The sequence below is a fragment of the Patiria miniata genome, unplaced genomic scaffold (genome assembly GCF_015706575.1).
Source record: "Patiria miniata isolate m_02_andy unplaced genomic scaffold, ASM1570657v1 HiC_scaffold_19, whole genome shotgun sequence".
Classification (NCBI taxonomy): domain Eukaryota; kingdom Metazoa; phylum Echinodermata; class Asteroidea; order Valvatida; family Asterinidae; genus Patiria; species Patiria miniata.
This window is the reverse complement of record NW_024037057.1, coordinates 2583648-2727826: the sequence shown is the minus strand read 5'-3', so window position 1 is coordinate 2727826 and position 144179 is coordinate 2583648. Positions and strand designations below refer to the sequence as shown.

Genomic DNA, 144179 nt, shown 5'->3' with positions numbered 1-144179 from the left:
TTTAAAAAGTGGGGGGGGGGGGGGGGGGGGAGGACACTTGCTCACTGTTTCCTCAGAATATTGTATTCCGTGTTTGTCCTCCTACATCTAAAACTGTGATTTCTTCGCATTGTCTTCTCTTAACTGGGCCCTGTGGGAGACCAGTGGATTCCACTGAATTAGCTACCCAGCTAAAATAAGAAGAAAAAAATTCTGCATAACAGTGTGAAAAATGACAGATAGAGATCCCCCGAGATTTGCACTCACAACAGTAATTATTTTCAATATAGGCCTATACCGCGTAAGGGCCCAAAGGCGTGTCTTCTGGTTGTATATTGTATTTTAGGTGTCCCTGGGCAAGATATTTTACTGCAATTATTGATCCTGGTTCGTATACCACGATGGAACCTTCATTAATGATTCCGATAATTACATTCGGTCTCGCTATGTAGAGCACACGCAGCGGCCACTCGTGACGCAAAAACCCTCAATCCACTTTCACGGAACTGGTTTGACCGCAGATTACACGCAAGACAAAACACCAGCTGTTGAAAACCAGTTGCGAGCAACATACATCACTTGGTATGGTACAGCCTCAGAAAACCCACTTTTTTGGGGTTACCAGCGAACGTTTCTGTACGCTGTTCGGCACGCTTCACGAATGCCTTCCTTTTTTGGGGGGGGGGGGGGCAAAAAAAGTTTGGTCCCCAAAAAGTGAGTCCAAAAAATTACGGCATGAGGTTTGGGGCCCGCTTAATAACCCGAATTGTGGTGCGATTTGGGCAATTTCTGACCACTTTAACCAATGTTTTCTGAGAAAAATATGGTGGTGTACTCATTGCCTGCCTGTATTGCGTCGTCACTTTAAAAAAATAAATTTAAAAAATTGGGTTTTTTTTGGGGGGGGGGCATGGCCCCCTTTGGCCCTCTCCCTGGATCCACCCTTGCCTCATGAACGAGATTGAGCAGCACCCTCGATATGGCGGTATGTAGCCTAGATTCACTACGTCACACGGACACGTTCTATAGTTGGTTGATACTGGAATTGGAATAGCTTATCAATTCGCAAACATTTGATAATAATAATATCACCTTGAAGCCATAATTTCACATAACATTATTTTCACAGCAAATTCAAATCCGCTGTGAGTCATGTTATTAATATCGATTTTGTCTCATGACGATATTTGATAAAATAAAATGAATGCGGATCGATAGAATGGAATTATTTTCACAGAAGGTTAGTTCTGGAATGTTGAAAATGACAAGTTATGCAGAGTTGCTCGCCTGACAGACGTCGAATTAAAATTTGCACGCACGATCCATATAATAGGTCCGTGTTTTTTGTATGCCGAAATGCTCTGCAAAAGTATTTTAACATTGGCGTAAATCATGTTAAGGGTTTTTTTCAATGAAGGATTTAACATCAAACGTTTACTTCATTCAAATTTATTCTTTTTTCGCATTTGCATTTCATCTGAACAACAGGGCAAAGAAATCTATTTCGCACAACATTAAGATAGACCCCTGCCTTTTTGCTGATTAATTGAGAACGTACTTTTTGTCTAAACGAAGGGGTGGAATCGACACTTCAACAATACATGCAGTCTTTGTCCAGGTCATCGGACCACCGTATGCCTGAACACACAGACAAAATTACGCGATTTCAATGAAATTTTGCATGTTTTGCATTGTGCCATACGAACCTCCTAATAATTAGGTAAAATTTTACACAACAGGTGTTGGGTAAGTGTTTTTCACACATGTTTTGTAAAGAGTTTTCTCGAAAATCGGTGAATTATTCTACCTAATGTCTTGGTAAAAAATAATTAGGTAAAATTTTTCAAAATCCTCGGTAAAAAATTAGGGCCTACTTCGTTTTTAAAAGTAAAAAGGTTAAAATTATCTTCCAATTAGGTAAAGTTTTAAGCAATTTTGAAGTAATATTTTGTTTTACCCTGTATACTTGTTACCGAAGTCTCTTTAATGAAATAAATAAATCAACAAAGCTAAATTATGTCTGTTTCAAAGATCTCCTCTCAGTTACTAGATCTAGAACGGTTGTCATCGAGACTCCCTCTTGAATTCGTGTTGGTCCAATCTTATAATGGGAAATCCCCCAAACGCCGAGAATTTGAGTCTTTTTCCAACACAAGTTCATATAGTTCGGTGGAGATGACCCTTCTTATTCTCAATTTCCGTTTATTCGTAATTCTTTTCCATATCATTGATACTGTCGTGTTGCCAAATACGGCTAGTTTGGCCGCGCAGCAAAGCATGATATTTTTGTTCTTATCAATTTGATAATAACTGAAGAAAACCCTCTAAATATAATATGGTACTGTATCTTTAAAATCCGATTCCAAAGTCTGACCATATGTTTGGCTCCCGTCTGCTTTTTTTTGTATCCCCATTCTCATATAATGCTCCTAGCGTGGGTTGATATTGAATATTGAAGGCTATAGGTGCATCTGAATGCCAGCAAAAGAACCCGAACATGTCATATTGCGCACACGGGTATGCAAATGATATGCAAATGGGGCGCGCAACAGGTGCGCTCGGGCCGTGTTTGTTTTACCACAATAGGGTTCATCACTCAATTGCCAGCAGATTCAGCATACACGTAGACATATTTTATGCGTTCGTGGAGAGGTTTATCATCCCAGTGTATATAAAAAATAAAAACCTGACTAAATAATTACATCGTGTCGTATAGTCGTGTATACATTGTGTTTAATACCAGCGCTTGGATTTAACGGATAAGTTGGTGCTATCGACTTAAAGAATTAGTGTCACAAAAAATAAACAACCGAAGGACAGATTGGGCGAGTGGAAACCAGTCAAGCCAGACAGATTCACAACTGGAGCGGATAGGAATCAGTTCACGATGTGAAAACTTTTCTGTCTGCCGAGGAATTGTTTTACACGCACTGTCTGTATGGATCGCATGGACGAGACGCGAATACGGCAGCTATTTACCGCTTGCGATGTGAACAACAGCGGGTACATCGAGTACGATGATCTCAAGGTGCTGTGCTCGGACCTGGCCATCTTGGAGACCGAACTCGTGGATGTCTTCCGGGAGTTGGACTCTAACGGCGACGGGCAGATCTCGGTGTCCGAGTTCACCAAAGGTTTCCAGAGCGTGGAGACGCTGTTCACGAGGAAGGGACCGCGCGGGGCAGGCGGAGCCGCCGGGAGCCGGAGGGGGAGCCGAGCGGCCAGCGGCCGGTCAAGCGCGCAGTCTCAAGCTCAGATGTCCTGGGAGTTGTTCGTGGGCCAGCTGGAAGGATCGCTGTGCATCGTGCCAAGGTATGCGTTCAACACGAGTAAGAAACTATACCAAAGTCTTGGACACATGTTTGCATCACTGCCTTTAATGTAAACGAGGGTAAACTATAAGAAGGGCGGGTTAGGTTTATAAGGGAGGGCCCGTCTTTGAGTTTGTCAGTTCTGCGAAAAGTAGACCGTAGTCTTATCTCCAAGTAATCAACCTTTTTTCTTTTGAAAGAGTAATACTAAAAGTAGGCCTAAGTCCTATTTCCAAGTGGTTTACTTCGCATACTATTCGAGCTAGAGGCATGGACGGCATCTATTGTTACCTTTAAAATGATGATGATCTTCGGCAAACTTAACTTTCACGGAGAGTTTGACCACGTTTTGGTTGGCAGTGGCTGTCTCACGTGTGACAGTGACTGGAGAACAGAATGTTACACCATCTGTCTTTCGTAGAACGCCATATAACAGGTGCTTGCCTTCATCGCCTGAGTCTATGCCATTTTATTTTTTAGAATAATGATTAGCTGAAGCCACTTGATATGCAGAGACACTCATTAATGACGTTGAGTTGTAATTTATCTGTGGTTTTGGGACTTGAAGTGTGACCTCGTTTCGAATGGTGTTCTTATAACCGTGTGTTCAAGTTGTCAGTCTGATGCCCTCCCGTCTCCTCCACCCATGTGTGTGATCGGGGCTCATTACCCCATATCAGCCCTTCAACTGGATTACTTTTGCCACTGTCTCTGATGGCAACATCCTTGTGGCTTCGGTTCACATCCCACCTTTGACTCTAAGTCAAATGCATTATTTCTTTCCTTGTCATCTAACTGTGTGGCTTTGGTTTACTTCCCGTACGCGTGATCTCTGTCCACATCCAGGAAGAACCCAACAGTTCGGCCAAGTTTCAGTTCAGTGTCGTCAAGGCTCAGTGCCACCGCGCAGCAGGTTCACACTCACATGGCTTGAAAGATCTTCTGTAGAGTTTGGTTTCGTTCTGGTACTTTATCCACCATATATCAACCCATATACCGGTACACATCAATTACTTGCAGAATGACTTGCTGATAGTTTACATTCTTATGTCAACATCCTTGTTAGTTTATGGATACTATTTGATTTATATTAATCCGGTATTTCCCCCGTTGCCTCCCCGTTATTATCATATCACAACCTTCTCCACATCACAAGTTTAATTCGCCTGTTAACTCACTTTGAATCTTGACTGATGCCGGATCGGCTGTGGCAAGGCTACGGCTTTTTGACATTGTACCACGTGACTGGTAAGGATTCGAATTTCGTCTGGTACTCTGCTGTTAATCAACAGCGCGGTCGACTGGTCTTGTTTGCGTCGGGCAATTGACTTGCCATACAAATAAGTGACCCAATTTTAAATCCAGCTCTATATACACTGCGTGCGTGGGGGTTCTATATCCAAAGACGAATGTTCAAAGCCAATATAGCCTATTAAAGTTTCTGCTCATTGGATATTATATTTTTCGTGAAAACGTAAAAAAAAAACCACATGTGCAACTTTCTGATCACGAAACACAATTTCGACCATTAGGCCTAACTGATCATTGGAAATCACCTGCATTTTGACGGCAAGCTAGACGGAATAAGTTCACGGGATGTTTAGTACCAGTACTTTATTCCAAGTATTAGCTTTTTGATAATTATTCGGTAGGTTACATTTGGATTAAATGCTAATGATACGCCTTTAATAAAATACTATGAAACAGATGTCGGTAGTGAACAATTACTACTTCACATTTATGGCCTTCGTTTACATCCAGCTAAGAAGTCATCGACAAAGTGTTAAATTTGTTTTCGGATGGCAGGTATGTCTACAATTTCTTTTAATAAAGTGATAAAACGGATAATCAAAGTACAACCATAATGTAGTAAAAAATAACGAAACCCAAATGGCAGAACCAATTTTGAATGAAGTTTTTCCTGTAGCACTTTCAAAATCAAGGATATGAAACCCAAGTTATTAAGCTTTCGTTTAGTACAAGAAGCATTCAAATCACTCATGTACTTTTGAAGTTACGGATTTTTTTTTAACACAACACCGTTTTGAAGTTCTTTTCACGGATCACAGAAAAAAGTAAATGTTCTTCCAGCAAAACGAAAACAATTCTCATGTGGATGCATGTGAATTGTTTTTATTTTGCTGAAAGAATACCTACCTTTTTGGGGGAACCGTGAACAGAACTTTTAAACGGTGTTTGTGTTCAAAATTCCGTGACTTGAAAAGTGCATGAGTGATTTGAAATGATTCTTGTACTAAAAGAAAGCTCGTTGATTGGGCTTTCATATTTTGAAAGTGCTACATGCAGAACTTCATTCACAAATTGGTCCTGCCATTTGGGTTTCGTTTTTTTTTTACTCACCCTGCGCTGTGACAGCACAGGGCCCATAATGACTATTCCCCCCACTTTTTTTTTTAAAGATTTGACCCAAGCTATTTCTTTGGTCGTCTTGCTATTGACATGTATCATTCAAATTACTTATACCACAAGCCGCATTGTGTGAAGTGATGCACTTAATCATATGTGCAGTTTACTTTCAATCATACCTTCAGAAATGTCTCATTCATTTCGCAATATCGATTTGAGTAAATAATTAGATGGATCTCTAAATAACCTATTGACGTCGTTGCCGAATTAGCTATCAGGCAAAACGGCAATAATTAACCAGCATTGTTGTTTATATTGTAGAGCGAGTACGAGTTGAACATCATTAATCAAAACACGTGACATGTCAGCTACACGTGGAAATATTCATCAATAATATGGAAATATTCGTTAACACGTTCTTAGCATATAAAGTCAACACACTGTAAACTAGGACTCCTTAGTAAAACGCTGTAAAACAAAATCACCTTTGTAGGTTATGTGCTAACTTCAGTGTGCCTCGGGACATTTTAATAGGAACAATCAAATAGTCACAAAATTCATTCACATAGTTGGCAAGCACCCAATGTACATCAAGGCCAAACAAATCTCCTGTTTCTGGTATGGAGTTTGCCTCAAAAGTGGTGCCGCGACGCGGCTTTTTTTAATTTTTGTTTTATTCAAATGTCGGCTGATGACTGCAAATTGTGCCAGACTAAATTTAGTGCAAAATATATGGGAGTCCAGAGAGGCCACATGAAGCTTTATACTCGATTGTAACCCCATCTAAAACACGTTAAAATTGTGCAACAGCAGGATTCAAGTCTAACCAGTGAGTTTGGCGGTTTTGAGACATCATCTTACATTGAAAAAAAATACTTTTCATTTTGCCGACGCGCATGGCCACGGCGACGCGCGCGCATGCCAGAAACCGGAGACTTTTTTTTGGCCTAAAAACTATGTTAAGTATTTAAACACAATCTTGCTATCACTTTGTAAACATGTTTAGAAGCTAAACATTATGTGTTCAATTCCTAAACATCAATCAATTGCTAAACACTATCCATCAATAGTCTAAACATATTTAGTGTTTAAATATGTTTACAAACTGATAGCAAGAAAGTGTTGAGAAAAGTGCTTAATTGCTAAACACAGTTTTTGCAGTGTACTGTTTTTGTAGGATCTATAATTTAGTAATAACTTTAAACAAGTAATAAACTCTTAAACGTCTAACCTTACCAATATCGGTTATGAATGCAACTGTTGGGTGCTGCGCCTTGAGGGTTGCCGGGTTTTTACTTGCATTCAATTTACATTTTCCTTCTGTGAAGAACCATGTAAAAATAACTTTAAAAATGTACTTACTCTAATAGATTTCAAAACCAAGGACAAAAGTAGAACGTAGAACGTAGCCGAAATCATCAAAACACAGCAGCATTGCCTTTATATTAAGAAACAAATTATAGGCAAAGTCAGGCTGAATATTATTCCACCACAACTTATTTTGGAATCGATTGTAACTAATTAGCTTTTCAATAATATTATCATCCAACCGCAACCGCAAAATACAATTGCTTGGTCAATAATTACATTTTTTTTTCAAAGATGGACCAGTTTTACACGAATCACTAGCAGCGCCAGTCATACATTGTCTGAGCTAAAAACTCCAATCTCTATTTCAAATTCTTGTAAGAAGCTTTCTTTTTCTCTCGAAATTGCATCGATGATTGCCAAATGAACTGATATCAATTACACAGAAAAATCCCCTTTAATTAAATTATACCCACTGTGAACTCCCAGTATGAGTAATTTCTTTTTAATATGTATTTAGCAGATCGGGCTCTGTCCAAACACCTGTCACGTTCCCAGATGAATATAACCACTAAAAGATGAATATTTTTTTCTGACGAACAGGCTGAAATTCAAGTCGAGATATAACTTCGCCTATTATTTGCATCTCATTGTTTAACCCCGCAAAACATATTTGACCAGAAAACACGCTGTCCTCTGTTTGTCCTCGGAAAATACCAGTTTACGCTGACCGCCATATGGACCAAAAGGATGATCCAATGAAATTTGTTTTTTTATTTTGCTGAGCTGCAATTTGGGATAATACAATTGTAGAGGCTTTTTCATTGGTTGACCCAGTTTTACGCCATTCCCGCTACCATGGAAACGGCAGTTATCTGGCCTTGCACTTTACAGTGCTGAACCAAATATTCCAAATCAATTTAACCCAGGGACCACAGCCTATAGGGATTGTCTCGACAAGGTCGTGATGACATTTTACTGTAAACACCTGTTGATAAAGTAGGCCTATTTGGCACACTTTTTCGTTGGCGAATAGACGGTAAGTGTTCAATTAAGGTATATATTGCGTTGCATTGTGGGACAGTTGCCGCAACGATTGGGATTTTGTGCAACGCAAATGTCGCATAATGCAGTGTAGCAGTCCACATTTCCGGTATGGTGGCTATCCGTAAAAAATCTAGAAACCGGCATAGGAGCTCCTGCATACCGCCGCTTAATTGCCCCATCTGTATTCGTTCAGGATGACGGATGGATACCAGGGAAAGCAAAGTTGTGCATGTAGGCCAGTCGAGAAGATGAGTTCGCTCGTACCCCCGCCCTGCAAACAGGACGCTGGGATACTCTGATGAATTCACGCTCTGATTGGTTGGAGTTTACGTGACCGGTGACCTGCGCGTCATCATCACGGTCATGACTCTGCAAAGTTTGAAACGGCCGTTAAGACTGATTCATTACTCTTTTATTCCAGTTTAGAGATTTTTTTTTTCGTTAAAAAGCGTTATAATGTAGAAAATTCTTTAAAACTTATCTGTGTTGTAAATTTACAGTACCCGTCAGTTGATAAGGCTCCGTTACGAATCACGAACGGTCGGATTGCATTATGCGACGCTCAAAATTTTGTCCGCATGGTCCGCAATGAAACAGAAATCACATCCGGTATGGAACGTGTGCATTTCTATGGGAAGTTTTCGGATAGCATTTGCGCACATTGTCTAACTGATGCGGTCTTGAACAGCTGCAGCCAGATGCTTTATACACAGGTCATAGGCCACTTCCTTCACAAGATTCTGTGAAGCTCATCAGAGTCCTGTTTGTGAAGCTCATCAGCGTCCTGTTTGCAGAACGGGTACGAGCGAAGAAGATGAGCTCATGGCGAAAAACAAAATGGCGCTGAGCGCGGACCGGGGGTATTCATTGCTATCGTTAAGGGGTCACGATACACGGAATATCGTAAAAATTAAAGTTGATCGATGACCAGTTTTATACAAGAGCCTGCTTAAAACTTGGGTGGTCTACACTGAAAACCCTTTGCAGGACGCCACCAGGCGGCGAAAGTGACCTATTGTGGGTCCCTTTTTGGCAAGGTTATTATAGGCATACCATCTGAACCAAGACATGGTCATCGCGTGGCTTACCATGCAGATCCGTGATCGTACGAAGTAGGCCGCCCGCCACCGGCCTTCAACTTGTGCGTGGACGTGTCAAACCCTCACCATCATCTAGACCATGACCCAGTTCCACAATAGCCCAATGCCGCAACTAGATAACAAAAGCCAGGTTACAGGGTCACTCAAAACAACAGACTGAATTGGCCTTGTTTTTAAATAGCTCGGCACATGGCGAGATATCCAGGGGAAAGTAATACTTTAACACCAGATTAAGCTTAAAGGGAAAATACAACATTTGCAAACATCAAAAAATAAAACTACCAAATCATTTTGAAATACCTTGCTGGACTGTTAGTGAATGACAGTGTAAAGCATCCTGTAAAATCATGGCACCTGGTATACTGTCATTTTCAAGAAAAATGGTATTTTTGTATCAATTTCCAACGCTGATCGGCCGATCAGCGTTGGAAACAACTGGCTTTTTTTCAAATACTGGCCCCAATTGACCATCACACTTGTTTGCAATCGATTACAAACCTATGAACGGGTACGAGCCAGCTAGACTGGTTCCCTGACCTTACAATTCCCCAATGTATGTTAAAGGCTCTGTTTCTTCTTATATGGAGTCAGGGAACCAGACTACAGGAAAATGATCGTTTTTCTTGGTTTTTATAGCATTTTCAAACACAAAACCTCAAAAAAGTCAGTGTAACTATATTTGCTATATATTTCCAACCCCCCAATTCCATCCATTTATGAAAATTACAGCAAAAGCAAATGATGTATATTCCCTTTAACAGAGTAACTAGGGATTTAATCACGGGCATAAAGTGAAGCATCAGTCTTCTGTTCTGAAGCCTGTGCACAATTGGACGGTCAGTTAATTAAAAAACAGGAGAAGTTTTGTGCTGGACCGTCTACGCTGATAACTAATTATTAGGCTATGTCTAGTCTGAATTACTTGGCTACGGATTGCAATTACATACGGGTCAATGTGAAGTGGCTGCAACCGCTACCATAGACTCGTGTGTAATTTGAAGCCATAGTCGTTAAGTAATTCGGACACGGCTTGATTAAATTGGTGGGAGTGTGGCCTAGTGGTTAGGGTTCGTGCCTCATGATCAGAGGGTCAGGGGTTCGAATCCAGCTGCGGATCACATGTTGGGCAAGCTACTTCACTCCTACTTGCCTCTCTTCACCCAAGAGTATAAATGGTACCGGCGTGAGCTGGGGAGTAACCTGCGATGGACTAGCATCCCATCCAGGGGAAATAGAAATATTCTCAGTCGTTTCATGTCACTGAAACCTGAGATAAACGCCAGCCTGATGGGCCACATTGGCTCGTGACAGACTTTACTTTTACTCACCTCATGAAAGTGAGACAAGTGCTGTGCTGGGAACCCATCGTTCCTCAAACGTTAACACGCTTAAAAAGGTTTAGTCAGGCCCTATTTTTGCAGGCTCACTAAGTACAAGATATTGCTGACCAGGTTTTGTTGTATTAAGCAAATATCACACCACGGAGAGACAAATAATAATATCAATCAAATTACACTTTGGTTGGTATCTTTATGTTTGCTTTTAGCAGAATATTAAGAGTGCTTAGCAATTACCAATACCGATGAACTCGATGACATTATTGACCCTGGGATATATACCTATAAAACCTATGTCTATTAAGCTAAATTATATTTGTTAGCAGATTGGGCAGTCCGACCCGTCAGTGTACAAAGTATTTTAAAGTCTTTGGTTTCTGTTTATTAGGTTTTCAGCTTGGAAGTGTCTTTAATTGTCGACGATAGTCATGTCTCGAGTGTGCACCTAGTCTGATTCCCATAACAAAAGATACCGTCTACTCTGAAAAAAAAAACCCTTGAGGTTGAGTAGCCGCCACGTGCCCGTTTCTGTAATGTCCGAAGTTTACCGAATACACTTCGTTGGCACTCGGATACGTTCGCAATGGCTCAGGTATTTCCGTGCGTAAAACAGTTGTTTTTTTATTTAACAACACAATACCTGTCATGCTTGTTATCAGTTTTGAAAATATTGTGTTCATAAATGTATTGCTTGCATTTAACAAATTTCAATGCCAGGCGTGTTATCCAGTATCTGTAAGAAATGCCCAATGTAGATGTGCTTCAATTATGCACTCGTCGTACGAGTGCTACAGGCTTCGATGGCCATGCTCTATTGTGAACATGGCGGCTACGTCACCTAAGATTGTCAGAAAAGTCAGAGTCACCTTGACGCCTATCAATGGTCATGTGTGGTACTATACTCGTTACAAAACGCATCACCTTCAAAGTTCTGTTGTTGGTCTACCGCGCAGTCCATGGCTCCTTACCAGTCTACTTACAGAACTCAATACAGGCATACCACCCCACGCGGGCTTAGATCATCAGATTCCTCCCTTCTTCAAGTTCCTAGATCCTGATATATAATCTTGGAGTGACCACAGCTTCTCTCACGCAGGTCCCACTCTCTGTAACAGTCTACCCCTCTCTCTGGAACAGTCTACCCCTCTCTATCTGTCAAGCTCCCTCTTCGATCTCCTTCAAACAAGAACTCAAAACCTACCTGTTCACACTCTAATCTCCTCTTCGGCTTGTACCTTGCAACTTATATGTCTTGGACTTAGCATTTATAATTCCGTAGTTTGTTAATTACTCATTGTATAGCGCCATGTGTGTCACTGAGTGATGGACCTGTTGCGCTTAATCAGATGCCACTATTATTGTTATTATTTTCTATCTTCAGGCCAACACATGCCACACCACGTTATAAATGAAAGGGTAGGCCTTCCGGCCGTTTGATCCTCAATTTATAAATATGAGTACTTGTCACTTACAGTTGTATAAAGTGCAAGTGATGACCAAATTTCCAATTATTTTCTGTCCTTTTGATTCGTCGGTTTCTAATGGAATCTCTTGAACCATTAGTTTCACTCGATCGAATACCAGAACCCAGATTCTTTGCCCTAAATTTATACCAGCCTCTACCAGTGTTCCATTCTTGTATATCAGTTCGGAGTATTTTAAGAACCCTTTAATTCTCTACCCTGTGAAAAAATAGATCAATGCAGTCAATCATTGGTCTCGGAACAGCAGTTTTGAGAGGCTAAATTAAAGAAAAAGATGAAAGAGCGCAGGCCCCTGGATTTGTGTATATATGAAAGGACCGGGTACTGTAATATTGATGGTTAAGCGCTTTTTTGCATTAGGTTTGTAGGTTCTGACAACAACGCATGCGCTTAAGGTGTTACTGAATTATTCCCGCCATAAAAAAAGGTCTTGCCAGAAGGTCATATTGTGGATCAAATTAGAATCACGACCTTTTTTTCACCTAGAACTCGATTTGTTTTCTTCAAACTTTGAACCATGTTTGCTTTTGGCGTGTTATTATTCTCACATGAGGCTCACAACGAGAAAACGAAAATCAACATGTCGTTGCAGGCCAGGGCATGCCTTTGTGAAGATGTGTTAGATATTGCAGTACTGGTATGTCCCAAAACCTGTTCCCCGTTGAGATATGTGTTGCTCGGATACTACTGCGACACAAGCAAGTGGCTCTGGAGGTTACAGACTTTTCTATATGACGTTGGTTAACTTGCGGATATAATCTCACTGTGTCTCTCTCAGACGATTAGGATCTATATGGGTCATTCTATAAATTTGGGGTCCACTTTCTTTCCTGTTTCTGTTACACCTGACATCATGTTATTATGGATCGCGGCTTATTGTACTCTTCTTCCAAAAGTGATCTGAAGCAAACGACGTACTCAGTAAATAAATATTAATAATCATAAGAACATTTGTAAAGCGCCGGTATCCGCTCGTGGCGCTTGAGGAGAAAGTCAAGTTAGGATTGTGTGTTGTGAGAGTAAGCTTCTTTGTACAGGAGAGATATTATGTTTGTCTTAAATATTGTGATGGATGGAGATGATTTGATAGCCAGAGGGAGTTGGTTCCACACTCGGGTTGACGCTGCAGCAAAGGATCTGTCACCCCAAGGAGTGGAGGTCTTGGGCTTGTGAAGCATCATGAGCTCACTGGAGCGGAGTCCGGTGCGTGCTGTTGAGTACGGGTGGATGAGGTTGATGAGATACTCCGGGGCATTGCTGTGGAGGATTTTGTATACGAATAGGCCAAGTTTGTATCATGTATATACTGGAAGCCAGTGGAGATCTGCTAATACAGGAGTGATGTGAGAATGTTTACTAGTGAGAGAGATTAGCTTCAAGTCATTGTTTTATGACACTTGAATGGCAAATTACAAAGGTCCGAGGTAACGGGCACAAGGAAAATGGACCCTAAATATATAGCATGGCCAATCTGGGAACACAGTACAGAAGTTTTAAAGTTTTCTGTGCGTTAAAGTATTAAGTCTGGTGTTGTGTTATTGGTTCGTAGTGCTCGCCCACCATGGATGGTTGTTCGTTCGCAGCCCGTCTAGGTCTTCATCTTACACAAAAATCACTTCGGTTATTATACACTGTAAAAACGTCGGGCAAAATGGGTTGACATGTAGACCAGTATTGGTCAACATATCAACAGGTTCAACTCTTGGGCAAATTTTTCCCAATAATTGGACAATTTTTTTACCAAAATCAACCGACAAAGAGGTCATTGCAAACAAATGTTGGGTAAAATTACATTGCCCAACAGTGCTTTACCATTATATATATATTTGTTTTACAGTGTAACGCTCATTAATTGAAGCCGAGCATAAACCTCACTAATTGTTACTTGTATTGGCATATATCCGGCCGTCCACTTAATTAAAATGTGCTGACGTGCGAACGGTGCCTCATTAACACTCAAGCGGTGTAACCTTGTGGAAATTACAATCTGAAGGCTGTTTGGATAGCCTATTGAGAATTTTCTGGATGAGATCGGTATGCGTTTCAAGTAGTAGAACAGTTAGTACAAGGGCGCGCAGTGTTGTCCCGACTATAGACGAATTTGGTTGGTAATAGAGTGGTACTCGGAAAGCACAGCACGTCAGTTTTTTTTGTATACGACAAAGGAACGGGGTCAGGTGAACCAAAATGGTTATACAAATGGCCGCAGATGACTGACTTTCAAAGCATATGCCAACAATAATAACCGGCATTGGTTGGCTTTGTCTGCCGCGGCGGAATGGCAGGGTAGGGCCTCTACGTGTAGCCTCGGAATAATTTACTCAAGTTGAAAGTTGGACAGTGAACCAGTGGAACAACCTGGCCTTTGTTTTCTTAAGGATCCAACCATCTTTCTACTGTAAGGCGACTTTTTGAATGGTTCAAGCCGCGGCAGCAACTTTGATCGTCGTTGGACAGGACAATCTGTTGTACTATCTTTCTCGGCAAATTTATACCATCAACATCAGAAGTCGCAAGTGGAAGTAGCATGACAATTTCACCATTTTTGTGCACCTGCATTGCCTTCAATGTCCCATACCTCAGCACTGATTGAACAATAGCCATACAGGAGAAATCATTCCACTTCTATAGACTTTTTGTCTGTCACGGTTGGTGGACCTTGACGGCGGGGCTATAATACCCAACACAACCAAGTTTGTCAAACGGTAACATTAAAGTTACGGACTTGCTGATGGCGGGCACGCGATCGAGCGCTGGTCGGCGGGTGGACGCGAGCCTGAGAGCCGGGCGGTTGCTGCCCATCATTGCCGAGGAGACGGCCGGTGGGCACTGTCCTCTAGACGGTGAAATCTTTGACGATTGTCACGAAATGAGTGCTGGCGAGGACGATACCTTGACAGACGTCAGTGATGCCTCTTTTGAAGCTCCCAGGTTTGTAGCTGCCAAAGTATCGAGATTCCTTCATGTATATAAGCTGTTGACGTTGTTGCTTTCAAAATTGAATTGTTTTTTCCCGTTGGTGCCTATAGCTCTATGTTTTCCCCCTTGTGTTTGGTGTGATCCATATTCTGTTGGTGTGTGTGGTTACTTCAGCTAATCGTTGTATTTCATTGGCATCAGTTTTTAAATGTGTTGTAGATCAAAAGAGGACTAGACCACCGTTAGCGGTTTTTCTATAACTGTATACTAAGACGCAGTTTAAATTAGTGGTGTCGATGTTGAACCATTCGTGCAAAAAAGTACGTTTACATTCGTAGAAAACTATTATTGTATAGACACCACATCAATCACTAGGTTTACTTGAATACTGCAGTTTTACCGGCTGTACTATATCTGTCTTTCAACTAAAAGTTTCAGAGTGCATTGCAACACGCACATGACTTGTCAGAACAATCATGGCCCTCAGGCAAAAAAACCCATATTCATCAAACGTGGGAAGGCCGCTTTACACCCACCACGTTAAAGAACCATTCAGTCATATCATCCATGCCAACTCTTTTCAAGCTTTTCCTATGCAAGGCAATATGATTGATGCCATACATTTTGAAAGCCACGATCTCTCCCATAACAAGCAAGCCTTTCTTACATTTTTCTTTTTCATTGGACCACACTTTTGGGGAGTGTAGCCTAGTAATTAGGGTAAGTGACTCATGATCAGATGGTCAGGGGTTCGAATCCAGCTGCTGACCATATATATGTCTTGTCCACCGGCAATATCCGTACTTGCTTCTCTCCACCAAGGCCGAGTATAAATGGGTACCGGTATTAACTGGGGAGTAACCTGCGATGGACTGGCATCCCATCCCTGGGGGATTAAAATACGGGGTGAGGCAAAAAAAAAAAAAAAAACACCCCCGAAACCCATATGTCGGGACTATGGTTTTATTGAAGTCCTGCATGTAGCACTTTTAAAATCTAGGATATGAAAGCCCAATTCATAAGCTTTTTTAAGTACAAAAATCATTCAAATCACTCATGTACTTTTTAAGGTACGGAATTTTTAACACAACCACAGTTTTAAAGTTGTGTATCGACGGATAACAAAAAAGGTAAGTATTCTTTCAGCAAAACGAAGACAAATCACATAGGGATGTGTATGAATTGTTTTCGTTTTGCTGAAAGAACGCACACCTTTCTTGTGATCCGTGGACAGAACTTTAAAACGGTGGTTGTGTTTAAAATTCCGTAACTTCAAAAGTACATATATGATGTGAATAATTCTTGTACTAAAAGAAAGCTTATGAATTAGGCTTTCATATTCTACAGTGCTACATACAGAACTTCACTAAAACTGGTCCCGACATTTGGGTTTCGTTTTTTTTTCTCACCTTGTAAATGGGTACCGGCATTAGCTGGGGAGTAACCTGCGATGGACTGACATCCCATCCAGGGGGAATGAAAATAATCGCTGTCGTTTCATGCCAACGAAACCGTACATACACGCCGGTCTGGTGGGCCATGTATCTTGACTCGTGACAGACTTTAATTTTACTTTGCATATACTTTTTTCACTACTGGAAAAAAAGTAGAGCTTTTGTGTAACGTCGTTCAAGGCCGATATGCGCATAGTGAACTAGACGCTTATGATGTTTGTTGCAAAACATCTGGCATTCATTTCCATAAGTATGGATAGTTAAGCCAAACTCCCAATTCGCGTTGCTTATATTTACATGAAAAACACAGATAATCCATCAATTAATTCACATTTGTTGTATTTCACAGTTCATAAAATGCAGCTAAGTATAGGTAAACACTTGGTGGATACTTACAAGTGTATATTAAATATTAACTTGAAGTTAAGGTAAAAAGGTGAACATGTCCCGGTAAGCAGTTGCTTGAGCTGGGGATGCCATACAAGACAAAACGGACAGACGGACAGTAACAGACAAAACATTCGGACAAACAAAACATTGAAACAAGAAAAACATACAAACAAATATTACATTATTACGGTCCTAAATAGGGTACTATACTATAACATAACTTACATTATAAGGATTAAACAACTCAGTAAAGTAATAGGGATAAGTAAATTACAAGGAGCAGTAATTTGTACAGATGCATTTTGATTTTACTTTTGAAAATATTTTGCAACTTTCGTCCGCATTATTTTAACCAGGTACATGCAGTCATTAATGTAAACCCCTTATGAAAAACTATAAAGTAAACCCCTTATCAAAATTAAACTTGTTCTGGAAAGATAACTTTGCAGACACGATGGTGTCTTTTAATAGAAGGGGAAAATTCAGGTATTGCGAAATATTATTCCTAAAGCATTGGCTAATTCGAACACACACGAAGCTGGATGTCATGCGGCACACGATAAAATAAACTATACTTTGAATAACTCTTATAGGCTTTCGTACAAAATACTTTGATACGGCATTTAGTTCTGTACGCATTCGTTTGTTAAAATTGAAACAAACGAGCTTTAACAATTAAGAATCCAAAGTTGGCCAACGATGCATGTAGAACCACGTTTTGTTTTGTTATTGATTGGTTATTATTCGTTCCGCTTTCCTGCTAGTGTGTGTGTGTGCAAGTGCAATTAATAACAAACAAGCAGTGGAGTCATTAATCTTTCTCGCTGCGTTCCACTTTTTTGCCTGTACTCAAAATGCAGAACCGATTTCAGTTGTTTGTTTCGAGCAAACGATTGCCTTCGTTGCTGGCATTGCAATGCTTTGTTTTTGCTATATAAATAACAATTTGGTATAGTGTGTGGAATGGTTTACATTGTGGGGCAAAACTCATTTAGCTGAAGAGCTCTTGAAACTCACATAATGAAATAGCGAGAAAAGGAAACACGCCAGACTAATTGAATAGCTGTCGGCGGGGCTTATACTTGAAATAAATTGGAATAGACAACCCGTAACAAATGCCAATTTCTGTCGAAGCTCGCTAAATTTCTTGGTCTTTTTAATCTCTGGCAACAGAGCTTTTACAGTCAGTTGGTCGGTCAGTTGGTTGGTCGGTCGGTCGATCGGTCGGTCCCCCGCAAAAAATTGACCAAAAACGAACCCCCTAACTCGCCCATAAAACTGTAAGTGCCAAATTTTATCTGTCCACAAGAAGCAAACAAAATACCTTAAATAGTTGACAGTAATTGTTGGTAACAATTCGTGACGTTGTTTACGAACATTTTGTACATGGAGGCAAGATAATGTGGTCATGTTATAGTCACGTGGTACGTAATCCGCTAGGAACTTAAGGGGCTTCCACATACCTGTGACTATACATCACCCCTGCCTCTGGCCCTGTGTCAGTTTTACGAGTCTTCAGGGCGTGTACGTGTGAGGAGAGAGTTGTATTATGAAGGTGAATTTCCAAGACGGCCACATTGTGCGCAGTCGCACTTGTTGTTGTACTGACGAGGTTGCATTCGTGCCTACATGTAGGGCAGGCTCGCGAACTTATATAAGCTATACATCTTTGGGATATTAATAATAACAATCGAATATTTTAAGGTCAGAAAGGAACCCATTGGCCACCTGGTATGGAACATAAATCGATAGAATGCAGATTAGTTATTTCATAAACTCGATGATTATTATTGTTTTGGTGTTGAAGTTATGGGTTAGCATTCGATTCTTTTTGAGAAGTCGATACTCGATCCAGGGTTCGCGTGGGTGGCTAACGTGGGCGGTGCAGAGTGCCAGCTTTTATGCACATGCACTTTATTTTCTTCGGATAATAATTAGAAGCCCATTAAAAAAGATACAAATTGTCAAGGTCTATAGGCAACGGTAAAAACTGTCATCAGAGATGTGTCTGACCACATCTGCATTTTCTAAACAAAGGTATCTCCTTCAAAGCAAAATATAGTAATTTGTTAAGTTTCTTTGGGTAATTATTGAAAATGTGTATACTTCTTTTTGCCTGAAAATGCATAGAAAAGAAGTACTGCTTGCACGTAGAAAATGTCTAAATACTGATATTTGAAATACTGTTATGTTTCGGAGAAATGGCTTAAATGTTCTTCGATCGAACAGTCATTATCTCATTATTGTGGCTGTAAAAATTTACCAAGTTTTGGGAGGGATATGCCCAACGCGAAGGTACTTCCTGAATACTCTTAACAAACTTGGCAAGAAGTGTTCATGGGCAACAATGCGTTGGGGTATGGCGGATCATGCAGGACCTGATTTCATTGAACTCAAACGCACTCTTCTGAGGTAAACAGGTACAAACATGCGTGGGGTTTCGATATCTTTTTTTTTTATCCACTGAGCCGAAACTTTAATAGGCTTATTTCTCAACATAGGCCCCCGTACGCTTTTTCGGACAATCGTTGACATTGTGAAATAACCCCGCGTACCTCCAAATGCCGCCAATTCATAATATTCAACTTCCGCCACAGAATAACCGTTATTAATGCATGCATGATTTTATGATAACTATTATCTATTCCTGTGCGTCATTGGAGCCGAAGATGACCTTGCATATCATGAATATTAAGTTGGATTTCCTGCATAATTGCATTTGATGGTGCACCTTTAGTCGCTGGAAGATTCATTGGTCAAACCTATCAAAACCAGAGAGCAGTTTCTTACAGCTTGGAAATGTGCACATCAAGATAACCATTGCTTGCAGTAGTGACAACAGACTTTATTCAAATGTCGGCCATATTAAATTGAAAGCGAGGTAAACTCTTCATTTTGGAACTTGCGAGTAGAAATCAAAGCATTGAACTAAAAGTTGTTCAAGAATTAATACCAGTTTGCTCTGATGAATAATTTAAAATATGTGATCTAAACATACCTGTTTTAAGCAACAGTTTAGCCAAAATTGAAAACGTGGCTTGGCACGCACTCCAGTCAGAAAATAGTCTGGCACCATCCCATTCAACAGTTTGCAATTTATAAAATAGATTCAGGGAACACGATCAAAAATGGCTTCCTTGTGAATAAGGTCTGTGCACTGTACAGACAAATCGAACTAACAGTGCTAGTCCGTTTTGTTGCTGTAGCTGTTTTTTTGTCATGGGATTTCCCACACTGATGACCAGTTACACAAATTACGTCATCTGTGTCAGGTCAAGGTATATGATAAATTGTTTGGTTTGCGATGACTATTGTTTGACTCTGGAGTCGAAGTTTAACGACGGAATTTATGATGATTATAAAAGTCCATCTGCCAGCAACTTTCGGTTATCTCGACCTTAGCCTTAAAACAGTTGTTTTAAAAACTAATTTTTAAATTCTGTTTTGTTTCTGCTTTGTGTGTGATTTTATGGCACTTGATATTTATGGAGTACTGTCCGTGCAGGAGGAGTTGGCGTTTCACCGTTTCGCGCGCGGCGGTCAGGTGCGTCGAGATGACAGGCTGAAGTCACCAAGGCGCCATCTTAGAGGGCTCAAACTTACACAAGCTTGTGTATTGTACTCTGAGGTCGTTAGATCAGTGAATATAAGGACCAAATGTAACTGTTGACATGTTAGGGGTCCAGAAAAAAGTCTCCCGGCGGCTACAAAATTTTCAGCACGTGCGCTATCCAGTCAGTTTTTATGTAGACATTATGCATAACAGCCATATTCAGAGGGCAATGCCTTTGCTGGGATGTGCATGAGTGAACCTTATGTGCACTCATTGTTACTTGATTTAAATAACCACAGATGTCATCTAAGGTGGCCGGTGCGCATTAGGTCTATAGGCATCAGCAAGGGGCTGAGTCTGTGTTGCTCCCTAAAAAGTTGTCAAATTTGAGTGCTCTCGGACAGTTGATGTTATAAATTTGTGACACGTGTTGTAATCCCATCCAGTCTGAAATAGGAAATGTCATGACGAGATTCCGTGTGATTTTAATGGGCCTTATTCACGAGTTGGCCATTTCTGTCGAGTTCCCTGAAAGTATTTTATTAATTGTTAACTGTTGAATTGGATGGCGCCAGACTTTTTATGCAGGCACAATGCAGCCTTATTTTACTGTCTTTTTTTTTAAAATGGCTTTAAACATTGGCAATGTTTAATTACAAATTTAAACTAATTTGTTGAGGCAGACTGGAATTGATTATAAATTAAATTGCTTTCATTTCTCTTCGCAAGTTCAAAAATTTAAGATTTTACCTCACTTTCAATTCAATATGGCCGACTCGTGAATGAGGCCCATTGCATGGTTTCTTAAACTGCAAACTTCTTTTGGCTCAACGTTTTCAGATGGCACTACATGTGTTTTTAGGGCAGACCCCAATATAGCCTATTTCGTTGTCACAGAAAACAGCGAAATAACACATTTTATATCTGATAGATTTAGTACTGTGTTTTCCTGGTCTCGGATGGTCAGTTTGTTGACAAACGAAATGACTTCATTAACTCAAAGTCTCGTAGTTTTTGTATCTCTCCTCAATAAAAACAGGCTCGATCGGAAATATCTCGGAAACTGCGGGCCAACAAATTCGTGTTCATGCATGAGTCACGTGATTGTGCCATATAGTTTCTGGAAGGAGTGGTGTATTGAGTAAAACAATTCAGAGGTTTGACCACAGTGACCCCATGATGAACTTTGACCCCAGTTTGGTCATGTGACATATTGGGGCTCGGCTACTGATACTTTTGGCAAAGTTTGGTTGAAATCGGTCAAAATATATAGCAGCAATAGACAATGTCAAACGTTTGTTACTAACTAACTTGTAATGTAGTGAGCTTGTCACCAGCACATGGATAATAGTTGTTGCTTCGATGCTTGCTTGGTTTATTGTGTCCCGGTACATCTCAGTACATCACATGAGGTTCTATGCTTATCAAAGGGCTACATTGTTCTAGGGTGCAATCTGATCTAAGTTGGGGCCTTATTCATTATTCATTTAGTAAGTTGGGGTTCATGCATTCCAATGTGGATGAGGTAATGTCTGGGTTTGGGTGTGTGGTTTCAGAGCATGTGGTGCCTATATATACATATGGCTATCATGTAAGGATACTACATAACTAACTAACGGACTAACGGAGAGATATGATAATTTGTTGAGCTGCTACCCCGCAGCTATTAGAGAGCAATGTCCCACATCGCAGCTGTAAGGGCTGGTTCATTATAATAATTCAATAAATGTTTCTGCGGGTTACATTGCATTTAAACTTTTTGTTGCCTTTCTTTGAATATCCTAACTTGTTTCATGAATACAAGGACAAAACCTTCGCATCAATTTACACGTGGAAATATTATATCAGTGTCAGTGCCGTGTGCATTAAATACCCTGTTAAAATGGACCATCAACTTTTCCAGAATACTCAATGCGTTAATGCATTTCTGCGCTCGTAGGCATTCGTGTACAGTACCAGCATAGTTGCAGAGCGCTTTGAGGCTTTGAAACTTTACGACCACTTATACACATGCAAATTAGCTGGAATACTGGCATAATTTTACTTGGTGCCTACTGCGCAGTTCAGAAATCGTGGTAATCGTTTATTTTATGTGCATTTTGTAGGCATCAACCGGTCGGAATAGAATACTACCTTATCGCGTAGAGGCCCGCGTACTTGGCAGTCGGAAAAAAAATATTGGACTGCTGTCGTTGCAACGACCGATGAACATTGTATCTGTTGTCATTTCAAGTGTGTGTTCTTGTCATCACTCGACGATTCGAAACAATCTAGACTGTATCTCTGACTTGGGTTGCGTTCCAGTATGGTGTGTCTTCATCGGACTCTAACTGTGCTTGCACTGTATGATTCATACTTTCGAGAAAACGGCATTTACAGCCGCGTCGTAGAATTCCCCAGAACGGAAGAGCCCTTTCCGGATATGCAGCGTAACACTGGTTGATATACATCTGTGGATATAAAAAGAAAACCTTTTGCTACAGTGAAGTTGAACTGTCTTCAGCAAATCTCCACTTAAAATCTCGCTCAGCCTCAGTGAAGATTATTGCGAGAAGTCCCACCGCCTTGCAACCTACTTAGCGAAAGAAGATAACAAGACAAGTTCTTTTTGAACTTAGCAGGACAGTTCGTATCAGAACTAAATCTACTAAGCGACAGTAGTTATTACCAGTTCCAGAAACTGAAACTATATAAATTTCCACTGAAATTGTCAATGGTAGTTGACATCGCCAATTACGTATACCCGTTCGCGAATGGCAACCAAGGAGAGAGGCAGAACCCGAAGTCTGGGTGATGAACCCGGCGACTTGCAGCTTGAGCAGAGTCTATTCGACATACTTCCCGCGTATGTATCCATCACTCAGTGCTGTTTTCTGACATTTGTTTGAATTCCTTATTCTTTCATTTCTCTCTTTCTGACCTTGTCTCATGTCTGTTTTAAGCAGTAACATTCAACTGCAATTGCGTTAGCGTTACATTCAAAGAAGATAGCTTGATTATACTGATCAGTGTTCTAAATGTCCAAACCTGTGAATTCTGCTTGCGAATGGTTTCTGCTGATTTTGGTTCTGGTGAGTTCGATGAGCAAAGATGTCTCGTGAGTTCAATAGGCCACGGCTGTTTCATAGCGCCTCTTTTAAAGTCGCGGATTAATTCTTGCGAGTCAGTTTATCGATTTCCTTACAGAAAATGGATCGTTTCTCTTCTCGGTGTAGAAACGAATCGCTACAAAAATACTTTTGGCTTGTATACAGTTTCAACTTTTGTCACAGAAAACATAACATTTGCGAATTTGGCTTCTTAATTGACTCCTTATTTAAATAGAATCGCTTATTGCTATGATTGGTGTCAGCACATTGTGAGAGGTTTCTGTTTCTATTCAGGTTTAATTCAATCCATTGCTCATGCGGGCAAAGCAGCATCGATTTTCGATCGATCGATCCCCAAATGTACCAGTAGCGATAGGCATATGTTGTCACACATAGAAGACGTTTTATGAAAGAACGCCATATACAGAACACGTTTATGTTGGAGGAAAGAAGTTTGTTTACAGATGTTAAGGCTTGAGAAAACCGATTCTTCTTTTTGGTTTAACTCTATCATCTGTTTCTATCCAAGGAATAGTATTATAGCTGCCGTAAGTACTATTTTGTGCACTGTCGTGGCGCTGGAATGTTTGCGTTTTGCTACTGTCATATGGTTTTTGTGTGTGTGTGTCTTGCTCGCCAAGTTTTGGTAGCACTTTGTAGTGCGTCAGACGAAAGTCACAATGGGTATTTGGTTTACAGGGAGTGTGGCCTAGCGGTGAGGATGTGTGACCCACAGGCCTAATCAGATGGTCAGGGGTTCGAATCCAGCCGCTGGCATAATGTCGTGCCCTTCGACAAGCCACTTTACCCCATTTGCCTTTCTCCAACCTGAAGTATTATGGACATGGCATCCCATTTAGGGAAAAAGGCAGAGAAACCAGAGATAAACGCCGATCTAATGAACCATAATAATCAATCACAATGTTTTTCCCTTGTGTCAAACTTGCACCCAATGCACCATAAACAAAAAGGATTCATAACACGTGTACGCGCATTGTGTCTTGGAAGCGAACAGAATCCTTGAGAGAGACGGTGGAAGAATGTTAAGGTTTTAGAAGATAAGAACTGTAACTCGGAAGCTGAAAGGAGGAAGACCACACATATATGTTTGAAGTGGTGTGCGCGGGGAGAGGAATGGTATTCCGGGAAACCATACAAGAAGACAGGGGCTGATAACCCAATCCACATGTAACATCGGTGGGATTCTAACCCAGGTCACAGATTTGAAAGTCAGTTTAAAATGTAGCCCTGTGCATTTCCCAATCAATAATCTTTCATTGCAATTTTTCTTCTTTTGCAGCCAAGAGCAGGTCTGCGAGCTCTACCAGCAGCTGCACGCCGCCGATTTGCCGCAGTGCCTGAGCCAGTTCGAGAACATCATCTGCGAGACGATCAAGGACATCAAACAGCAGCAGTCGGAAACGGACCGGCTGGAGAAATCGCTGAAAAGGTGAGTCCAACGGCAGTTGTATGTTCCGAGTTTAAAGTCTCATCACACGAAACGTTGTGTATGTAGTTCAGTTTCAGAAGCATAATTAAACAGCATCAGTCGGAAAACGAACCTACTGGAGAAACGGCAGAAAATGTGAGCCCGACAGCAGTTGTATGCACCTGAACAACGACAGACAACGCAACAACGACACCAACGACAACATTTCCAATCAACTGAAATGTTTTTAAGTTCATGGCTTATTGTTGTCGCAAAGAGAAATTGCGTGAACTTCATTTGGTAATAACTGCAATTTGGTTGTAGAGTTCAAGCAAAGTGTGTTGCACTGTTGTATAACCGTTTGCTGCTATATTGGTATGGTATTGCTCACGTCAGTAGTCCCTGCAGCTATTAACAGACAATTAATATAGCCGTTACCGGTAATACTGTCTAATCAGAGTGTTACGGACTATTTACGAATCGCACCATTCATTAACCGAGTATGAAACAGGTTTAAAGCACTATTTTGACAGCACTGTTTTTGTGTTTATACAATCATACCAGGCATGAACACAATAACTGTATGGTTTTGAGCGCTTGCGCTCAAATCTGTGTCATGCACTTGGAACAAAACAAGATTTGTCATCGTAGAGGAAAACTCAAGAAACGTGCTTTCGTTTTACCGGGCTTTCGTTTTACCGGGCTAGTCTTTGTTGGCAGCGGGAGTATAGTGACCGGGGATTGTTGGTTTAATCCCCCCTCAAGAAAGCGTCAAATACTAACACGGAATCCGTGATATGCCCTTCCGTGTCTCCTTTCAGTAACAATTATAGGATCTGATGAAGAACAATATACGCAAGACTTGTTGAATTTAAGTTGGCCATTTGTGGCCTTTCTCTGTTGCTTGTTTGTTTTTTTTGCTTGTTTTTTTTGTTTGTTTTGGTTTTAAATGAGACTTTGCGGTAACACCATGTGAAAAAAAGTTGTGTGGTTCTGAGAAGAACCGGTTGTTTTATCTCGACGTTTCGAACAGTGTGGTCTGTTTGTCATCAGGAGACTGTCCTTATGACGACAGAGTCTCCTGATGACGAACAGAGCACACTGTTCGAAACGTCGAGTTGAAACAACTGGTTCTTCTCAGAACCACATAAGTCAAAAGAGATACAATTTGCATTGTGTTACCGCAAAAACCTTCCATACTTTGTTTTTGTTTTTCAGTTATTCCCGATGTTTTTTTGAAACCGAGGAAAATAGGCGCCCGAACTTACGTGTGACAACAAATAGATGTTTATCCCTCCCAATTCTAGCGTTTCCACTTTTTATTTCACAGTGCCTTTGAAGAAATTTCAACATCTCAGTGAATTTTTCATTTAGTTTGTAAAAATAATAGTTGGGCAGATAGGGAAATGTTTTTGGCAATTGTGCCTTTGATGATACAAGCATGGCATTTGGCACACAGCCAGAGTGTGTCCGAAGAAACATATTTGGCTATGGGTTCATCGCAGATTTGTCCAGTGACAAAATATATAGGCATTGGTAGAATAACAAGCAATGGCGGCCATTTCAAAATGGCTGCCATTGCTTGTTATTCTGAACAAAATCTGCGATGGCCCTATAGCCAAATGTTTCTTTGGACTTACTCTGGCTATGTGCCAAGTATACTTGTATGTTCAAAGGCACAATTCCTGTATCTGCTGTACTCTAAAATAATACAATAACCTAATAATAATAACCCACGGTTTATACAGAGAACTTCTGCTGAGGTTTACCAAAGACGTCATAAATGTTATTTCCATGTAGCCGCACAATACTTGTAATCGAATTGTATACCCTCAGGTTGGCCCTGGGCTTTTGTTTACCACATTCCAACATCAAGCACTTTATTCTCTGATATTAAAAATTATTAAAATTAAAATATCGGTGAGATAACTATCAGGTGATATTAATTGCCAGGCTGACGTCACACGGTATTGTTGGAACTTGGCAAATGGCCAGACGGCAGTTCGAACGCGAACGCACCATATGGCGGCCACGTTGGACTTATTGTATGCAGTACGGGCCACGACATGAAATTGCTGGTTAACATTATTGCAACGGGAGCGCGATTTACATAAAACATGTTTCATTTTGAATGAGTTTGCTTACCTTGCCGGTCACAATATAGACAATGGGTCTTTTAATTAATTTTTTTACTGGTGAAAGAATGAATAATTATGAAATACACACACTGTTTTTGTTTCCTTATTCATTTAGTTCACAACTGCAAGTCACGAGCAATTTTTATACAAAACCATATTTGCTTAATTTTGTAGTCCATATTTTCCATATGAATTTTCAGAACATCGTAAATTGTGCCTATGGCAACATCAAGGCTACAGTCATTGGGGAGTAGAATGAACGTCGAAAATCGTGAGGGAAAAAGAATGTTAAAAATAGTGAATAGCAATAAAGATATCAATCACAAAAAAGAAACTGTTTTACTTTCCATAGATGGATGTTTGCACAAAGTTTGTGTATTGCGTAAAGCATTATTTTCACCATGGGCCCCTTGAAGCTATAGTCCATCATTTGTAATGTGTGCATTTTGTTCGTTTGAGCAACAAAAGTGTTCAAAATCTAATGAAGGATACTGAACAACTAAGCTGATGAAGTTTCAGCTAAGCTTCAGCTGTACATTCCGAGAAAAACAGCATTCTAAGATCTCAATTTCAAATCAAAAGTTACTGAATCATGTTTTGAATTGTTTTGAATTGCAGCTATACGCGGCGTCGCGCACTGATCCGACGAATTATAACAACCGCGCGCGCGTGTGCGTCGTTCCAATACTTGTGCGCGCTGCGCTGAATAACAAAACGAACTACTAATTTAAATTTTCCTACGGTGCGTCTTAAGAATCACCGTTGGAAATGCCTTCTTTCGTTGATTACTTCAAAATGACAGCTTCCCAGAAAGAATAACTTCACAGGGAGTTTAGTTCCCTTACTATCTTTCAACCAAGTTTGTTTTTCAACAGTAATTACACCAGTTACTTTTCGGATGGCTGCAAATGATGGACTATAGCTTTAAGTCAGTCCAGGTTCCTTTGAGAATGCATAGGCTACGAGTGTTGCTGCAGTTGGTACAATTAAATGGAATAGAGTTTTCTTTAGTAGCTAGGCCCCAATATCCGCTTTGAATCTGCATTTTTAAATTGCTTCACCAAACTGTTTACAATAAAATAAGCCTGGATTAATATGTAATACCTGCAATATCATACTGAGGAATAACCTCCACCTTTGACGTTTCAGGTTACAAACATCATGTTAAAGCGCAAATCATTGGCTTTGCAGTGATACCAAAATTATGTCTGTAGCTTTATTTACTCCAAAGATATGCCGCAGGAACTTCAACAGTGTCCCGCTGAACTTTGCCGACCTCATTTTGATTAAAACGGCTTTGTAAAAAAAAAGAAAAAAAAATACGAATTGTGCCGCCAACAGCAGTGAGAAACGTTCTTCAGTTTTTTTTTTTTACTTTTGGTGTTATTTTTCCCTAACAAAAATGCAAAGTGTGAATCTTGGCTACCCTTCCGCCCCCGCCCCCCCCCCCCCCCATATCGACATGATTGTACTAGATTATCCGACTTCAGGCCTCGATTACTCAAGACAAGGTGTTTTTTTTTTGGGGGGGGGGTATTTTTGCATTTTGCCACAGCAGGTCAAATATTCTTTTTGTTTTTGATTGGGTGTAGTACTTTGCAATACAGGCCAATGTAAGGCCCAATTTGGAAAACAGTTACAACTCTTTGGGACGTATACGGAGCGGTAAGAATTCAGTGAAATGTAAAGATTTCATCAATCAAGTGTCTTTTTCTGTGGAGTGATGTGGTTAAGGGCATTGGATCCGTGGTCTGCAGGTAAAGCTGCAGGTTGTGGGTTCGAGTCCAGCCTGGGGTCATGGTGCGTGTGCCCCTGGGCAAGGCACTTTGTCACTCATTGCTTCTCTCCACCCAGGAGTAAGTGGGTATCTGTGAGGGCAGAGAGTGTGGTTGATATAGCTGCTTTGCGCCGAAATGGCAGCATCGAGCTGTATACTCCCCAGGGAGCTGAGATGGTGTTAGGAATGTTTCCATACCCCAATGAGCAGGGTAATAATGATGCAGCGCCTTGAGCAGCAGTCCTGGTGGATACGTGCGCTTTATAATTACCCTCTTTTATTATTATTATTATTGTTATTGTTATAATTATTCCTCCAGGGCCAACGAGTCTCACACGACCCACCTACAGCACCTTGAGACGGAGATGGAGGCCCAGATGGCAAAGGTGGAGCAGCGGGTCCGCAAGGAGGAGCAGGAGGCGGCGCACACGGAGCGGGAGGATCTCAAGCAGAAGATGGAAGCTGAGATAGCCGAGCTGCAGAACAACCTCAGCCGATTCCACTCGGTGAGATTCCGTGCATACACTCTAGAAAGTCCCGGGATCAGATTTAAAACCCGAAATTCGGGTCGTGTTGGACCTGACAATTTTTCCGGTCAAAATGACACTTTCTGGGGTAACATTGTACTTAACCGGGTAAAGATGACACTGTTCTGGGTAATATCTGATCCGGAAAGTGTCACTGTGACTCGGAAACGTGCCATTTGACACGGAAAAAGTGTCAGGTGAAATATGACCCGGATTCTGGGTCAAATCTGAACCGCGACCTTTCTTTTTTTTAGTGTTTACACTGAGATTCGTGTATTTTAATGCGCAGTCTCAAATTCACCCAGATATGTGTTTATAAAATCCTCGGTTGCTTGTTCAACTTGCCATTGTCTTCTTCTACAGCTACATAAAGTATTTATATCTTTAAATTATGTACATAGTAAGAGCTATCATTTTCAGCACTTTAAAGCATAGAATGATGAGAGCTTGCCGCCAATTTTTTTTTGAAAATGTTAACTCGTTAAGCAAACTTTTACACAGCCTTTGAAATATTTTGCTATAGGGTGTAGTGATGTTCACTTTACATAAATATAATTCTGTCCTAATATCTTATTCTTGAAATAGACCGTATATTTAGGCCCCCAAAAAAGTCTCCGGTTTCTGGTATGGAGCTTGCCCAAAAAGTGGTGCGGCGACGAGGCTTTTTTTTTGTTTACCTGATTTTTTTTGCTTCAAATGTCGGCTGATGACTGCAAATGGTGCCCGACTAAACTTAGTGCAAATATATGGGAGTCCAGAGAGGCCACATAAAGTTTATTCTCGACCATAACCCAATCTAAAAACACGTTAAAATTTTGCAGCAGCAGGATTCCAGTCAAACCAGTGAGTTTGGCGGTTTTGAGACATCATCTTTCATTGAAAAAAAACTTTTTCTTTTTGCCGACGCGCATGGCTACGGCGACGCGCGCGCATACCAGAAACCGGAGACTTTTTTTTTGGCTTAAGCAATAATCCGTGTTAGGCTGACGAGCAGTCTTTTCTCATTGTGGATGCTTAAAAGTGCAGCTGTGATGCAGGTTGGGCGCATATCGCAGAGCGCTCCCAATCACACGGTAAATCATTCCATTTCCCACTTGCCCGTACCTCAGCGCAGTCCTCGGCATTTCCGTAGTTATCTGGTTGCCCTGGTTTCCAATTCCTATACTCCACCTCACCCTGGCACTTCCAAGTTTCTGCAGATCAAAGACATTACACAAAATATATAAGGATGGAAACTAGTCAAAAGATGACTGTTAAAGCTGGTATAGGACTATACAGGGTGAGTAAAAAAACCCCGAAACCCAAATGTCTGGACTATTATTTTATTGAAGTTTTGCATGTAGCACTTTCAAAATCTAGGATGTAAAAGCCCAATTCATGAGCTTTCCTTTAGGACAAGAATCAGTCAAATCAATTGTGTGCTTTTTCAGTTACGAAATATTTTAAACACAACCACCGTTTTAAGGTTCTGCCCACGGATCACAAAAATGGTGCGCGTTCTTTCAGCAAAACGAAAACAATTCACGCGCATCCCTATGTGATTTCTTTTCGTTTTGCTGAAAGAACTTTTTTTGTGATCCGTGGTCAGAACCTTAAAACGGTGGTTGTGTTTAGAATTCTGTAACTTGAAAAGTACATAAGTGATTTTAATGATTTTTGTATTGAAAGAAAGCTTATAAATTGGGCTTTTACATCCTAGATTTGAAAAATGCTACATGCAGAACTTCCCTTAAACGATGGTCCTAACATTTGTGTTTCGTTTTTTTTTACTCACCCTGGACGTGCTTTTTGGGTGTGGCAACCCGACAAATAGATTTTCAAATGGAATTGATTATTTTCTAGCATTAAATTAGTTATGAGCTTTCCAATGTGACATCGAACGAAAAAAAAAATCGGCCCACGATAAGTAACCAATTCATTTATTTCAACTTTTGAATTAGGAGCGTCCCGCTCCTATAAGTAGTTCTGATGCCAGCGGAACGCCTAAGGTTTATTCCCAGGACGGCTGGGGCCAAGTCATGAATAATTCATTAGTTTTGATCGGGCCATTATGTTTATTCATAAGACCAGAACGATGATATATATCAAGAGCATTGTTGTTATTTAGTCAACCAGTTTAAAATTAAAGCATTTTAAAGAACGGTCGTCGCCGAGCTGCCACAGTAGCCTAGTGGATAGTGAGATGAGCTACGGATATAAAGATCCCTGGTTCGAATCCGCGTCGTCGCTGCTCATTTCCATCTACTATTTTTCTTCTCTAAATTTATCATTGGGATAATTTTTATTGAAGGCAAAAAAACAGAACGCGAATCTAATTGTCTTGCAACGATTCAAAGGAAAAACTGAATTATGCATGACTTGGCCCCATCCCTCCTTGGAAAAACATATATGCCAGTGGGACCTAGTTACGCATGCGCCTTTGTGACAGTGCAGTTCATGAATAATAATCTCGACACCACACATTACAAGTATACGTTACTTGCATGTAGAGACCATTATAAATGATTGGTCTACGGGAGACTTATGTGGCTCAGAAGAATTCTCCGTATATACCAGCTTTAGAGGAATTTTTTTTTATATTTGAATGTTTTTCCTGTCTTCTCTCAATTCCTGGAAAGTCCATCCAAATCAATTAAAAGTCGTCCAATCTCAACTCATGACAAAATTATTCACCTCACCCGATACTTCCGTGACCTTACCGCTGCTATCATCAACAAGTAAAAAAAATGCACTGTTGTTGGAAATAGAACCAAAACATTTGAACGTACCTTCTTCTTCAACATCGTTGCAATCGATCCAAAACAGAGATGTCTGAGGCACTAGATGCAAGAGGAAGTCACATTCCTCCTGAGACCGTGGCACGACCAAGACACTTCCCATCTTGATGCACTCCTTTTTTGCGTCAGACCATTTCAGACCCTCAGTGATGGCTTTGTAACATTTGCGTCCCCACTGGTACCAAGTTGGAGGACACGCCCATCCATGCCCAACTGAGGCCTTACAAACCTCGTTACCAGCAGCGCAACCCATCATCAGATAAAGGCTTATCAAGCCAAAGATGAACCATTCAGACACCATCATCTCTCACATCTCACCAGACCGGTGTCTGATGGTGAAATGGCTGCGCATCAGGTGGACTCATCTCGAAGAGCATCGGGGCTCAATTTTCTTTTTAATTCCAGCCAGGAAGATATCAAAACATGCCGGGTTTCCTGTCTTTTTTGTCGCTGTCGCTCACTTCTGCTCAGTGTGTCATTCAGTGACAGGAGAAAAGCAATTATGATTTGGACTCCCGACGCCACGTTTATGACCGTGAAACTTCTCCACATGAATGAGAATTGACACGTGTTTACCAAGACGGTTCAAATCTAGCAGAACTCATCGCTGTGTTTGCCTCGTTAACTTGAGGATGATGTGGCATTTCAAAGGATGCGAATGACATATCATTTTGCAAGTAGGCCACGCTGTATTGTACCTTGTTATCAGAGGCAAGATGCGTCAAATTATTATACTTGTCAAAGTGAAACTCCTTCTAATCTTAAGTTAGGTTATATCCCACCCAGATAAAAGTGGGAAAAACCAAACCAGACTTCGCGGTTTCATATCAAGCACTGATATGGAATATCAGTGTTACAATGTGAATTGCAGTGGAGTCTAACTGCTTTCCTACTTGTTTTAACCACGTACAATTCAGCCACGAAACTATGGATTTTTTTTTTATAAACCAAGAGTAGTAATACATGTAACGATATTAACATAATGCACTTGCCTAGAACAAAACATCACGTTACTGGAAATACCTGCGTTTAGATTTGAAGCGTTTATATTTTGAAACAGTGCTGGAAGCAAAAACGTGAGCCAATTGGTAGCAATTTTTTTTTTTTTTACATATTATTTACTTTCCTCAACTTCCTTTAATTGTTTTTAGATTCTTCTTGAAGATGACTCTTGAAGATGTTTTTATTAAGGAAATCGAATTCCGAGACCCATTCAGTTAACAACATTGGCTCGACTTTTTTTCCGGGTCAAAAATGACACTCCTCCGGGTCAAAAAAATGACACTTTACGTTACAAACAGACACATTTTCCGGGTAGATATGATACATTTTCGGGTCAAAACGACCGGAATGGTGTCATTCTTGCCCCGGAAAAGTGTCAAATTTGACCCAGAAAAGTGTACATTTTTGACCCGGAAAGTTTCATTTTTGACCCAGACAATTTCATTTTTGACCAGAAATAGTTTCTTTTTTTGACCCCGAAAAGTGTTATTTTTGACTGGGAAAGGGTTGAGCCAAATAAAACCCGGATTCCGGGTCAATCTGACCCGGGTGTTTTGAGAGTGTACTTGTATAAAGTAATGCCGTCCGGTTCCGACTCTGAAATAGACCTACCTGCCGCCATGGGTTGTTGGCTGCGAGTGAAAATCAATACAAACCGTAACCTAATCAAGACATTGACCTTATGATATCATCATCGAACAGTTTGAGAAGCGGTGGCAGCACCGGGAGAAGCCCAAAGACGAAGCACTGAAGAAGAAACTGGACGAGTTGCAGCACGAGAACAGACAGCTCAAGAGCAGCCTGACGGAGGCACAGACCAACCTGGCAATTACGCGGAGCGAACTGGCTGCCTTCAAGTCGGAATACGATGAATGCGTGGACAGGTATGGGGCCAAATCAGATTAATTTTTATAAATGCTATTTGGTAAAAACAAGGTTCCCTGCAAGTGCAGAGGCACTGTAACTTTAAAGACTGAAAAAAAAGACTCGAAAGAGGAAACGGTGAAGAAAACTTAGGTCTTAGTAGATATCCTAGGTGTTTCTTGTAAAACCCGTGGAATCGGGCAGGGATTTCAGTCAAATCCACGGGGACGTAATTCGGAGCTGAGTCACAGAGGTGTCAGGCAAGGGAAGTACAACTGCCCCGTCATTTTTTGATAGAAATCTTACTAAATTTTGAAAGATCGTAACAGATTTATTTCAATCTTACCATCTCCTACACACATTTTTAACCTTATCTAATCGAGTCCTATCTTGCCCATTTACTTATTTTTTTCACAGCGACAAAAGTTTGTTGAATGAATACATGTACGACCACGACAGCTTAGCGAGACAAGTACTCCAGTTGCAGTAAGTACAGCATTCTGAAAAAAAATAAACACTTCCATTAGGGGAGAAAGTTAAACCAGGGACTTAAACTTTGCACTTTACAGTACAAACATTTGCATTATTAAAGGAATACATGCGTTTGACCAGTATTAAACACTATGTTTAAAGACCAGTTATAGTCTGGATGATGATTTTTTTTCTCAAGCCGAAGGCTGGGGTAATAATCAGCATCCAGACTCCAACCAGTCTTAAACATAGTGTTTAATACCGACCAAGGACATAATTATTCCCATTCGTAAATACCCTTTCGTTTAAAAATTCAAAACCTTTCGGTCCAAAAGTCAAAACAAGTCAAAAATGATAAATTTCCAACGATATTGTTCAACAATTTTACTTCATGTTTTTCGAAACAGCCCTCTATCCATCTCGCGAAAAGGGGTAAACAACACCTTATATGGAGATTGGTGCATGCGTCGTGCGTACTGCGCGATGTGGCGCAGAACTCATCTGTGCCGGTGCATTTTGAAAAACCGACTCACTGGTGGTATTGCGCATGCCTACGTGAGGATTGTAAACTTTTAACCAGTAAAACGGTAAAAGGCACCGGATTTCATAGAGTCCATATTTTATCAAACACTGGAAAAAGTGTTGCCGTTTGAAACTGGCCACGTAACGGGCTCTCGACCAATAGGAACGGGTAAACTGTCTTAGATATTTATGAATATTACTTAAATCACATTTACTTTATACTTGCAGAGAGGCAAATAGACGGTTACAAGACACAAACGACGACCTGAGAGAGTCTTTCGACAGCATGAAACGGGTAAGCCTTTATTTATTTACTGGTAAAACTCAGATGTGGGTAAAGATGCAATGTGGAATGGCCTTAAAAAAAATCCTGCATTAATTTTTAAGACTTGAAATTAGTACCACCTTAGACACGGCAGCACAATTCGTAAGGGCATTGTTAATGATCAAAGAGGAATTACGTTTGTATTGAGCCAGTTTTATATTGTATCTTCCTTGTGCACAATAAGACTGTGTATCTGCTATAATTATTCCGAACTGGCTTCTTCAAAATTGCTCCTTTTGCCACCAACATTTCATATAGGTCTACAATTTAGTGCGCTTTGGAAAGCCGGGGGAGCATGCTGCGCAAGGCAAGGATAATATTGTTGCACTGCAGTGAAACGCCGCTATAACGACACTGCTATAACGAATATTTGGCTATAACGAACATTTGGCTATAACGAACATCCCCTTAGGCTCCCGAAATAGTAAATTCTATTATAAGGCACACTCACTATAACGAGCAGGCACTATAACGAACATTTAATGGACCCCACCGTGTTCTTATAGCGGCGTTTTCACTGTATATGGATATCGGTTCGGCTCATACATGACATAGGCCTTTGATAATCAGGGGAAAAGACGCAAGTCTTCAGCTTTGTGATCAATTGTAACCGTTTGTTTTGCTTTTTTTTGACAGAATTCCCGTTCGCTCACTCCAACGAAACAAAAGAGGCTATCCATAGGGGCAGCAGACTACTACAGAGAAGACTCACCAGTTTTGATGAGCTCCGTCATAGATCCGTGAGTATGCGTGAAAAATATAAATGCAAACATGAGATGTATGTTTAGAAAATCAAAGAAAATAAACTATAGAAATTGACGTTTTCCCAAAAATGCATGTCAAAATTGAATTGTTTAAACGATAACTAACAGAGTATGCGTAAAAAATATAAATGCAAACATGAGATGAATGGTCTAGAAAACCAAAGAAAAAAACCCACAGAAATTGGCGTTGTCCCGAAAATACATGTCAAAATGGAATTGTTTAAAACGATAACAGAGTAAACAAATTTGTACCAAATTTGTATCAATTTGTACACACATCAATCTTTGCCCGTAGTAAATGTAATGCAAACAGTTTCCTTCCAAGTAAGAAAGAATAGAAAGTGAATAATGTTGCCTTTCATAATGTGTTGGCATGAAAAACTTCCATCAAAAGAAATTTTCAAGCACAGCATGGATATAATTGGCTAGAGAGATCTTCTGCATAGAGACTATGAATATTCATATTGAATACCTAATGACTATGCAGATCAAGTAGCAGAAGGAGGCGGAGCTTCATGTCTCAGGAGTCGGTGGAGAGTGAGCATTCTGTGGGTCTGGCGTCGTCGTCCAAGAGACGGTTCGTGTATCACCAGACTGCGGACGGGGAGAGCTATCCAGACGAAGTCGGTAGGTCTGAAATCAGGATTGGTTCTACCGTTCAGCGATGCGTACATAATTGAAAATTTGAAGAAAGATACATTTCATCTCGATTCCAATATTATTTTAATTGAAGGTGTCAAATCGGATATGTGTAATCGATGCTTGTTATGCTTTTATGGAATGTTTTATTGATACCAACTCATGGCAGCTTGTGTTGAAATATTGATGGTGGAGCAGAAAGTGGTTCCTATTTGTAAAACATCCGAAGCACAGGTACAAGTGTTAGCTACGATTTTGGTGCAGAAATTGAAAAACAAGATCTTGAAAGTGCAAATCCAAGTGTTAATATTTTGTGAGACTAAGGAAAACTGTCACTCCGACAAGCTCGGTGTTCGAGTGGTATGACGTCTGGACTAGTAAGCAGGAGGTTGTGGGTTCGAGTCCCACCCCAGTAGTTTGTGAAGTTTCTCACAATCTCTCGCGGCAACACTGAGTAGGCCTATTATAGTGTTTATAAAATAGACCGAAAATCAAAACTTGTCTGACGTGTTTTTAAAGTCTTAGCTGCAACACGAAACAGTCGCAACTTTCCTGTTTCATACTAGATACAATGGCTAATTGATCATAGACATTGTCTTTTACTGCTTGCGGAAATTCCGTTCTCTGGCCTTTAAACATCGGGAAATTCTTTGTGTAAATTGCTTGCAGCACAGCTCCACTAAAGCTTTTAGTAAAACCTGCTGGTACCTGAAAATTGTTATACAATGCATTTTGCCCACAGGCACTTCATTGTAAGGTTCATACACACATGGCTCACCGTTGCTGGTGTTTTTAGTTAACAATAATCTTTTAAGGACTTTCTTTAATTTATTCTTTTTCTAAGCCGCATACAATCGATTGTACAAATATGAGTATGAAGGTGAGTGTGTGCAAAAAGGAGAATAATATTTTCTTTCACACAAAAGCGTGCAGTGAATACACAGAAATTACTATAAGTCACTATTTGTAACCTTGTTTTGAGTAATCGACTCCCTCAGTCGGATTTAATAGAAAAATCATGTGAAAATCGATGTTGATTGTGTTGTATTTTTGAGAAGTCAACGTATCCAAGGTACACACTACGCATATTTATTGGGAAAAAAAATACTCCCAAAATTGGTAAAGTGAAAAACGTTAATCATTGCCATTGGCGGCACAATGCGTTACTTTTTTTCAAAGCCGTTTGTTTTTTTCGAGGTAAGGTTGGCGAAGATTGGCGGGAAACTGCTGAAGTTCAAGCGACATATCTTTGAAATCAATCCAGCCACATAAATAAACTTGGGATCATTGGAAAGCCAATGATTTGTGTTTTAACATGATGTACAAAACTTGAAAAGTCAAATGTGGGGGTTATTCCTCGCTATGCTATGGCACGTCACATTTGTTTAAAAAAACCCAATAATTATGACAATACTGAAAATATTTTCTTTGAAATACGAAAAAAAAAAAGTTTACCAAAACATAATAGTTTTAGATAACATATAAGACAAGCAATAAATTGCAGAAGTGTTTTTGGAAGACAGAAGGGCACACCGATATTGTGATTGTTTTTTAATTATTATGATTGTTCTTCACGCTCTTTTTGGAATCACTTGAGACTCCGTACTAAAATATGTAAATCATTAACCGCTAAAAATCGTCAACCGTTGGAGTGCTGTTGACTCTAGAATTAACTAACGAAAAGTTACTAACCAATTATCTGTGTTAAACTTTTTGAAATCACTTGAGTCTCAGTACTGAAATATGTAAACCATTAACCGTTAAATATCGTGAACCGTTGGAGTTCTGTCGACTCTAGATTTAACTAACGAAGAGTTACTAACCAAGTATTTTGTTCAACTTTTTTTAATCACTTGAGTCTCAGTACTGAAGTATGTAAACCATTAACCGTTAAACATCGTGAACCGTTGGAGTGCTGTTGACTCTAGAATTAACTAACAAAGAGTTACTAACCAAGTATATTTGCTAAACGTTTGGCGTTTTAAACAGTTTGTAGTGTAGAAAAGTAGTTGAATTAACAACTTTTCACGATTTCTAGGTCTGGAGCAAAACACATAATTCGGCCTTTAATTGCTGGACGGATGCACACTAATTGTTTCTGACAATCGTTTTAAAGTGCTAGAGAATTGAATGTATTCCTTATCCAACTGCATACGTTCTGGAGCACACTTCCGAATTTAAGTGAAGAGTAACTCGCTTGATATCTTCAACTAAAACATCTTCACACTAAGACAATAAATGCTCACACCAAGATAAGATAAACGCTCACACCAAGTTAAAAATATGCAATCTATCAAGTGCTTTACTAACATTGCTTCATTTTTTTTTTTTTTTTTAGATTTGTTGAAAACTTCAATTTTAAAATGTAAATGAAATGAAACTTAAAGTGCAAGACCAAATGTTTTCACACAGCACAAACAAGGTAATTTGAAACGGTGTATTTATTTGCTTCTTGTGAAACATATAGACTCCGGTAACTCGACACTACGTGACCCGCTGGAGCTGGACTCGGAGCTTGAAGTGAATTGCGTGGAGGAGGACCTGAAAAGGGCGACCTCTGTCGAGGAGAACGCCATCAAGGAGGCCATCCTCGTGGGGGGTCAGCAACAGGTAAATCATTTCTTAAACGATGAGTGGATAAGCACTGTTTGAAGTCATTAAGCAGAACTTCAATTGCACTTGCAAGCAAAATTGCACTGATAATAATTTGTTCGAGTAAAGGGTAGTATTCTTTCAGCAAAACGAAAACAATTCACACACATCCGTTTGTGAATTGTTTTCGTTTTGCTGAAAGAACCTTTTTGTGATCCTTGGACAGAACTTTAAAGGTGTGATTGTGTTTAAAATCCCGTGAAAAGTACATGATTTGAATGCTTTGAATGATTTCTGTACTAAAAGAAAGCTTATGAATTGCGGTTTCGTATCCAAGATTTTGAAAGTGCTACATGCAGAACTTCATTTAAAAAAAAAATGGTCCTGCCATTTGGGCTTCACTTTGTTTGGACTCGCCCTGTAGAATGAACAAGAAACTAGATCAGAACAAAATTGGAACAAAAATAATTTTGAAATGTGACGTTTATTATTGTTCACCATGACAGGCAGCAGGTCAGAGCAGGACCCACAGAGTCGAGTCCATCACGGACACGGTATCGGCCTTCCAGAAGGATGACGTCACGGTCACCACGACGTCACCGGCCCACGAGCCAATCGCAGCGCAGAAGAACGAGAAGCTGCAGAGGAACCTCTCAACGCGCAGCTCGGGCCGCAAGAGGGAGCTGCCACAAGTACCGACAAAGGTAAAAAAACATGTCACGGCTACGGCTGCGGCTAACCTCTCTGTTGTCCGTCAGTGGTTAAGAAACGAAGCCTGAGCCGCAAAATACCCGATAATGACACGGCTTTTTTGTAACATTTTTTGTCTACATGTATTTGTTCATTGACTGACCTGGTATTATTGTGTGAGGAGGAGCGTTACATTAGAACGCAATAACGTTACATTATTACGCAATAAAGTTCCAACCGTTGTAGTACAGAGTGAAGAAAAGCAATAATAATATCAATTTATAGAATCCCAACTTACAGTTTAAAATTTATTATATTTTGTGCGTACGCATTGTTTGTAATATAACTTCACAATTGTTCTGCTTCAACCAAACTTGAAGACATATAGGATCATTTGCATTTATCCCAAAAGTAACGAACAGTTTACTATCCACTGTGCCGAAAATTCAACAGGTTAGGTTTAGAACATTCTTCTTTGGATTTTGAGCGGTGTTATTATAGGAAACGAACAAAATGCTTGAAAAGCAGAAAGGTCATATGCTTTTAGGCGGTATATGATAATGACAAGTTTTATTAACGTTTATTCCATTGCAGGTATTCTTTATGAGCTTTGATGAAATATTTGATAATGTTTGCCCTTTAATTTCATTTTACACAAGGGTTTTTTCGACAATCTGCTGGAAAGTTTTACTTCCACGAAAGAGGTATCCTATATCCGAAACTAGTGTTTGACGTTATACTGTTCATGTATTCTAGCACGAGTGGGCATTTTGTGAATCTTGCACCTTCGATGAATTTTAATGACTAGTGTTACTAACAACAAAGTTTGTAATTGTTCTAACCTTTTTTCACTTGAACAAAGTCAGATTTGTCTTTACATTTTAATTGAAGAAATTGGGGTATTGTTTTTTCCTGTGTTTTATTGATCAGCAGAAAATGCAGACATTGTTGAGAAAGGGTCGGATTACAAAGAATTAAGGTAGTTGATGAAGAATATACAATAATCTCTCAAAAACAGTTTTCTAAACCGATAAAGGAGGGACGTTGGGCTTGAAATGTGCATCTATTAAGGTTAGAATTGAGTTCACGTTTGTAACTAACTTATCACTGCAGTAAACGGGAACTGTGTTATGGAAGTAACAATTGTAGCCGTGTTATGTATATAAGCTATTTTAATGCGTGGTATCGAAATAACATTGCGTTATTATGGGACCATATTCATAGAAATGCTTAGCAGATCATACTTCTTACAATGTTATTGTGTTAAGCATGAAAAGATGAGAGCCTTTCATGAGCCAAATACATTCCATGACAATTCAGCTGGTGACTTTTTTATTTATTGCTAGGCAGGTATTTTCTGAGCTTTGTAACTTTTGTGCTGTGCAGTTTCATGGATTTGGCACTTTGATTTTGCAGCAAATTGTTGTACCTTAGATTAAGAGTGTGCCTTTTAACCAAGACAAGTGTCATGCCGTTTGTGTCCTTGGGCAAAAGAGATTACCACAATTACCGGACTTTGCCTAATGGAAATGGAAAATCGGCTTGAAATGGGTATGGACCTAATTTTAGAATACTTAACATCCGGGATTATTGTTGAGGAAGTCCAAAAAATGGCTTAAAATCCCCTGGTTCAAAAGACAGAGAGAAAGCTAAGGTTTAAAATATTGTGTAAAGAGAAGTGCCCTCAATACAATTTATTTTTCATTGATATTTGTTATTGTTAGACGCAACCGACCAGACCGCAGAGCGCACCGGAGCGTATGTACAAGGTAGTGCTGGCCGGTGATGCGGCTGTGGGCAAGTCTAGCTTCATCCTCCGACTCTGCAAGGGCGTCTTCCAGAGCAACCTCAACTCAACTCTAGGTGAGTCCCAAGTGGATGTTAAGAAAGAGTTGGATTTTGTACTCTGAAAAAGAATTCGACTTGAAACATTCAAAACTTCAGAACTACCCTGCTAAACCCAACGGAGTCCAACGGTTACTTCCTGCTCAATCCAACAGAATCCAACCGTGCCTAATTTTTAGTTGTCGGCTGGATCCAACAGAGTCCATCTTGGCGTTATTTATCAGCACCCAACAGAATCCGACTCTGAATATGTAAATGCACATTTGTACAAGGGGTTTACTGCTTAATCCAACAGGCTCCAACGGGTTTAGGAGATAGTGGGATCCTGTTGGATTCAGCAGGGTTAGGGTTAGCACTCAGGGTAAATTAAAGGGGTCCAACTAATGGTCATAATAACGGTATATTTAGTTTAGGTTATTGCTCCACATTATTCCATCTGATTTCTTTTAACCTAAAAATAATTTCAAACTGTTAATTAATGCGCCTACCAGAGTTGGTACTTGAGAATCCTGGGAATTTCACGTTGTGTATCACCTCAGGTGAGTTTGTAATATTTGACCGACTTTACCGAAAGCTGGCGTAATTGGGAATCACCTGCTTCTGTATGGGAATTAGTTCAATTTCACTGTAGATTGGCACTGCAGCATAGGTATAAAGCACATGCGGCAGGTTCTGGGTGCCAGGCCAGCCTCTCTTTCAACCCAAATGTCCAAAATGGTCCATAGTTTCTGCTTATGCACGGATAGCTCAATAGTAATTATAGACATGGAAGTTAATCACAGTGCACTGGATATTGTTTTAGGCTGGCAAAATACTGGCCTCCTTGAAAACATATCGCACAAACTAAGGTCCCGGGGCCTTCACAGGTGACAGGGCGTTTAGGTGCCCAGGCGTAGGTCCAATATGCGACTTTTGCAACGTAATGTGTAGTGATGTTATGTGTAGAAGATTGTCCAACACATAGCTATTTAGGCCTCGGTCCAAGCTTTAGTATAGAAATCAATTAAAACGATTCGCAAAATTAGCAAAAAGCACAATCACTTGCTTTCATAAACTAAAATGTCAGATCGGAAAATAGCACCAGCGGACAGTGTCTGTTCAGTTGAGCACGTTCGATCACGAAATATGGTCAGCCATAGTTTAATCAATTTAACTCAAAGCAAGTATTTGGGAGCATCGCTGGTCATCAGAGGCTGAGCGTACGTACTGCTATATGCAGTGTGGAGCCAGGACTGAAAAGTAATGATATTCAACCTTGGATCAACACTTTCAGACATTCGCTGTGCTGTACAATAGCATTTGTTATTGCGCGTGCGCAACGGACGTCAAGAATCGGCCACTGGTCAACCAAGGCTGTTTGATCGAGCTTATTATTTGGCTAATTTTGATCGAGCTTTCTATTAAAACTTCGCTTCGCATGTGTACTAAGAGAAAGAATATAGGAATTGAATATCTTACTTTGTCGGTTCGACAGGTGTGGACTTCCAAATGAAGACCCTGGAGATCGACGACAAGGTGACGTCACTGCAGCTGTGGGACACGGCCGGCCAGGAGCGATTCCGCAGCATCGCCAAGTCGTATTTCCGACGTGCGGATGGTGTCCTGCTGCTCTACGACTGCACCTATGAGCGCTCCTTCATTAACGTCAGGGACTGGATTGAAGCTATCGAGGTACCAGACTAAAAGCCTTATCTCTGACATTAGCAAAAAAGTAGCACCTCTACGGTAAATGGGTAAAAAAATGAACATCTCTGGAATAGAAAGATACTTACGCGTCATTTCTATAGGAGCTAAAAAGCTGACAGTAAAAGCTGTTGAGAGCTGCACACAAAGTCGTACATAATAGAAATGAGCGCACAATTGCCGATTGCATACAATACAAATCCAATATCCTCATGTTTTGAGTAAATATCTTTAACATTTGATCCATTTTTTTGGGGTAATGCAAACATTACACTGTGCTTAATTTATGAGAAATCGTCACTATAGAAAGGATTTTACTCCATGTCTTTTGTTGACAGGACGGGGCGCAGAAACCAATCCCCGTCATGATCTGCGCCAACAAGGTGGATGCGCGCGCATCCGCCCAGGCCGAGGGCATCAGATGCGTGCGGACAGAGGACGGGATGCGACTCGCCAGGGTAAGTTTTTTTATCGGTAGTTCCCGGCGATTTCTTGCACTTTGTCTCAACAAAGAACGCTGGTAATCTATCCTGTGTACGCCATCTTGTACCAAAACTGGTGGACGAGTTTAATGAGTTAATGGTGGACAATTGTGCTAGGCAGGTAGATATACATGTAAGAGCAAAGTTAGCACTTAAATACCTAACTATAGGCCTTCATCATGCTGCCACCATTTCAGTCATGTTCCCTGTATCCAATAACAGTACTGAATGATAATGATTTTTGTGCAAAACGGAACCAGACTATTTTTCCTTCCAGCCACACTTTGGTTACGTTGATTGGAATGGGAAAAAATCAAGATGGCAGCAACAGGACAATGATCTTTATAATAACAAAAAGCTTGCAAAAGCTTGTAGCTACAAATGTACATGCTATTTTACTAGTGGACCATTAATGTAAGGTCCAAAGTCTGACATTTTTTCTGTCCCTGTAACCCTTGTACTTTGCAATTTACCATTTAAGTATCAGAAAGAATGACTTCAGACAGTTTTGTTTGTATTGGCTGGGTAGTTTGCTATTCATAATCATTCTTGGAGGACATGAATGAAGGCATCAGAATTATAAAATCATAGATGTCAGATGTATCAGGGACATAAAAAGGGGACCCCAAATTAATATATAATGACCTATATCTGATTGCATGTGATGAAGTATCTGTATCAACGAAAGCTTATGCAATTCTTTTGAGCCATTCTCGTTATAGTCATTGAAGTGCTACCTTAAACTTTTCCATGAGCTTAAAAAGTAATTAATAAATTGTATAATTACAAACAAATAAAATGACGAACACTTTACTCGTTGGCCTCATTCATTAAACAGTCGTTCAGTGCCCTGTTCATCGAGTGCAGTGCAAAGGATGGTTCCAACATTGAGGAGGCGGTCATGGACCTTACAAGGTACTAGCATTTTGTTATTATGTCTCATTTCAAGCTCATGTGCAGCTACGTTTATCTGCCTACTCCATTTGTATCTTTATTTTTGCTGAACTCGCCATTTCTTTAACCCTATTCCATTTGAATATTTGTGAATTAAAGGTTTCAACATTAGGAATATTAAATATACTCCAACAGCCGTGGAAGTTGGCAGTTTATGCAAGGGGTACAATTGTCCTGAAACCTCCAGTATTAATATTGTTTGGGGATAAGGGTACATCAGAGACCTTGTGATGGGTGACGTAAGCAAGCAAATCTGACCAGATCATACAGAACGGGTCTTAATTTGTTTTCACGTGATACTTTGTCACAATGCAAAGGAGTGTCATGGCCTAACGGTTAAGAACACCGAACTCATGCTCTGATGTTTCAGAGGCAACAGTGGCGTGGGTTCGAGCCCGGGCCCGGACACTTGTGCCCTTAAGCAAGGCACTTAACCATTGTTGTTTCGTCCTTCGGATGGGACGTTAAGCCAGAGGTCCCGTGTGTTGTATAAGGCCTAACGCACGTTAAAAAACCCAGTAAAACTTAAAGAGAAGGGGTTTGCCCCGATGTTTTTTGCCTCCTAGTTATACTCCCTTGTGGAAGTCCTTAGGAGAAGAACCAACCAAGTACCAAATACCAAGTATATAGAGAGATCATAATACAGCACCTCATTTTGATTCACTCAGATTGAAATAGTTCCACTAAGTATTTGAAAATGTTAACTGTTTCTGTATACTCATTGTAAAAAGGCTTGTTACTTTTTAAGTAGCTCTGACGGCTCGTGGCTCATTTTGTTGAGTTGGTTGATTTTGTTTTTCCAGGAAGCTACAGCAGAAAGAGGACAAGGAAGTCAGCGAGAGCGGCCTGAACCTGGAGAAGGACGGCCAGAAAAAGAGCGAGTCCAAATGCTGTATATAGCTAGGCAACCGCTATCCCAGCATTCCATGCGTCAAAGATGGCCGCTCAGTGTACATTTGTGTTTTGTAATTATGTATTTTTAAATTCATTTCGCACATTTTTGAAATCCTCTGTAAATGACAAGTTTTTAATCTGGTCACTTCCGGTAATTGACCATTTGTTTTCCACTGCATCTAAGAGAAATATTGATTTTAGAAACAAATTTTTCAATTTTAAGTGACATTTTTTAATATCAAGCTGTGGTCAAGTCAACAAAGGTCGATAGACTTTATTCACAAGTCGGCCATATTGAAAGCGAGGTAAACTCTTCATTTTTGGAACTCGCGAGTACAAATGAAAGCAATATGTCTGCTTTGTTGTACAATTAAACGTTGTAATCAAACATACTCTAACGTTTTAATCCACATTTTAGAAAAAAATTGAAAGTGGGGCTTGGAATGCACTCGAATCACAAAATAGTGTGGCACAATCCCATTCAAGAGTTTACAATTACTAAAATAAATTCAGGGAAAAAAGTTGCTAATAAATCACTGCATACTGCTTACATGAGCTTGACGTGTATCCCAGATTTATCATCACACATTTCAAAATAGGTACATCAATATAATTACAATTACCACTACATCAAAACACAATTCAAGTAGACTGTTTATTGTGTAATCTACTGTGTATATGTTGTACATATTACGAAAAGTTTTGCGTAATCTTATATTTATTTTAAAGTCTGTAGGCGTGGTACAAACAAATAGCATTTATCTACAATTCAAAAGCACTATTTTTGTAACGCAATAGATAGGCCTACTATTGAGTCTGTATATATGTAGACTGTGAAAAACGTCTTTGTAAATAGCAGGGTATCAATTTCTAAAGCGACTTTGTTGTATTCGCTTCAAAAAAGTTTAAATTTGCTGCTTCACAATTTGTAAGGCTGTTAATTGTTTTGGTTTGAAGATGACTGCCACTGGTATGCAAGGGTTCTTATCTATATTTTACCTCGACTTTAGACTTGCTACACACTTTTTGGGATATCAGTAACATATATAATTTTTAATTAAGGAATATACTGTTCAATATAACAGCAATGTTTGTACTTTGAATATACCAGTTACCTCACGATTCATTGACTCCTCGACAATCCATATCTTCCATTTTTTTAGTTATATATTGGACATTTAGTTATATTTTACGAATGTTTTGGTTGAAGTCAATTTCACTTTGTTTTCGTTTAGGGTTCTTTTGGCGTTCGTTGTCGTGCCTTATTTGCATTCTGTCTTCCAACAAGAATAACACAGGTGTCTTCTGAAAAAAACTCTTTCCTTTTTTTAGATTGTCTTCCAATTCAAACAATATGAACGAGAGCGTTTTAGAAAGTATCCTTTCTGTTCCAGGGTTACTTACTTCATAGCAGTTTTGCATGTTTTATTTAATGTTAGTCGCCTTCGTTTTGCCTAGTTTTAACTTCGCGGTGCATTTATAGTCAAATTTTCTTATTTTTTTGCTCTTAAATATAATAGTGCTTTTTCACTGTAATCACAAAAGACTTAATTAAAAAGATTATTAACACATACAAAAAAGAATCCCGGAGATTCACGGCCGACGCCATAGCCGAACACGAGATTGCAAAAACAGCTCGCTGAATAGCACGCTATCGGTTACTTCTTTCAAATTTTCTTGAAAATGTAAAGTGCAATTGTTTTAGTGTATTGATTTACCAAAACTATTATCAATGGGGGGTTCGCTCGATTAACATAACGATAGACCGCCATCGTCTCGTTAAACTGCCCGATATGTAAATAGTGCACCGTGTAATAGACAAGTAGAATGAAAAGTTTCAATACAGAGAAGACTATCTGCACCTGTAGACCAACCATATCCAATGCTTCTCATTGCAAGTTACAACGCTTGTTACATTTAATAAATGCACAAAGCACACTGCAGTTTGTAGATTAAATATTTGTGTCTTAGGAATGTCTTGACTATACTATCATTTGACGTCTCAGTGGGTGCGTTTTGGCGTGTTACACACACATCTATGTTAACACCGGCAATTGTAGACCCCCTATTGTCCCTTATCCTCATTCCTTTGTTTTGTAACTTTTTTGCAACAGCTCTCATTGGTTTTGCACACGAATTTCAATCGTGGAATATATATTGGTCGATCGTGGACGTGGACGTATTGTTTGTGCCCTGACGATTTTGTCCTAGGTCCACGTGTTTACATACTCAAGTATACTCCTGAGTATACGAACGGCAGGAGTACAACCCGCGGGTTAACAAGAGTATACTCTCAGTCAGACCGGGAGTATACTCTTGCACCAAGAGTAATGTGCACGCAACATTTTCCTGCACTCGGGAGTAGCAAGAGTAACACGCTCGAACGCACCCTGTATTTCGGGTTCAACTTTCAGACGCAGTGGCCTCTTTTATTAATTATCCACCTGTAAAGTAAATAGGCCTACATTCCTTGGATTGTCAACAAGAATGGTTTCAGATGTAATTGTTTCAGATGTAAATTGTATAGATAATGCTATGGACAGTGTACGTATTCCATCTCGGTACCATGTTGAGGGTTTTCTTTTTGTGCAATCGGAAATTAAAAACCAATAGTACAGTAAGTAAAGAGGAAATGTTTGAGTCTTTTTCCTTTGTGTTAGTCTTCTGTGCCGGAAAATGGTGGGTCGGTGTCATTTGAAATTTGGACTCCGATGAAACACGGATTCACCGTATTACGCATGCATCGGGGTACTAAGTAAGGGAAACTCGTGTGTTACGCTGATTAAGGTAGCCTTTCACATAGGAACCTAAATATCATGTAGCAGCCGGCCAGTTCGAAACAATTACTGACAAGTACAGCAAAGAATCAGGTTGTTTCCAAAATATTATAACAAGAAATACACTTGCCTGTTTCCCAAAATATTAAAACAAGAAATACAATTGCCTGTTCAATACTCTTTCCGGGCAAATTTGGAGTTAGCGGTCAACATAACGCTCGCGTGTTCATTAACAAAAACACTGGCCTCCTCTCTTGTAATGCAACAGTGACTCTCAAACTAACCCTCGAAAGCACAAATGCCCCTCTCGCAGTAATAAAAGTGTGCCCCTCTCGAGATGGAAAATTGGCCATCAAAAACAATAGTGCTCCTCTTGCGATAACTTCACGAGATGGAAAACTGCCCCTTGAAAGCACAATTAGTGCCCCGAAGACAACATAAAAATAGTGCCCCCTCTCGAGATGGAAACTTGGCCCCTAAAAATAATAATGCTCTTCACGCGAATAAAATGGTCACCGTAACTGGGTATCACAAGCATCATAGCCCCTCTCCCGATCAAAAAAATATGGTCTCTCTACATAGCTATAGTATACGAAACACAAAGAGCAAGATGGACAACGTATTCATAATGTGTTGCTCTCATAATAGGTTTTATAGTGAATTGAACGGGACCATATTCTTTTCCTCCACATTCACACCGACGGAAGGTGCCCCTGTTTCTGAGCAAGTGCCCCGTTTGGGTGTTACCCCCTTTCATGATCCATTTTCGCTGCATCACATCATATTTCAGTGCATATTTCGTAATAAAACAAAAAGAGATTTCAAGATAAATGAGGTAATTAGTAGTGTTTTATCATTTTAATGGGGCCGTATCATAAGTCCACCGCCTCATAGGTCCGACGCCATATGAGTCCAAAATTTCGGATTTATGAGGCGTCGGACCTATGAGGCATTAATTCCGCCTCATGATCCGACGCCTCATACGTCCGACGCCTCATGAGTCCGACAATGAACAAACGCTGTTTCGGACTTCTGAGGCGTCGGAGCTATGAGGTGTCGGGTGTTACCCCCTTTCATGATCCATTTTCGCTGCATCACATCATATTTCAGTGCATATTTCGTAATAAAACAAAAAGAGATTTCAAGATAAATGAGGTAATTAGTATTGTTTTATCATTTTAATGGGGCCGTATCATAAGTCCACCGCCTCATAGGTCCGACGCCATATGAGTCCAAAATTTCGGATTTATGAGGCGTCGGACCTATGAGGCATTAATTCCGCCTCATGATCCGACGCCTCATACGTCCGACGCCTCATGAGTCCGACAATGAACAAACGCTGTTTCGGACTTCTGAGGCGTCGGAGCTATGAGGTGTCGGGCCTATGCGGCGTCGGACCTATGAGGCGTTGGACTTATGGGTGGATCCCATTTTATAGAGGCATCGTGGTATATTGGTTGTACAACATAGACATCTTCAAAAAGACTCATCCATCTTTTGTAGTTGTTGAAAAAGAGGGCTTAAAGAATATTTAAGTATCATAATTTCCGATGAAACAGCAGCAGCGGCTGGACGGAAGACTACTGCGAAAATATATTGTGGGTATATATCCTGGTTAACACAAACAAAGGGAAAAGGCTTCAAAATGATTGATCATGCGTGAACTTAATCTGGATAAAAGAGTAAAGTAAAAATAATTCAGTAGGGCTGGCTTATAACATCGCTCTAGTTGTTTTATAAACGTAAACAACAGTCTGCAATACGAATTCAAGGTGCGAGGAATTTATTTGTAATTAATTACTTTACAGAAAAGGTATAATACAATTTCTAGTACTGCTCAATTAGGCCCAAAAAAGCAAAAACATGTTTGACGTCCCCGCGCGCTTCCTTTTTGGAAGCTCCCTTCTTTTTTTTTACCCCAAAAATATAAATTTTAAACAGTGACTTCATTTTGGCCTCTTTGTCGGTTGCATCTATAGCCCATAGCTGCAATATGTCATTTCCCGAGTCCAAGTGGTGGCCATTAAAAAAAAGCTGGCGGCCATCTTGAAAAATAACCCGGTCGAGTGGCCATTTTGGAGGGAAAAAAAGGGCCTCCTCCTCCAAAAAGGCAGGACGCTAAACATGATATTCTTTGCTTTGCCTTAATTCCAAAGAGTGACAATATAGATTCCAGACGTTGAAAAAATCAATCTTGTAAAAATTGGAGTGAAAACTCGATCTATTCGATGGAATTGAATTTTACCCTTAAGCGACTGGTCGGTAGTTGAGAGTGAATTTTTCACTCTTTGGCAATAAGACAGCAGATAGAGATCCTATCATTTACTAGTCTGGTTCCCAGACCAAAAGATTCCGACTATTCCTGATGAATCTTAGGTCAGGTAGCCTCCGGTAATACAATGTATTACAATTTACATCACGTGACTAAAACGGGAGGAATTCCTCCTTTTTCCGAAACTGTCCGAAGTTTGCCGAATTCATTTCGTCGACAATCGGATAGTGTCCGAGTATTTCCGAGTATAATATAGGTTTTATTAACTGCTAATTGCTTATTAAAAACTTAAAAAAACTAGTTGATAATTAATATCCATTGTTTTTATTTAGAAAACTTGAAATTCAACGACGATTTTGCACTCGGATCGTATACGAGGGGCGAACTTTTTGCTGCGTCATGCACTAGTTTGAATTTGACGACCGTTACCGGCATTTTCCAAAACGCGGCGTGGTCTCAATTCGGCTCCGCCTGCTAACAGTGCTGTTTGGGTGTCCAACTTTGAAGATTCCAGGTTAAAATTAGTCAATGTTTTTTAACAGAAGTATTATATTGTATATCATAACTGTATGATATATTAAGCAAGTGATTTATTTTTAAAAAAATTATCGGAACATTAAAAGCTTTATGCGATAAAGCGAAATCGGAAACGAAGTCGAGCTTTAAAAAAGGGCCGTCAATGTCGTCATGTTTATTTTTAGCCACGGAGGCTGCCTGACCTACAATTTAGACGTGTAGACGTCGGGGGAAATTGTCAGGTTGGGGGACCAGACTAATCATTTACTACCCCACCTCTTTCGAAAAGTTATCCTTACTTTTACGAGGTTATATGCTCGAGTACACACTGTAGCAGCGGCTGGACAGAAGACTGGTGCGAAAACGTGATCGGTAATATTTGTCTTTTGTTAAATCTTTTCCTCTGGATGAGCGTTCATTGTGAGCCCTCCATTCATGCAAGTTAACACAGCAAAAGGGGAAAGGGTTACAAATGCTTGATTATACGAATCATGCGTTGAAAACACGGCTCCGTGCGCGAACTTAAGATAAAAAACACAAACATTCAGTACATTATACAATTGCTCTACCATTAGTTTTAATTCCGTAAATAACTGAAAATATCCTTGCAATTACATCAGCATCATAAGATATTATCTAAAAGAAAAGTGAAAAGCCATATTTTTTTAATACTTATGCATGGGAAAATCAAAGCCTCGAAACATATTTCCAATATTCAAATTTCCTACCTATAACACATCAAAAGGGAAAGTGTTCCAAATGCTATATTATACAATTGCTCTACACTCGGTTTTAATAACGTAAACAATTGAAAACACACTTGCAATTTACATCAGCATCATGAGATATTATCTAAAAGAAAAGTGAAAAGCCATATTTTTTTTAATACTTATGCATGGGAAAATCAAAGTCTACAGAACATATTTCCCATATTCAAATTTCCTACCTATAACACATCGAAAGGGAAAGTGTTCCAAATGCTATATTATACAATTGCTCTACACTCAGTTTTAATAACGTAAACAACTGAAAACACACTTGCAATTTACATCAGCATCATGAGATATTATCTAAAAGAAAAGAGAAAAGCCATTTTTTTTTAAATACTTATGCATGGGAAAATCAAAGTCTACAGAACATATTTCCCATATTCAAATTTCCTACCTATAACACATCGAAAGGGAAAGTGTTCCAAATGCTATATTATACAATTGCTCTACCATCAGTTTTAATAACGTAAACAACTGAAATACACTTGCAATTTACATCAGCATCATGAGATATTATCTAAAAAAAAAAGAGAAAAGCCATATTTTTTCAATACGTATGCATGGGAAAATCAAAGTCTACAGAACATATTTCCCATATTCAAATTTCCTACCTATAACACATCAAAAGGGAAAGTGTTCCAAAAGCTATATTATACAATTGCTCTACCATCAGTTTTAATAACGTAAACAACTGAAAACACACTTGCAATTTACATCAGCATCATGAGATATTATCTAAAAAAAGAGAGAAAAGCCATAGTGTTTTAATACTTATGCATGGGAAAATCAAAGTCTACAGAACATATTTCCCATATTCAAATTTCCTACCTATAACACATCGAAAGGGAAAGTGTTCCAAATGCTATATTATACAATTGCTCTACACTCAGTTTTAATAACGTAAACAACTGAAAACACACTTGCAATTTACATCAGCATCATGAGATATTATCTAAAAGAAAAGAGAAAAGCCATTTTTTTAAATACTTATGCATGGGAAAATCAAAGTCTACAGAACATATTTCCCATATTCAAATTTCCTACCTATAACACATCAAAAGGGAAAGTGTTCCAAATGCTATATTATACAATTGCTCTACACTCGGTTTTAATAACGTAAACAATTGAAAACACACTTGCAATTTACATCAGCATCATGAGATATTATCTAAAAGAAAAGTGAAAAGCCATATTTTTTTAATACTTATGCATGGGAAAATCAAAGTCTACAGAACATATTTCCCATATTCAAATATTCTACCTATAACACATCAAAAGGGAAAGTGTTCCAAATGCTATATTATACAATTGCTCTACCATCAGTTTTAATAACGTAAACAACTGAAATACACTTGCAATTTACATCAGCATCATGAGATATTATCTAAAAAAAAAGAGAAAAGCCATATTTTTTCAATACGTATGCATGGGAAAATCAAAGTCTACAGAACATATTTCCCATATTCAAATTTCCTACCTATAACACATCAAAAGGGAAAGTGTTCCAAAAGCTATATTATACAATTGCTCTACCATCAGTTTTAATAACGTAAACAACTGAAAACACACTTGCAATTTACATCAGCATCATGAGATATTATCTAAAAAAAAGAGAGAAAAGCCATATTGTTTTAATACTGATGCATGGGAAAATCAAAGTCTACAGAACATATTTCCCATATTTAAATTTCCTACCTATAACACATCAAAAGGGAATGTGTTCCAAATGCTATATTATACAAATGCTCTATCATCAATTTTAATAACGTAAACAACTGAAAAAACACTTGCAATTGACACCAGCATCATGATACACTATCTAAAATAAAAGAGAAAAGCCATGTTTTTCTTATACCTATGCTTGGGAAAATCAAAGTCTACAGAACATATTCCCCATATTCAAATTTCCTACCTTAAACACTTTCGAAATTTTACTTAATAGCATGTGATAACTTCACACTTAAAAACGAAGATTTTTGTGAATTTAAATAACTATAATGGTGTTCAATTCAAATAAAAAAATTAGCAAAAGTAATGTATATTATTGATATCTTACAACATTGTGATTCTACACATTTTCATTACTTACACGAAACGAAGATTCACATTTAAGATGACATCATGGTTACATCATTTTCAAAGTCTATACACTCTGTAAATATTCTAGTTAAATTTGATCAGAAATCAGTCGACCTTGCATTGTATTCAGCTGAGTGCAAGCAAGACTGCTTCTTGTTAAATCACCTTTTTTTTACATGTGGTGTCTGTATCTTAAAGTGCCTACGGTTGCCAAATACCAATGGTCTAAAACGTTGAATTGATATGAAAAATCGTCAACTGGCAATGTACATGTATTTTTTACTATGATGACAGTTTGATTTAGATGAAGCTCTTAAATGTATTTACATTGAAAGGGAAAAGAATCTGAAATCGAAAAACCAAAAACAATAAAACAAAAAGTCAGAACATTTAGTCATTTCTTTTTGAACAAATGTCGCAATAAAAAAAGACAACATCCCAAGCCAAATTTCACCCTTGCCCCCCCCAAAAGGCACGTGCCGAAGATATTTAAATGAATATCGTCACCAAAAATGACCCAAACGTCTTGTTACACTGCAAATGGTCCGAACGGTCCAATTGGAGCCCTTACACACAGTCACGTGGTCTGGCTCAGTCTACACCCCTGACTCCTTCATCGTAGAAAGTGTTGCATTAGGGAAATGTTGGAAGTATAGGCGCCAAGCACAGGTGAGTTCTAGCCAAGCAATGCCTAAAAAGGGTCACGTTTACTTTTCACTAGGAATTCGAAATCCAAACCCTGAAATAAAGCCTGAAAGTTCACCCCTAGTGGCGCGCTTCCTAAGATTAACGTGCACAAATCCTAATTTGCAATAATGTTTGCTACATTTATTTCCTCAAAAAAACCCCAACGAAAATGGCCTTTGTAAAAACAACATATTTTAATGTGTACACCAGTTTTCATCGGCTGCTATGTGTTACCATTCAGCACTCCAGACTCAAGAACCATCGAGTTTCATGAACATAGGTCTGGGAGCTAGATAAGCCAACATTCCCGGATGTCCGCGCCCACGAACGCCCCAAACCGTCCATGCATTACATGCGCGACACTGTTTTCACTCTTAAAAATGTGAGGCTGTTTTCAAATTCTTTTCCCCTATGTTTTAGTAATACTCATTCGCTTTTTAAAGATTATGATATCTCGTATCGAGTCCAATGCGTCATTTTTGCGAGACAGTTTTCTTTCGTCCAATGTTTTTCCCACTACCGCATCAGACATATAAAACTTGGTTTGCACGTAACAAAGAATGAGAATCATGTGGTCAGCTTGGTACCTTACGTAAGGTTGCATACAAATTCCAGAAATTCTCAATGATTTGGGAACAACTCTGATCATTTCTACTCGTATGCTAGAGGAGTAGTGTTATTTAAATAGAATGAGTATCTGTGTTGGATATTTTGCGCCCATAGGAATCAAACGAACCGTTCAATAGTTAATACGTGTGGACTAATCAATGCGAACATCGGGCCAATACGGACCGATAAATGTGTGTGCTGTCACTTAAGACGGGTTGTTGTACAGACTATCTGGCTCACACCCGCTGGAAGATCTTGACGGAGACCCCATCAGCCACCACGAGGTCTCCGCTTGGAGTGAATGTCAGGCTGAAGGGCCCGTTAAGTCCGCTAGCTACACGCCCAATGAAGACTCCCTCTGGTGAATAATGGTGCACTTCACAGCTATCAAATTCTTCAACGCCTTCACTGCCGTCATCGCCTTCACTACCGTCATCGCCTTCACTGCCGTCATCGCCGTCACTGTCGTCATTGCCTTCACTGCCCTCACTGCCGTCATCGCCTTCACTGTCGTCATTGCCTTCACTGCCCTCACTGCCTTCCCTGCCGTCATCGCCTTTACCGTCTTCACTGCCGTCATTGCCTTTACTGCCTTCACTTCCTGCACTGCCTGCACTGCCTTCACAGTCTTCACTGCTTTCACCTTCTCTGATACCAACGCTAACATAGATGTCCCCAGCATCATCGCAGCACACGCCAAAGGGCCATACAGGTTCCCCGCCAAGTAGAGTATCGACATTGAACACCTCATCTCCCGTATAGGTAATGCAAATCAACTTACTCTCGTTGATGTTTGTGAAGATCAAGCGTTCCCCAATCCCGATGGCCAAACCACCAGCGACCATGTCATTTGGAATGGTTCTAATTAAGGACCCATCCAAATGGTGCAAAGAAATAATTGTTCTCTTTGAGTCTGCCACTGCTATCCGATTCTCCTTGTCCACAGTGATACCAGATAAATCAGTCTTATCGTCTGCATCGTCCGGTGATGTTGCGAACTGTCTAATGACCGATAGACTGGAGTCCAACACCTTTACATATTTTTTATCTGCGACAAGAAGAAGACCACCAGTGGTCACAGCAACAAATCCAGGGTAATTCAACTGCTCCCCACCAACATTTTTTTTATACTCCCCAGTGGAAGTAAAAACCATCAACTTCCATTTCTCCATGTCGGTTACGGCTATGTCACCATTGGTTAGACACGCGACGCCTGCAGGACACTCCAATTTCCCATCTTCTGGCCCCGTCTCACCAAACTCTACTTTCAACTGCCAGTTTTCTTCCTGAAGTACTTCACCGATGTCTGTATCTGCCACGACATCTTGACATTTGACCCCAATGAATGAGAGATCATGCTGTGCCTGCTCAAATTCGAGTTCACTCTGGAACTGTAAGTTGTGCATCACCTTGGGTTTGAGGTCCAAAAGCTCAAAGTCGTCAGCTTGCTGCATCAAGTCGTTGACTGTCGCTACGATTTGCTCAGCCCGCTCCATCTTGTCACGATTGCTTTTCTGGACTTCTCCGAACGTCCTATCTCGTGCTTCTCCGATTTGGGTTACTTTGTCCCTCAAAAGGCGAGATTTGTTTCTGATCTTTGAGATCTCTTCTTCTTCTTTGGTGGTAATGTCTTTACAAGCCCGGGCGACTTTGATTCTCAACCTGTTCCTTGAATGTGATAGTGAATCGTCGGCGACCTTGAATTCCTCTTTGCTCTGCTCGAACCTTTGCAGAATTTCTCCGACATTCTGACGATACGATCGTATGGCATCTGCGACCTCTCTGTATTCATGCTCCGCTCCTCGATGATCTAATGCAGCACATGCCGCACACGCCAAAGTCTTGCATGTCTCGCAGTAAAGACATATATCCTGGTTATGGTGTTTGTTACATTTCAAATTGTCTTTCTTTCGAGGACCGATCAAGGCTTCAGCGAATTTGTGTTCTTCTTTTCCAATGATCCGATGGTGTCTCATAGATTTCATGCGCTCGTGGGCCTTGAGGCATTTTTTGCAGATAAATTTGCAGCAGTCTAAACACCTTGAGACGGCTTCTAAGCCCTCGTCACATTCCTCACACGTTGGAGCATTCGCTGGCGCGTCTCCCAGCAACCGCTCCTGCTTGTTGAATTCATCGACGAGGGAACTCAGGAAAAAGCAGTTGGGTAGCCCCTGCATTCCGGTGTCTGGTACCGCAGTTATCCGCCTGCAAACTGGGCAAGTAATCTCGTGTGCCTTGGGTAGTTGTCTCCTGGTGAACTCTTTCAGACAATTCAGGCAGAAACTATGCAGACAGTCCAGCATCTTGGGATCGGTGAAACGACAGCAACAAATCGGGCATTCGAGGTGTCCCCGACTGATCGTACCAAGCACTGATTTGGCTGCAGCTTCCGCCATCTACGACAAAAAGAGTGAAAAGACATACCCAGCACCATAGTGTAATAACGTATCGTAACAATTCCGATGCATATTGGTTCGATGAAAAAAAATGATAGAAAATCTGAGAAATCAACTTGCACTTGATCACAAACCTTGTACTGAGTTGCGCTGACGTGATTCTGATTTCAATGTGGCGAAGGGGTAATATACTCCATTGTAGCTGTGCACGTCTATTTTTGGTGTCTCAACGGGGTTTTCTGGGCTACTGAAGTCCAGGGGTGGGATGCGATAATTGGTTGTTCATGAGGCCCGCGTACTCAAAACGAATACAATGTTTGCATATCTAGTTTCAATGTTACTTACTGACAAATAGCGTCCGTCATTATACGCGTTTATAGAAACCGATTGTTTCAGCATACACCGATATCAATCTTTCCCATTCACCCTTTGTAATCAAACTATTATGTTTGCGCCGTGATATGAGTGAGAATGAAAACAGTTCATGATTCAGTATCTACTACAGACCACCCAGTTGATCGCCAATGAACACATGCAAATAAGTCTGTACTGTAGGTAACCTAGGTTCATTCAATCTCTGCCCCTATGTTTGAGCTAGTTGTATTAGCCAGTACAGCTGTTGAATTTGTCTGTAAACATTTATTTTAACATGCAATTCCAAAGTTCACCAGGCATGTTAGCAATCGCATTTACTTTATGAATGTATAGGGTTGAAATTTATACCCACATATTGTACTTGTCTATATACTATGACACCTACCTTGTATATGAACTTTCAATTTCTTGCAAAGGGTAACAATTGAAGAAGAGAACTATCGCTGTGAGGGAATGCAGACATCCGAATATTGAGTGGAATTGATTCTTATTCACTGTGTAATATACTACTCCAATTTCCTAATGTCAGGAAAAACCAACAGCTATTTTTGTAGCACAATGCGTATCGAGAGGATCAAAGTCACATACATGTAGATAATGCGGTGTGTTCGTGTCTAGAAGTTCTGTTACCTTTGCAACGGTACCTCTCAACGCCTGGCACAAAACGACCAGCAATGTCACTCAATCTGACAATAAAAAGAAGCTTTTGTATTTAAGTCATATGTATTACTATTGTTTGAATCTTGGAGTATTGGACTTGTTGGTTTCTTTAACGTAGCCTCGGCTTTAACAAAAATATCTTCCAGAATATGATTGAATGCAACTGTTGTAAGATTCAATTTTGGTGTTAAAGTTTAATATCCGTTGGGTGTATCACGCCGTCTGGGGACAAAGTCTTCAGATCACTGCGATATTGCAACAGTTCTTTACCAACCAAACCACTTGACTTCAACGCTTGTTGACACAATTGATAATGTAAATTAGGCCCCTATAATGATTGCATTGGCACTTGGCATTATACCCAACCACACATTGAACGCAAATATGAACAATGATAAACTTTCCGTCTTGGCTCTTTTACTTCACAGAGCACCGCCTGGCTTGTTAGTTGGAAATGACACTGATGTTTTTATTCTACCCACATTGATATCGCGCCCTCTTGCGATTTTGACAGTTACAGACAATACTCTCAAAACCTACACAGGCACTCTCGGTAAAGTTGTTGTGGTAGCACCATGTGGCAAAATCTATTTTGTGAGTTTGTAGGGTTCTGAAAATGACCGGAGAACCACACATACTCACACCAATGTTTACCACATGTTGCTACCGCAACAACTTAGCTTATTGTAGCGGTGAAGCCACATATCTAGGGTCGCCTCGTCGGCGGGCTTCGCCGGTTTATTAAAACACGGATGACAACACACTTCAGAATCTCTTCTTTCTTTATTTTGCACTGCAGGGACCTCACAAAAAGGTGTTTTAGGCTCAGTGACGATGCAGTAAAATTTAGAACCCTGAAATTACAATTAGTAAACAACTTAACGAGCTTTGGCATATTACACAATTTTGTATTAATTAAAGTTTCCATTTTAATAATTAGATTTCTAAAATAATGTAGTACAGATACGTACCCAAGTATCAGGTTCAAACAAGGATATATCTTGATTGGATTACAGCACAGCTCAGATCAAAACCAGTGATCTAGGCACATCAAAATGCTTGAAAACGTGCAATGATGTAGCCCGACAATGAGAAAAGGCCTACAATACGGTCTGCCGTTAGTTGAACTCGCTAACGTGGTACCTGGTTTCTTTTGCGTGCGCGTCCCGAATGTATACATTTTGTGGCAAATGTATACATTTCGTTGGGCTGAAGAAGTATGGAGCGCCCCAATGATTTTCGCTAATTTCCCACATTATTATTACCCTTCACCATGCAAACCTTCAAATCTCATCTGCTCTCGGTTTGATACAGTTTCATATATTGCATTACCATTGGAGTGTACTATAAAATGATGGCACCGGTTAATATCAAGTGTACTAGTGGAGCTAAATGCTATACAACCCTTCATATGCCCATTTCAAGGCTAAAAAGTATGCCTTTGCGAAACTGAATGTATGGGATACTACCAGAAATTGTCAATTTTGTCCAAATGCATACCTACATTTAACAATGATAATAGGCCTTTTAGCTCAGCTTGTAAAATGCGACTTGTTGGAAGAAGAATTTTAAAGGCTCGCTAGCGGTTTAATAGGTATAAGTAGAGGAATGTTTTTGCTGATATTTTTTAGCGTCATCGTTAAATGTTCGACAATGATTCGATTTGGTTATATTGAAACTTGAGTAGATTCGTTAAGCATTAAAAGCTGTTGCGAATTGTCGTTTATTTGTCGATTTATTTATTTCTTGATTATATTTCTTTAACCAAGGTATGCAAAATTTCGTTGTCGTTAATTGCTATTTTTTTGCAAACACAAACTGCAGTGGGAGGAAATGTCATCGCCTTAATAGTCTGTGGAAAGCTTAATTGGGCCCATCGACAAAATGGTGGTGAATTGTCCTTACTTTCATCGTGGCTGAAGTTGTTAAACATGTTGGGGTATTTTATTACTACTATGACAACCAATTTGAAAAGTCATTATTTTTTTTCCTCGCGGGCTGCATGCTCAGAGAGAGAGTTACAGTCTGTTAACATGGCTCATAGTGAAACCTGCAATCAGCCGGGGCGTTGTTGGTTAACCATAAAGACAAGAAGAGTGACAAAGAGTGTCTTTCCGCTGGACTTTTGCTCGAGTGGTTGTGTAGTTATCAGGCGCGGATCCAGGGGGTTTCGGGAGTCAAACCCCAAGCTCTGTCAATTTTTTTTGGCATAGAGATTAGTTGGAAATAATGAACCCCCTCCCCCCCCCCCCCCAAATGCTCTGACACCCAAAATACTTAAACTGGTAATACTATCCGCCCGTGCACAAAATACGGAAGGAGGCAGCTTGGTTACGGTGTGTTTTACAGTATTCTGTAATATAGTGTTAATAATCGTCGGATTTGAACAGCGCCGCCATTGAAAGTAAGGCCAGAGGCGTCGCGTGGAGGCCCCATGTTCTATCTGATCAAATTAGTCATGGTTGGGACCTGATTACAATTATATCAAATTACAATGTTACGGTATTGTATCCAAAGTCTTTTTTTAAAGTTGTTTTTGCAAGCATGTACATAACCAACTAATGCATTAAAGGAAACAGACAAAAAATTATAAACAGTTTTTTTCAGGGATGTTCAGGATAAACTGATGCGAAAACGTGATTGGTAGTGATTGTCTTTTGTTAAATCTTTCTGTCTGGAAGAATGTTCATTGTGAGCCCTCCGTTCATGCAGGTTAACAGAGCAAAAGGAAAAAAAATCCAATGCTTAATTACACCTTTAAAACGCTGGTTAAAATTTGGTTGGTTGAAAAAAGTTTGTTAAATTTTAATTAACACTGTGCAAGATTTTCACATTTTTCCCAAATGTTTACCAAACGTTCGGCACATTTTGCCCATTCTGTTGGGTATTCATGTTAACCAACTGTTGGGCTGCTCACCTGGTAAAAACAGTTCATTGAAATTAGTCATTTTACCCATGTCGGTTATTTGGAAAATTTTACACTATGTGGGTAACAATTCTTATCAACTTTTTCAACCAACCAAAATTAACCAGCGTTTTGAGCGTTTACGCATCATGCGTTTATAACACGGCTCCATGCGTGAACTTCATCACGACAACAGACGGAAATTCAGTACCTTATGCAATAATCTACTATTCGTTTTAATAACGTAAACAACTGAACAAATACTTGCAATTTACACTGATCAGCATCATGAGATAGTATTTATTAAAGTAAAAGAGAAATGCGATTTTTTGGTCTGATGCATGGAAAATTATAGTCTACAGAACATTTTCAACATATTTAAATTTCCTGCCTAACACTTTTAAAATTTGACTAAGCCTGGGATAACGCCACACTTAACTAAGAAAAGATTTTTGTGAATTTTAATGACTACAAGCGTGTTCTGTTCAAAAATAAAATTAAGCAAGAGTAAGGTAAATTATTGATATCTTACAACATTGTGATTCAGTCTACACATTTTCTTTACTTACATGAAACGAAGAATCGCATTTTAGATGACAGCATGTTTACAACATTTTTTAAAGTCTATACACTCTGAAGATTTTCGTTAAATTTGATTAGAAATCAGTCGACTTTGCATTGTATTCAGATGAGTGCAATTAAGACTTTTGTCTTGTTAAATCATTTTTTTTTACATGCGGTGTCTGTATCTTAAAGTGCTTACCATTGCCAATACCAATGGACTAAAACTTTGAACTGATATCACAAGACGTCAACTGGCAATGCACATGCAAAATTTAACTATGAAGACGGTTTGATTATTAAAGATGAAGGTGCTCAGAGTATTTACACTGATGATGAAATTTGGAAAAAGAACTAAAATCGAAAAACCAAAAACATTAAAACAAAAGTGAGATTATTTAGTCAGTTATTTTGCAGTGTTGTAGTCGAGTACTTTTTTCCGAGTACCGAGTACTGCCGAGTACCTAGGTTGCCGAGAACGAGTATGAGTACGAATACTTGAACGTCCGAGTACGAGAACGAGTACGAGTACTTGTACTTCTGAGTACGAGTACGAGTACTTGTATTCCGAGTACGAGTACGAGTATTTGTTTTTCCAAATGCGGCTTCGTGTACTGGTAATCACTTGGTCTTTGTCAGCACATTTCAATCATTTGAAATTAATTTGTTTTTTAATCTGAAACAGCAGTCTCATATCAATGTATTTTCCAAGGAAATGCCACACAGCTAAGATACAGACATGAAAGATTAGGTCTAAAAGTACTCGAGTAGTACTCGAGTACGAGTACCGAGTACGAGTACTACAACACTGTTATTTTGAACATGTCGCAATAAAAAATACAACAAACCCGAGCCAAATTTCACCCTTGCCCCCCTCCAAAAAAAAAGGCACGTGCCGAAGATATATCAATGAATATATCACCAAAATAACACAACTTTCTTGTTACACTACAAATGGTCCGAGTGGTCCAATTGAAGCCCTTACTCAGAGTCACGTGGTCTGGGAAAGCGGATCATGTCGAGGGAGTGCGCAGGCTCAGTCTACGCTCTTGTCTCCTGCATCGGAGAAAGTGTTGTATTTGTGGACTGCTGGAAGTAGGCGCCATGCGCAGGTGAGTCCTAGCCAAACCATGCCTGAAAAGGGTCACGTTTACTTTTCAGTAGGGATTTGAAATCTAAACCCCGATATAAAGACTGAATGATTTTTCGTATTGAGTCCAATGCGTCGTTTTTCAGGGACAGTTTTCTTTCGCCCATGTTTCCCTGTACCGCACCAAGCAGATCATGGTTTGCGCGTTATCAAGGAATATGAATCATATGGTCAACTTGTTGCCTTACGTAGGGCTGCATTCACATTCAAGAAATTCTCAGTGATTTGGGAAGAACTCTGATCATTTTGTGCTGGTATGCTAAATGAGTGGTGTTATTAAAATAGTATGAGTTTCTGTGTCGGATAGTTTGCGCCCAAAGGAATCACACGAACCGTTCAATATTTAATACGTGTGGACCAATCCCTGGGAACATCAGGCCAAACGGACCGAAGCATGTGGGTGTTGTCACTTAAGACGGGTTGTTGTACAGCCTCTATCTGTCTCACACTCGCTGAAAGATCTTGACGGAGTTCCTATCAGCCACTACGAGGTCTCCGCTTTGAGTGAATGTCAGGCTGAAGGGATTGTGAAGTCCGCGAGCCACCCGCCCAATGAAGACTCCCGCAGGTGAATAATGGTGCACTTCACAGCTATCAAATCCTCCACTGCCTTCATCGCCTTCACTGCCGTCATCGGCTTCGTCGCTTTCACTGCCTTTATCGGAATCACTGCTTTGACCTTTCCCGATACCAACGGCAACATAGATGTCCCCAGCATCATCGCAGCACACTTGCCCGGGTCTTACAGGTTCCCCGTCAAGTGAAGTATCGACACTGAACACCTCATCTCCCGTATAGGTAATGCAAATCAACTTACTCTCAAAGACGTTTGTAAAAATCAAGCGTTCCCTGATCCCGATAGCCAAGCCACCACTGACCATGTCATTTGGAATGGTTCTAATTAAGGACCCATCCAGACGGTGCAAAGAAATCATCTTTCTGACGGGGTCTGCCACTGCTATGCGATTCTCCTTGTCCACAGCGATACCAGTATAGCCATCCTCATCGACTGCATCGTCCGGTAATGCTTCGAACTGGCTAATGTATAATAGACCGGAGTCCAACACCTTTACATACTTTTCATCTTCGACAAGAAGAAGACCACCAACGGTCACAGCAACTAATCCGGGGTCATTCAAAAGCTCCCCACCAATACTTTCTTTATACTCCCCAGTAGAAGTAAACACCATCAACTGCTGTTTCCATAAGTCGGTTACGGCTATGTCACCATTGCTTAGACATGCGACGCCTGCAGCAAACTCCAATTTCCCATCTTCTGGCCCCGTATCACCAAACTCTACTTTCAACTGCCACTTTTCTTCCTGAAGTACTTCACCGAGGTCTGTATCTGCTACGACATCTTGACATTTGACCCCGATGAATGAGAGCTCATGCTGTGCCTGCTCAAATTCGAGTTCATCCTGGAACTCTAAGTTATTCATCACCTTCGGTTTGAGATTCAAAAGCTCGAAGTCGTCAGCTTGCTGCATCAAGTCGTTGACTGTCGCTACGATTTGTTCGGCCCGCTCCATCTTGTCACGGCTGCTTTTCTGGACTTCCTCGAATTTCCTAACTCGTGTCTCACCGATTAGTGTTACTTTGTTTCTAAGTAGCCGAGACTTGTTTCTGATCTTTGCAATCTCTTCTTCTTCTTTGGCGGCAATGTCTTTACAAGCCCGGGCGACCATGATTCTGACCCGGTTTTTTGCATGCGTCAGTGAATCATCGGCGACTTTGAATTCCTCTCTGCTCTGTTCGAACCTCTGCAGAATCTCGCCGACATCCTGGCGGTATGATTGAATGGCATCAGCGACTTCTCTATATTCATGTTCCGCTGTTCGATGATCTAACTCAGCACATTTCCCGCACGCCAATGCCTGGCATGTCTCGCAGTAAAAACATAGATCCTGGTTAGTGTGCTGGTTACATTGCGGAGTATCTTTCTTTCGAGGTTCGATCGGGGTTACATCAAATCTGTTCTGTTCTTTTCTAACGATCCGATGGTGTCTCGTGGATTTCATGCGTTCGTGGGCTTCGAGGCACTTAGTGCAGATAATTTTACAGCAGTCCAAGCACCTTGAGACGGCTTCTAAGCCCTCGTCACATTCCTCACATGTACGAATATCCGCTGGTGCATCTCCCAGCAACCGCTCCTGCTTGTTGAATTCATCGACGAGGGCACTCAGGAAAAAGCAGTTGGGTAGACCCTGCAATCTGGTGTCTGGTACCGCAGTTACCCGCCTGCAAACTGGGCAAGTAATCTCGTGTGCCTTGGGTAGTTGTCTACTGGTGAACTCTTTCAGACAATTCAGGCAGAAACTATGCAGACAATCCAGTATCTTGGGATCGGTGAAACGACAGCAACAAATCGGGCATTCGAGGTGTCCCCGACTGATCGTACCCAGCACGGATGTGGCTGCAGCTTCCACCATCTACGAAAAAAGGGAGAAAAGACATTCCCAGTGCCATAGTGGGACAACGTATCGTAACATTTGTGATGCATATTGGTTGAAAAAAATGATTGAAAATCTGAGAAATCATCTTGCGATTTGTCACAAACCTTTTACTAAGTTGTGCAGCCGTTGTTTGAATTTTAAGGTAGCGAAGGGGTAATATAAAAACAGCGCAGTTTTATTTTGTCTCAACGGGGTAATGGGGGCTATTGAAGTCCAGGGGTGGAATGCGATAAGGTGCTTCATAAGGCCCGCGTGCTTATCATTATAGCCCAATAAAAGGTTTGCATGTCTAGTTTCATTCTAGAACAGGTATTTTCACCTTTTTTTTAGTGTTACATAGTAACAAATTTCTTCTGTCATCATAATAGCGTACATAGAAACCAGCTGTTTTAGCATACACCGATATCAATCTTTCCCATTTACTCTTTGTAATCAAACTATTATGTAAGTATATTAAAAATGATAACACCATATATTATAACCAATGGTTCCTATATACATTTATATAGTACATCAAAATTAATGTTGTGTATATCATTCACGATTGTTAAACATGCTTTATAAAGATCGTAATAACTCGATTTGCAAAATTGTAATAAATGGGAAAAATGATATTTGTGAGAATAAAAAATAAAATAATTTCTTTTAAGTTCATCATTCAGACCACCCTGTTACGAGCCAATGCAATTATATATATACAAATAAGTGTGTACTGTCAATAACCTAAGTTTGTTCAGTCACTGCCCGTAAGATTGAGCTTGTTGTTTTAACCACGGTTTAGTTTGTCTATTAACCAAAATTTATTGTAATATGCATTTCCACGACTTCATCACCAGGCACGTAAGCAATCGCAATTACTTTATGAACATATAAAATGGTTAAAATGGTTACCCACATATTGCACTGGTATTTATATACTTTGGCACCTACCTTGTATGAACTTTCAATGTCTTGCAAAGGGTAACAATTGAAGCATAGTACTATCGCTGTGAGGGAATGCAGACATCCAGATGATGATTGTAATGGATTCGTATCCACTGTGTAATATACCACTCCAATTTCGCAATGTCGGGAAAACCAACAGCTATTTTTGTAGCACAATGCATGTCGAGCGGTTCAAAGTCACAGCGATCATGCGGTGTACTCGTGTCTAGCACTTTTGTTACCTTTGCTACCTCTCAACGCCTGGCACCATGGGCGTCGCGAGGGGGGGGGGGGCTAGGGGGTGCACTTGCCCCCTGGAAAAGCAAAATAAAAAAGGGGGACAAAAGAGAAAAAAAAGAAAGGAAATGGTGCGAAGTCATAGTGGTGTAAATTTAATGGGTTGGGTTGGGGGGCAAAATGTCCCCGCCCCCTCTGAAACTTATATATCGACTTATATTAAACTTATATATTGAATATTCAGGAATTTGTTAGGAAAGCTATGTTTTGTCCCCCTCTAGAAAAAAATCCTGGCACAAAACAACGAGCAGCGTCACTCAATCTTACAATACTTATAAGCTTCTGTATTTTTGTTGAAATGTTTTACTATTGTTTTACTTTAGATGTATTAAATCAAATTTGTGGGTTTCTGTTACCTAGCCTCGGCTTTAAAAAAATTCTTCCTGAGTATCAATGAATGCAACTGTTGCGAGATTTTGGTGTTCAAAGTCAAAGTCCTGTGGGTGTGTAACGCCGCGTGAGGACAAAGTCTCCAAGGCACATCACTACAATAATTATTGAATCACATCTTTGACAACCGAACCACTTGACTTCAACGCTTGTTGACACAATCGATAAAGTAGATTAGGCCCCAATAATTATTGCACTGGCCCATGACATTGTACCCCTCTACACATTGACCGCACTGATACAATGGTATTAAAACTCCCCTTGTAGGATCTTTTAATTCACAGAGCACCGCCCGGCTTGTTATTTGCAAATGACGCTGCTGTTTCTATTTTACCCACTTTGATATTGCGCCCTCTCGCGATTTTGAGAGTTACAGACAACTATCTGAAAACCTACCCAGGTGTTCTCGGTTCAGTTTTTGCGGCAGCACCGTGTGGCAAAATCTCTTTTGTGAGTATGTGTGGTTCTGAAAAGAACCGGAGAACCACAGATTCTCTCAAAGGAGATTTGACCACATGGTGCTACCGCAACAACTTACCTTATTATTACCCTTCACCATGCAAACCTTCAAATCTCATCTGCTCTCGGTTTTGTACAGTTTCATTTTTTGCATTACCATTGCAGTGTACTATAAAATGATGACACTGGTTTATTTCAAGTGTACTGGACCTAAGTGCTATATGACCATTCATATGCCCATTTCAAGGCTAAAAAGTAGGCCGTTGCGAAACTGAACGTATAGAATACTACCAGAAAATGTCCATTTTGTCTAAATGCATACCTACATTTGACAATAACAACTAAACAACAGGCATTTTGGCTCATTTTGTAAAGGCGACTTGTTGGGAGAAGAATTTTACAGGCTTGCTAGCGTTTTAGTAGGTATAAACAGAGGAATGTTTTTGCTTATATTTTAGAGCGTCATCGTGAAATGTCCGACAATTATTCGATTTGGTTATATTGAGATTTGAGTAGATTCGTTAAAGCATTAATAGCTGTTACGAATTTTCGTTTATTTATCGATTTATTTATTTATTGCTTACATTTCTTTATCCAGAGTATGCCAAATGTCGTTGTCGTTGATTTTCTTTTGCAAACAAAAACTGCAGTTAGAGGAAATATTACCTCCGGAATAGCCTGTGAAACGCTTGGGCCCATCGACAAAATGTTGGTGAATTGTCCTTATTTTCATTGTGGTTGAAGTTGTTAAAAATGTTGGTGTATTTTATTAATACTCTGACAACTAATTTGAAAAGTCATTATTTTTTTTACTCGCGGGGTGCATGCTCAGTGAGAGTTACAGTCTGTTAACATGGCTCATAGTGAAACCTGCAATCAGCCGGGGGCATTGTTGGTTGACCTGCTATAAGGACAAGAAGAGTGACAAAGAGTGCCTTTCCACTGGACGTTTACTCGAGTGGCAGTGTAGTTATCAGGCGCGGATCCAGGAGGGTTTTGGGGGTCACCCCCCTCCCCCTCAGCTCTGTCAATTTTTTTTTGCATCGAGATTCGTTAAAAATAATGCGAACCCCATTCCCTGACACCCAAAAAAATATACTGGTAATGGTAATATTGTCCGCCCGTGCACAAAATACGGACAGAGGCAGCTTGGTTACGGTGTATTGTACAATATTCTGTGATATATCTATTTATATAAGAGAGAGTTTAACTCGGCCTCCGAGACGATGTTTGCTCATGAAAGGATCCGAGACCGCGGGCTCCCGCGGCGCCAAAATCGCTCCACGTCCGTGGAAAAATGCGGAGGGTGTCTTCCGCCGGGTCGGACGCTTCGGGTCGTCCTGATTTTCCCGTACGGACCGGCGATCCGTTTCGTCGATTTGTCGTGACTGCGTTTTGCGCAGGAATTTGCCGTCGTGTGCGCTTTCACTTTGACTGCCTGGCCGCCCCCTGTGCTGGCTTTTCTGCGTGTCTAGACAGTGCGAGGTCAGCGGCTTCGAATTAGGGGTTGCGTTTACGTGTGCTACTCGGCTGTTCTGCAAAAAAAAAAAAATTTCTCCATGGTGCGTGGCCTCCAAGTGTCCCTATTCTTTCATGTGCTTTGCTTGCCGCCCCTGCGCCGAGTGCAACGAATACTCAGAAGGACTAACATTAGTATGCCTTGCGCGGTCTGACCAATCGAAAGTCTACACTGCGTAGTTTTTCCGGGCTATGCAAAACTGTCGATGGCAACGCGTACTGCAGCCTGCTCCACACCCTGGAAACGAGGTTGGGTCTACGGTGCTCGCTATATGAAGCGCAAGCATGTGGCGTCGCGTGATAGAGTGCTGTTGCTTCCATAATGTGTTTACAGCTCCATGCTTCCACCACCAAGGCTGAGCGTTGTGAGTTCGCTGCCCGCCACGTATAATTCAGTGTTGCGTTATAATTTCGGGGGCCTGCTTGGGGCCAACGAAGGATCGATGCATTGCTTCAAATATCGCGATCTTAAACGCAGTCACAAAAAAAATCGACGAAAAAGTGTCCGACACGGCGCGAGACACCCACATTTTTCCACGGACGTGAAGCCGCGGTCTCGGATCCTTTCAGGAGCAAACATTTCTCGGAGGCAGAGTAAAACTTGCTCTTATATAGATGGTTGAACCAACTTCAATAAAAGTTAAATCGACTTTTTCCTCGCAGACGGTCTCGCAAATTGTAAGAAGTTCAAGTTTACGTTTGTTGAAGAGTCCAATACTGAAACTTAATTATGACTTTCCTCCATGATTCAGACCGTTTGTAATTTTATGGTAACACTCAACATTTTCATTTCAAATGACACCTTCACGTTTTATTGCATTATGATTTAAACCAGCCTTCGCCTGTGTACTACAGTAACCTTTTCACTACGTTTTCCAAATGCGACTGCCTCACAAAAAGCCAATTTAACAGACCAACGGCGACATTTACAGACAGTTGCCACGGTACATAATTATCATGTGCGTAAATCGACGGGGGACAGGGGGAACCCCCCCACCCCCCCCCCCCCCCCCACCCCCCCCCCACCCCCACACACACACATTTTGAGGCGGGGGGCATTGTTTGGTCCCCCCCCCCACTTTTTCTTCCCCGAATAAAAATATTGTAGCCTACAATAATGATTCTATTGCTCAGAATACATGTAGCTGATTCAATTACTCCAAACTCAAAAACTTTAAAAGAAGATCTTTTGCTCAAATTGGTTTTATTGGTCAGAAATTGCCTTAGATCACACCACAGAAATTGCCTTTCTATAACTGCATGTCTCCCCAACTATATCCCCCATTTACATTTAACTCCCCACATTTTCATCCCCAACACTACGCCCTACCCGATCTATGATCGGGTAAATCAGCTTGTTGTTAATAATCGTCGGATTTGAACAGCACTCCCATTGAAAGTATGGCACGAGGCCCCCCCCCCCCCATACACACACACCTATTGATTTTCGGAGGCCAAGTGTCCGAAGAAAAAACCTGTCTATATTTCATCATTGCTGATGAAACTCCCACCCTGCAAAAATTCCTTGATCCACCCCTGGTTATGCTCTATCTGAACAAATTAGTCATGGCTGGGACCTGATTACCGTTATACATTGTATCAAATTACAATGTTACTATATTGTAGCCAAAGGCTTTTATTTTGAGTGAATGTTGTTTTCGCAAACATGTACATAACCAACTAATACATCAAATGAAACAGACAAAAACTTATAAACAGAAGTCATGCATGTTGAAGATATACTGATGCGAAGACGTGATTGGTAATAACTGGCTTTTGTTAAATCTTTCTGTCTGAAAGAACGTTCATTGTGAGCAATCCGTTCATGCAGGTTAACAGTGTTGTAGTACTCGGTACTCGTACTCGAGTACTCTTTTGAGTACTCGTACTCGTACTCGAATGTCAAAGTACTCGAACTCGAAATGACGGTACTCGTACTCGGGCAGCAAAGTATCGTACTCGACATGTCGAAATTGTACTCGATCTTTAAAGTACTCGTACTCGAAAGCAGTACACGGGGGAAGCATGTTGTAGCTTCACTTACCATGGCCTTCTTATTTTATCGATACTTTCAGTTTGAAATGGTTGATTGGCTTGTGGAGAAATGGAAATTTCCTGTTTTTCCTCTGTGCAAGTCCGGACAAACTCATTTAACAGCTAGCCGCAAGTGGGTCTGTATATCGGTCTGACTGGACCTGTGCCAATTACGCCGCATGAACCATTTGCCGTATGGCCGTATTCTGAAATGCGATTACTCGAACTCGTACTCGGAAGTACCAGCACTCGTACTTGACGCGAAAGAGAAATATCATGACAAAAATTAACCTCTAACTCGACTCTGACAAACATCTAAAATACATGTGGAATAGTGGAACTCAATGTAGTGGTTCAATGATAAAATATTATGCAATACTTTTGTGGCGGTTATAAGGTGAAAACGTACACTTAGTAAATGCGTAAATTGTCTAAAGTGCAATTGTTATAATTAAACTTGAAGGACCCATAAGCATTTACAAAAATTCTAAAGTGACGGCTGATAAGGACTGCATTCAAGTTAGCCTTGGTCAAGGCGTTTGTCATTATCCGTTGGTACAGCGCGAACAGCGACCTCAAGCGGTCACTATTATTATGCAAATCCACCGGGGACAGACTAACACCTTGGTCGAATCGTCCTTGGAATCGTATTTTTTTTTTGGCGTAAGAGTTTTAGCCTACGACCTTGTATGCAAATACAGATAAGTTTTATATATGCGGGGCTAATTTATGGAGTGTTCAATCACACCTCGATTAATCCCGACGTCATCACATTATATGCAGCTACGACAAATTACATCTGCGCCACTGTTTTTGCAGTAAAAATGTAAGGCTGGTTTCAATTTTTAAAAACCTTTACCCCCTTTGTTTTAGTAATACTCTTTCGCTTTTTAAAGATTATGATTTTCGTGTTGAGTACAAAGCGTCATTTTTCGGGGCACGCTTTTTTTTCGTACCGTGTTTTTCCCGTACCGCATTAAGCAGATAAAACAAAGAAAAAAAAGCTGGCCTCAGGTCGACCCATGACTTGCTTGCGCCGCGACGAAGAGCCATGGTCTATGATATGCGAGTCAATTCGCTGATTAATGCAAGACAGCCGCCTCTTGGCCTCTAGATTTTGACCAATCAGCAGGCGCTTTCTATATCGGGTCTTCGGTCAATCACCCGTTGTCGCGTAATAGACATGGATAAACAAAACCTAGACACAGCAAACAAATGCTGTGGTCACGTGCTCTGTAATGTGTTACGCGATACGCTTTTCCCCCTACCGCATCTGGCAGATTAAACATGGTTTACGCTTAACATAGAATGAGTATCATACAGTCAACTTGTTGCTTTACGTAGGGTTGCATACAAATGCGAGAAATTGTCAATGAGTTGGGAACAACTCGGATCAGTTTTACTTGTATGCTACACAAGTGTTATGTAAATAGTATCTGCATTTTAGTGTTGGATATTTTGCGCTCATAGGAATCACACGAACCGTTCAATAGTTAATACGTGTGGACTAATCACTGGGAACATCAGGCCAATACGGACCAATGAATGTGCGTGTTGTCACAGACTATCCGCACGGGCTGTTGTACAGACTATCCGCTCCGTGCGCAAGTACCCCCATCAACGACCAGAAAAGGAGAGTTGGAGTGATTTAGACTGGTTCCCGATACATCCACTGCGTATTTCGAATGTCTCCAAAGACGTTGGAGGCGGAGATTAGTCTCGGAGACCATTGCAAGATGAATTCGAATGTATTCGCGCGCCGACGACGCCTGACGCTTTTGCACACTCAGTAAGTCGTGCGTACTTTGCGCACGAACCAGTACAGTACAGTACGGGCACGCCATGTCCCCCGTCCACGGAGCTCAAAAACGCGCCTCATTTGGTAGCGCACGGATCTCATGTGGCTCACACCCGCTGAAAGATCTTGACAGATTCCTTATCAGCCACCACGAGTTCTCCGCTCTGAGTGAATGTCAGGCCGTAAGAATTGTGGAGTCCGCGAGCCAAGCGCCCAATGAAGACCCCATTGGGTGAATAATGGTGAACTTCGTAGCTATCAAAAACTTCACTGTCTTCATCGCCTTCACTGTCGTCATCGCCTTCACCGCCTTCACTGCCGTCATCGCCTTCACCGCCTTCACTGCCGTCATCGCCTTCCCTGCCGTCATCGCCTTCGCTGGCTTCCCTGCCGTCATCGCCTTCACTGCCTGCACTGCCGTCATCGCCTTCACCGCCTTCACTGCCGTCATCTCCTTCCCTGCCGTCATCGCCTGCACCGCCTTCACTGCCGTCATCGCCTTCCCTGCCGTCATCGCCTTCACTGCCTTCCCTGCCGTCATCGCCTTCACTGCCTGCACTGCCTTCGTCGTCTTCACTGCCTTCACTGTCTTCACTGCTTTCACTGCTTTCACCTTCTTTAATACCAACGGAAACATAGATGTCCCCAGCATCATCGCAGCACACGCCAAAGGGACATACTGGTTCCCCGTCAAGTAAAGTATCGACATTGAACACCTCATCTCCCCTATAGGTAGTGCAAATCAACTTGCTCTCAGAGACGTTTGTGAAGATCAAGCGTTCCCTGATCCCGCTAGCTAAATCACCAGCGACCATGTCATTTGGAATATTTCTAATTAAGGACCCATCCAGATGATGCAAAGAAATCATCTTTCGCTCTGAGTCTGCCACTGCTATCCGATTCTCCTTGTCCACGGTGATACCAGATACATTTGTCTTATCGTCTGCATCGTCCGGTGATGTTGCGAACTGTCTAATGACCGATAGACTGGAGTCCAACACCTTGACATAATTTTTATCTGTGACAAGAAGAAGACCACTAGTGGTCACAGCAACAAACCTAGGGTTATTCAACTGCTCCCCACCAACATTTTTGTTATACTCCCCAGTGGAAGTAAAAACCATCAACTTCCATTTCTCCACGTCGGTTACGGCTATGTCACCATTGGTTAGACACGCGACGCCTGCAGGACGCTCCAATTTCCCATCTTCTGGACCTGTCTCACCAAACTCTACTTTCAACTGCCAGTTTTCTTCCTGAAGTACTTCGCCGATGTCTGTATCTGCCACAATATCTTGACATTTGACCCCAATGAATGAGAGATCATGCTGTGCCTGCTCAAATTCGAGTTCCTTCTGGAACTCTAAGTTGTGCATCACCTTGGGTTTGAGGTCCAAAAGCTCAAAGTCGTCAGCTTGCTGCATCAAGTCGTTGACTGTCGCTACGATTTGCTCAGCCCTCTCCATCTTGTCACGATTGCTTTTCTGGACTTCTTCGAACTTCCTATCTCGTGCTTCTCCGATTTGGGTGACTTTGTCCCTCAGATGGCGAGATTTGTTTCTGATCTTTGAGATCTCTTCTTCCTCTTTGGTGGTAACGTCTTTACAAGCCCGGGCGACTTTGATTCTCAACCTGTTCCTTGCATGTGATAGTGAAGCGTCGGCGACCTTGAATTCCTCTCTGCCCTGCTCGAACATTTGCAGAATCTCGCCGACATTCTGACGATGCGACCGTATGGCATCTGCGACCTCTCTGTTTTCATGCTCTGCTCCCCGATGATCTAATGCAGCACATGCCGCACACGCCAAAGTCTTACATGTCTCGCAGTAAAGACATATATCCTGGTCATGGTGTTTGTAACATTTCAAATTACCTTTCATTTGAGGACCGATCAAGGCTTCAGCGAATTCGTGGTCTTCTTTTCCAATTATCCTATGGTGTCTCATGGATTTCATGCGCTCGTGGGCTTCGAGGCATTTTGTGCAGATAAGTTTGCAGCAGTCTAAGCACTTTGAAACGGCTTCTAAGCCCTCGTCACATTCCTCACACGTTTTAGCATCCGTTGGCGCGTCGCCAAGTAACCTCTCCTGTTTGTTAAATTCATCGACGAGGTTACTCAGGAAGAAGCAGTTGGGTAGACCCTGCAATCCGGTGTCTGGTACCGCAGTTACCCGCCTGCAAACTGGGCAAGTAATCTCGTCTGCCTTGGGTTGCTGTCTGCTGATGAGCTCGAGTAGACATTTTAGGCAAAAGTTGTGCAGACAGTCCAGTATCTTGGGATCGGCGAAACGACAGCAACAAATGGGGCATTCGAGGTGTTCCCGACTGATCGTACCCAACACGGTTATGGCTGCAGCTTCCGCCATCTTTCTACAACCAAAAGAGTGGAAAGACATTCCGGTAACATAGATGACCACGTACCTATCATAACAATTCTCATGCACGTTGGTTGAAAATATATTGCAAATCTGAGAAATAAGCAATTGTCACAAAACTTACACTAAGCTGTGGTGCCGTGATTTTGAATTCAGTGTAGGGAAGGGAAAAGGAGCCGTTTGTCAAAGGGTCATATACTCTTCTTATGGTGTACGTCAGCATTTTTTGTTGAATGGGTATTTGGGGCTTTGAAGTCCTTGGGAGGTACGATACGAGGTGCTCTAGGAGAACTGCGTGCATAGCTCCATAGAACAAAACGAGTCAAATGTGTTTGTGTTTCGTGTTCGAAACACAGCCAAACAGCGGCTGTCAGCGTACGCCTACATAATTATTATCCAACTGCTCTCATTATCAAACACCCTATTCACTCTTTGTATTTAAATGTCAATTGTGTTTGTTCATTGATATACCTTTCAAATGAAGAATACTTTCTTGTACTTATGAAGTTGAATCCATCTAGCGGTATCTGCAGCTATAGAACACCCTGTAGCATCCTAATGCATACATGGTTAGTCTGCAGTTACCTAAAGTTTGCTTAGTCGCGTCTCCTGTGCTTGTGTCCAAGACAATACTATACAAAGAGCTAGTTGTATGCCCCACAGTTTAGTTTTTCTTTAAACCAAAATGTATTTAAAATGCAATTTGACAACTTCACCAGCAGTCATGTAAGCAATAGCATTTACTTTATGCACTTATAAAATGGTTGAAGTTTATACCTACATATTCAACATGTATTAGTCTATATACTATGACACCCACCTTGTATGCTCTTGGAAAAACAGTAGTTTAAGATCACCACCATTGTAGTTCTCTCGCTTTCAATTTCTTGCAAGTGGTAAACAGAAGAAAACTGTCGCTTTGTGGGGATGTAGACATCGTAATAATGAGTGTAATGGATGTGTATTCACTGTGTAAAATACTACTCCAATTTCGCAATGTCTGGAAAAACCAACAGCTATTTTTGTAGCACAATGCATATCGAGAGGTCTAAAGTCACAAAGATCATGCGGTGTGTGAGTGTCTAGAAGTTATGTTACATTGCTACGGTACCTCTCAACGGCTGGCACAAAACGACCAGCAATGTCACTCAATCTGACAATAAAAAGAAGCGTTTGTATTTTAGTCATATGTGTTACTATTGTTTAAATCATGGAGTATTGGACTTGCTGGTTTCTTTAACCTAGCCTCGGTTTAAAAAAAATATCTTCCAGAATATGAATGAATGCAACTGTTGTAAGATTCAATTTTGGTGTTAAAGTTCAAAATTTGTTGGGTGTATCACGCGCGCAGGGACAAAGTCTTTAGATCACTTTGATATTTAACGAACAGTTCTTCGCCAACCAAATCACTTGACTTCAACACTTGTTGACACAACTGATAATGTAGATTGGGCCCCTATAACGATTGCACTGACACATGGCTTATATCCCATTACACATTGAACGCAGAGGTGAACAACAATAATAACCTCTACTTCTAGGATCTTTTACTTCACAGAGAACCGCCTGGCTTGTTAGTTGGAAATTACGCTGCTGTTTTTATTTTACCCACATTTATATCGAGCCCTCTTGCCATTTTGACAGTTACAGAGAATAATCTCAAAACCTACACAGGCATTCTCGGTAAACTTGTTGTGGTAGCACCATAATAATAATAATAACAACACAGTTTTTATATAGCGCATCTAATTAATTAAGGTCTCGATGCGCTTCACAGGAAACAACAATTAAAAGCAATTAATGGAACAGGTGAGTTTTAAGGAGTGTTTTAAATTCATTTTCGGCATTGACAGTTCTAATATGGAGTGGGAGAGAGTTCCAAAGCGATGGTGTTGCATGCATGAAGGAACGATGTCCATAAGTCTTAGTGCGAGTGACCGGTGTACTGAGCAGCAATGTTGGCAAAATCTATTTTGTGAGTTTGTGTGGTTCTGAAAATGACCGGAGAACCACACATACTCACACACATTTTTACAAAAGTTGATACCGCAACAACTTAGCTTATTGTAGCGGTGAAGCCACATATCTAGGGTCGCCTCGTCGGTGGGCCTCGCCAGTTTATTAAAACACGGATGACAAACACTGCAGAATCTCTTTTCATTATTTTGCACTGCAGGGCCATCACAAAAAAGTGTTTTAGGCTCAGTGACGATGCAGTAAAATTAAGAACCCTGAAATTACAATTAGTAAACAACTTAACGAGCTTGGGCATATTACACAATTTTGTATTAATTAAAGTTTCCATTTTAATAATTAGATTTCTAAAATAATGTAGTACAGATACGAACCCAAGTATCAGGTTCAAAAAAGGATATGTCTTGATTGGATTACAGCACAGCACAGCTCAGTTTAAAACCAGTGATCTAGCTTCATCAAAATGCTTGATAACGTGCAATGATGTAGCCCGACAATGAGAAAAGGCCTACATTACGGTCTGCCGTTAGTTGAACTCGCTAACGTGGTACCTGGTTTCTTTTGCGTGCGCGTCCCGAATGTATACATTTTGTGGCAAATGTATACATTTCGTGGGGCTGAAGAAGTATGGAGCGCATAGAATAACCAAATTAGTATGTAGCGCCTCAATGATTTTCGCTAATTCCCCACATAATGATTACCCTTCACCATGCAAACCTTCAAATCTCATCTGCTCTCGGTTTGATACAGTTTCATATATTGCATTACCATTGGAGTGTACTATAAAATGATGGCACTGGTTAATTTCAAGTGTACCAGTGGAGCTAAATGCTATACAACCCTTCATATGCCCATTTCAAGGCTAAAAAGTATGCCTTTGCGAAACTGAATGTATGGAATACTACCAGAATTTTTCAATTGTGTCCAAATGCATACATACATTTAACAATGATAACAGGCCTTTGAGCTCAGCTTGTAAAATGCGACTTGTTGGAAGAAGAATTTTAAAGGCATGCTAGCGTTTTAATAGGTATAAGTAGAGGAATGTTTTTGCTTATATTTTTGAGCGTCATCGTGAAATGTTGGACAATGATTCGATTTGGTTATATTGAAACTTGAGTAGATTCGTTTAAGCATTAAAAGCTGTTGCGAATTGTCGTTTATTTGTCGATTTATTTATTTCTTGATCATATTTCTTCAACCAGGGTATGCCAAATTTCGTTGTCGTTTTTTTTTTTTTTGCAAACACAAACTGCAGTGGGAGGAAATGTCATCGCTGGAATAGTCTGTGGAAAGCTTCATTGGGCCCATCGACAAAATGTTGGTGAATTGTCCTTTCTTTCATCGTGGCTGAAGTTGTTAAAAATGTTGGGGTATTTTATTACTAACATGACAACCAATGAAAAGGCATTATTTTTTTCCCTCGCGGGTTGCATGCTTAAGAGAGAGAGAGAGTTACAGTCTGTTAATATGGCTCATAGTGAAGCCTGCAATCAGCCGGGGCGTTGTTGGTTAACCCTGCAATGAAGACAAGAAGAGTGACAAAGAGTGTCTTTCCGCTGGACTTTTGCTCGAGTGGTTGTGTAGTTATCAGGCGCGGATCCAGGGGTTTTTGGTAGTCAAACCCCCAGCTCTGTCATTTTTTTTGGCGTAGAGATTCGTTGAAAATAATGAACCCCCCCCCCCAATGCTCTGACACCCAAAATAATTATATTGGTAATACTATCTGCCCGTGCACAAAATACGGAAGGAGGCAGCTTGGTTACGGTGTATTTTACAGTATTCTGTAATATAGTGTTAATAATCGTCGGATTTGAACAACGCCGCCATTGAAAGTAAGGACAGAGGCCAACCTTCCCTCTCCACCTATTGATTTTCGGAGGTCCAGTGTCCGAAGAAAAAACATGTATACATTTCCTTTTTTTGGGCTGATGAAACCCCCATGTTCTATTTGATCAAATTAGTCATGGTTGGGACCTGATTACAATTATATCAAAGTACAATGTTACGGTATTGTATCTAAACCCTTTTGTTTTGAGTTGTTTTTGCAAGCATGTACATAACCAACTAATGCATAAAAGGAAACTGACAGAAACTTATAAACAGTTTTTTTTCAGGGATGTTCAGGATAAACTGATGCGAAAACGTGATTGGTAATATTTGTTTTTTGTTAAATCCTTCTGTCTGGAAGAATGTTCATTGTGAGCCCTCCGTTCATGCAGGTTAACAGAGCAAAAGGAAAAAAAATCCAATGCTTGATTACACCTTTAAAACGCTGCTTAAAATTTGGTTGGTTGAAACAAGTTTGTTAAATTTTAATTAACATTGTGCAAGATTTTCAAATTTTTCCCAAATGTTTACCAAACGTTCGGCACATTTTGCCCATTTTGTTGGGTATTTATGTTAACCAACTGTTGGGCTGCTCACCTGGTAAAAACAGTTCGTTGAAATTAGTCATTTTACCCATGTCGGTTATTTGGAAAATTTTACACTATGTGGGTTACAATTCTTATCAACTTTTTCAACCAACCAAAATTAACCAGCGTTTTGAGCGTGTGCGCATCATGCGTTTATAACACGGCTCCATGCGAACTTCATCACGACAACAGACGGAAATGCAGTACCTTATGCGATAATCTACCATTCGTTTTAATAACGTAAACAACTGAACAAATACTTGCAATTTACACTGATCAGCATCATGAGATAGTGTTTATTAAAGTAAAAGAGAAAAGTGATTTTTTATCTTATGCATGGGAACATTATAGTCTACAGAACATATTCAACATATTTAAATTTCCTACCTATAACACTTTTTAAATTTGACTAAGCCTGTGATAACGCCACACTTAACTAAGAAAAGATTTTTGTAAATTTTAATGACTACAAGCGTGTTCTGTTCAAACATAAAATTAAGCAAGAGTAAGGTAAATTATTGATATCTTACAACATTGAGATTCAGTCTACACATTTTCATTACTTACATGAAACGAAGAATCGCATTTTAGATGACAACATGTTTACAACATTTTCAAAGTCTATACACTCTGAAGATATTCGTTAAATTTGATTTGAAATCAGTCGACTTTGCATTGTATTCAGATGAGTGCAAGGAAGACTGTTTTCTTGTTAAATCAAAATTGGTGTTTTAGTATTTTTTGTCTGTATCTTAAAGGGCCTACCAATGCCAATATACTAAAAAGTTGAATTGATATCACATGACGTCAACGGGCAATGTACATGCATAATTTCACTATTGAGACATTTTTATTTAATTAGATGAAGCTCTTCAACGTATTTACATTGCAAGGGAAAAAGAACAGAGATCGAAAAAAAAAAGCATGAAAACAAAAATCAGAAGATTTGGTCAGTTCTTTTGAACAAATGTTGCAATAAAAAAAGACAACAAACCTCGGCCACATTCTACCCTTGCCCCCCCCTAAAAAAAACCAAACACAACCAAAAGGTTCACGTTTACTTTTCAGTAGAGATGCGAAATCTAAACCCTGAAATAAAGCCTGAAAGTTCACCCCTGGTAGCGCGCTCTCGAAAATTAACGTGCACAAATCCAAAATATTTGTTTAAAAACAATGTTAGGTACATTAATTTCTAAAACAAATCCCCATCGAAAATGTTCTTTGTAAAAATGTTAGGATCTCAATTAACGGAAACTGGAAAATCGCATAACTCGAAAGAGAAATATCATGCCAAAATTAACCTCTGACTCGACTCTGACAAACATTTAAAATGCATGTAGACTAGTGGAACTCAATGTGGTCGTACAAAGATGAAACATTATGAAATAATTTTGATATCCGATTCTCCTTGTCCACAGTGATATCAGATAAATCAGTCTGATCGTCTGCATCGTCTGGTGATGTTGCAAACTGTCTAGTGACCGATAGACTGGAGTCCAACACCTTTACATAATTTTTTATCTGCGACAAGAAGAAGACCACCAGTGGTCACAGCAACAAATCCAGGGTTCTTCAACTGCTCCCCACCAACATTTTGTTTATACTCCCCAGTGGAAGTAAAAACCATCAACTTTGATTTCTCCATGTCGGTTACGGCTATGTCACCATTGCTTAGACACGCGACGCCTGCAGCACATAGAAATGTCCAATCTTCTGGCCCCGTCTCACCAAACTCTACTTTCAACTGCCAGTTTTCTTCCTGAAGTACATCACCGATGTCTGTATCTGCCACGACATCTTGACATTTGACGCCGATGAATGAGAGCTCATGCTGTGCCTGCTCAAATTCGAGTTCATCCTGGAACTCTAAGTTGTGCATCACCTTGGGTTTGAGGTCCAAAAGCTCAAAGTCGTCAGCTTGCTGACAATGAGTTGGGAACAACTCGGATCATTTTTACTCGTATGCTAAATGAGAAGTGTTATTAAAATAGTATGAATTTCGGTGTTGGATATTTTGCGCCCACACGAATCACACGTACCGTTCAATAGTTAATACGTGTGGACTCAGGGGTGGATCCAGAATTGTTTGCGGGGGGGGGGGGTCATCGGCAAACAAAATCTGAAATGAAGGCACGTTTTTTTTCTCCGGATACTTGGCCTCCGTATAATCGAAACGCAAGGGGGGGGGGTGCTCGTACCAAACTTTTAATGGGGCGCTGTTCAGAACCGACGATAAGTATCACTTTATCGCGTAATAATGTATAATACCCCTGACCAAACTGGCTCTGTATGTATTTGGTCCAAAGCGGACATTATTACTAACAAAACAAAATTGGGTGTCGGGGGGGGGGGGCGCATTTTTATCATGAATTTCTATGGCAAAAAAATTGCCAGAGCTGGGGTGGATCCGCGCCTGGGACTAATCAATGCGAACATCAGGCCAATACGGACCGATGAATGTGTGTGTTGTCACTTAAGATGGATTGTTGAACAGACTCTCTGGCTCACACCCGCTGGAAGATCTTGACGGAGACCCCATCAGCCACCACGAGGTCTCCGTTTTGAGAGAATGTCAGGCTGACGGGAGAGTGAAGTCCGCGAGCCACACGCCCAATGAAGACTCCCGCAGGTGAATAATGGTGCACTTCACAGCTATCAAATCGTTCACTGCCTACACTGTCGTCATCGCCTTCACTGCCTTCACTGCCGTCTTTGTCTTCACAGTCTTCCCTGCTTTCACCTTCTTTGACACCAACGTTAACATAGATGTCCCCAGCATCATCGCAGCACACGCCCCAGGGACATGCTGGTTCCCCGTCAAGTAAAGTATCGACATTGAACACCTCATCTCCCGTATAGGTAGTGCAAATCAACTTGCTCTCATAGAAGTTTGTGAAGACCAAGCGTTCCCTAATCCCGATGGCCAAACCACCACCGAACATGTCATTGGGAATGATTCTAATTAAGGACCCATCCAAATGGTGCAAAGAAATAATTTTTCTCTTTGAGTCTGCCACTGCTATCCGATTCTCCTTGTCCACAGTGATATCAGATAAATCAGTCTTATCGTCTGCATCGTCCGGTGATGTTGTAAACTGTCTAATGACCGATAGACTGGAGTCCAACACCTTTACATAATTTGTATCTGCGACAAGAAGAAGACCACCAGTGGTCACAGCAACAAATCCAGGGTTATTCAACTGCTCCCCATCAACATTTTGTTTATACTCCCCAGTGGAAGTAAAAACCATCAACTTCGATTTCTCCATGTCGGTTACGGCTATGTCACCATTGCTTAGACACGCGACGCCTGCAGCACATAGAAATGTCCCATCTTCTGGCCCCGTCTCACCAAACTCTACTTTCAACTGCCAGTTTTCTTCCTGAAGTACATCACCGATGTCTGTATCTGCCACGACATCTTGACATTTGACCCCAATGAATGAGAGCTCATGCTGTGCTTGCTCAAATTCGAGTTCATCCTGGAACTGTAAGTTGTGCATCACCTTTGGTTTGAGGTCCAATAGCTCAAAGTCGTCAGCTTGCTGCATCAAGTCGCTGACTGTCGCTACGATTTGCTCAGCCCGCTTCATCTTGTCACGATTGCTTTTCTGGACTTCTTCGAACTTCCTTTCTCGTGCTTCTCCGATTTGGGTTACTTTGTCCCTCAGAAGGCGAGATTTGTTTCTGATCTTTGAGATCTCTTCTTCCTCTTTGGTGGTAACGTCTTTACAAGCCCGGGCGACTTTGATTCTCAACCTGTTCCTTGCATGTGATAGTGAATCGTCGGCGACTTTGAATTCCTCTCTGCTCTGCTCGAACCTTTGCAGAATCTCGCCGACATTCTGACGATACGATCGTATGGCATCTGCGACCTCTCTGTATTCATGCTCCGTTCCTCGATGATCTAATGCAGCACATGCCGCACACGCCAAAGTCTTGCATGTCTCGCAGTAAAGACATATATCCTGGTTATGGTGTTTGTTACATTTCAAATTGTCTTTCTTTCGAGGACCGATCAAGGCTTCAGCGAATTTGTGTTCTTTTTTTCCAATGATCCGATGGTGTCTCATGGATTTCATGCGTTCGTGGGCTTCTTGGCATTTTGTGCAGATGAATTTGCAGCAGTCTACGCACCTTGAGACGGCTTCTAAGCCCTCGTCACATTCCTCACACGTTGGAGCATTCGCTGGCGCGTCTCCCAGCAACCGCTCCTGCTTGTTGAATTCATCGACGAGGGAACTCAGGAAAAAGCAGCTGGGTAGACCCTGCAATCCGGTGTCTGGTACCGCAGTTATCCGCCTGCAAACTGGGCAAGTAATCTTGTGTGCCTTGGGTAGTTGTCTCCTGGTGAACTCTTTCAGACAATTCAGGCAGAAACTATGCAGACAGTCCAGCATCTTGGGATCGGTGAAACGACAGCAACAAATCGGGCATTCGAGGTGTCCCCGACTGATCGTACCAAGCACTGATTTGGCTGCAGCTTCCACCATCTACGACAAAAAGAGTGAAAAGACATACCCAGCACCATAGCGTAATAACGTATCGTAACAATTCCGATGCATACTGGTTCAATGAAAAAAAATGATAGAAAATCTGAGAATTCAACTAGCACTTGGTCACAAACCTTGTACTGAGTTGCGCTGCCGTGATTTTGATTTCAATGTGGCGAAGGGGTAATATACTCCATTGTAACTGTGCACGTCTATTTTTGGTGTCTCAACGGGGTTTTCTGGGCTACTGAAGTCCAGGGGTGGGATGCGATAATTGGTTGTTCATGAGGCCCGCGTACTCAAAACGAATACAATGTTTGCATATCTAGTTTCAATGTTACTTACTGACAAATAGCGTCCGTCATTATACGCGTTTATAGAAACCGATTGTTTCAGCATACACCGATATCAATCTTTCCCATTCACCCTTTGTAATCAAACTATTATGTTTGCGCCGTGATATGAGTGAGAATGAAAACAGTTCATGATTCAGTATCTACTACAGACCACCCAGTTGATCGCCAATGAACACATGCAAATAAGTCTGTACTGTAGGTAACCTAGGTTCATTCAATCTCTGCCCCTATGTTTGAGCTAGTTGTATTAGCCAGTACAGCTGTTGAATTTGTCTGTAAACATTTATTTTAACATGCAATTCCAAAGTTCACCAGGCATGTTAGCAATCGCATTTACTTTATGAATGTATAGGGTTGAAATTTATACCCACATATTGTACTTGTCTATATACTATGACACCTACCTTGTATATGAACTTTCAATTTCTTGCAAAGGGTAACAATTGAAGAAGAGAACTATCGCTGTGAGGGAATGCAGACATCCGAATATTGAGTGGAATTGATTCTTATTCACTGTGTAATATACTACTCCAATTTCCTAATGTCAGGAAAAACCAACAGCTATTTTTGTAGCACAATGCGTATCGAGAGGATCAAAGTCACATACATGTAGATAATGCGGTGTGTTCGTGTCTAGAAGTTCTGTTACCTTTGCAACGGTACCTCTCAACGCCTGGCACAAAACGACCAGCAATGTCACTCAATCTGACAATAAAAAGAAGCTTTTGTATTTAAGTCATATGTATTACTATTGTTTGAATCTTGGAGTATTGGACTTGTTGGTTTCTTTAACGTAGCCTCGGCTTTAACAAAAATATCTTCCAGAATATGATTGAATGCAACTGTTGTAAGATTCAATTTTGGTGTTAAAGTTTAATATCCGTTGGGTGTATCACGCCGTCTGGGGACAAAGTCTTCAGATCACTGCGATATTGCAACAGTTCTTTACCAACCAAACCACTTGACTTCAACGCTTGTTGACACAATTGATAATGTAAATTAGGCCCCTATAATGATTGCATTGGCACTTGGCATTATACCCAACCACACATTGAACGCAAATATGAACAATGATAAACTTTCCGTCTTGGCTCTTTTACTTCACAGAGCACCGCCTGGCTTGTTAGTTGGAAATGACACTGATGTTTTTATTCTACCCACATTGATATCGCGCCCTCTTGCGATTTTGACAGTTACAGACAATACTCTCAAAACCTACACAGGCACTCTCGGTAAAGTTGTTGTGGTAGCACCATGTGGCAAAATCTATTTTGTGAGTTTGTAGGGTTCTGAAAATGACCGGAGAACCACACATACTCACACCAATGTTTACCACATGTTGCTACCGCAACAACTTAGCTTATTGTAGCGGTGAAGCCACATATCTAGGGTCGCCTCGTCGGCGGGCTTCGCCGGTTTATTAAAACACGGATGACAACACACTTCAGAATCTCTTCTTTCTTTATTTTGCACTGCAGGGACCTCACAAAAAGGTGTTTTAGGCTCAGTGACGATGCAGTAAAATTTAGAACCCTGAAATTACAATTAGTAAACAACTTAACGAGCTTTGGCATATTACACAATTTTGTATTAATTAAAGTTTCCATTTTAATAATTAGATTTCTAAAATAATGTAGTACAGATACGTACCCAAGTATCAGGTTCAAACAAGGATATATCTTGATTGGATTACAGCACAGCTCAGATCAAAACCAGTGATCTAGGCACATCAAAATGCTTGAAAACGTGCAATGATGTAGCCCGACAATGAGAAAAGGCCTACAATACGGTCTGCCGTTAGTTGAACTCGCTAACGTGGTACCTGGTTTCTTTTGCGTGCGCGTCCCGAATGTAAACATTTTGTGGCAAATGTATACATTTCGTTGGGCTGAAGAAGTATGGAGCGCCCCAATGATTTTCGCTAATTTCCCACATTATTATTACCCTTCACCATGCAAACCTTCAAATCTCATCTGCTCTCGGTTTGATACAGTTTCATATATTGCATTACCATTGGAGTGTACTATAAAATGATGGCACCGGTTAATATCAAGTGTACTAGTGGAGCTAAATGCTATACAACCCTTCATATGCCCATTTCAAGGCTAAAAAGTATGCCTTTGCGAAACTGAATGTATGGGATACTACCAGAAATTGTCAATTTTGTCCAAATGCATACCTACATTTAACAATGATAATAGGCCTTTTAGCTCAGCTTGTAAAATGCGACTTGTTGGAAGAAGAATTTTAAAGGCTCGCTAGCGGTTTAATAGGTATAAGTAGAGGAATGTTTTTGCTGATATTTTTTAGCGTCATCGTTAAATGTTCGACAATGATTCGATTTGGTTATATTGAAACTTGAGTAGATTCGTTAAGCATTAAAAGCTGTTGCGAATTGTCGTTTATTTGTCGATTTATTTATTTCTTGATTATATTTCTTTAACCAAGGTATGCAAAATTTCGTTGTCGTTAATTGCTATTTTTTTGCAAACACAAACTGCAGTGGGAGGAAATGTCATCGCCTTAATAGTCTGTGGAAAGCTTAATTGGGCCCATCGACAAAATGGTGGTGAATTGTCCTTACTTTCATCGTGGCTGAAGTTGTTAAACATGTTGGGGTATTTTATTACTACTATGACAACCAATTTGAAAAGTCATTATTTTTTTTCCTCGCGGGCTGCATGCTCAGAGAGAGAGTTACAGTCTGTTAACATGGCTCATAGTGAAACCTGCAATCAGCCGGGGCGTTGTTGGTTAACCATAAAGACAAGAAGAGTGACAAAGAGTGTCTTTCCGCTGGACTTTTGCTCGAGTGGTTGTGTAGTTATCAGGCGCGGATCCAGGGGGTTTCGGGAGTCAAACCCCAAGCTCTGTCAATTTTTTTTGGCATAGAGATTAGTTGGAAATAATGAACCCCCTCCCCCCCCCCCCCCCCAAGTGCTCTGACACCCAAAATACTTAAACTGGTAATACTATCCGCCCGTGCACAAAATACGGAAGGAGGCAGCTTGGTTACGGTGTGTTTTACAGTATTCTGTAATATAGTGTTAATAATCGTCGGATTTGAACAGCGCCGCCATTGAAAGTAAGGCCAGAGGCGTCGCGTGGAGGCCCCATGTTCTATCTGATCAAATTAGTCATGGTTGGGACCTGATTACAATTATATCAAATTACAATGTTACGGTATTGTATCCAAAGTCTTTTTTTAAAGTTGTTTTTGCAAGCATGTACATAACCAACTAATGCATTAAAGGAAACAGACAAAAAATTATAAACAGTTTTTTTCAGGGATGTTCAGGATAAACTGATGCGAAAACGTGATTGGTAGTGATTGTCTTTTGTTAAATCTTTCTGTCTGGAAGAATGTTCATTGTGAGCCCTCCGTTCATGCAGGTTAACAGAGCAAAAGGAAAAAAAATCCAATGCTTAATTACACCTTTAAAACGCTGGTTAAAATTTGGTTGGTTGAAAAAAGTTTGTTAAATTTTAATTAACACTGTGCAAGATTTTCACATTTTTCCCAAATGTTTACCAAACGTTCGGCACATTTTGCCCATTCTGTTGGGTATTCATGTTAACCAACTGTTGGGCTGCTCACCTGGTAAAAACAGTTCATTGAAATTAGTCATTTTACCCATGTCGGTTATTTGGAAAATTTTACACTATGTGGGTAACAATTCTTATCAACTTTTTCAACCAACCAAAATTAACCAGCGTTTTGAGCGTTTACGCATCATGCGTTTATAACACGGCTCCATGCGTGAACTTCATCACGACAACAGACGGAAATTCAGTACCTTATGCAATAATCTACTATTCGTTTTAATAACGTAAACAACTGAACAAATACTTGCAATTTACACTGATCAGCATCATGAGATAGTATTTATTAAAGTAAAAGAGAAATGCGATTTTTTGGTCTGATGCATGGAAAATTATAGTCTACAGAACATTTTCAACATATTTAAATTTCCTGCCTAACACTTTTAAAATTTGACTAAGCCTGGGATAACGCCACACTTAACTAAGAAAAGATTTTTGTGAATTTTAATGACTACAAGCGTGTTCTGTTCAAAAATAAAATTAAGCAAGAGTAAGGTAAATTATTGATATCTTACAACATTGTGATTCAGTCTACACATTTTCTTTACTTACATGAAACGAAGAATCGCATTTTAGATGACAGCATGTTTACAACATTTTTTAAAGTCTATACACTCTGAAGATTTTCGTTAAATTTGATTAGAAATCAGTCGACTTTGCATTGTATTCAGATGAGTGCAATTAAGACTTTTGTCTTGTTAAATCATTTTTTTTTACATGCGGTGTCTGTATCTTAAAGTGCTTACCATTGCCAATACCAATGGACTAAAACTTTGAACTGATATCACAAGACGTCAACTGGCAATGCACATGCAAAATTTAACTATGAAGACGGTTTGATTATTAAAGATGAAGGTGCTCAGAGTATTTACACTGATGATGAAATTTGGAAAAAGAACTAAAATCGAAAAACCAAAAACATTAAAACAAAAGTGAGATTATTTAGTCAGTTATTTTGCAGTGTTGTAGTCGAGTACTTTTTTCCGAGTACCGAGTACTGCCGAGTACCTAGGTTGCCGAGAACGAGTATGAGTACGAATACTTGAACGTCCGAGTACGAGAACGAGTACGAGTACTTGTACTTCTGAGTACGAGTACGAGTACTTGTATTCCGAGTACGAGTACGAGTATTTGTTTTTCCAAATGCGGCTTCGTGTACTGGTAATCACTTGGTCTTTGTCAGCACATTTCAATCATTTGAAATTAATTTGTTTTTTAATCTGAAACAGCAGTCTCATATCAATGTATTTTCCAAGGAAATGCCACACAGCTAAGATACAGACATGAAAGATTAGGTCTAAAAGTACTCGAGTAGTACTCGAGTACGAGTACCGAGTACGAGTACTACAACACTGTTATTTTGAACATGTCGCAATAAAAAATACAACAAACCCGAGCCAAATTTCACCCTTGCCCCCCTCCAAAAAAAAAGGCACGTGCCGAAGATATATCAATGAATATATCACCAAAATAACACAACTTTCTTGTTACACTACAAATGGTCCGAGTGGTCCAATTGAAGCCCTTACTCAGAGTCACGTGGTCTGGGAAAGCGGATCATGTCGAGGGAGTGCGCAGGCTCAGTCTACGCTCTTGTCTCCTGCATCGGAGAAAGTGTTGTATTTGTGGACTGCTGGAAGTAGGCGCCATGCGCAGGTGAGTCCTAGCCAAACCATGCCTGAAAAGGGTCACGTTTACTTTTCAGTAGGGATTTGAAATCTAAACCCCGATATAAAGACTGAATGATTTTTCGTATTGAGTCCAATGCGTCGTTTTTCAGGGACAGTTTTCTTTCGCCCATGTTTCCCTGTACCGCACCAAGCAGATCATGGTTTGCGCGTTATCAAGGAATATGAATCATATGGTCAACTTGTTGCCTTACGTAGGGCTGCATTCACATTCAAGAAATTCTCAGTGATTTGGGAAGAACTCTGATCATTTTGTGCTGGTATGCTAAATGAGTGGTGTTATTAAAATAGTATGAGTTTCTGTGTCGGATAGTTTGCGCCCAAAGGAATCACACGAACCGTTCAATATTTAATACGTGTGGACCAATCCCTGGGAACATCAGGCCAAACGGACCGAAGCATGTGGGTGTTGTCACTTAAGACGGGTTGTTGTACAGCCTCTATCTGTCTCACACTCGCTGAAAGATCTTGACGGAGTTCCTATCAGCCACTACGAGGTCTCCGCTTTGAGTGAATGTCAGGCTGAAGGGATTGTGAAGTCCGCGAGCCACCCGCCCAATGAAGACTCCCGCAGGTGAATAATGGTGCACTTCACAGCTATCAAATCCTCCACTGCCTTCATCGCCTTCACTGCCGTCATCGGCTTCGTCGCTTTCACTGCCTTTATCGGAATCACTGCTTTGACCTTTCCCGATACCAACGGCAACATAGATGTCCCCAGCATCATCGCAGCACACTTGCCCGGGTCTTACAGGTTCCCCGTCAAGTGAAGTATCGACACTGAACACCTCATCTCCCGTATAGGTAATGCAAATCAACTTACTCTCAAAGACGTTTGTAAAAATCAAGCGTTCCCTGATCCCGATAGCCAAGCCACCACTGACCATGTCATTTGGAATGGTTCTAATTAAGGACCCATCCAGACGGTGCAAAGAAATCATCTTTCTGACGGGGTCTGCCACTGCTATGCGATTCTCCTTGTCCACAGCGATACCAGTATAGCCATCCTCATCGACTGCATCGTCCGGTAATGCTTCGAACTGGCTAATGTATAATAGACCGGAGTCCAACACCTTTACATACTTTTCATCTTCGACAAGAAGAAGACCACCAACGGTCACAGCAACTAATCCGGGGTCATTCAAAAGCTCCCCACCAATACTTTCTTTATACTCCCCAGTAGAAGTAAACACCATCAACTGCTGTTTCCATAAGTCGGTTACGGCTATGTCACCATTGCTTAGACATGCGACGCCTGCAGCAAACTCCAATTTCCCATCTTCTGGCCCCGTATCACCAAACTCTACTTTCAACTGCCACTTTTCTTCCTGAAGTACTTCACCGAGGTCTGTATCTGCTACGACATCTTGACATTTGACCCCGATGAATGAGAGCTCATGCTGTGCCTGCTCAAATTCGAGTTCATCCTGGAACTCTAAGTTATTCATCACCTTCGGTTTGAGATTCAAAAGCTCGAAGTCGTCAGCTTGCTGCATCAAGTCGTTGACTGTCGCTACGATTTGTTCGGCCCGCTCCATCTTGTCACGGCTGCTTTTCTGGACTTCCTCGAATTTCCTAACTCGTGTCTCACCGATTAGTGTTACTTTGTTTCTAAGTAGCCGAGACTTGTTTCTGATCTTTGCAATCTCTTCTTCTTCTTTGGCGGCAATGTCTTTACAAGCCCGGGCGACCATGATTCTGACCCGGTTTTTTGCATGCGTCAGTGAATCATCGGCGACTTTGAATTCCTCTCTGCTCTGTTCGAACCTCTGCAGAATCTCGCCGACATCCTGGCGGTATGATTGAATGGCATCAGCGACTTCTCTATATTCATGTTCCGCTGTTCGATGATCTAACTCAGCACATTTCCCGCACGCCAATGCCTGGCATGTCTCGCAGTAAAAACATAGATCCTGGTTAGTGTGCTGGTTACATTGCGGAGTATCTTTCTTTCGAGGTTCGATCGGGGTTACATCAAATCTGTTCTGTTCTTTTCTAACGATCCGATGGTGTCTCGTGGATTTCATGCGTTCGTGGGCTTCGAGGCACTTAGTGCAGATAATTTTACAGCAGTCCAAGCACCTTGAGACGGCTTCTAAGCCCTCGTCACATTCCTCACATGTACGAATATCCGCTGGTGCATCTCCCAGCAACCGCTCCTGCTTGTTGAATTCATCGACGAGGGCACTCAGGAAAAAGCAGTTGGGTAGACCCTGCAATCTGGTGTCTGGTACCGCAGTTACCCGCCTGCAAACTGGGCAAGTAATCTCGTGTGCCTTGGGTAGTTGTCTACTGGTGAACTCTTTCAGACAATTCAGGCAGAAACTATGCAGACAATCCAGTATCTTGGGATCGGTGAAACGACAGCAACAAATCGGGCATTCGAGGTGTCCCCGACTGATCGTACCCAGCACGGATGTGGCTGCAGCTTCCACCATCTACGAAAAAAGGGAGAAAAGACATTCCCAGTGCCATAGTGGGACAACGTATCGTAACATTTGTGATGCATATTGGTTGAAAAAAATGATTGAAAATCTGAGAAATCATCTTGCGATTTGTCACAAACCTTTTACTAAGTTGTGCAGCCGTTGTTTGAATTTTAAGGTAGCGAAGGGGTAATATAAAAACAGCGCAGTTTTATTTTGTCTCAACGGGGTAATGGGGGCTATTGAAGTCCAGGGGTGGAATGCGATAAGGTGCTTCATAAGGCCCGCGTGCTTATCATTATAGCCCAATAAAAGGTTTGCATGTCTAGTTTCATTCTAGAACAGGTATTTTCACCTTTTTTTTAGTGTTACATAGTAACAAATTTCTTCTGTCATCATAATAGCGTACATAGAAACCAGCTGTTTTAGCATACACCGATATCAATCTTTCCCATTTACTCTTTGTAATCAAACTATTATGTAAGTATATTAAAAATGATAACACCATATATTATAACCAATGGTTCCTATATACATTTATATAGTACATCAAAATTAATGTTGTGTATATCATTCACGATTGTTAAACATGCTTTATAAAGATCGTAATAACTCGATTTGCAAAATTGTAATAAATGGGAAAAATGATATTTGTGAGAATAAAAAATAAAATAATTTCTTTTAAGTTCATCATTCAGACCACCCTGTTACGAGCCAATGCAATTATATATATACAAATAAGTGTGTACTGTCAATAACCTAAGTTTGTTCAGTCACTGCCCGTAAGATTGAGCTTGTTGTTTTAACCACGGTTTAGTTTGTCTATTAACCAAAATTTATTGTAATATGCATTTCCACGACTTCATCACCAGGCACGTAAGCAATCGCAATTACTTTATGAACATATAAAATGGTTAAAATGGTTACCCACATATTGCACTGGTATTTATATACTTTGGCACCTACCTTGTATGAACTTTCAATGTCTTGCAAAGGGTAACAATTGAAGCATAGTACTATCGCTGTGAGGGAATGCAGACATCCAGATGATGATTGTAATGGATTCGTATCCACTGTGTAATATACCACTCCAATTTCGCAATGTCGGGAAAACCAACAGCTATTTTTGTAGCACAATGCATGTCGAGCGGTTCAAAGTCACAGCGATCATGCGGTGTACTCGTGTCTAGCACTTTTGTTACCTTTGCTACCTCTCAACGCCTGGCACCATGGGCGTCGCGAGGGGGGGGGGGCTAGGGGGTGCACTTGCCCCCTGGAAAAGCAAAATAAAAAAGGGGGACAAAAGAGAAAAAAAAGAAAGGAAATGGTGCGAAGTCATAGTGGTGTAAATTTAATGGGTTGGGTTGGGGGGCAAAATGTCCCCGCCCCCTCTGAAACTTATATATCGACTTATATTAAACTTATATATTGAATATTCAGGAATTTGTTAGGAAAGCTATGTTTTGTCCCCCTCTAGAAAAAAATCCTGGCACAAAACAACGAGCAACGTCACTCAATCTTACAATACTTATAAGCTTCTGTATTTTTGTTGAAATGTTTTACTATTGTTTTACTTTAGATGTATTAAATCAAATTTGTGGGTTTCTGTTACCTAGCCTCGGCTTTAAAAAAATTCTTCCTGAGTATCAATGAATGCAACTGTTGCGAGATTTTGGTGTTCAAAGTCAAAGTCCTGTGGGTGTGTAACGCCGCGTGAGGACAAAGTCTCCAAGGCACATCACTACAATAATTATTGAATCACATCTTTGACAACCGAACCACTTGACTTCAACGCTTGTTGACACAATCGATAAAGTAGATTAGGCCCCAATAATTATTGCACTGGCCCATGACATTGTACCCCTCTACACATTGACCGCACTGATACAATGGTATTAAAACTCCCCTTGTAGGATCTTTTAATTCACAGAGCACCGCCCGGCTTGTTATTTGCAAATGACGCTGCTGTTTCTATTTTACCCACTTTGATATTGCGCCCTCTCGCGATTTTGAGAGTTACAGACAACTATCTGAAAACCTACCCAGGTGTTCTCGGTTCAGTTTTTGCGGCAGCACCGTGTGGCAAAATCTCTTTTGTGAGTATGTGTGGTTCTGAAAAGAACCGGAGAACCACAGATTCTCTCAAAGGAGATTTGACCACATGGTGCTACCGCAACAACTTACCTTATTATTACCCTTCACCATGCAAACCTTCAAATCTCATCTGCTCTCGGTTTTGTACAGTTTCATTTTTTGCATTACCATTGCAGTGTACTATAAAATGATGACACTGGTTTATTTCAAGTGTACTGGACCTAAGTGCTATATGACCATTCATATGCCCATTTCAAGGCTAAAAAGTAGGCCGTTGCGAAACTGAACGTATAGAATACTACCAGAAAATGTCCATTTTGTCTAAATGCATACCTACATTTGACAATAACAACTAAACAACAGGCATTTTGGCTCATTTTGTAAAGGCGACTTGTTGGGAGAAGAATTTTACAGGCTTGCTAGCGTTTTAGTAGGTATAAACAGAGGAATGTTTTTGCTTATATTTTAGAGCGTCATCGTGAAATGTCCGACAATTATTCGATTTGGTTATATTGAGATTTGAGTAGATTCGTTAAAGCATTAATAGCTGTTACGAATTTTCGTTTATTTATCGATTTATTTATTTATTGCTTACATTTCTTTATCCAGAGTATGCCAAATGTCGTTGTCGTTGATTTTCTTTTGCAAACAAAAACTGCAGTTAGAGGAAATATTACCTCCGGAATAGCCTGTGAAACGCTTGGGCCCATCGACAAAATGTTGGTGAATTGTCCTTATTTTCATTGTGGTTGAAGTTGTTAAAAATGTTGGTGTATTTTATTAATACTCTGACAACTAATTTGAAAAGTCATTATTTTTTTTACTCGCGGGGTGCATGCTCAGTGAGAGTTACAGTCTGTTAACATGGCTCATAGTGAAACCTGCAATCAGCCGGGGGCATTGTTGGTTGACCTGCTATAAGGACAAGAAGAGTGACAAAGAGTGCCTTTCCACTGGACGTTTACTCGAGTGGCAGTGTAGTTATCAGGCGCGGATCCAGGAGGGTTTTGGGGGTCACCCCCCTCCCCCTCAGCTCTGTCAATTTTTTTTTGCATCGAGATTCGTTAAAAATAATGCGAACCCCATTCCCTGACACCCAAAAAAATATACTGGTAATGGTAATATTGTCCGCCCGTGCACAAAATACGGACAGAGGCAGCTTGGTTACGGTGTATTGTACAATATTCTGTGATATATCTATTTATATAAGAGAGAGTTTAACTCGGCCTCCGAGACGATGTTTGCTCATGAAAGGATCCGAGACCGCGGGCTCCCGCGGCGCCAAAATCGCTCCACGTCCGTGGAAAAATGCGGAGGGTGTCTTCCGCCGGGTCGGACGCTTCGGGTCGTCCTGATTTTCCCGTACGGACCGGCGATCCGTTTCGTCGATTTGTCGTGACTGCGTTTTGCGCAGGAATTTGCCGTCGTGTGCGCTTTCACTTTGACTGCCTGGCCGCCCCCTGTGCTGGCTTTTCTGCGTGTCTAGACAGTGCGAGGTCAGCGGCTTCGAATTAGGGGTTGCGTTTACGTGTGCTACTCGGCTGTTCTGCAAAAAAAAAAAAAATTCTCCATGGTGCGTGGCCTCCAAGTGTCCCTATTCTTTCATGTGCTTTGCTTGCCGCCCCTGCGCCGAGTGCAACGAATACTCAGAAGGACTAACATTAGTATGCCTTGCGCGGTCTGACCAATCGAAAGTCTACACTGCGTAGTTTTTCCGGGCTATGCAAAACTGTCGATGGCAACGCGTACTGCAGCCTGCTCCACACCCTGGAAACGAGGTTGGGTCTACGGTGCTCGCTATATGAAGCGCAAGCATGTGGCGTCGCGTGATAGAGTGCTGTTGCTTCCATAATGTGTTTACAGCTCCATGCTTCCACCACCAAGGCTGAGCGTTGTGAGTTCGCTGCCCGCCACGTATAATTCAGTGTTGCGTTATAATTTCGGGGGCCTGCTTGGGGCCAACGAAGGATCGATGCATTGCTTCAAATATCGCGATCTTAAACGCAGTCACAAAAAAAATCGACGAAAAAGTGTCCGACACGGCGCGAGACACCCACATTTTTCCACGGACGTGAAGCCGCGGTCTCGGATCCTTTCAGGAGCAAACATTTCTCGGAGGCAGAGTAAAACTTGCTCTTATATAGATGGTTGAACCAACTTCAATAAAAGTTAAATCGACTTTTTCCTCGCAGACGGTCTCGCAAATTGTAAGAAGTTCAAGTTTACGTTTGTTGAAGAGTCCAATACTGAAACTTAATTATGACTTTCCTCCATGATTCAGACCGTTTGTAATTTTATGGTAACACTCAACATTTTCATTTCAAATGACACCTTCACGTTTTATTGCATTATGATTTAAACCAGCCTTCGCCTGTGTACTACAGTAACCTTTTCACTACGTTTTCCAAATGCGACTGCCTCACAAAAAGCCAATTTAACAGACCAACGGCGACATTTACAGACAGTTGCCACGGTACATAATTATCATGTGCGTAAATCGACGGGGGACAGGGGGAACCCCCCCACCCCCCCCCCCCGCCCACCCCCCCCCACCCCCACACACACACATTTTGAGGCGGGGGGCATTGTTTGGTCCCCCCCCCCCCACTTTTTCTTCCCCGAATAAAAATATTGTAGCCTACAATAATGATTCTATTGCTCAGAATACATGTAGCTGATTCAATTACTCCAAACTCAAAAACTTTAAAAGAAGATCTTTTGCTCAAATTGGTTTTATTGGTCAGAAATTGCCTTAGATCACACCACAGAAATTGCCTTTCTATAACTGCATGTCTCCCCAACTATATCCCCCATTTACATTTAACTCCCCACATTTTCATCCCCAACACTACGCCCTACCCGATCTATGATCGGGTAAATCAGCTTGTTGTTAATAATCGTCGGATTTGAACAGCACTCCCATTGAAAGTATGGCACGAGGCCCCCCCCCCCCATACACACACACCTATTGATTTTCGGAGGCCAAGTGTCCGAAGAAAAAACCTGTCTATATTTCATCATTGCTGATGAAACTCCCACCCTGCAAAAATTCCTTGATCCACCCCTGGTTATGCTCTATCTGAACAAATTAGTCACGGCTGGGACCTGATTACCGTTATACATTGTATCAAATTACAATGTTACTATATTGTAGCCAAAGGCTTTTATTTTGAGTGAATGTTGTTTTCGCAAACATGTACATAACCAACTAATACATCAAATGAAACAGACAAAAACTTATAAACAGAAGTCATGCATGTTGAAGATATACTGATGCGAAGACGTGATTGGTAATAACTGGCTTTTGTTAAATCTTTCTGTCTGAAAGAACGTTCATTGTGAGCAATCCGTTCATGCAGGTTAACAGTGTTGTAGTACTCGGTACTCGTACTCGAGTACTCTTTTGAGTACTCGTACTCGTACTCGAATGTCAAAGTACTCGAACTCGAAATGACGGTACTCGTACTCGGGCAGCAAAGTATCGTACTCGACATGTCGAAATTGTACTCGATCTTTAAAGTACTCGTACTCGAAAGCAGTACACGGGGGAAGCATGTTGTAGCTTCACTTACCATGGCCTTCTTATTTTATCGATACTTTCAGTTTGAAATGGTTGATTGGCTTGTGGAGAAATGGAAATTTCCTGTTTTTCCTCTGTGCAAGTCCGGACAAACTCATTTAACAGCTAGCCGCAAGTGGGTCTGTATATCGGTCTGACTGGACCTGTGCCAATTACGCCGCATGAACCATTTGCCGTATGGCCGTATTCTGAAATGCGATTACTCGAACTCGTACTCGGAAGTACCAGCACTCGTACTTGACGCGAAAGAGAAATATCATGACAAAAATTAACCTCTAACTCGACTCTGACAAACATCTAAAATACATGTGGAATAGTGGAACTCAATGTAGTGGTTCAATGATAAAATATTATGCAATACTTTTGTGGCGGTTATAAGGTGAAAACGTACACTTAGTAAATGCGTAAATTGTCTAAAGTGCAATTGTTATAATTAAACTTGAAGGACCCATAAGCATTTACAAAAATTCTAAAGTGACGGCTGATAAGGACTGCATTCAAGTTAGCCTTGGTCAAGGCGTTTGTCATTATCCGTTGGTACAGCGCGAACAGCGACCTCAAGCGGTCACTATTATTATGCAAATCCACCGGGGACAGACTAACACCTTGGTCGAATCGTCCTTGGAATCGTATTTTTTTTTTGGCGTAAGAGTTTTAGCCTACGACCTTGTATGCAAATACAGATAAGTTTTATATATGCGGGGCTAATTTATGGAGTGTTCAATCACACCTCGATTAATCCCGACGTCATCACATTATATGCAGCTACGACAAATTACATCTGCGCCACTGTTTTTGCAGTAAAAATGTAAGGCTGGTTTCAATTTTTAAAAACCTTTACCCCCTTTGTTTTAGTAATACTCTTTCGCTTTTTAAAGATTATGATTTTCGTGTTGAGTACAAAGCGTCATTTTTCGGGGCACGCTTTTTTTTCGTACCGTGTTTTTCCCGTACCGCATTAAGCAGATAAAACAAAGAAAAAAAAGCTGGCCTCAGGTCGACCCATGACTTGCTTGCGCCGCGACGAAGAGCCATGGTCTATGATATGCGAGTCAATTCGCTGATTAATGCAAGACAGCCGCCTCTTGGCCTCTAGATTTTGACCAATCAGCAGGCGCTTTCTATATCGGGTCTTCGGTCAATCACCCGTTGTCGCGTAATAGACATGGATAAACAAAACCTAGACACAGCAAACAAATGCTGTGGTCACGTGCTCTGTAATGTGTTACGCGATACGCTTTTCCCCCTACCGCATCTGGCAGATTAAACATGGTTTACGCTTAACATAGAATGAGTATCATACAGTCAACTTGTTGCTTTACGTAGGGTTGCATACAAATGCGAGAAATTGTCAATGAGTTGGGAACAACTCGGATCAGTTTTACTTGTATGCTACACAAGTGTTATGTAAATAGTATCTGCATTTTAGTGTTGGATATTTTGCGCTCATAGGAATCACACGAACCGTTCAATAGTTAATACGTGTGGACTAATCACTTGGAACATCAGGCCAATACGGACCAATGAATGTGCGTGTTGTCACAGACTATCCGCACGGGCTGTTGTACAGACTATCCGCTCCGTGCGCAAGTACCCCCATCAACGACCAGAAAAGGAGAGTTGGAGTGATTTAGACTGGTTCCCGATACATCCACTGCGTATTTCGAATGTCTCCAAAGACGTTGGAGGCGGAGATTAGTCTCGGAGACCATTGCAAGATGAATTCGAATGTATTCGCGCGCCGACGACGCCTGACGCTTTTGCACACTCAGTAAGTCGTGCGTACTTTGCGCACGAACCAGTACAGTACAGTACGGGCACGCCATGTCCCCCGTCCACGGAGCTCAAAAACGCGCCTCATTTGGTAGCGCACGGATCTCATGTGGCTCACACCCGCTGAAAGATCTTGACAGATTCCTTATCAGCCACCACGAGTTCTCCGCTCTGAGTGAATGTCAGGCCGTAAGAATTGTGGAGTCCGCGAGCCAAGCGCCCAATGAAGACCCCATTGGGTGAATAATGGTGAACTTCGTAGCTATCAAAAACTTCACTGTCTTCATCGCCTTCACTGTCGTCATCGCCTTCACCGCCTTCACTGCCGTCATCGCCTTCACCGCCTTCACTGCCGTCATCGCCTTCACCGCCTTCACTGCCGTCATCTCCTTCCCTGCCGTCATCGCCTTCGCTGGCTTCCCTGCCGTCATCGCCTTCACTGCCTGCACTGCCGTCATCGCCTTCCGTGCCGTCATCGTCTGCACCGCCTTCACTGCCGTCATCGCCTTCCCTGCCGTCATCGCCTTCACTGCCTTCCCTGCCGTCATCGCCTTCACTGCCTGCACTGCCTTCGTCGTCTTCACTGCCTTCACTGTCTTCACTGCTTTCACTGCTTTCACCTTCTTTAATACCAACGGAAACATAGATGTCCCCAGCATCATCGCAGCACACGCCAAAGGGACATACTGGTTCCCCGTCAAGTAAAGTATCGACATTGAACACCTCATCTCCCGTATAGGTAGTGCAAATCAACTTGCTCTCAGAGACGTTTGTGAAGATCAAGCGTTCCCTGATCCCGCTAGCTAAATCACCAGCGACCATGTCATTTGGAATATTTCTAATTAAGGACCCATCCAGATGATGCAAAGAAATCATCTTTCGCTCTGAGTCTGCCACTGCTATCCGATTCTCCTTGTCCACGGTGATACCAGATACATTTGTCTTATCGTCTGCATCGTCCGGTGATGTTGCGAACTGTCTAATGACCGATAGACTGGAGTCCAACACCTTGACATAATTTTTATCTGTGACAAGAAGAAGACCACTAGTGGTCACAGCAACAAACCTAGGGTTATTCAACTGCTCCCCACCAACATTTTTGTTATACTCCCCAGTGGAAGTAAAAACCATCAACTTCCATTTCTCCACGTCGGTTACGGCTATGTCACCATTGGTTAGACACGCGACGCCTGCAGGACGCTCCAATTTCCCATCTTCTGGACCTGTCTCACCAAACTCTACTTTCAACTGCCAGTTTTCTTCCTGAAGTACTTCGCCGATGTCTGTATCTGCCACAATATCTTGACATTTGACCCCAATGAATGAGAGATCATGCTGTGCCTGCTCAAATTCGAGTTCCTTCTGGAACTCTAAGTTGTGCATCACCTTGGGTTTGAGGTCCAAAAGCTCAAAGTCGTCAGCTTGCTGCATCAAGTCGTTGACTGTCGCTACGATTTGCTCAGCCCTCTCCATCTTGTCACGATTGCTTTTCTGGACTTCTTCGAACTTCCTATCTCGTGCTTCTCCGATTTGGGTGACTTTGTCCCTCAGATGGCGAGATTTGTTTCTGATCTTTGAGATCTCTTCTTCCTCTTTGGTGGTAACGTCTTTACAAGCCCGGGCGACTTTGATTCTCAACCTGTTCCTTGCATGTGATAGTGAAGCGTCGGCGACCTTGAATTCCTCTCTGCCCTGCTCGAACATTTGCAGAATCTCGCCGACATTCTGACGATGCGACCGTATGGCATCTGCGACCTCTCTGTTTTCATGCTCTGCTCCCCGATGATCTAATGCAGCACATGCCGCACACGCCAAAGTCTTACATGTCTCGCAGTAAAGACATATATCCTGGTCATGGTGTTTGTAACATTTCAAATTACCTTTCATTTGAGGACCGATCAAGGCTTCAGCGAATTCGTGGTCTTCTTTTCCAATTATCCTATGGTGTCTCATGGATTTCATGCGCTCGTGGGCTTCGAGGCATTTTGTGCAGATAAGTTTGCAGCAGTCTAAGCACTTTGAAACGGCTTCTAAGCCCTCGTCACATTCCTCACACGTTGGAGCATCCGTTGGCGCGTCGCCAAGTAACCTCTCCTGTTTGTTAAATTCATCGACGAGGTTACTCAGGAAGAAGCAGTTGGGTAGACCCTGCAATCCGGTGTCTGGTACCGCAGTTACCCGCCTGCAAACTGGGCAAGTAATCTCGTCTGCCTTGGGTTGCTGTCTGCTGATGAGCTCGAGTAGACATTTTAGGCAAAAGTTGTGCAGACAGTCCAGTATCTTGGGATCGGCGAAACGACAGCAACAAATGGGGCATTCGAGGTGTTCCCGACTGATCGTACCCAACACGGTTATGGCTGCAGCTTCCGCCATCTTTCTACAACCAAAAGAGTGGAAAGACATTCCGGTAACATAGATGACCACGTACCTATCATAACAATTCTCATGCACGTTGGTTGAAAATATATTGCAAATCTGAGAAATAAGCAATTGTCACAAAACTTACACTAAGCTGTGGTGCCGTGATTTTGAATTCAGTGTAGGGAAGGGAAAAGGAGCCGTTTGTCAAAGGGTCATATACTCTTCTTATGGTGTACGTCAGCATTTTTTGTTGAATGGGTATTTGGGGCTTTGAAGTCCTTGGGAGGTACGATACGAGGTGCTCTAGGAGAACTGCGTGCATAGCTCCATAGAACAAAACGAGTCAAATGTGTTTGTGTTTCGTGTTCGAAACACAGCCAAACAGCGGCTGTCAGCGTACGCCTACATAATTATTATCCAACTGCTCTCATTATCAAACACCCTATTCACTCTTTGTATTTAAATGTCAATTGTGTTTGTTCATTGATATACCTTTCAAATGAAGAATACTTTCTTGTACTTATGAAGTTGAATCCATCTAGCGGTATCTGCAGCTATAGAACACCCTGTAGCATCCTAATGCATACATGGTTAGTCTGCAGTTACCTAAAGTTTGCTTAGTCGCGTCTCCTGTGCTTGTGTCCAAGACAATACTATACAAAGAGCTAGTTGTATGCCCCACAGTTTAGTTTTTCTTTAAACCAAAATGTATTTAAAATGCAATTTGACAACTTCACCAGCAGTCATGTAAGCAATAGCATTTACTTTATGCACTTATAAAATGGTTGAAGTTTATACCTACATATTCAACATGTATTAGTCTATATACTATGACACCCACCTTGTATGCTCTTGGAAAAACAGTAGTTTAAGATCACCACCATTGTAGTTCTCTCGCTTTCAATTTCTTGCAAGTGGTAAACAGAAGAAAACTGTCGCTTTGTGGGGATGTAGACATCGTAATAATGAGTGTAATGGATGTGTATTCACTGTGTAAAATACTACTCCAATTTCGCAATGTCTGGAAAAACCAACAGCTATTTTTGTAGCACAATGCATATCGAGAGGTCTAAAGTCACAAAGATCATGCGGTGTGTGAGTGTCTAGAAGTTATGTTACATTGCTACGGTACCTCTCAACGGCTGGCACAAAACGACCAGCAATGTCACTCAATCTGACAATAAAAAGAAGCGTTTGTATTTTAGTCATATGTGTTACTATTGTTTAAATCATGGAGTATTGGACTTGCTGGTTTCTTTAACCTAGCCTCGGTTTAAAAAAAATATCTTCCAGAATATGAATGAATGCAACTGTTGTAAGATTCAATTTTGGTGTTAAAGTTCAAAATTTGTTGGGTGTATCACGCGCGCAGGGACAAAGTCTTTAGATCACTTTGATATTTAACGAACAGTTCTTCGCCAACCAAATCACTTGACTTCAACACTTGTTGACACAACTGATAATGTAGATTGGGCCCCTATAACGATTGCACTGACACATGGCTTATATCCCATTACACATTGAACGCAGAGGTGAACAACAATAATAACCTCTACTTCTAGGATCTTTTACTTCACAGAGAACCGCCTGGCTTGTTAGTTGGAAATTACGCTGCTGTTTTTATTTTACCCACATTTATATCGAGCCCTCTTGCCATTTTGACAGTTACAGAGAATAATCTCAAAACCTACACAGGCATTCTCGGTAAACTTGTTGTGGTAGCACCATAATAATAATAATAACAACACAGTTTTTATATAGCGCATCTAATTAATTAAGGTCTCGATGCGCTTCACAGGAAACAACAATTAAAAGCAATTAATGGAACAGGTGAGTTTTAAGGAGTGTTTTAAATTCATTTTCGGCATTGACAGTTCTAATATGGAGTGGGAGAGAGTTCCAAAGCGATGGTGTTGCATGCATGAAGGAACGATGTCCATAAGTCTTAGTGCGAGTGACCGGTGTACTGAGCAGCAATGTTGGCAAAATCTATTTTGTGAGTTTGTGTGGTTCTGAAAATGACCGGAGAACCACACATACTCACACACATTTTTACAAAAGTTGATACCGCAACAACTTAGCTTATTGTAGCGGTGAAGCCACATATCTAGGGTCGCCTCGTCGGTGGGCCTCGCCAGTTTATTAAAACACGGAAGACAAACACTGCAGAATCTCTTTTCATTATTTTGCACTGCAGGGCCATCACAAAAAAGTGTTTTAGGCTCAGTGACGATGCAGTAAAATTAAGAACCCTGAAATTACAATTAGTAAACAACTTAACGAGCTTGGGCATATTACACAATTTTGTATTAATTAAAGTTTCCATTTTAATAATTAGATTTCTAAAATAATGTAGTACAGATACGAACCCAAGTATCAGGTTCAAAAAAAGATATGTCTTGATTGGATTACAGCACAGCACAGCTCAGTTCAAAACCAGTGATCTAGCTTCATCAAAATGCCTGAAAACGTGCAATGATGTAGCCCAACAATGAGAAAAGGCCTACATTATTACGGTCTGCCGTTAGTTGAACTCGCCAACGTGGTACCTGGTTTCTTTTCCGTGCGCGTCCCGAATGTATACATTTTGTGGCAAATGTATACATTTCGTGGGGCTGAAGAAGTATGGAGCGCATAGAATAACCAAATTAGTATGGAGCGCCTCAATGATTTTGGAATACTACCAGAATTTTTCAATTTTGTCCAAATACATACATACATTTAACAATGATAACAGGCCTTTTAGCTCAGGTTGTAAAATGCGACTTGTTGGAAGAAAATTTTAAAGGCTTGCTAGCGTTTTGATAGGTATAAGTAGAGGAATGTTTTTGCTTATATTTTTGAGCGTCGACAATGATTCGATTTGGTTATGTTGAAACTTGAGTAGATTCATTTAAGCATTAAAAGCTGTTACGAATTGTCGTTTATTTGTCGATTTATTTATTTCTTGATCATATTTCTTCAACCAGGGTATGCCAAATTTCGTTGTCGTTTTTTTTTTTTTTGCAAACACAAACTGCAGTGGGAGGAAATGTCATCGCTGGAATAGTCTGTGGAAAGCTTCATTGGGCCCATCGACAAAATGTTGGTGAATTGTCCTTTCTTTCATCGTGGCTGAAGTTGTTAAAAATGTTGGGGTATTTTATTACTAACATGACAACCAATGAAAAGGCATTATTTTTTTCCCTCGCGGGTTGCATGCTTAAAGAGAGAGAGAGTTACAGTCTGTTAATATGGCTCATAGTGAAGCCTGCAATCAGCCGGGGCGTTGTTGGTTAACCCTGCAATGAAGACAAGAAGAGTGACAAAGAGTGTCTTTCCGCTGGACTTTTGCTCGAGTGGTTGTGTAGTTATCAGGCGCGGATCCAGGGGTTTTTGGTAGTCAAACCCCCCAGCTCTGTCATTTTTTTTGGCGTAGAGATTCGTTGAAAATAATGAACCCCCCCCAATGCTCTGACACCCAAAATAATTATATTGGTAATACTATCTGCCCGTGCACAAAATACGGAAGGAGGCAGCTTGGTTACGGTGTATTTTACAGTATTCTGTAATATAGTGTTAATAATCGTCGGATTTGAACAACGCCGCCATTGAAAGTAAGGACAGAGGCCAACCTTCCCTCTCCACCTATTGATTTTCGGAGGTCCAGTGTCCGAAGAAAAAACATGTATACATTTCCTTTTTTTGGGCTGATGAAACCCCCATGTTCTATTTGATCAAATTAGTCATGGTTGGGACCTGATTACAATTATATCAAAGTACAATGTTACGGTATTGTATCTAAACCCTTTTGTTTTGAGTTGTTTTTGCAAGCATGTACATAACCAACTAATGCATAAAAGGAAACTGACAGAAACTTATAAACAGTTTTTTTTCAGGGATGTTCAGGATAAACTGATGCGAAAACGTGATTGGTAATATTTGTTTTTTGTTAAATCCTTCTGTCTGGAAGAATGTTCATTGTGAGCCCTCCGTTCATGCAGGTTAACAGAGCAAAAGGAAAAAAAATCCAATGCTTGATTACACTTTTAAAACGCTGCTTAAAATTTGGTTGGTTGAAACAAGTTTGTTAAATTTTAATTAACATTGTGCAAGATTTTCAAATTTTTCCCAAATGTTTACCAAACGTTCGGCACATTTTGCCCATTTTGTTGGGTATTTATGTTAACCAACTGTTGGGCTGCTCACCTGGTAAAAACAGTTCGTTGAAATTAGTCATTTTACCCATGTCGGTTATTTGGAAAATTGTACACTATGTGGGTTACAATTCTTATCAACTTTTTCAACCAACCAAAATTAACCAGCGTTTTGAGCGTGTGCGCATCATGCGTTTATAACACGGCTCCATGCGAACTTCATCACGACAACAGACGGAAATGCAGTACCTTATGCGATAATCTACCATTCGTTTTAATAACGTAAACAACTGAACAAATACTTGCAATTTACACTGATCAGCATCATGAGATAGTGTTTATTAAAGTAAAAGAGAAAAGTGATTTTTTATCTTATGCATGGGAACATTATAGTCTACAGAACATATTCAACATATTTAAATTTCCTACCTATAACACTTTTTAAATTTGACTAAGCCTGTGATAACGCCACACTTAACTAAGAAAAGATTTTTGTAAATTTTAATGACTACAAGCGTGTTCTGTTCAAACATAAAATTAAGCAAGAGTAAGGTAAATTATTGATATCTTACAACATTGAGATTCAGTCTACACATTTTCATTACTTACATGAAACGAAGAATCGCATTTTAGATGACAACATGTTTACAACATTTTCAAAGTCTATACACTCTGAAGATATTCGTTAAATTTGATTTGAAATCAGTCGACTTTGCATTGTATTCAGATGAGTGCAAGGAAGACTGTTTTCTTGTTAAATCAAAATTGGTGTTTTATTATTTTTTGTCTGTATCTTAAAGGGCCTACCAATGCCAATATACTAAAAAGTTGAATTGATATCACATGACGTCAACGGGCAATGTACATGCATAATTTCACTATTGAGACATTTTTATTTAATTAGATGAAGCTCTTCAACGTATTTACATTGCAAGGGAAAAAGAACAGAGATCGAAAAAAAAAGCATGAAAACAAAAATCAGAAGATTTGGTCAGTTCTTTTGAACAAATGTTGCAATAAAAAAAGACAACAAACCTCGGCCACATTCTACCCTTGCCCCCCCCCCTAAAAAAAACCAAACACAACCAAAAGGTTCACGTTTACTTTTCAGTAGAGATGCGAAATCTAAACCCTGAAATAAAGCCTGAAAGTTCACCCCTGGTAGCGCGCTCTCGAAAATTAACGTGCACAAATCCAAAATATTTGTTTAAAAACAATGTTAGGTACATTAATTTCTAAAACAAATCCCCATCGAAAATGTTCTTTGTAAAAATGTTAGGATCTCAATTAACGGAAACTGGAAAATCGCATAACTCGAAAGAGAAATATCATGCCAAAATTAACCTCTGACTCGACTCTGACAAACATTTAAAATGCATGTAGACTAGTGGAACTCAATGTGGTCGTACAAAGATGAAACATTATGAAATAATTTTGATATCCGATTCTCCTTGTCCACAGTGATATCAGATAAATCAGTCTGATCGTCTGCATCGTCTGGTGATGTTGCAAACTGTCTAGTGACCGATAGACTGGAGTCCAACACCTTTACATAATTTTTTATCTGCGACAAGAAGAAGACCACCAGTGGTCACAGCAACAAATCCAGGGTTCTTCAACTGCTCCCCACCAACATTTTGTTTATACTCCCCAGTGGAAGTAAAAACCATCAACTTTGATTTCTCCATGTCGGTTACGGCTATGTCACCATTGCTTAGACACGCGACGCCTGCAGCACATAGAAATGTCCAATCTTCTGGCCCCGTCTCACCAAACTCTACTTTCAACTGCCAGTTTTCTTCCTGAAGTACATCACCGATGTCTGTATCTGCCACATCTTGACATTTGACGCCGATGAATGAGAGCTCATGCTGTGCCTGCTCAAATTCGAGTTCATCCTGGAACTCTAAGTTGTGCATCACCTTGGGTTTGAGGTCCAAAAGCTCAAAGTCGTCAGCTTGCTGACAATGAGTTGGAAACAACTCGGATCATCTTTACTCGTATGCTAAATGAGAAGTGTTATTAAAATTGTATGAATTTCGGTGTTGGATATTTTGCGCCCACACGAATCACACGAACCGTTCAATAGTTAATACGTGTGTGGACTTAGGGGTGGATCCAGAATTTTTTGCGGGGGGGGGGGGGTCACCGGCAAACAAAATCTGAAATGAAGGCACTTTTTTTTCTCCGGATACTTGGCCTCCGTATAATCGAAACGTAAGGGGGTGGGTGCTCGTACCAAACTTTTAATGGGGCGCTGTTCAGAACCGACAATTATCATCACTATATCGCGTAATAATGTATAATACCCCTGACCAAGCTGGCTCTGTATGTATTTGGTCCAAGGCGGACATTATTACTAACAAAACCAAATTGGGTGTCGGGGCAGGGGGGGGGCGCATTTTTATCATGAATTTTTATGGAACAAATTGCCAGAGTTGGGGTGGATCCGCCCCTGGGATTAATCAATGCCAACAACAGGCCAATACGGACCGATGAATGTGTGTGTTGTCACTTAAGATGGATTGTTGTACAGACTCTCTGGCTCACACCCGCTGGAAGATCTTGACGGAGACCCCATCAGCCACCACGAGGTCTCCGTTTTGAGAGAATGTCAGGCTGACGGGAGAGTGAAGTCCGCGAGCCACACGCCCAATGAAGACCCCCGCAGGTGAATAATGGTGCACTTCACAGCTATCAAATCGTTCACTGCCTGCACTGTCGTCATCGCCTTCACTGCCTTCACTGCCGTCTTTGTCTTCACAGTCTTCCCTGCTTTCACCTTCTTTGACACCAACGTTAACAAAGATGTCCCCAGCATCATCGCAGCACACGCCCCAGGGACATGCTGGTTCCCCGTCAAGTAAAGTATCGACATTGAACACCTCATCTCCCGTATAGGTAGTGCAAATCAACTTGCTCTCATAGAAGTTTGTGAAGACCAAGCGTTCCCTAATCCCGATGGCCAAACCACCACCGAACATGTCATTGGGAATGGTTCTAATTAAGGACCCATCCAAATGGTGCAAAGAAATAATTTTTCTCTTTGAGTCTGCCACTGCTATCCGATTCTCCTTGTCCACAGTGATATCAGATAAATCAGTCTTATCGTCTGCATCGTCAGGTGATGTTGCAAACTGTCTAATGACCGATAGACTGGAGTCCAACACCTTTACATAATTTTTATCTGCGACAAGAAGAAGACCATCAGTGGTCACAGCAACAAATCCAGGGTTATTCAACTGCTCCCCACCAACATTTTTTTTATACTCCCCAGTGGAAGTAAAAACCATCAACTTCGATTTCTCCATGTCGGTTACGGCTATGTCACCATTGCTTAGACACGCGACGCCTGCAGCACATAGAAATGTCCCATCTTCTTGCCCCGTCTCACCAAACTCTACTTTCAACTGCCAGTTTTCTTTCTGAAGTACTTCACCGATGTCTGTATCTGCCACGACATCTTGACATTTGACCCCAATGAATGAGAGCTCATGCTGTGCCTGCTCAAAGTCGAGTTCATCCTGGAACTCTAAGTTGTGCATCACCTTGGGTTTGAGGTCCAAAAGCTCAAAGTCGTCAGCTTGCTGCATCAAGTCGTTGACTGTCGCTACGATTTGCTCAGCCCGCTTCATCTTGTCACAATTGCTTTTCTGGACTTCTTCGAACTTCCTTTCTCGTGCTTCTCCGATTTGGGTTACTTTGTCCCTCAGAAGGCGAGATTTGTTTCTGATCTTTGATATCTCTTCTTCCTCTTTGGTGGTAACGTCTTTACAAGTCCGGGCGACCTTGATTCTCAACCTGTTCCTTGCATGTGATAGTGAATCGTCGGCGACTTTGAATTCCTCTCTGTTCTGTTCGAACCTTTGCAGAATCTCGCCGACATCCTGACGGTACAATCGAATGGCATCAGCGACTACTATGTATTCATGCTCCGCTCCTCGATGATCTAATGCAGCACATGCCGCACACGCCAACGTCTTGCATGTCTCGCAGTAAAGACATATATCCTGGTTATGGTGTTTGTTACATTTCAAATTACCTTTCTTTCGAGGACCGATCAAGGCTTCAGCGAATTCGTGGTCTTCTTTTCCAATTATCCGATGGTGTCTCATGGATTTCAAGCGCTCGTGGGCTTCGAGGCATTTCGTGCAGATAAGTTTGCAGCAGTCTAAACACTTTGAAATGGCTTCCAAGCCCTCGTCGCATTCCTCACACGTTGGAGCATCCGTTGGCCCGTCGCCAAGTAACCTCTCCTGTTTGTTAAATTCATCGACGAGGTTACTCAGGAAAAAGCATTTTGGTAGACCCTGCAATCCGGTGTCTGGTACCGCAGTTACCCGCCTGCAAACTGGGCAAGTAATCTCGTCTGCCTTGGGTTGCTGTCTGCTGATGAGCTCGAGTAGACAGTTTAGGCAAAAGTTGTGCAGACAGTCCAGTATCTTGGGATCGGCGAAACGACAGCAACAAATCGGGCATTCGAGGTGTCCCCGACTGATCGTACCCAGCACGGATTTGGCTGCAGCTTCCGCCATCTTTCTACAACCAAAAAAGTTGAAAGACATTCCGGTAACATAGATGACCAAGTACTTATCATAACAATTCTCATGCACGTTGGTTGAAAATATATTGCAAATCTGAGAAATTAGCAATTGTCACAAAACTTACACTAAGTCGCGCTGCCGTGATTTTGAACTCAGTGTCGGGAACGGAAAAGGCGCCATTTGTCAAAGTGTCATATATTCCGTTCTTACGTCTGCTGTTTTGGTTGAATGGGTATTTGGGCTATTTAGGTCCTTGGGAGGTACGATACGAGGTGCTCTAAGAGAACTGCGTGCATAGCTCCATAGAACAAAATGAGTTAAAGGTTTTCGTGTTTCGTATTCAAAACACATATCAGCGGCTGTCAGCGTACGCCTGCATGAAAGAAAAAATAACTGTTTTCATATCAAACACCTCATTCACTTTTTGTAATTGTGTTTGTTCAGTGACATGATTTGCGAATGAATTGTTCTAATGAAGTTCAATCCATCCAGTGGTATCTACTACGGAGCACACTGTTGCACCATAATGCATAACCTGTCGAATCTGTAGCTACCTTAATTTTGCTTAGTCGTGTCTCCTATGTTTGTGTCCAAGACTATACTGTAGAAACAGCTAGTTGTATTAGCCACAGTTAAATATTTCTGTAAACCAATTTTTGTTGTCAAATGCAATTTCACAACTACTTCACCCGTAATGTATGCAATCGCATTCACTTGATGAACATAATTATAACATGGTTGAAATTGTATACCTACACATTTGACATGTTTGCGTCTATATACATATATAACTATGACACCCACCTTGTATGAACTTGCGAAGACACTAGTTCAAGATCACCATTATTTGTGGTTCTCTCACATGAAATTTGTTGCAAAGGGTAACAATTGAAGAAGAGAACACCTGCTGTGATGGAATGACATCCGAATATTGAGTGTAATGGATTCGTATTCACTGTGTAATATACTACTCCAATTTCGCAATGTCGGGAAAAACCAACAGCTATTTCAAAACCAAAAGCATGCCGAGAGGTTCAAAGTCATATAGATCATGCGATGTACTCGCGTCTAGTAGTTCTGTTATCTTTGCTATCTCTCAACGACTGGCACGAAAGAAACGAGCAGTGATGATTTCACGCAAGCCGACAATAACAAGTAGGTTCTGTGTTTTGGTCAAATGTTTTACTATTGTTTCGCTCTTGAAGTATTGCATTTTTTTGTTTCTGTTACCTAGCCGCGGCTTAAAAGAAATCTTCCTGAAGATGAATGATTGCAACAGTTCTTTGCCAACCAAACCACTTGACTTCAACGCTTGTTGACACAAGTGATAATGTAAATTAGGCCCCTATCATTATTGCATTGGCAGTTGGCATTATACCCAACCACACATTGAACGCAAAAGTGAACAATGATGAACTCTCCTTTCTAGGCTCTATTTCACAGAGCACCGCCCGGATTGTTATTATGCAAATGACGCAGCTGCTGTTCCGTTTTTTTGTTTAACCATGTTGATATAGCGCCCTATTGCCATGATGGCAGACAATAATTTCTAAACTTAGACAAGTGCTCTCGGTTTTATAAAGTAAGTTGTTGCGCTAGCACCATGTGGCAACATCTCTTTTGTGAGTATGTGTGGTTCTGAAAAGAATCGGAGAACCACAGATTCTCTCAAAGGAGATTTGACCACATGGTGCTACCGCAACAATTAAGCTTATTATTACCCTTCACCATGCAAACCTTCAAATCTCATCTGCTCTCGGTTTTGTACAGTTTCATTTATTGCATTACCATTAGAGAGTACTACAAAATGATGACACTGGTTTATTTCAAGTGTACTGGACCTAAGTGCTATATGACCATTCGTATGCCCATTTCAAGGCTAAAAAGTAGGCCTTTGCGGAACTAAACGTATAAAAAATACTACCAGAAAATGTCCAATTTGTCCAAATGCATACCTACATTTGACAATAACAACTAAACAACAAGCATTTTAGCTCATTTTGTAAAGGCGACTTGTTGGGAGAAGAATTTTACAGGCTTGCTAGCGTTTTAGTAGGTATAAGCAGAGGAATGTTTTTGCTTATATTTTTGAGCGTCATCGTGAAATGTTCGACAATTATTCGATTTGGTTATATTGAGATTGGAGTAGATTCGTTAAAGCATTAATAGCTGTTACGAATTTTCGTTTATTTATCGATTTATTTATTTATTGATTACATTTCTTTATCCAGAGTATGCCAAATGTCGTTGTTGTTGATTTTTTTTTGTGCAAACACAAACTAGAGTTAGAGGAAATATTATCTCCGGAATAGCCTGTGGAACGCTTGGGCCCTTCGACAAAATGTTGGTGAATTGTCCTTATTTTCATTGTGGCTGAAGTTGTTAAAATGTTGGGGTATTTTATTACTACTATGACAACCAATTTGAGAAGGCATTATTTTTTTTTCCTCGCGGGCTGCATGCTCAGAGAAAGAGATCGTTACAGTCTGTTAACATGGCTCATAGTGAAACCTGCAATCAGCCGGGGCGTTGTTGGTTGACCTGCTACAAGGACAAGAAGAGTGACAAAGTGTGTCTTTCCGCTGCTCTAGTGGTAGCATAGTTATCAAGCGCGGATCCATGGGGGTTTTGGGGGTCAACCACCCCCCCCCCAGCTCTGTCAAATTTTCTTTGCTTAGAGATTCGTTAAAAATCTGGTGCTGGTAATAATGTCCGCCCGTGCACAAAATAAAGCATGGTTACGGTGTATTTTACACTATTCTGTAATATGGTGTTAATAATCGTCGGATTTGAACAGCGCCCCCATTCAAAGTATGGCACGAGGCCTCCCCCTCTCCACCTATTGATTTCGGAGGCCAAGTGTCCGAAGAAAATAAACCTGTCTACATTTCATTTTTTTGTTGCTGATGAAACCCCCACCCTGCAAAAATTCCGGGATCCACCTTTGATATGTTCTATCTGATCAAATTAGTCATGGTTGGGACATGATTACCGTTATATCAAACTACAATGTTACGGTATTGTATCTAAAGCCTTTTATTTTGAGTAAATGTTGTTTTCGCAAGTATGTACATAACTTACTAATGCATATAAGGAAACAGACGAAAACTTAGAAACATTTTTTTTTCAAAGATACTCAGGATAAACTAATGCGAAAACGTGATTGGTAATGATTGTCTTCTGTTAAATCTTTCTGTGTGGAAGAACGTTCATTGTGAGCCCTCCGTTCATGCAGGTTAACAGAGCAAAAGGAAAAAAAAATATTCAGATGCTTGATTACATTCTCAAAACGCTGGTTACAATTTGGTTGGTTGAAAAAGTTTGTTCAATTTTAATTAACATTGTGCAAGATTTTCAAATTTTTCCCAAATGTTTACAAAACGTTCGGCACATTTTGCCCATTTTGTTGGGTATTTATGTTATCCCACTGTTGGGCTGCTCACCTGGTAAAAACAGATCGTTGAAATTAGTCATTTTACCCATGTCGGTTATTTGGAAAATTTTAAACTATGTGGGTTACAATTCTTATCAACTTTTTCAACCAACCAAAATTAACCAGCGTTTTAAGCGTGTACGCATCATGCGTTAATAACACGGCTCCATGCGTGAACTTCATCACGACAACAGACGGAAATTCAGTACCTCATGCAATAATCTACCATTCGTTTTAATAACGTAAACAACTGAACAAATACTTGCAATTTACACTGATCAGCATCATGAGATAGTATTTATTAAAGTAAAAGAGAAAAGTGATTTTTTATCCTATGCATGGGAACATTATAGTCTACAGAACCTATTCAACATTTTTAAATTTCCTATCTATAACACTTTTAAAATTTGACTTAGCCTGTGATAACGCCACACTTAACTAAGAAAAGGTTTTTGTAAATTTTAATGACTGCAAGAGTGTTCCGTTCAAATAAAAAATAGGCAAGAGTAATGTAAATTACTGATATCTTACAACATTGTGATTCTACACATTTTCATTACTTACACGAAACGAAGATTCACATTTTAGATGACATCATGGTTACATCATTTTCAAAGTCTATACACACTGAAAATATTCTAGTTATATTTGATTAGAAATCAGTCGACTTTGCATAGTGTTCCGGTGAGTGAAAGCAAGACTGTTTTCTTGTAAAATTAAAATTGGTGTTTTTTTTGTCCGTATCTTAAAGTGCCTACCAATGCCAATATACTAAAAATTTGAATTGATATCACATGACGTCACCTGCCAATGTACATGCATTATTTCACTATTGAGACATTTTGATTTAGTTGGATTAAGCTCTTTAACGTATTTACATTGAAAGGGAAAAAGAACCGAGATCGAAAAACCAAAAAGCATTAAAACAAAATTCAGAGGATTGTAGTCAGTTCTTTTGAACAAATGTTCCAATAAAAAAAGACAACAAACCTCAGCCACATTCTACCCTTGCTCCCCCCTAAAAAACCCCAAACACTACAAAATAATCCAAATTGTCCAATTGGAGCCCTTACTCAGAGCCACGTGGTCTGGAAGAGCGGAGCAGGTCGAGGGCGTGCGTAGGCTCAGTTTGCACCTCAGATTCCTGCATCGGAGAAAGTGTTGTATTTATGGACTGTTGGAACTAGGCGCCATGCGCATGTTTGTTCTAGCCAAGCCATGCCTAAAAAGGGTCACGTTTACTTTTCATCAGAGATGCGAAATCTAAACCCTGAAATAAAGCCTGAAAGTTCACCCCTGGTGGCGCGTCCGTAAATTAACGTCCACAAATCCAAAATATCTGCAACAATATTTGTTAGGCCTACATTAATTAAAAAAAAATCCTCATCGACAATGCCCTTTGTAAAAGTGTGAGGATCTCAATTTACAGAAACTGAACACTTGCATGACGCAAAAGAGATATATCATGCCAAAAAATTACCTCTGACTCGACTCTGACAAACATCTAAAAATAAAATAAATGTGGAATAGTGGAACTCAATGTAGTGGTACAAAGATACAATATTATGCAATAATTTTGTGGCGGTTATACGGTGAAAACGTAAACTAGTAAATGCCTAAATTGTTTAAAGTGCAATTGTTATAATTAAAGTATTTACAAAAATTCTAAATTGACAGCTGATAAGGACTGCATTCAAGCCAGCCTTGGTCAAGGTGTTCGTCATTATCCGTTGGTACGGTAATCCTTGCCGTGCGCCGCAGTGTCAGAGCAAATGCAAAAATACAGCGCGATCAGCGGCCTCAAGCGGTCACTATTATTATGCAAATCCATTGGGGACAGACGAGCTCCTTGGTCGAATTGTCCTTGAAATCGTATTTTGTTTTATATGGGCTCCGTGCGCGAACATAAGAGGGCGCGTTTTTGAGCTCCGTTGACGGGGGACGCAGCGAGCACGAACTGTACTGTACTGGTTCGTGCGCAAAGTAGGCACGACTTCCTGAGTGTGCAAAACCTATACCAACCGCGTCTTCGCATGAGCGTCAGGCGTCGTCGGGGCGCGAATACATTCGACTTCAACTTGCAATGGTCTCCGAGACTAATCTCCGCCTCCAATAACTTTGGAGATATTTGAAATACGCAGTAGATGGATCGGGAACCTGTCCAGATCACCCCCGAACTCTCCTTTTCTGGCCGGTGATGGGGTACTTGTGCACGGAGCGGATAGGCGGGGCTATTTTGTGGAGTGTCCAAACACACCCCGACGTCATCACATAATATTACTTTTCTCTCTATGAACTACTACTTTTCTCTCTATGCTTAAGAACTACTTTTTGGCTTTTTAAAGATGATGATTTTTCGTACGAGTCCAATGCGTTCATTCGTCGGGGACAATTTTCTTTCGTCTCATGTTTCCCCCCGTACCGCATCAGACAGACAGAGAATGAGAATCATACGGTCAGCTTGTTACCTTACCTAAGGATGCCTATAAATTTCATGTATTCTCAATGATGGGAACAACTCGGATCATTCCTACTCGTATATATGTTAGCGAAGTAGTGTTATTGAATTGGTATGCATTTCTGTTTTGGATGTTTTGCGCCCACAGGAATCACACGAACCATTCAATAATTAATACGTGTGGGCTAATCAATGGGAACATCAGGCCAATACGGACCGATAAATGTGTGTGTTGTCACTTAAGACGGGTTGTTGTACAGACTACCTGGCTCACACCCGCTGAAAGATCTTGACGGAGTTCCCATAAGCCACCACGAGGTCTCCACTTTGAGTGAATGTCAGGCCGAAGGGACGGCGAAGTCCGCGAGCCAACCTCCCAATGAAGACTCCCTCGGGTGAATAATGGTGCACCTCGTAGATATAAAATCTTTCACTGCCTTCAATGCCGTCATCGCCTTCACAGCCGTCATCGCCTTCCTTGCCGTCATCGCCTTTACCGTCTTCACTGCCGTCATCGCCTTTACCGCCTTCACTTCCTGCACTGTCTTCATAGTCTTCACTGCTTTCACTGCTTTCATCTTCTCCGATAATAACGGAAATATAGATGTCCCCAGTATCATCGCAGCACACGCCTAAGGGCCATACAGTTTCCCCGTCAAGTGAAGTATCGACATTGAACACCTCATCTCCCGTATAGGTAATGCAAATCAACCTTCTCTTGAAGACGTTTGTAAAGATCAAGCGTTCCCTGATACCGATGGCCAAACCACCACCACCGACCATGTCATTTGGAATGGTTCTAATCCAGGACCCATCCAGACGGTGCAAAGAAATCATCTTTCTGTCATAGTCTGCCACTGCTATCCGATTCTCTTTGTCCACAGTGATACCAATTAAATCAGTCTCACCATCTGCATCGTCCGGTGATGTTACGAACTGTCTAATGACCGATAGACCGGAGTCCAACACCTTTACATACTTTTCATCTGCGACAAGAAGAAGACCACCAATGGTCACATCAAGACATCCGGGGTTATTTAACTGCTCCCCACCAACAGTTTCTTTATACTCCCCAGTGGAAGTAAACACCATCAACTGCCGTTTCTCTGCGTCGGTTACGGCTATGTCACCATTGCTTAGACAAGCGACGCCTGCAGTACACCCAAATTGCCCATCTTCTGGCCCCGTCTCACCAAACTCTACTTTTAACTGCCACTTTTCTTCCTGAAGTACTTCACCGATGTCTGTATCTGCCACGGCATCTTGATATTTGAACCCAATGAATGAGGGATCATGCTGTCCCTGCTCAAATTCGAGATCATCCTGGAACTCTAAGTTGTGCATCACCTTGGGTTTGAGGTCCAAAAGCTCAAAGTCGTCAGCTTGCTGCATCAAGTCGTTGACTGTCGCTACGATTTGCTCAGCCCGCTCCATCTTGTCACGATTGCTTTTCTGGACTTCTTCGAACTTCCTTACTCGTGCTTTTCCGATTTGGGTTACTTTGTACCTCAGAAGGCGAGCTTTGTTTCTAATCTTTGAGATCTCTTCTTCTTCTTTGGTGGTAACGTCTTTACAAGCCCGGGCGACTTTCATTCTCAACCTGTTCCTTGCATGTGATAGTGAATCGTCGGCGACCTTGAATTCCTCTCTGCTCTGCTCGAACCTTTGCAGAATCTCGCCGACATTCTGACGAAACGATTGTATGGCATCTGCGACCTCTCTGTATTCATGCTCCGCTCCTCGATGATCTAATGCAGCACATGCCGCACACGCCAAAGTCTTGCATGTCTCGCAGTAAAGACATATATCCTGGTTATGGTGTTTGTTACATTTCAAATTGTCTTTCTTTCGAGGACCGATCAAGGCTTCAGCGAATTTGTGTTCTTCTTTTCCAATGATCCGATGGTGTCTCATAGATTTCATGCGCTCGTGGGCCTTGAGGCATTTTTTGCAGATAAATTTGCAGCAGTCTAAACACCTTGAGACGGCTTCTAAGCCCTTGTCACATTCCTCACACGTTGGAGCATTCGCTGGCGCGTCTCCCAGCAACCGCTCCTGCTTGTTGAATTCATCGACGAGGAAACTCAGGAAAAAGCAGTTGGGTAGCCCCTGCATTCCGGTGTCTGGTACCGCAGTTATCCGCCTGCAAACTGGGCAAGTAATTTCGTGTGCCTTGGGTAGTTGTCTCCTGGTGAACTCTTTCAGACAATTCAGGCAGAAACTATGCAGACAGTCCAGCATCTTGGGATCGGTGAAACGACAGCAACAAATCGGGCATTCGAGGTGTCCCCGACTGATCGTACCAAGCACTGATTTGGCTGCAGCTTCCGCCATCTACGACAAAAAGAGTGAAAGACATACCCAGCACCATAGTGTAATAACGTATCGTAACAATTCCGATGCATATTGGTTCGATGAAAAAAAATGATAGAAAATCTGAGAAATCAACTTGCACTTGATCACAAACCTTGTACTGAGTTGCGCTGACGTGATTCTGTTTTCAATGTGGCGAAGGGGTAATATACTCCATTGTAGCTGTGCACGTCTATTTTTGGTGTCTCAACGGGGTTTTCGGGGCTACTGAAGTCCAGGGGTGGGATGCGATAAGGTTCTTCATGAGGCCCGCGTACTCAAAACGAATAAAATGTTTGCATATCTAGTTCCAATGTTACTTACTGACAAATAGCGTCCGTCATTATACGCGTTTATAGAAACCGATTGTTTCAGCATACACCGATATCAATCTTTCCCATTCACCCTTTGTAATCAAACTATTATGTTTGCGCAGTGATATGTGAGAGAATGAAAACAAAAACCTGTTAAGTTCATCTTTCAGTATCTACTACAGACCACCCAGTTGATCGCCGATGTACATGTGCAAATAAGTCTGTACTGTAAGTAGCCTAGGTTTTTTTACTCACTGCTCCTATGTTTGAGCTAGTTGTATTAGCCACAGCTAAATTTGTCTGTAAACCAACAGTTATTGTCACATGCAATTCCAAACTTCATCACCAGGCATGTAAGGCATCGCATTTACTTTATGAAAGTATAAGATTGAAATTCATACCCACATATTGTACTTGTCTATATACTATGACACCTACCTTGTATGAACTTTCTGTTTGTTGGAAAGGGTAACATTTGAAGAAGAGAACTGCCGCTGTGTTGGAATGCAGACATCCGAATATTGAGTGGAATGGATTCGTATTCACTGTGTAATATACCACTCCAATTTCGCAATGTCGGAAAAAACCAACAGCTATTTTTGTAGCACAATGCAAGTCGAGAGGTTCAAAGTCCTATAGATCATGCGGTGTGTTCGTGTCTAGAAGTTCTGTTACCTTTGCTACGGTACCCCTCAACGCCTGGCACGAAACGACCAGCAATGTCACTCAATCTGACAATAAAAAGAAGCTTTTGTATTGTAGTCATATGTGTTACTATTGTTTAAATCTTGGAATATTGGACTTGTTGGTTTCTTTTACCTAGCCTCGGCTTTAAAAAAATATCTTCCAGAATATGAACGAATGCAACTGTTGTAAGATTCAATTTTGGTGTTAAAGTTCAAAATCTGTTGGGTGTATCACGCCGCGTGGGGACAAAGTCTTCAGATCACTAAGATATTGCAACAGTTCTTTACCAACCAAACCACTTGACTTCAACGCTTGTTGACACAATTGATAATGTAGCTGATGCCCCTATAATGATTGCACTGACACATGGCATTGTTGCCCACTACACACTGAACGCAAAGGTGAAGAATGATAAACTCTGCGTCTTGGCTCTTTTACTTCACAGAGCACCGCCTGGCTTGTTAGTTGGAAATGACGCTGCTGTTTTTATTCTACCCACATTGATATCGCGCCCTCTTGCGATTTTGACAGTTACAGACAATAATCTCAAAACCTACACAGGCACTCTCGGTAAAGTTGTTGTGGTAGCACCATGTGGCAAAATCTATTGGGTGAGTTTGTGTGGTTCTGAAAATGACCGGAGAACCACACATACTCACAATTTTTTTCCCACATGTTGCTACCGCAACAACTTAGCTTATTGTAGCGGTGAAGCCACATATCTAGGGTCGCCTCGTCGGTGGGCCTCGCCGGTTTATTAAAACACGGATGACAACACACTTCAGAATCTATATTTCTTTATTTTGCACTGCAGGGCCCTCACATAAAGGTGTTTAAGGCTCAGTGAGGATGCAGTAAAATTAAGAACCCTGAAATTACAATTAGTAAACAACATAACGAGCTTGGGCATATTACACAATTTTGTATTAATTAAAGTTTCCATTTCAATAATAAGATTTCTAAAATAATGTAGTACAGATACGAACCCAAGTGTCAGGTTCAAAAAAAGGATATGTCTTTATTGGATTACAGCACAGCTCAGTTCAAAACCAGTGATCTAGGCTCATCAAAATGCTTGAAAACGTGCAATGATGTAGCCCGACAATGAGAAAAGGCCTACATTACGGTCTGCCGTTAGTTGAACTCGCTAACGTGGTACCTGGTTTCTTTTGTGTGCGCGTCCCGAATGTATACATTTTGTGGCAAATGTATACATTTCGTGGGTCTGAAGAAGTATGGAGCGCATAGAATAACCAAATTAGTATGGAGCGCCTCAATGATTTTGGAATACTACCAGAATTTTTCAATTTTGTCCAAATGCATACATACATTTAACAATGATAACAGGCCTTTTAGCTCAGGCTGTAAAATGCGACTTGTTGGAAGAAGAATTTTAAAGGCTTGCTAGCGTTTTGATAGGTATAAGTAGAGGAATGTTTTTGCTTATATTTTTGAGCGTCATCGTGAAATGTTCGACAATGATTCGATTTGGTTATATTGAAACTTGAGTAGATTCGTTTAAGCATTAAAAGCTGTTGCGAATTGTCGTATATTTGTCGATTAATTTATTTCTTGACTATATTTCTTTAACCAGGGTATGCCAAATTTCGTTGTCGTTGATTGTTTTTTGTTTGCAAACACAAACCGCAGTGGAAGGAAATGTCATCGCTGGAATAGTCTGTGGAAAGCTTAATTGGGCCCATCGACAAAATGGTGGTGAATTGTCCTTACTTTCATCGTGGCTGAAGTTGTTAAAAATGTTGGGGTATTTAAATTATTACTACTATGACAACCAATATGAAAAGTCATTATTTTTGTCCTCACAGGGTGCGTGCTCAGCCGGGGCGTTGTTGGTTAACCCTGCAATGAAGACATGAAGAGTGACAAAGAGTGTCTTTTCGCTGGACTTTTGCTCGAGTGGTTGTGTAGTTATCAGGCGCGGATCCAGGGGTTTTTGGGAGTCAAACATCCCAGCTCTGTCAAGTTTTTTTGGCATAGAGATTCGTTGAAAATATGTCATTTTTTTTGTAAATTTTACACTATGTGGGTTACAATTTTTTTTCAATTCTTTTTCAATCAACCTAAATTAACGAGCGTTTTGAGCGTGTACACATCATGCGTTTATAATACGGCTCCATGCGTGAACTTCATCACGACAACAGATGGAAATTCAGTACCTTATGCAATAATCTACCATTCATTTTAATAACGTAAACAACTGAACAAATACTTGCAATTTACACTGATCAGCATCATGAGATAGTATTTATTAAAGTAAAAGAGAAAAGTGATTTTGTATGTAGCCCAGCCAAAAAAATGAAATAGCGCCCTCTAGTGTTCACACCGGATGCAGTCTGAAAAAAAAACATGATCACAACTGTCATGGAGGCATCCATGTTTTATTCACGTTCTGCTGCAATCGGCATGTAAAACGGGCCCAAAACGCTATTTTGAAGGCTCAATTCGACAGATGAAATAGTCCTGTTGAAACTGTTGGCTCTCAGGTTTGGATCATCAGATTCAGCTCTCAGGTTCTGCTCAGCTGAGACTCAGTCGGCTCTCCGTTCCCGACTCACACCACAGCCGTCAGGTGACGAGCTGCATGAAGTGCAGACTCTGGTCAGAGTGCACCTGATCTGGACCATCTTCAGAGAGATTAACCTGTTGAGGGAGAGTTCTTCCCCAGTCGACGGGTACGGAGACAGTCTACGGTTGATTCCGTTCTCCATGGAGCAGTACACCTGGACTGGAACTAGAGCACGCGTGCAAATATCCTTTGGAACTGTCTGTTCCTTGTTAGTGGAACACAGAGCGCGGACAGAGACAGAAAATCCAGGATACTGGTTCGCATTTTGTACATGTACATGTTTTATTAAAGTTGAGCGCACACTTTTTTCTTGTTGTTCTTAAATACCTTAAATCTGTATTCATACGGTCTAAGTAGTTTAATCCGATTAATCAAAAGTAATTTGTTGTTCAGAAATCCGTGTTGAATTAAAGTGTTAAATCAAAACGAAACAGATAGAAGTCTTTGTGACACTGGTAGTTTGTTTATGTGGGTTACACTTATCTTATGCATGGGAACATTAAAGTCTACAGAATATATTCAACATATTCAAAATTCCTACCTATAACTCTATTGAAATCGTTCTGAGCCTGTGATAACGGCACACTTAACTAAGACAAGATTTTTTGTAAATTTTAATGACTACAAGCGTGTTTTGTTCAAAAATAAAATTAAGCAAGAGTAAGGTAAATTATTGATATCTTACAACATTATGATTCAGTCTACACATTTTCATTTCTTACATGAAACGAAGAATCGCATTTTAGATGACAACATGTTTACAACATTTTCAAAGTCTATACACTCTGAAGATATTCGTTAAATTTAATTAGAAATCAGTCGACTTTGCAAAGTGTTCGGGTGAGTGCAAGCAAGACTGTTTTCTTGTTAAATCAAAATTGGTGTTTTATTACTTTTTGTCTGTATCTTAAAGAGCCTACCAATGCCAATATACTAAAAAATTGAATTGATATCACATGACGTCAACTGGCAATGTACATGCATAATTTCACTATTGAGACATTTCTATTTAATTAGATGAAGCTCTTTAAAGTATTTACATTGCAAGGGAAATAGAACAGAGATCGCAAAAAACAAAAAAGCATGAACACAAAAGTCAGAAGATTTGGTCAGTTCTTTCAAACAAATGTTGCAATAAAAAAGACAACAAACCTTAGCCACATTCTACCCTTGCTCCCCTAAGAAAACCCAATACTACCAAAAGGTTCACGTTTACTTTTCAGTAGAGATGCGAAATCTAAACCCAGAGATAAAGCCTGAAAGTTCACCCCGGTTCTTGTGATTCCTATAAGCGCAAAATATCTAACACAGAAATTAATACTTTTCAATAACACACGGAAGACGGATAGTGCCACTAAATGAGTGTAAATATATTTTTTGGTGCGTGTGAAAATATTTTGTTTGTACAGCGGCCGCCACTTATTTTGTGGCGGCCACCAGATGATAAGTGGCGGCCGCCACATAAGTCGTCATAATAAGTTGCGGCCGCTGTACAAAAAACATATATTCACACTTTTTTTAAGTGGCGGCCGCCAGATAATAAGTGGCGGCCGCCACATAAAAAAGCGTAAAAATGTTTTTTTTTGTACAGCGGCCACCACTTATTATCTGGCGGCCGCCACATAATAAGTTGCGGCCGCCATATAAGTCGTCATAATAAGCGGCGGCCGCTGTACAAAAAAAAAAATATATTCACTCTTTTTTTATGTGGCGGCCGCCACTTTTTATGTGGCGGCCGCCAGATAATAAGTATATAAAAAATATATTCACACTCATATACTGGCACTATCCGTCTTCCGTAGAAGTGTTATTAAAATAGTATTAGTTGCTGTGTTGGATATTTTGCACCCACAGGAATCACACGAACCGTTCAATAGTATTAATAAGTGTGGACTCAGGGGTGGATCCAAAATTGTTCGCGGGGGTTCATCGGCAAACAAAATCTGAAATAAAGGCACGTTTTTTTCTTCTCCTGATACATCACCTCCGTAAAATCGAAACGCAAGGGGGGTGCTATCTGGCTCACACCCGCTGGGAGATCTTGACGGAGACCCCATCAGCCACCACGAGGTCTCCGCTTTGAGTGAATGTCAAGCCGCAGGGAAAGTGAAGTTCGCGAGCCACACGCCCGATGAAGACTCCCGCAGGTGAATAATGGTGCACTTCGCAGCTATCAAACACTTCACCGCCTTCACTACCGTCATCGCCTTCACTGCCGTCATCACCATCACTGCCGTCATCCCCTTCACTAACGTCATCACCTTCACTGCCGTCACTGCCTTCACTACCGTCATCGCCTTCACTGCCGTCTTCACCTTCACTGCCGTCACTGCCTTCACTACCGTCATCGCCTTCACCACCGTCATCGCCTTCACCGCTTTCACTGCTTTCAGCTTCTCTGATACCGACGGCAACATATATTTCACCAGCATCATCGCAGCACACGCCTAAGGGCCGTACAGTTTCCCCGTCCAGTGAAGTATTGACATTGAACACCTCATCTCCCGTATAGGTAATGCAAATCAACTTGCACTCCTGGTAATTTGTGTAAATTAAGCGTTTCCTAATCCCAATGGTCAACTCTGAATCGATCATGTCATTTGAAATGGTTGTAATCAAGGACCCATCGAGATGGTGTAGAGATATGAGCTTTCTGCCGCTGTCCGCCACTGCTATCCGATTCTTCTTGTCCACGGCGATACCAGTAAGATCACTCTTTGAATCAACGTCTGCATCATCATGTGATGGTGCGAACTGGCGAATGAATTTTAGCCTGGAGTTAAACACCTTTACATATTTTCCATCAGTGACCAGAAGTAGCTCACCAGAGGTGGCAGCTACTCCGCAGGGGCCAGACAACTTCTTTCGATTAACACTTGATTTATACATCCTAGTGGAAGTAAACAACATCAACTTCTTTTTAGTAGTGTCCGTTACGGCAATGTTACCATTGCTTAGACACGCGACGCCTTCAGCACACTCAAATTGTTCATCTCCCGGCCCGTTCTCAATAATCTCTTTTTTTAACTGCCACTTTTCCTCCTGAAGTACTTCACCGAGGTCTGTATCTAACACGACATCTTGCCATTTGACCCCGATGAATGAGAGCTCATACTGTGCCTCTCTAAATTTGAGTTTCTTCTGGAAATTTAAGTTGTGCATCACCTTCGGTTTGAGGTCCAAAAGCTCGAAGTCGTCAGCTTGCTGCATCAAGTCGTTGACTGTCGCTACGATTTGATCGGCCCGCTTCATCTTGTCACGGTTGTTTTTCTTGACTTCCGCGAACTTCCTATCTCGTTCCTCTCCAATTTGTGTTACTTTGTCTCTGAGATGGCGGGATTTGTATCTGATCTTTGCAATTTCTGCTTCTTCTTTTGTGTTAATGTCTTTACAAGCCCGGGCGACCATGATTCTCAACCTGTCCCTGGCATGTGTCAGTGAATCGTCGGCGACTTTAAATTCCTCTCTACTCTTGTCGAACTTCTGCAGAATGTCGCTGACATCATGACGGTATGATCGTATGGTATCGGCGACTTCTTTATATTTATGCTCCGCTGTTCGATGATCTAATGCAACACATTTTGCACACGCCAAGGTCTTGCATGTTTCGCAGTAAAAACAGATTTCATGATTTGTGTGCCTTGTGCATTGTGGAGTAGCTTTCTTCTGAGGATCGATAGTGGTTACATCAAATCTGTTTTGTTCTTTACCAATAATCCGATGGTGTCTCATGGATTTCATGCGCTCGTGGGCTTCGATGCATTTTGTGCAGATAAATTTGCAGCAGTCTAAGCACCTTGAGACGGCTTCTAAGCCCTCGTCACATTCCTCATATGTACGAGTATCCGCTGGCGCGTCTCCTAGCAACCGCTCCTGCTTGTTGAATTCATCCACGAGGGAACTCAGGAAAAAGCAGTAGGGTAGACCCTGCAATCCGGTGTCTGGTACAGCAGTTCTTTGCCTGCAAACCGGGCAAGTAATCTCGTCTGCATTGGGTTGCTGTCTGCTGTTGAGCTCGTCCAGGCAGTTCAGACAGAAGCTGTGCAGACAGTCCAGTATCTTAGGATCGGTGAAACGACAGCAGCAAATCGGGCATTCGAGGTGTCCCCGACTGATCGTACCCAGCACGGATTTGGCTTCAGCTTCTGCCATCTTTTCTCACCAAATCTGTACAAAAGCATTTTCATTATATTCATCATCATTTTGAGTCAGTAAGAGATATTTTGGTGAGCATCCCAATGAACGTTTTTAGATTAATTTCATTTTGAGCTTACCCTGGCCTTACGCACAAGTTGGCCATTTTTTGTCGTGCTCCCCAATGTATTTCATAAATTGTGAATTGTTGAATGGGATGGCGCCAGACTTTTTATTCACAATAGCCTCAATTTCATTTGTTTTTAAGTACTTTAAATCACAATGACTAAATTATTCACCAGAGCAGACTGGTATTAATTTGTAACGTCATTGCTTCATTTCTCTGCACAAGTTCCAAAAATGAAGATTTCACCTCACTCTCAATCCAATATGGCTGACTCGTGAATAAAGCATAAATCAGGGAAGCGTACATTGTGCCCCCTCAGTAACTCTTTTATTTAAAGCTCTGGGACACATTTACCGATCAGTATGAAATTGTATGGCATTTCCAAACTACTAACGGGGGTCAGTGTTACCATTGCAAGCTATTGGGACGATTAAACGATTTTTCTATAATAATGATAATAATCCCGGCGTCTGATAAAGCGCACGTATCTACCAAAAATTAGGTACTCAAAGGCGCTAAAATTGCGTCTATTATTAAAGTCAGGTATATGAAGTTTATGAGAAATATGAGACTCCTTATGAAGCACCTTATAAGGATTTACAGTGTTTACAAGGTTTACAATATTCATATTAATACTTCAAAAGATGTTTATTTTGGTGGTTTCGGGTTTCAGGTTTCAGTTTTCTTTCCATACTTATAAGGTAAGTTGAATTATGTACATAGGCAAACATTTTTACGGAACTTGAAAAGAAAAGTATGGGGAGGTCAGACAAGAAGCTGAAGCTTGTACTTGGTCTGCCCCCTTCACAAAGAATACATGTAGTTATACAATTCATGATTAACAAAAGGAAAAATCGATAATAAATAAAACAAGTTATTACATTAAATTCATGAAAAATACAGTTAAAAAAAAATGTATATGTGTAAGGGAAAAGTCCTAGATTTCCTCCAGGCCCATAAAGTTGGTAAAGTGTCCCTTCGCGATGACTCTGAGTCTCGAATAGTGTGCCCCTCCCCAGAAAAAGGTAGCTAACAACAAAGTGATAATATGAACAAGCCTTGAACTATTGTAGTTTGAACTAGGTGTAGGCGTGTTACTGGTCATTCTTCACCGTGTTCCACTGTTTTGAAAATGATATGTGAAAACCCTCTAAGACATAAGATAAGTAGCCACAAGACATATTCAACTTCATGAAATATGTGACCTACTGAGGCAAACTGAAGAATGTTATCCCAAACCTTGTTTTGAGTAATAGACGCCTGAATTCGGAAATACTAGAAAAATCATGTCAAAATAGATATTGATTGTTTTGGTTTTCGAGTAGCCAAGGTATACCAGATTAGCGCCATGCATTTCTGTTGGAAACAAATACCCACTAAAGTGGAAAAACTGAAGAAAGTTTTTCACTGTCGTTTGTGGTGCAATGCGTGTCTTTTTTCAAAGCCGCTTTTCTCGAAATAAGATAAGCGAAATTTTGAAGGACACTGTTGAAGTTCCTACGGCATATCTTTGAAATATACTATTAAAGATACAGAAATAAATTTGGCATCTTTGGAAAGCCAATGATTAGCGCTTTAACATGATGTACATAACGCGAAAAGTCAAAGGTGGGGGTTATTCCTCATTATGCTATGGCAGGTCACATATTTAATGTGGTGGTCACATGATGCCAAACGGTTCCCTTCTGCGCTAAATGTATATCTCTTGAAATATGAATGATTCAAAAGTGCGCATATAAAGTGTTTAATTTCGGCAAATCGATATGCAAAAAAAACCTTACATATTTGGGTAGCCCTTCGGTTGTCTGTTGGCATGACGTCACATATGGGCATAATCTTTAGAGCAGAACTGTGTAAGCCTGCATGAATCCTTCAGACAAAACGATTCAATTCCACTGTCATTTATAGGACTGCATGGTGACCAAAATCCAGAATATCTTTCACCGATAATCTAGAAATGCTGTCCACTGAACACCGCTGAATTTATGTACCCGGAAACGCCATTTTACATTCACAGCATCGCCTATACAAAAACAATACGAGTACCTACCTTGTTTGCTAACCGCAGTTCACATGGATCCTGTAAGTTTGCTGTATTTTAGTTTCCGTTTTGTGTTATTGCTAAAGAATTTCCATTGGTTCGACCATTCATCAGTCTGTCGTAAATGGTACTCAAATACAAATAATCCACACTCATTTGGTGAACACTGCGAATTAAGCTCAGACTATATCCACTCAATACTGGGTATTGCTCACATCCGGGAAAAAAAAAATAATTTCGATGTACAGTTGAAGGGTCAAAAGGCTTTCTCGTTTCCGATGCTCCCTTTCCGGCTGAACTCATGCACTCCCCGTGGATAATGGCTGCATAGAATTTTTGAGATACGGCGGACAGAATGGGAGGGCGCCATTTGGTGTGGGCAAATAAAAAGAGGAGATTAAAGCCGAAATCAAACAGCGCCCCCAACGGTGTCTACCATATTTCAAAACGGCTAATTGTGTCAACGCTTCAATGGTTATGACGTTGCGGATTCTATACAACACCGATGTCTACGGAAGCTTCAAGTTGCAAACATATCCACAAATTGTATACAACATCTCTAATTGTCATTTTCTACTTTGAATTACAATTATTATGTAATATATTAAATATAAATAGTCATACGCAAAACACCCTACGTTCTATACATAAATATACCTCTTCCCATCCCGACTTCATGGCATGTCTCATATCGTTGATTGATCCATGAGCAATAACTTAAAGGCCATCCTCGTTCTAATGATTAAAATGTTGCACTTAAATACCCCCTTTTGTTTCATAATTATTTCTCTATGAAGCTTGTTTGAAAACAAAAACTCATAAAAAGCTCTTTTTTATTATAACTCAGCACATCTACAGGGTGAGCCAAAAAGGAAACCCAAATGGCAGGAACATTTTTTTTTAAAATGAAGTTCTGTATGTAGCACTTTTAAAATTTACGATAAAAAAACACAATTAAGCTTTCTTTTAGTACAAGAACCATTCAAATCACACGTGTTTTTGTCAAGTTACAGAATTATAATCACAAAAACGCCGTTTGAAAAAGGGATCCTTGCGAATTTTTTTTGAAAATTGGAACCAAAAAAGCACCCTTTTGTCCATTTACTCATATTGCCAAGCAATTAAATGCCAAGGTACTCAGAAAACACTGTTTAGCTGTTTAGGCCTTGGCTCGATTTTCAAAGTACCACATAACATTTCAGTATAGCTTTCGGAAGAAAAAAAATTCAATGTGGTTGCAAGGTTGCATGATTCCACATTTGTATGTAATTACTTAAAAAATAAAACCGCTCAATTACTCCGGAAACATATATTATACTACTTTCTAAATTCCAAAAGAGTGAAACTATAGAGACCAAACGATTTGATTGACAATCATCTCATTTAGGATTAAAAGACTATGAAAAAAAAGAGAGTAAATCCAGTGGAATCTCGAGTGAAAACTCAATTTATTGGATTAAATGAAATTCACTCGTAAACGTCTGGTCCCTAGTTTCAATCGATGGGAGTGAATTTTCACTCTTTGGAAATAAGACACCTCTTTTGAAAAAAAAGGTTTAATAATAATAATGGTCCGAATGGTACTTCACCTAGGTCTGAATCTGAAACGACATCTTGACATTTGACGCCGATGAATGAGAGCTCGTGCTGCGCCTGTTCAAATCGGAGTTCCTCCTGGAACTCTAAGTTGTGCATCACCTTGGGTTTGAGGTCCAATTTCCTCTTCCTATTTGGCGGTAATGTCTTCACAAGCCCTGGCGACCTTGATTCTCAACCTGTTCCTGGCATGCGTGAGTGAATCGTCGGCGACTTTGAATTTCTCTCTGCTGTTTTCGAACCTTTGCAGAATCTCGCCAACATCAGCGACTTCTCTGTATTCATGCTCCGCTCCCCGATGATCTAACGCATCACATTTGCACAAGCCAAGGTCTTGTATGTCTCACAGTAAAAACACAGTTCCTGGTTAGTGTGGCTGTAACACTGCTGGTACTCTTTCTTCCTACCCACGACTGGAGGTACCTCTGCTCCGCTTTGATTCAAGTTGACGATGCGATGTTTCTTAGTAGATTTCATCTTCCCATGGGTATCCAGACATTTCCGACAGATGTTCCCGTCACAGTTTAAGCACGTTGAGACGGCTTCTAAGCCCTCGTCACATTCCTCACATATACAAGTATCCGCTGGCGCACCTCCTAGCAACTGCTCCTGCTTGTTGAAATCATTGACGAGGGAACTTAGGGAAAAGCAGTTGGGTAGACCCTGCAATCCCGTGTCTGGTACCGCAGTTTCCCGCCTGCAAACTGGTAAGTAATCTCACGTGCCTTGGTTTGCTGCCTGCTTGTGAGCTCGTCCAGGCATAAGCTGTAAAGACAGTCAAGTATCTTGGGATCGGTGAAACGACAGCAACAAATCGGGTATTCGAGGTGCCCCTGACTGATCGTATCCAGCACTGAGTTTGCTGCAGCTTTCGCCATCTTTCTACGACCAAAAAAGCGAAATGATATTCAAGTTGGATAACTTGTAGTAACAATTCTTCGTTGAATCATTGAGAATCTGAGGAAATAACGCCTTTCATTAGGTTACAAACATAGTTCTGAGTTATATTGCTGTAATATTGGCTTAAATTTGGGTGAAAAATATTATTTTTGAATAACATTATTTATTTAAGCAGATACTGAAACAGAATGAAATGAGAGAATTGTCAATGAAATGAAAGAATAATAAGTCTTTGAATTTATTTTACTCAGTTGCTGTCTACAGTAGCTGACCATGCTGTAACCCAATAACAATACAGGCTGAATAGTTGACATGAGTCGCGGTTCATCTCAATTTCAGCAACATTTATGTCCCTCAAAAATAAAGTAGAAGCATTAAGCGAACAGTTAGAAGTTATAACAGGACGGAGTCAAGGTTTTAAAAGCCTAAGCTGATAAGGGCATTTGAATGGAAAACTGGAAAACATTTTTTTTCAAGGAATTGGAAGAAGAAGCAGACAACCAACAGACCAATACAAATGAAACACAACAATATCCAATGACGGACTGACGGACAAATAAAAACAGAGAACAGGGCTCAAAGACATTGAATGATAATAAGGTTAAATAAATACCCTGAGGAAATAGGGAGCAACATAGCTGGTCGGAACGCAAAAAGAAAATATTCTACGCTAATTAATAAGACAAAAGATGACGTTATCACGAGTCCTGCATTCGGTTTCAAATACTTTATGAGCAAATATAAACAGGTGAAACCAAAACGCTCATATTTGAAATGTTGCATTTAAATATGAAGCTTAGCCACCTACCTGGTTTGAACTAGCGTAGACCACTAAATATACTAAATATTCTCCTGATCAACTTTGTTGCAAGATTTGAAAAGAGAAATGTTGCTGTGTGGGAATGCTGACATCCGTATGATGAGCGGTATGGATTCGTGTTCACTGCGTAAGCACTACTCCAATTTCTTAATGTCGGAAAAACTAAGAGCTTTTTGATGTGTGGCACAGTGCATATCGAGAGGTCCGAAGTCGAAACAGTCACGCCGTGTACTCGTGCCTATTAATTTAATTGACTTTACTATATCCCAATGCCTGGTGTAATAAGACTGGCAATGATGTAAATCTGCCAATGGAAAGATGCTTCTGCATTTAAGTCAAATATTTGGCCGTTGTTCTTGTCATGTTGGATTAATTTTGTTGCTAATTTTGCCCTAGCTAGTCTCATCTTTTTGAACATATATTTCAGGATATGAATGAATGCAGCAGTTGCAAGATTTAGTTTGTGTGCTCAAGTTCAATGTCAGTGTCACGCCATGTGGATACGAACAGTTCTTTGATATCCGAACCACTTGAAGCTTGTTTACTTGATTTATAGTTGAGTTTAATATTTTGCCTTGGCACTCGTGGCAAAATACATACACGAGTTTGCACTGCACGTAAAATGAAGCTTAAAAAAGACGAATCAGTTTAACTGCCTGTGCGCTTTTAAGTAAAAGGACATCATCCGGCTTGCAATTAAAAAACGGTAACTAGTTTTGATATTGCGCCCTCTCTTGACGATTTCAGTTACACATCTCTCTTCACCTTCGCTCCTGCCAACTGTTTCGTCACGATTACGTCACGTTTGTCATGTGTTGAGTCATTAAATGTGACCTACTGAGGCAAAATGAAGAATGTCCCCCAACACCTTGTTTTGAGTAATTGACGTCTGAAGTCGGATATACTAGAAAAATCAGGTCCAAATCAATATGGATTGTTTTGTATTTTTGAGTAGCGAAGGTATCCAAGATACATACAAAGCATTTTTGTTGGGAAAAAATACTAACAAAAGTGGAAAAACTGAAGAACTTTTTCAATGTCATTGGTGGCGCAATGCACGTCTTTAATTTCAAAGCCGTTTTTCTGGAAATGAGGTTAGCGAAAATTGGCAGTATACGGTTTAAGTTCCTGTGTCATATCTTTGGAATAAATTCAGCTACAGAAATAAATTTGGTATCACTGAAAAGCCAATGATTTGCACTTTGGCAATGATTTGCACTTTGTCGGGGTTATTTTTCATTATGCTAGGACAGGTCACATTGTGCATTTTGAAGCCCTTTATCAATATAAATGAAAATCCACTCTCCCTAGCACAACACTTCAACACACATCCTCACACTTGTGACGACATGCGGGTGTGCGTCGTAACTACGACAACTACTTACGCACAACGCAAGGAACGAGAACAGCGTCTCATATTCGATCTGGGGACGCTCTCACATTGTGGTTTGAACGTGGAATTCTCCGCGTTCAAAACAAGCAAGAACACCCCATGAAGAAGGACGCCAGGTCCGAAAGCTCGGGTACAACAGCTAATCCGGTGAGCACTTATCTACATTAACTTTCAATTTACTATGCTCTATACACAGTGCTTCGCAGCATTCCTACATTTTGTTCTAAATAAAAATCCAACTGGATTAAAAATATTTATATGTATATACAAAGACGGGGACGTTATAGAGACGAGAATTGAAGGACATCATGATGACGTGTTCCTGTGATTTTATATGAGCTTTATTTTTTAAATTTAATTAGCTTATGTCTCCCAAAAATGCTTACTAAATACTTCCTTTTGTAATATTTTTGAGAGAAATATTCGGAAAATGTGTGACGTCATCATTCACCGCAATACGATTTTTGAAAAAAAAGTGAGTGAAAATCCGGGTGGTGGGTGGTTACATTATGTAGATACATGCAAAGAGACATGAAATTGACTTCATTACTATTAATATTTTCTATAATTTTTTAAGGTTTTATACAACACTACATTTTTCTATCGTATTAACATACACGGCTACACACCGCAAAGATGGCGGTCAGCGTGTGAGGACGTGCTTGCATGGAGCTCCGTTAGTGAAGGCCCATTTCTACCGCTTTACCAGTCTTAGCCCCATAAATGTGGCCTATTTACTGGACTGCCTCCGTAAACATAGGCCACACATCCACATGTACAAAAACGTGTCGACTTTGCCAAATTTTGATTTTCACATTTAGGCTTACTTTGTAGGTTTTTTATGCTTTAGAAGCATTCCTCTCCTCTATATAGGCTAATCAGAAAGTGCTGCCTTTTTCAGATGTCTAATTTTTGTGAAATTTCATGTTGACATTTTGATACGCAAACGTGTGCAAATGTATCTGGAAATTTCACAAAAAATGGACATCTGAAAAAGGCAGCACTTTCTGATTAGCCTATATAGAGGGTGAGAATGCTTCTAAAGCAAAAAAAAACCTACAAAGTAAGCCTAAATGTGAAAATCAAAATTTGGCAAAGTCGACACGTTTTTGTACATGTGGATGTGTGGGCTATGTTTACGGAGGCAGTCCAGTAAATAGGCCACATTTATGGGGCTATACCAGTCTAAACCCACTCTTCTGCTTACTTCGACAATAAAGTGAGTTGAACGATACACCATGGGTCATTCTGAGTAATAATTTGACGACTTTTATTTTCGTGGAAACGGAGAAACGCAAGTTTTTTGAGTCAGTACGTCCGTAGGTCGAGTTGTCCTATTGTTCATCGGTATGCAGTGTAGTATGCACGTGTGCATGCTTCTCCATTGTCACGTCTAAGATACGGTCTTCCTGGGGCACTACAGTTCGTCTCCTTAGAATTCCAACTCCTTTCTCTTCGGACTAAATATATTTGACTGCAATTATTTCATCAACATTTGCTGCAGCAATGGCCTCCAAGAAGGACGCAGCTGAGATACGTCAAGCCCTCGAAGAAAACCGAGTTGCTTTAACTTTAGTTCTATCCATCACCAAGGGAAATGCTAAAAAACTTACTAGCCTTCAAGCCTCACTTGATTTCGCCTTTGAAAAAATAATCTGGAGAAGGCCATTCCAGCAGTTGACACCAAAATAAAGTCATTAGAGAGCAACTACAAACAGCAAATACTACTCATGGAAGCCCGCAGCATGCAATATAACTTGGTCTTTCTCAATCCTCCAAGCTTCAGCTCAGAGATGGACAATGATGTAAAGGCCAAGCGTCTTATGCAGCTTTGTGGTATCACAGCCGACAAAGCTAATTCGATGGTTCTACGAAGATCTCACCCTCTTCCGAAACGCCCTAAATCTGGCTCCACCCAGTCCACAAACCCAAATTTCCTGGTCGCTTTTCTCGTCTGGGACGACAAAGAGTATGTGCTAAGGTCTGCTCGTTCTAAACCCGATGAGATGAAAGACATGAAAGTGGTGTCCCAATGGCCCCAGAAGATTAAAGCTGCACACGGTCAACTCAAGGCAAGTACATCGTTCAAGTCAGCTAAACAACTGGGCAAGAACCCTCAGGTAAAGATCGATTTTCGCAAAGGCTCAGTAAGCCTGATCATCGCTGGTAAGACTGAAAAAGTCGTTGAAGCTTGGTCCCTTCCGGACAATTATCAACCGGCCGAACGATAGTTTTTCTGGTACCCTCGTTTTCTGGCACCCTGGGTCCATCATGACTTATGTCAACTTGTGCCTTGGCTGATGGAGCCCCCATGCGGCCACACACATGTTTGGACTTGCCGCATATCATACTAAATTTTGTATACTGCTGTTGACAATTTTCATTGGTCACGTGGTGTTTTTTTAGGACTACTTGTTCTAATGTGATTTTACGTATTATTTTCAACAGTTCATCATTCCAACATCTTTTATTATTCAGAAGGTATATTTTTGAGCACAACTGAATTCTTTACTGACTTGTTATGTGTAATTTTCAAACCACCATAGATGATATTTGTTTTGCTGAGCTTTTTGATGACAATGAGGATGATGGCGACACTTCTTTTTGTGTGCCGTCCCCTTAAAAATCAGACTACTCCTCAATTTCAAGTCCTTATGTAACGTATCAAGATTTTAATTTAAATGTTGAGAAGTACATTGATCCTATTATTTTTATGCAACTGAACATTTTTAGTCTACTCAGTAAATGGGATGATTTAAAGACGCACTTGCATTTTTTGAGTGAGAAGAAAAAGGTTAATTTTATTGCTTTATCTGAAACGTATCTAAATGATAGGAACTGTTGTGATTTTGATAATCTCCCTGGTTATCATCCCCTTAGTTTATGCGAAAAACACCGTACTGACAGGAAGGGAGGAGGTGTAGCTATTTATATTGATGATAAATTTAATTTTGTTGTTCGGGAAGATTTGTCTTATTTTTCTAACCAAATAGAAATGATTGTTGCTGAAATTAATCCACAAACAAGGGATAGTTTTTTTGGTTTTTTTCTCTATATAGATCTCCAGGAGTATTACCTCGTGATTTAGAAACTTGTGGTAATTTCTTAAATGTCTTTCTAAGGTTAAACAGATTAAAGTTAAAGCTTGTTATATTCTAGGTGATATAAATGTAAATCTGCTTAGTTATGGTAAACAATCCTTTTATGGAAATTTTGTCAGTAACCTCATCGATAGTCTATTTGCTGATAATTTTGTTCCTATGATTTTAAGGCCTACTCGAATTGACCCCAACTCAAATTCTTTATCACTGATTGATAATATTTTTACTAATAGAGTTGATAGAAAAGCGGCCTCTTTTATTATAAAAAGCGATCTTTCTGATCATTTTATTTCATTATATTCATTTGAAAAGGGTCACGATTCAAAGCCAGAATTTGACCGTGTTTGGACTTTTAGAAAATATAACTCTGCCAATCGGCAAGCTTTTCAGAGATTACTTTCAACTGCTACCTGGTCTCAAGTTTATGATTTAGAAAATCCTGACCTGAAATTATCTGCTTTTAACGAAATTTGGCAATCAGCATTTGATTGATCATTCCCTGTTGTACACACAAAACCTTCTCGACGAATATCGTTGAGAGCTCCATGGATGACTTCGGGTTTACTGACATCGTGTTACAATAAACAAACGCATTATGTAAATAGGAATAAGAGCTCGACCAAGCTTGCTTTTTATAAAAAATACAATAATGTTTTCAATAAACTCAAGCGTATGGCCAAAACTTTGTATTATCGAAATAAGCTTAATGATTTAAAAGGCAATGCTAGAGAAACTTGGCGAATTCTTAACTCCATGATTAAACTCAGTCCTAAACACTCTTCTGGGAATTTGAGTAGTATTATTTTGAATTTCAGCTTGATTACCGACCTTAAGGACATAGCATCTGCTTTTAATAATCATTTTTGTTCTATAGGTAAAACAACATGTCGGGCTGTTCCTGGGGCAATTAAGGACTGTTATTACTATGTCAATTTTGTTCAGTCTCCCATTAATACTTTTTTTGTCAGTCCTACTGACTCCCATGAAATTATTGAGATTGTTTCGAAGTTTACAAGTAAGAGTAGTTCTGGACCTGATGAAATAAGCAATTCTATTTTAAAAGACGTTGTTGGAATAATTTCTTCTCCTTTGGCGAGTAATTTTAATGCTTCTTTTGATCAAGGAATATTTCCCGACATGTATAAAACAGCTAAAGTTGTTCCTATTTTTAAAAAGGGGGATGCACAAGACCCAAGCAATTATCGACCTTTTTCTTTACTTAACACTTGCTCAAAAGTTTTAGAAAAACTTATGTATAAAAGAGCTTCTTTGTTTTTTGAATCCAACAATTTGCTTTCTCCGAACCAGTATGGATTTCGTCCAGGTAGAAGTACTGTGCATGCAATGCTTGACTTTTACAATAGCTTAACTGATGCTACTAATAAATCTCCCCCTGATATTTCATTAGGCATTTTTCTTCATTTAAAGAAAGCTTTTGATACAGTAAGTCATGATTTACTTCTTAGCAAATTACATCACTATGGAATTCGGGGTGTTCCACTTCATTGGTTCACTAGTTATCTTAACAATCGTAGGCAGTATGTTGTCGTGAATGGTGTTGCATCAACCACTAATGAAATTAATTGTGGAATACCCCAGGGGTCTACTCTAGGACCTTTTTTTATTCCTAATTTATGTTAATGATTTACCCTTGTGTTGTTCATTCTTAAAACCTGTATTATTTGCTGATGATACAACCCTTTCTGCATCTGGTAGAGATTTAACTGAGTTGGCTGATAATGTAAATAGAGATTTACTGATACTTCAAGATTGGTTTAGAGCCAATAGGTTAAGGGTTCATCCTGAAAAAAAACTTTTTTATTTGTTATTCATCTAAACAGAAGGTACCATATTTGCCTGAAGTTGTTTTACGTTTGGAAAATACTATTCTCAAAAATGTTTCCTGTACTAGGTTCTTGGGTCTTGAAACAGATGAAAACATGCTTTGGAAGAAGCAAATTTCTTCAGTGTGTAATAAAGTTACCAAAGCTAATTACATCATTAATAGATCTAGGAACCTTTTGAGGACTAAAGATAGCTTGGCTCTTTATAACACTTTCGTTAATTTTTTTTTAAATTATGGTATTTTAGCCTGGGGTGGTATGATCAAGATACATCCTTCTCTATTTACTAGACTCATTACGTTGCAGAATAAATGTATTAGGAATGCTTGCAATGCTAAATACAACACTCATACTGTACCCCTTTGTAGTAAATTTAAAATTCTTATATTTGAGGATTTTTATAATGTCCAAATCGGTACTCATTACTTTGATTATTTTCATAATTTACTTCCACTTAATTTAAGTAGTCAAGCATTCTTTCCTTTAAATGAAGAATTTCATTCGTACTCTACAAGACAACAAATCCTTATTCACTTACCCGGTTCCTGTAGAGTGGATGTTGTATCTGCTAATTATCGATATAATTTGCCTGAAATTGTTAATTCCCTACCTCAGGATGTTAGAAATTATGTTAATTCTTCTAGAATTGTTTTCGTTAAACATCTCAAGAAATTTTATTTGTCAAAATATGCAAATTTTGCGTGTACGAAACCCAATTGCTATTCATGTCTTCAATCAGCGAGGCAGTATTTAGTCTAATTTTTGTAGACACTTATTACCATTTAGATTGTGCTCTTTCCTATACTATAATTACTTTTTGTATATTGAAATGCTATGTGACAATATGATGATTGTTGACGACAGTTTTGGGTGCTCCGATTACAGAAGGCTAGTCCTCCTCTGGATGACACCCCCATTCATACTCCAATTCTGTTTATTATTTAACTACATGTATTTATATTATATCATGTGAACTGTTGCTTATGTATGTACATGTATAAATGGAAATAAATCAAACAAACAAACAAACAAACAAACAAACAAACAAACACCCCAACAAACAAACAAACAAACAGCCCAACACCCCAACAAACAAACATTTAAATCTACTGGTAATTGGTTAACCAATCAAAAAGGGAGGGCTGGCAGATTGCGGTTTCACATGTTGTCTATCAAAACAGCAATTTGTGGTTGACAGTTGTCACAAATTTTTGAGAGACAGAGTTTCCAAAACACGACATATTCATTTGAGAATCCTGAACATTTTGAAACAGCTGTTTCTAAACTCCATCTTATTTTGCATTGTTATATTCTAAGTTCTGTTTAAGTATAGGACAGTCGTATACATTGATATTAGACAGCTATGAGAGCAGGATTCTAAAAGGGAAACCAAATTTAACTCTCCCTATGATGTAAAACAAGGTTCAAACATTCCGTTACATATAAAAGTTCAACACTCAAATATTCAGTGGGAAAATGCAAAGTCACTCGAGTGTTTACATTATGGGAATGCATCAGTTGGCTACACGTGCATGTTTCTGCTGATCGTGATAATGATCATGTCTGCATTGAAGACCCTTTATTCTTTAAGCACGTTACCACTTTTCATCGTTGTACTTTCTAAACAACTACAACCACATTTATGGCTGTAGTACGATTTTGTCTTGGGTCTTGATTACTGCGCCCTATAGTCATTTTACTATATACAATTGCCAAGCAACCACCATCGCTATGGGCATCAAATTAGTTGCCCCTGTGAATTCTACATCCTACAGGCAAAACATCAGCACACCAACGTTTATGTATATAAGGAACAGTGCACAATTCTTTTCCTACTCTGCTCCACTGACACCCGCTGAAAGAACTTGATTGAGATCTCATCAGCCACCACGAGGTCTCCTCTTTGCGTAAATGTCAAGTCATAGGGAGAGTGAAGTCCTAGAGCCACTGGCCCCATAAAAGCTCCCCCCGCTGAATAATGGAACACTCGACTGTGTTCGGGTTCTTCGCAGTGGACGGAAACATATATGTCCCCAGCGTCATCGCAGCACACGCCGGTTGGTCTTACAGGATCCAAGGAAAAATAAATCTTTATATTGAAGACCTCTTCTCCCGTATAGGTAGTGCAAATCAACTTGCTCTCCCTGTAGTTTGTGAAAATCAAGCGTTCCTCGATTCCGATGGCCAAACCAAAATCGACCAAGTCATGTCGAATGGCTGTAATCAAGGACCCGTCCAGATGGTGCAGAGATATCAGCTTTCTCCCTCTGTCTGCCACTGCTATCCGATGCTTCTTATCCACAGCAATACCAGAAACATTACTCTCTGGCTCACCATCTACCTCATTAATCTGACGTGATGGTTCAAACTGGCGAATGAATTTTAGAGAGGAGTCAAACACCTTTACATAATCTTCATCAACAACCAGAAGTAGGCCATCAGAGGAAGCAGCTACTCTCGCGGGACGATTTAACTTCTCCCGATTAACTTTTGATTTATACCACCCAGTGGAAGTAAGAATCACCAACTGTCCCAATAAGTCGTTTACGGCTATGTCGCCATTCCCTAAACACGCGACGCTTATTGCAAAATCAGATGGATCAATATCAGATTGATCAAATTCCGGCACATCCCAACAATGAAACTCTTCTTCTGACTGCCAGATTTCATGTTCAAGTACCTCACCAAGGTCTGCATCTGCCACAACATCTTGACATTTGACCCCAACGAATGAGAGTCCATGCTGTGCATGCTCCAATCTGAGTTTCTCCTGGCACTCTAAGTTGTGCATCACCTTGGGTTTGAGGTCCAAAAGCTCAAAGTCGTCAGCTTGCTGCATCAACTTGTTGACTGTTGCTACAATCTGCTCGGCCCGCTCCATCTTGTCATGGTTTCTTTTCTGGACTTCCTCGAACTTTTTTTCTCGTTCTTCGCCGATTTGTGTTACTTTGTCTCTGAGAAGGCGAGATTTGTTTCTGATCTTTGCAAACTCTTCTTCCTCTTTGGCGGTAATGTCCTTACAGGCCCGGGCCACCATGATTTTCAACCTGTTCCTGGCATGTGAGAGTGAATCATCGGTGACTTTGTATTCATGTCTGTTGTTTTCGAACCTTTGCATAATTTTGCCGACATCCTGACGATACGATCGTATGGCATCTGCGACTTCTCTGTATTTATGCTTCGCTCCTCGATGATCTAATGCAACACATGCCGCACAGGCTAAAGTCTTACATGTCTCGCAGTAAAAACAGAGATCATTAGTAGTGTGTTTGTTACATTGCGGGATATCTTTTTTCAAAAGATCCACCGTAGGCACTTGTGCTTCGCTTTGATCCAAGTTGACGATCAGATGTTTCTTAGTAGATTTCATCTTCTGATGGGTATCTCGACATTTCTGACAGATGTTCCCATCACAGTCTAAGCACCTTGAGACTGCTTCTAAGCCCTCCTCACATTCCTCACACGTTGGTGGGGCATTCGAAGGTTCGTCTTCTAGCAACCGCTCCTGCTTGTTGAATTCATCGACGAGGGAACTCAGGGAAAAGCAGTTGGGTAGACCCTGCAATCCAGTGTCTGGTACCGCAGTTTCCTGCTTGCAAATTGGGCAAGTAATCTGGTCCGCCTTGGGTTGCTGTCTGCTGATAAGCTCTTCCAGACAGTTCAGGCAGAAGCTGTGTAGACAGTCCATCATCTTCGGATCGATGAAACGACAGCAACAAATCAGGCATTCGAGGTGTCCCCGACTGATCGTACCCAGCACGTATTTGGCTGCAGCTTCCGCCATCTTGTCTCACAAAACCTGCACAAAGACATTTTCATAATATTCATCAGTTAAGAAAATTGAGACAATACAACCTATTTTGATGATCATGTGGGGAAATTTTGAGCATACCGTATCAAAAGGTGTCCCTGCAATGTTGGTGTACACATGACAATTGTCAATGTGGTACTCTCATTGAATGCTTTCAATTTGTGTCATTTGTTTATAAAAGTTCATGCATTATAAAGGGTTTCAGGCTAGTGACACACTACTCATCACCATTTTGTCCGAGCCGTCTTTTTAAAGGTAAAATTGTAAACCCCAAAGTAGATAAAGTGTCATTAACAATTGTGGCGAATAAATTCTAAAACTATCTTTGGGAAGTTTTTAATAATTTGAAAGGAAACCGTAGGAATTATGCCAAAGGTAATATGGGTACCATTTGCAAAATTCAGTATTTTTGCCAATTCAAGGCACAGCAATATAATACATCTGAAGCAGTTTAGTATAAAATAACGCATCGAAATTTCAGCTCAGAAGACCGCATACATTTTTCCCCACGCAACCACCTGGGTTATGTTGGACACGCGGTGGTTTGGTCCGACCATCGCGAGGAAATAATGATAATGTATCATTTCTTGATAATAACAGCGTAATAGTTCACAGGATGTGTGACCCAATTGACATACAATCAAGCAGGATATTTTCTTGATATTTTGACAGGTTAGTTTTTGAATGATTGTAAAATGATGTCCATTACTTTTAACGCACTCTTGTAGTTGCCGCATGCAGCAACAACAGGCCAACATTCTTGGAAATTTGGCACAAACATAATGGAGTTGGGGCGCATTACATTGGGCTGTATGTATAAAGCAATGGATCCTACACACGAGGATGAACGACTGTCCTGAGCTCCAGTACAAAGTGCACCGAACGGACTTGCCTTAATTGGTTGGACGCGTGATAACAGGCCTTAATACCATGTTATGACATGTTAATTGCGAATTTTGCAGGTGTGTAATTTTTTTTTTTTTGCATGAAATATAAATTGGAAATATTCCTAAAACTTTGAGCAAAACTAGTCCTTATGTTCCAGAATACTTGTTCCAAATTTGTTTTAAAATAAATATTTCTGGATTTGACAAATGGTATTGTGCCGTTTTTGTTGTCATATATGAAGTATTTACCCGGGAAATAAACGTCAAATTACACCTTTTCGAAAACACCGTTTACCCAAATCTCGTTTTAAATTAGGCTTGCATTGAAAAGTTTTAGAGAAATGTGATCCCAAACCGATAATACAAATGCAATATTTCATATTGCATTTGAAAACTAAAGATATTGTGCTCGGCGTTAACATGATTATGTAGTTATCGCTGATAAGAATTCAATAATGAGGCCAAAAACGTAGGGTCATGAATATTTAAAAACAACCAGCCGGCTTGACAGACTTCTACACAAAAAGA

At 40.6% G+C, this 144179-nt stretch overlaps 11 protein-coding genes across 18 annotated transcripts in view; 1 reads left to right on the top strand and 10 right to left on the bottom strand.

Moving 5' to 3' along the window:
• Nucleotides 1-46871, top strand: part of LOC119725324 (ras and EF-hand domain-containing protein homolog) — a 62584-nt gene extending 15713 nt beyond the window's left edge. The window contains exons 1-17 of one of the 8 annotated variants that reach the window (XM_038196706.1): nucleotides 2568-3291; nucleotides 24639-24788; nucleotides 29002-29188; nucleotides 33691-33872; nucleotides 34270-34338; nucleotides 35074-35140; nucleotides 35807-35910; nucleotides 36422-36561; nucleotides 37418-37453; nucleotides 39041-39183; nucleotides 39672-39869; nucleotides 40515-40559; nucleotides 41580-41718; nucleotides 43175-43371; nucleotides 43722-43841; nucleotides 44704-44780; nucleotides 45623-46871. In XM_038196706.1, coding sequence (XP_038052634.1) covers nucleotides 2918-3291; nucleotides 24639-24788; nucleotides 29002-29188; nucleotides 33691-33872; nucleotides 34270-34338; nucleotides 35074-35140; nucleotides 35807-35910; nucleotides 36422-36561; nucleotides 37418-37453; nucleotides 39041-39183; nucleotides 39672-39869; nucleotides 40515-40559; nucleotides 41580-41718; nucleotides 43175-43371; nucleotides 43722-43841; nucleotides 44704-44780; nucleotides 45623-45719 — 2325 coding nt within the window. In that variant the 5' untranslated portion in view covers nucleotides 2568-2917 and the 3' untranslated portion in view covers nucleotides 45720-46871. Of the gene's footprint in view, nucleotides 1-2565; nucleotides 3292-14107; nucleotides 14865-22348; nucleotides 23095-24638; nucleotides 24789-29001; nucleotides 29189-33690; nucleotides 33873-34269; nucleotides 34339-35073; nucleotides 35141-35806; nucleotides 35911-36421; nucleotides 36562-37417; nucleotides 37454-39040; nucleotides 39184-39671; nucleotides 39870-40514; nucleotides 40560-41579; nucleotides 41719-42191; nucleotides 42299-43174; nucleotides 43372-43721; nucleotides 43842-44703; nucleotides 44781-45622 lie in introns of those variants that run through there. The other 7 variants (XM_038196711.1, XM_038196712.1, XM_038196708.1 and 4 more) reach the window with 7 other exon arrangements.
• Nucleotides 46872-55524: 8653 nt separating this feature from the next.
• On the bottom strand, nucleotides 55525-57837 carry LOC119725323 (tripartite motif-containing protein 3-like). The gene is made up of 2 exons (XM_038196705.1): nucleotides 56079-57837; nucleotides 55525-55826 (listed from the first exon to the last, which is right to left on the bottom strand). The coding sequence occupies exons 1-2, from the start codon at nucleotides 57817-57819 to the stop codon at nucleotides 55660-55662; spliced, it is 1908 nt and encodes a 635-aa protein (XP_038052633.1). The 5' UTR covers nucleotides 57820-57837; the 3' UTR covers nucleotides 55525-55659.
• Nucleotides 57838-63913: 6076 nt separating this feature from the next.
• LOC119725322 (E3 ubiquitin-protein ligase TRIM56-like) lies at nucleotides 63914-65920 on the bottom strand. Its single transcript, XM_038196704.1, has 2 exons — nucleotides 64162-65920; nucleotides 63914-64080 (listed from the first exon to the last, which is right to left on the bottom strand). The coding sequence occupies exons 1-2, from the start codon at nucleotides 65900-65902 to the stop codon at nucleotides 63914-63916; spliced, it is 1908 nt and encodes a 635-aa protein (XP_038052632.1). The 5' UTR covers nucleotides 65903-65920.
• Nucleotides 65921-73453: 7533 nt separating this feature from the next.
• LOC119725321 (E3 ubiquitin-protein ligase TRIM56-like) lies at nucleotides 73454-75712 on the bottom strand. The gene is made up of 2 exons (XM_038196702.1): nucleotides 73972-75712; nucleotides 73454-73620 (listed from the first exon to the last, which is right to left on the bottom strand). The coding sequence occupies exons 1-2, from the start codon at nucleotides 75710-75712 to the stop codon at nucleotides 73454-73456; spliced, it is 1908 nt and encodes a 635-aa protein (XP_038052630.1).
• Nucleotides 75713-82616: 6904 nt separating this feature from the next.
• On the bottom strand, nucleotides 82617-84605 carry LOC119725236 (E3 ubiquitin-protein ligase TRIM56-like). The gene is made up of 2 exons (XM_038196583.1): nucleotides 82865-84605; nucleotides 82617-82783 (listed from the first exon to the last, which is right to left on the bottom strand). Exons 1-2 carry the CDS (start codon nucleotides 84603-84605, stop codon nucleotides 82617-82619), a joined length of 1908 nt encoding a protein of 635 aa, XP_038052511.1.
• Nucleotides 84606-90701: 6096 nt separating this feature from the next.
• Nucleotides 90702-92708, bottom strand: LOC119725237 (E3 ubiquitin-protein ligase TRIM56-like). The gene is made up of 2 exons (XM_038196585.1): nucleotides 90950-92708; nucleotides 90702-90868 (listed from the first exon to the last, which is right to left on the bottom strand). Exons 1-2 carry the CDS (start codon nucleotides 92688-92690, stop codon nucleotides 90702-90704), a joined length of 1908 nt encoding a protein of 635 aa, XP_038052513.1. The 5' UTR covers nucleotides 92691-92708.
• A 7531-nt stretch (nucleotides 92709-100239) lies between these two features.
• Nucleotides 100240-102498, bottom strand: LOC119725239 (E3 ubiquitin-protein ligase TRIM56-like). Its single transcript, XM_038196586.1, has 2 exons — nucleotides 100758-102498; nucleotides 100240-100406 (listed from the first exon to the last, which is right to left on the bottom strand). The coding sequence occupies exons 1-2, from the start codon at nucleotides 102496-102498 to the stop codon at nucleotides 100240-100242; spliced, it is 1908 nt and encodes a 635-aa protein (XP_038052514.1).
• Nucleotides 102499-109168: 6670 nt separating this feature from the next.
• Nucleotides 109169-111450, bottom strand: LOC119726101 (E3 ubiquitin-protein ligase TRIM71-like). Its single transcript, XM_038197714.1, has 2 exons — nucleotides 109417-111450; nucleotides 109169-109335 (listed from the first exon to the last, which is right to left on the bottom strand). Exons 1-2 carry the CDS (start codon nucleotides 111185-111187, stop codon nucleotides 109169-109171), a joined length of 1938 nt encoding a protein of 645 aa, XP_038053642.1. The 5' UTR covers nucleotides 111188-111450.
• A 5877-nt stretch (nucleotides 111451-117327) lies between these two features.
• LOC119726100 (E3 ubiquitin-protein ligase TRIM56-like) lies at nucleotides 117328-119391 on the bottom strand. Its single transcript, XM_038197713.1, has 3 exons — nucleotides 117652-119391; nucleotides 117555-117584; nucleotides 117328-117468 (listed from the first exon to the last, which is right to left on the bottom strand). The coding sequence occupies exons 1-3, from the start codon at nucleotides 119389-119391 to the stop codon at nucleotides 117328-117330; spliced, it is 1911 nt and encodes a 636-aa protein (XP_038053641.1).
• A 5628-nt stretch (nucleotides 119392-125019) lies between these two features.
• LOC119725959 (E3 ubiquitin-protein ligase TRIM56-like) lies at nucleotides 125020-127149 on the bottom strand. Its single transcript, XM_038197588.1, has 2 exons — nucleotides 125376-127149; nucleotides 125020-125159 (listed from the first exon to the last, which is right to left on the bottom strand). The coding sequence occupies exons 1-2, from the start codon at nucleotides 127147-127149 to the stop codon at nucleotides 125020-125022; spliced, it is 1914 nt and encodes a 637-aa protein (XP_038053516.1).
• A 13602-nt stretch (nucleotides 127150-140751) lies between these two features.
• LOC119726011 (probable E3 ubiquitin-protein ligase MID2) lies at nucleotides 140752-142737 on the bottom strand. The gene has a single exon (XM_038197632.1). The coding sequence runs from the start codon at nucleotides 142735-142737 to the stop codon at nucleotides 140752-140754; it is 1986 nt and encodes a 661-aa protein (XP_038053560.1).
• Nucleotides 142738-144179: the final 1442 nt, after the last annotated feature.

Bases quoted from the DNA above. Each gene is read 5' to 3' on its own strand.
- LOC119725323 (XM_038196705.1), bottom strand. From the start codon at position 57,819: ATGGCGGAAGCTGCAGCCAAATCAGTGCTTGGTACGATCAGTCGGGGA. The intron at 55,827-56,078 runs GTATCAGAGAAG...ACGGCAGTGAAG, and splicing joins GGACATCTATGTTAGCGTTG to GCGTTGAAGAATTTGATAGC.
- LOC119725322 (XM_038196704.1), bottom strand. From the start codon at position 65,902: ATGGTGGAAGCTGCAGCCACATCCGTGCTGGGTACGATCAGTCGGGGA. The intron at 64,081-64,161 runs GTATCGGGAAAG...AAGGCGATGAAG, and splicing joins GGACATCTATGTTGCCGTTG to GCAGTGGAGGATTTGATAGC.
- LOC119725321 (XM_038196702.1), bottom strand. From the start codon at position 75,712: ATGGCGGAAGCTGCAGCCATAACCGTGTTGGGTACGATCAGTCGGGAA. The intron at 73,621-73,971 runs GTATTAAAGAAG...AAGGCGATGAAG, and splicing joins GGACATCTATGTTTCCGTTG to ACAGTGAAGTTTTTGATAGC.
- LOC119725236 (XM_038196583.1), bottom strand. From the start codon at position 84,605: ATGGTGGAAGCTGCAGCCAAATCAGTGCTTGGTACGATCAGTCGGGGA. The intron at 82,784-82,864 runs GTGTCAAAGAAG...ACGACAGTGTAG, and splicing joins GGACATCTATGTTAACGTTG to GCAGTGAACGATTTGATAGC.
- LOC119725237 (XM_038196585.1), bottom strand. From the start codon at position 92,690: ATGGTGGAAGCTGCAGCCACATCCGTGCTGGGTACGATCAGTCGGGGA. The intron at 90,869-90,949 runs GTATCGGGAAAG...AAGGCGATGAAG, and splicing joins GGACATCTATGTTGCCGTTG to GCAGTGGAGGATTTGATAGC.
- LOC119725239 (XM_038196586.1), bottom strand. From the start codon at position 102,498: ATGGCGGAAGCTGCAGCCATAACCGTGTTGGGTACGATCAGTCGGGAA. The intron at 100,407-100,757 runs GTATTAAAGAAG...AAGGCGATGAAG, and splicing joins GGACATCTATGTTTCCGTTG to ACAGTGAAGTTTTTGATAGC.
- LOC119726101 (XM_038197714.1), bottom strand. From the start codon at position 111,187: ATGTCTTTCAACTTTTTTGGTTGTAGAAAGATGGCGGAAGCTGCAGCC. The intron at 109,336-109,416 runs GTGTCAAAGAAG...ACGACAGTGCAG, and splicing joins GGACATCTTTGTTAACGTTG to GCAGTGAACGATTTGATAGC.
- LOC119726100 (XM_038197713.1), bottom strand. From the start codon at position 119,391: ATGGCGGAAGCTGCAGCCAAATCAGTGCTTGGTACGATCAGTCGGGGA. The intron at 117,585-117,651 runs GTTATTATCGGA...CAGGAAGTGAAG, and splicing joins CTGGGGACATCTATATTTCC to GCGGTAAAGGCGATGACGGC. The intron at 117,469-117,554 runs GTAAAGGCGATG...TATATCTACGAG, and splicing joins CGATGACGGCAGTGAAGACG to GTGCACCATTATTCACCCGA.
- LOC119725959 (XM_038197588.1), bottom strand. From the start codon at position 127,149: ATGGCAGAAGCTGAAGCCAAATCCGTGCTGGGTACGATCAGTCGGGGA. The intron at 125,160-125,375 runs GCGGTGAAGGCG...ATAGCTGCGAAG, and splicing joins AGAAGCTGAAAGCAGTGAAA to TGCACCATTATTCACCTGCG.
- LOC119726011 (XM_038197632.1), bottom strand. From the start codon at position 142,737: ATGGCGGAAGCTGCAGCCAAATACGTGCTGGGTACGATCAGTCGGGGA.